Below are 131,556 nucleotides of genomic sequence, written 5' to 3'. Positions count from 1 at the left end.
CTGCAGACAATTGCTAGCTAGCTAATGCATATAAAAATATACAGAGAAAGTTGTAGTTTGTCTTGTATGAAATGTGCACAAGAATCAATGTAAACATACATACAGAAGTTTGTACGTGTTTATACCACAGATGACAGGGCTTTTAGCAAGTTCTAGAAGGTAATGCGGATGCATCAACTATCTTGAGTAGCTAGTTATATACAGTAGGCACTCCTATAAGGTAAATAATCCGTTTCAGGAACTTTTACGTTATAGGGCATTTACGTTGTACAAACAGTAACATACATGTAAATTGCCTAATCTGTTCCAAGATCTTTCCGAACTCACCCCATGCAAAAAGGAAAAAATTTACTGAACTCTTTTAATTTGTGGGCTGTACTGTAACTGCAGAGTTATTCATTTGCATCAACAACTTTTCTCTTTATGGTCAATATCACTGGTTTTATTGACCATGATTGCAGTAAATCTACAAGTTGATAAGGACTGCGCCTTGTCGACGTTTATTTACAACGATTTGCTTATTTTTCTAAACAGCAAGGTCTATTCTGCAAAGTAAAGTTAATAACAAGTATTTTGTACGTCTACAATAAGGCAAAACAACAAAATATTTTCACTATAAAAAGCAGTTCTACCTGTTCGTCATTTATCACTATCCAGGGGTCAAGGTTAGGATTAAGATAATTTTTGACTGCACTCTAACTCGTGACATTAAGACTGGTAGACCGATCGATCGCCTTTATATTTATGTATAATCGCGCTGCTATCCTATTCTATTCACCTTTTTGTCAACACATTTAACAATCTATTACGACGAACTAGAATTTCGGGAAAGTTATAAATAATCGATATAACGCTAAACACACGCCGTTTTTTCTTCCCCAAAAGCGACAAAATAAACTAACATTCAAATCAATTTTGAAAACTCGCCCACCTTGACACTTTACATTATATGGAGTTCTTTATGTAGTTGGAAGCAAAAACTTCACCTAATTTTTTTGCGCTATTTGGAATTTACGTTATAAGACATATACATTATAAGAACGTTTACTGTACGGCTATAAAATTTTAATTTTCTTTACCAGATGGTGTTTGCATTAGATAAATACTAAGAGTTTCTAGATGACATTTTCGCCTTACGATGCCAATACTGGAATGAATTAAAACCGTATGGTGAGGGTTCACTGTAGGATGGAAATACAGTGAACCCCCATACTTTAGATTACTTTATTATACAGAATGTTTGATATATACCTTATAGAATTTAAGGAAATATGTGTGTTGGCGTCTAAAGTGTCTTTTTCAAAATACCACAGTTTGTCTATATGCACAGAGTTAACCTTCACATATTTTGGTTCCATAGTGTTCAACTACAGTTAAACTGCTTCAAACTATTTTTAGTTTCAAGTTCCAGAATTCCAAGCACAACTGCTGTAAGTGATTGTGTTAAATGAAGAACAACACAAGAACTTAGAGAAGAGTGTGACCAAATGACTTCACATAAGATCTTTGAAGCATCTGTGATGCTGTTTAGTAGATGTAATGATGAAGTAAGTAGATGTGTGGTCACACGGTCTTAATTAATATAGACCTGTATCTTCTATCTCCTTTACTTACATACCATTCATCTTCCGTACTGTCAAGGCTACAACTCCAGCTATTTTGAATATAAAGGCAAAAGTACCAAGAACCTTTTTTTATTGTTACTTGACTAGTTTAGTTTCTTACAGTTTGTTGTCTTTAGTTTTTCATCTAGTTCTTTGGGATGCGTTTTCTAAAGATGAATCTACACAAAATTCTTGTTGATTTTATCAGAAAGTATCAGTATTTTGCTATCATTCACGACTGTTTTTGATGTCTGAAGTTGTCTGATTGCCAGGATGTTTCAAGATTAAAATCGATAAAACGCACAGTTCAAGCGAAAGTATGAGTATAGCATGTGTTCTGTTTTGCAATTTGTTAGAGCTTTCAATTTTTATTTCATTTTAAATTTGTAGACATTTTTATTTTATATTTACCAACGCTGCATAAAAACTCATTGCATTAATTGATGTTTTTGCTACAGTTTGCAGCCAAAACTAGCTTTTTATGTGCGATAGAAGAGGAGTTATGACTCTCGATCAATTGTATGATCAGATTACCGCAACGGTGCTCTCAAATAATATGCTATAAATCTGCAAATTTATAAGTTATTTGAAGATAATCTATCGAATGCTACAAATATATATTCATGAACAAGTGACATTAATGAACCATACTTATAATACATGCAGAAACAAAAATTAACGTTTTTAAAATAAAAATGTTTGCAACATTTGCTTGGATAGCTGCGTTCTGATTATTGCTTTCGATGGAACGAATATATTCTAGTTGTCCAATACCTTCCACAATGTTTTCTGACTTCAACTTTTTTTCTGCACTGCTGAACTAGTCGATATTGGCATCCAAACATATTTTTGGCAGAGCTAAACTTTTACACGTTCCATTTAGCACAAATGTGACACGTAAAAATTTTGCTTGCTAAGCGTAACCTTCGGTCTATAACTAGTCGTTCATCTACCATCGTAAATGTAGATCGTTTTTATATACATGCACAGCGCACCCTCAGGATACGACTACCCTGATATACAATTTTTTCACCTTACGAAGTGGAACCTGATGATTTTTTCACCTCACCATCGAATCTCATTTCACATTACGAATTCAACAAAATCTTCACCCGAATTCTACTTTGGCAGTCGGTGTGCTTATTACATCAAAATAAGAAAGACACTGAAACTCTGTTCGCCGAAAATATTTTCACAACGCCTGAAAGAGACACGCTAACCGATTTCTCTGAGTTCAGCAATTCTCCTGTGTAAAACGGTAATATTTTCCCTTCAAAACCAGTAGCAAAGTTGGAGTTGCGATCCTTTCATACAGAAGGTCCAGTGGTCAGACAACTTCCCTTAACCTGCTAACAAATCTACTTCATTACGAAAACAACATCATTTGGGCTTTCTGGCTGAATTACGTTGAAAATGTTTTAAACAGGACCGTAAAAAGTTGTGCGTGCATGCATGTGTGTGTGTGTAGTAAGTTAAACTTATTTGAAGTAAATTCAAAGTTTTTGTTATGTCAACGTCTGTCTTGAACGTAAGAACTTTCTGCGGTATGTAGGACTGCTCATAAAGATTGTAACATTGCATCTTGATGCAGATCATAATCAATAAATACACTAAATATAATAAAGTTACTGTAGGTAATTATAGTTAACATACTATTTTGTTACTAATTTTTAATATGTACCTATTATATATAAAATTTTGAAGATTTTGACCAGGGGATGTTTGTTTTAAATAATTACTACGGTTTCTATATCCCTACATACAATCTTTAAATGTATGTATTGCACTCTATTTTTCAACTCTTCTCTCATAGTGGTTATCAAATAGTGATGGCAATCAAATAGATGTGGCATTCAAAAGGTTTTAAGGAGCGCTAGCTTTTGCGTTACCAGAGTTGTTCTCTTGGCAGTACAGAGATGTAATCCAGTGAGCTGCAGCGGCTCTGCAGAAAATAAGTTTTCCTATTCCTACCTTTGAGGCACACTTTCTGGAAAGTCTATTCAGACTCTTTGCTGGGTATTTTAGTCTATTCCAATAGGATGCCTAGATTCACCACCAAGATTAGAGCTGGGGTTGCCAGTTTAGTCGCCAGCACTCCGACCCATGATGCAATATTTTGATATGCATGAATTCGTGCCTTAGCCTTCCAACGATTCGGAGTGGCACTTTATTGATTTTTCCAAGACTAGCGATGTACTCAAAATAAAACTTGCTAAAGTAGACCACGACTCCGGGCGGCGCAGTCGCTTTTCAATTCATATGCTTCATATGCTTGATGCACTGACTCAGCCACAATGGTATGCTTCGTATGCTTGTACTAACTCAGCCACAATGTCTGACCAGTATTGTCTTTTTGTTTTCCTTATTGCTGACCTCTATATTACAAAGCTACATAATTCACTACTTGCTATACAGTTATTACTTTAGAGATCACATGAGGGACAGTTGCTTTTAGTAAAGAACTTTTTTATATTAGAAGAGTTCAGTCTAGGAAGAGGTCAGCACCAGTGCAGTAGAAATCTGTAAAATTTGTAGCTCAGTCTTTTAATGAATAAGATATTAAGATATATAAAAAGTTGATTATCTCCCAATCGTCATATGAGCAACTCATCGTTGGCAATATTAGTTTGTACATACACTCACACGGTGGTGTGATGAAAAGCACTGAATATATTTGCCTCCCATGGGGATAGCTTAGTCAGGTATTATCCATTCAAATTCATCCACAGTGAACGTTTTCTTCGCACAAATTTAGTGAAATGTTGTCGAATGTCTATTTGGATTTCCTGTTTCTATGACTCAGAGTAGAAGAAACTCTGAACCTATTCGAAACCCACTGTATGTAAAGGCAATCAAAGTCATGACAAGCATCAAGCAGGGTTCTATATCACTGTTTCCATGACGCATGTTGTTCCATGTTTCCCACTCTTTTATAACAAAGCACTAACGTTGATCCACAACATGCGATTGTCCATTGGAATACTTATCATAATTATGGTAACTCAACGCATCATCTGTGTCTTGCAAAGATATTGTATTTCAGTTGTATTGCACTTCCCAATAGATTTGAGATCCAACGGATTATCGGTTGTTAGTTGTATGTGAATAGTATGTTTATTTGATATATATGCATATACCGATATATCGTGAATCTAAAATGAAATTAAATGAAGAGTAAATAATAATAAAACGGTGATAGCAAATTTGATAGCAAGTGAAAGTAGCATCAAAGATGTATAAAAACTCGCAATAATATGTAGCAGATAAAACATTACTAACAAATTATGATTTGATACGAATGAGTATATAACAGATATAAAGCAGAAATGCGCATATACTTAAAAATGGCAGCTGAAAACAAAGCATTAACTATAGGAATAATAACATATAAAAAAGGCACTCAATATAATAATGATATTAAAGTAAAAAATATTACCTTGTTACATCCTCTCAGGAAATGCAATAAGAATTGTCCTGGTTGTGATATAACGTGATAAATATTCTTGATCGTGCTTTCTGATGACTTTAGTTTACTTCAGGAATATTGACGAATATGATAAGTTTATTATTTTTAGGTTTTAAGAAGCACTAGCTTTTGCGTTACCAGAGTTGTTCTCTTGGCAGTACAGAGATGTAATCCAGTGAGCTGCAGCGGCTCTGCAGAGAGTAAGTTTCCCTATTCTTACCTTTGAGGCACACTTTCTGGAAAGTCTATTCAGACTCTTTGCTGGGTATTTTAGTCTGTTCCAATAGGATGCCTAGATTCACCACCAAGATTAGAGCTGGTGTTGCCAGTTTAGTCGCCAGCAATCTGACCAATGATGCAATTTTTTGATATTATTAGTGCATCAAAATCAAAGATTGTCAATGGCGGTCAAATGGAGGTGGCGTTCAATTAGAGAGTGGCGCTTTATTTTTTAACCCTCCTCTCACAGTGGTGGTCAAATAGAGGTGGTGGTCAAATAGAGGTGGCGTTCAATTAGAGGTTTTATGGTATATCCTAATAGACCTAAGGTTTAATCAACCCTAGGTCTATTAAGTTGGAGGTCTATTAAACTATAAGTCTATTAAAATCAGTCTTAACCTGACAAAATAAGTGAAACAGATCCAAATAGGTCAATAACTTTAAGTTATAATAGTTATTGATTTTTTCACTTCATTTTAGACTTAAACTGTATTTTAAACTTAAGATATCGTGTCTTATCCAATTGTTTTTTCTTTATTGATAAACCACTCCCCAAGTATCAAATGAAATTATTAACAAAAAACACTGTCTAATTGCTCTTTTATTTTGTGTTATTATTATGGCATGTTGTCTCAATGAACATATAAATGTGATGCTTTAGTTGACAGATTTATGTAACCCCGATACAAAGATCCTGTTTGGTAGTTTTGTCCATAACATTCGAGAGTATGTTGTGTAAAAATGATTAAAATTTCCTGCTTCTTTTTCAACCGTAAACGAATCTTGATTTATTATCATCAAAATTCGTGTTCGCATCATGTCTAGACGGGATTCTCATTTAAATTTTTAAATTAGCCAAAGTAGGAAATTAGAGCTCATTCAGACCCCCTTGATATCTATGTGATGGATTGTTTATGACTTTCTCTTGTGCGCATTTCGTTTTGTGTGTTTTATGTTAGTACTAGCCGCTAGTACTAACATAAAACAAACAAAACGAAATGCGCACAAGAGAAAGTCGTTGGCTTTCTCTTGGCACAACAGAGTAAGACATGGTAAATCTTTTGGCTAGTAACTAGCCATTCCGCTAGTAACTAGCGGAATGCCCGACGTTGCACGGGTAATAAAAAACAGCTTATAAAACAGTGGCAGGTAATGTAGTTGTCTGCCACTTTCCATTAGCCTGGCACATTGCCAATGACTAAGTTGAGTAAGCATATGACTAATTAGAGCCGTGAGAGCAATCATTAGCGACGTTGCGCTGTTACATAATGCAATGTGTAATTTAACTTAGATAATCACTCATATCACCCAATGATTCCCATGCATCTCATGTAGCTCAATGGTTTAGCATACCGTCCAGGTAATGGAAGGTTCTGAGATCAAATCCAACATGAGACAGATATTTCATTCGTAAATTTTAACAGCCATAGCTGGATACACCGAGCAACACACGAACAAACTTTGAAATTTATGTATATATAGATGGTGTTGCAAGTTATAGCATTCTAGATATTACAAAGTAAGCTCCTGTACAATAGCAGATTTTTTTAATATTAACTGAGCTCAAAAAAGGTATAACAAGTTGTCTTCCTTTGTATATTTACTTGTTCTGGGAAATTGTCTCCTCCTATGTAAATCACCCCATTAGAGTTGCTTAAAGGTTGACTTGCAACAAAATTCACATTACAGTTATTTAGTACCAAAAGATTTACCATGTCTTACTCTGTTGTGTTGTAGGTGCCAAATATGTGGAAATGTGATTACAAGCTCTTAAAAGCTAAAAAACGAAAAGCCGCCGTAGATTGGAATCAGTTTATTTCTCTGACGTAGTCATTACATTTGGTTATTGTCTTGTCACGTGATGTTCTCACATGAATTGAAAGGCTAATAAAAGGCTCAATATAAAACTTCTCATATCACAAGTTTATGGCAAACACTTCGGGTTTTACCGACGACCCCGTATCAATTATAGATACTCGCTACTTTACAGTTTTGTTTCGGCTTGGTCTAATCGTCTAGTCGTAATCTGATCATGTGACCCATACTTCACGAATAATTTCTGCAGCATTTTTTGATTATCACAGATGACCAACAGGCTCGTCATGTTTATCAGACAATAATATGTACTCCTTCGAGCTAAGGTTAAAAAATTAAAATAATTTTCACGGTAGGTTATAGGATATCAGTGCTGAAAGTGACAGCATTACAATGACGATGAAATAGACGCGTAAGAACAATAGACATGGTTTTATTGAATGCGTGAAGTTTATTCCTGAAAATATTTCGACGAATGAGGTTGCTTGAAATCGTAAACAGAAGCCATCTCGTACAACTACGTCCCATTTGAGTCGTTTTGGAAAGAAAATCCAAACTACGGCGGTCTTGTGTCGCTGCGATTAACTGTTCGTTTTTTAGCCTTTGAAAGCTTGTAATCACATTTCCACATATTTTGCACCTACAACATAACAAAGTAAGACATAGTGAATCTTTTGATACCAAATAACTGTGATGTGAATTTTGTTGCATGTCAACCTTTAACATTACGGCTGTCTGCAGCAAATTCATATGGTTGCTTCTACTCAACTTTGACATTTGACTCATTATTGGTCCATCTAGTCTAGTTATCTGTCATCTTGACTGGCTTTAGCTATAAACTTGGAACTTGTCTTCAACTGCATGGCAAACTGATTATAATAGGTTTTTGAGTGTTGGGTTTCAATTGGCTGCCTCTGAACAGTTGCCACTCATGAAGGAGGAAGTTGTACCATATGCATATGATCTATTAGATCTTTTTATTTATTAAGGTCTAGCTAATGTTTGAGCTATGTTGGTTGTCATACTCTGGAAATGACAGGTCTGACAATTTATAGGATGTCCTATACCATTGAAACTCTGATAACTTCATACACTAATCACTGCAGCATTTTACTTGTCTGGAAACAAGATTTCAGACTCACTTTCCGATGTCTGTTTACTTGAATCCTGATTGCTCAAATGCTGCCTGCTACAATTTATTAGCGTCGGCTACACAGTATTTCATATATGATATTTAGCAAAACTTAGAAAATGTTGTTTCTTATCTCTAATGCAGCTAAAATAAAATATTTTGCATGTTATGTTTTTGAAATATTTAAAAGTTCCTGGCAAATAAAATAGAATTTCCTCACTTTTCCCGAGTGGTATCAGCAGCAACGTCAATACCTGCACATCACCATTAAGTTGGGTTAATATATTTCTAGTGTTTCAGCTTTTAAACATAGTTCTGTATATTTGATCAAAGAGAATGCTTTAGCAGTAATACGCAGCTCATAGCATGAAGTTTTTTATTGAGCGGAGTGGTTAGTTAGATACATAGATGTAACAACTATAATTTGGGCTTGTCATTTATTTGCTTCTATGTTTGCAATTTGTCCTAATAAATGAGTAAATTACCACAGATTAATGTAAAGTTATCTTCTCTGAAACTATTTTGCCATAAGTCTTCTCCTCTCAACTTTATTTGGAGTAGTTTTTGCCTTCTAACATTGTTTATTATCAAAGCTCCATATTAGGAAGCAAAGCGGTTATTATAATGTGTATTCAAATACGTATGCCTTTTTTATAAGCCCAATCATATCACAAAGCCATATTTTATCAAATCTTGCTTGTGATGTCAAGGTGGAACAAAAATTCCATGTGTTTAGTGAAGTCCGAGGTCATTTGAAGGACTTTCCAGGCGCTGAATCAAGCAGAACTAATTTTTCTCTGAATTTATGTAGAGTGTTACATGTAGATTTACAAAAGAAGAGACCTTTTAGTAAAAGCATTGCTTTTTGCTTGTTCTTTACGTTATAAAACTTGTGTACATTGTATTTGTAGTAGTATCAATAATACCCTAGGACCATTTTGTTAATTGAACTGTTTCAACTGATAATACCATCATCGTTTACCATATCACATTGTTGGTAAATCGAACTAAGTTACATTTTCACAACAATATTCATCTTAAAATAAAATATCCTAGGAAATTTTTTTATATACATAAGGTGTAGTAGAGCTGAATAGTTTCAACGTGAAATAAAATTACAGCTCAAATTTTATGTCTTTGAACTTCGCAGGGTTAAGTTTGTGTGAGGAACTTTTCATTAGTCTGACAGAACTGATAAAACTACGAAGTTATACCTGTATAAAGCAAAGATAATTTTGTTGTTGAATATCTCGGGTTTCAGAATAAACAGACCCTTTTAACTAATTTAGCAGGTTTGGTTGATCAGTTAGTTATAAGGTAGTAAAATCTGCTTCAGACTAGATATATAGATAGAATATATAAATCACCCCATTCATAAAGCAAAACGAAATAAATTTCCACTTATGTAATACTGAGTTTTAGAAGAATAAGCTACACTGTATATAAAAATGGGGAAAATCTCTAGGGCAAGTTGAACGTAAATTGTGAACTGGATTACTATTTACGGAATGCGAGTTGGAAATACAGCTGGATTACAACAGAAAAGCATGTTGCAGCATATGATAATGGACACAATGTATCTTCAATGATCACTGCATGCAATGTTTTGTCATACATGTCATCAGCTATCTGTAAAAATTTCATGTTCAACAGGAAAGATGTTTCAGACTTCACGACGGACAAAACCAAAAGAGACCTTGCCACCCTGAGTCAGTGTCGTATAGTTTCACAGAGTCCCGTGACCAAAAGCCGGAAACAAAAACGTTTGATTCCAAACAAACCCGATCGACATACTGATCTCTAATGGAATATTCTTACCTCGCTCTCAACATCTCACTCTTTTGCATTTACTTTACTTTATTACAAAAAATCGTTAGACGTTTCTTGTAGAGAATTTTGTCCTTTTTCAAATGGTGTATAATACAATAATCAATTTCAAAGGGACTGCCAATGGTAGTAATTTTTGTTGGTTAGTGTTGCGGCATCTCCATTATAACTTATATAAAACAATAGTGGGCGCGGCTTGTTTGCTTGGAGCCGTGCGAGCTTTGATATGCGCATCCGTTAGCAGCAAACTCTGTGAAGTTATTCAGCTCTGTACTGTCAGAGTCATATAGCTTTAAAAAGTCTCGCGACCAAAACCGGAAACAAAAACGTCCGATTCCAAACAAACTCGATCGACATACTGATCTATAATGGAATATTCATACCTCACTCTCAATACCGCTCTTTTTTGCATTTACTTTACGTTTTTACAAAAACATTGTTAGCACCTTTTTGTAGGAAATTTTGTTTTCTTTCAAATGGTTCATGATACAACAATCAATTTCAAAATGACTGCTAATGGGAGTAGTTTTTGTTGATTGATGTTGCGACCTCTCCATTATAACTTATATAAAAATAGTAGGCGTGGCCTGTTTGTTTGGAATCGAGCGAGATCCCGTATACGCTTCTGTTAGTCGCGGGACTCTGTGAAACTATACGGCTCTGCCCTGAGTAATGTTGGGGTCAAAGTTGATCTCTCGCAAGTCTTCAATTGGAATGTCAAGGAGATATTTTCATACCTCACGGCAGAGTATTCCTCAGATCTCAATGTGAGTTCTTTCCTTTTTTGTTTTCCCTTTATCTTCTGTTTCTTCATTACAAATTGCATCTTCCAAGGCAGCTAATGCACTCACCTCCAGTGTGTTGGTATGACAAATATTAAAAATAGCAACAGGTATCCCATTCACAGACAGTGATAGCGCATTTGCTTCAATCACTGGCTTTCCACGCTTTGAATGGATTAAGAGTTGGCCATGAATTCTCACCTTTCCCTTCCAACGATTCGGTGTTATACTTTATCGATTTTCCAAGACTAGCGATGTACTCATAAAAACAGAACTTGCTAAAGTAGACCATGACTCGGTCACGTTCACTTTTCAATTCATACTTCGTATGCTTGTTACACTGACTCAGCCACAATGTCTGACTTGTATTTTCTCTTTGTTTGCCTTATTGCTGCCCTCTATATTACAAAACTCAACAGAATTTACTACTTGCTATACAGTTATTACTTCAGTGGTCACGCGAGCGACAGTCGCTTCTAGTAAAGAACTTTTTTACGCTACAAAAGTTCAGCCTAGGAAGAAGCCGGCACCAGTGCAGTAGGAATCTGTAGAATTTGTATGCTCAGTTTTTTAATTGATGAGATATTAAGATTATCTCCTAATCGTCATATGAGCAACCCATCATTAGCAATAATAGTTTGTACATACTCCGCAGTGGTGTGGTGAAAAGCACTCCTCATTACTTTTGTTGACCGGTACAGTACTATTCAGTACAACTTACTTACGCCTTCAAGTTCCATTGCACGAAAAGCCAAGATTTTTAACTATAAAAACTTATGTATTATACCTGTAACAATGACTTGTTCTTTCGGACCAACCCGCTGTTCCCACAATGCCAGAAGGCTTATTGAGTTTTTCATGACATCAGGTGATTTCAACTATGAATGCAAATGAATTTAAGATTGGTTTTTAACTCACTTCAAAGAAAATGCTAAAATTAGGGATCACAGTCTAAATATTAAAAAAGTGTGTATGCCAGCTAATGATTAGACTAATAGTTCAAACGTAACTTTTGCTATTAGTAGCATAACCTGACAACCTTGAAGACAAATGATACAAGATTTCTCACCTTGGTCTATGGTAGATTATATTTATCATCTATTGAATAACATGGAAACAATTGAAACCATTATGAATGTTAATAATAACACTCATAAGTAGTAAAGTGTGTTGAATTCTGTTAAACCTCATCCTCAGGTTAGACTGTGATAAAGTTTTGCGGATCGCAAAACCCTCTTAGCTTGCGAATTTATGCGGATAGCTTGCGGATTTATGCCGTTTCCATGACGCGGATAACTTGCGGATTGGCTCTAATTTGCGAATTATGCGGGTCATGGAAACGCAGTGTATATCAGCAACAGTAAATCATCTCAGCTATAATTCATCTCTTAGAGATGCGGCTATCATGACATAAGCACAACATTTTTACTCCTTGGTCTATGGTAGATTAGAATCTTCATTTATCGAATAAGATAGAAACAATTGAAACCATTATGAATAATAATAATACTCATAAGTAGTAGAGTGTGTTACATCTGTTTAACGTGATCCTCCTCAGGTTGGACTGTGATAAAAAACTAGAATTTATTGACTCTTCAGAACATATGATCTTAGCAAGTACTTATTGTAGAATGTCATATTCAGCTACTAGAGGTGGGAGCTATGAGTTTCTGGTATCTAATATACAGCAGATATTGTAGACTGTCGCATTTCCTAATGTCTTTGATATTTTGGGCTAGTGGCTCGTAGCATGATAGTAGAATATTTATATATATCTCACGCCTAAAAATTCTTCTCATTTGAGAATGAGTGTTTGCGTATATTGTTGGGTATTGACAAAAGTTTATATAAAGGGTTATTAGTCAGGCAGATACAGAGTATAAAACAGCTCAGCTCTAGTAATGTAGGTCTAAGTCCATTATTTGTGAGAGCCTTTCACTGCGTTCCTGTGATTACAATGAACAACAAAATAATAAGCCAGAAAGAGATAAATTGGAGTAGCTGTTTATTAGTAAGGACAGTCATTTTATACTGAGGAGTGGCACTCCCATGCTTTTATAATATAGAGTTCATACGTGTGCTAACAGCTGCCATAGTTGTGTGTGGTATTATGAACATATATTAGTAATATAATGACATCTTGGCTACTAGAGTTAGGGGATGAGCTGTGGTACTTCTTACATACAGCAAACCTTGTACTAGTTCATAGTCTGTCTGGTTTTCTGGTGGCTGTTGTTGGTCGCGTCCTGTAGATTTCTTATATTACCTTGTCAGTAACTAGCAGCCTTACAAGCTCTGCTATGAGACATGCAATCTATAAGCTCTGCTGTGACACACTCATTTATACAAGAGAGCTAGTGCTAGATGCTTTAGTTCAAATTATCTCTGGGAGTCTGCTGGAGGGTGTTCGTTAGCATCCTGTAGCACCACTCTATTCTCTTTTCTGTAACAACAGATAATTGTTACTCCGGAATGTGATAATATTAATTTTCCTGGAGTGGAACGTGACTTTAAAAAGAAAAGGGAGCCTATTGTGAAGTAGCTGTTCTTGACAATCGGCTTATCACAGCTTGGATGACCATCGATTGATTCCATAATCTTATAGACCAATAACATAAACCCTTTCAGTGCTCGAAAGGGATAGTTCTATAGACTTAATCTCACAAATTTGCATATTACATATGTAGCTGATGGTTTAATGTGTTGCTGATAGTGTAACTAGAGTAGTAAATGGGCTGAAAGCATGCATGGTGTTATATGACAATAGGGAAGACGCGGATGATAAGTAACTTAGCAAGGCAGCCATACTTTTGTTATATTATACTGATTAGTTCATTATTATTAATAAACAAGGAGCCATGTTTATTAATGCATTATTTGTTGGTTAACATCCAGCAAACAATTATTATATGTTTATTTTGTTACTGGACTTATTATTGTAAATTTGTAAACTTGTAAATTTTATTTTGTTAATAATTAATTTTTATTTAATTTGTTATTGTTCTTATTATTAGGTAAGTCACAAATGGTGAGTAACTTAATGACCATTCAGACCGTTTGTAAGTCAACTCAATTTCCATGTCTAATATTTCGGTCAAGAAATATCGACATGGCAATGCGAAATTAATGTAATCTAGGACTGAGGTCGTATGTCAATTTGCTCGCATCTCAAGGCACAATTTTATATATAAAATGACTTAGTACAAATTTATCCGTTTCCATGTTATGAAAAACTACCTAAAGAGGATATTATGGTTGAAAAGTGTTTTTAATTGTTATATTCAGTTCCTACACTAACAAAGTAACAAATACTCATTTAATTGTTATAATCTACAATAAAATGTAACATTACTATGTACACTACTGTATGGAGTTTTTACCTTCGAGACAGGCGTTGTGGATAACGACAGTCTGAGAGACTTGAAAGCAACGTGTTGGTTATAGTAAACTTTTGTGACGCTATGTAATAAAAACTTTGAATTAAACTTCAATAAATTTAGCTTACTGAACACACACTTGAAGCAAAGTTTTAATTCTTTACAAAACTGACTTAAATTTCATCGTCGTCTCTTTTTGGTATCTATTTCTAGATAAACGGTTTTTGCCTCGCAGTCACTATAGCCTTTAGCCGATCTTTTTTTAAACTGATTTGAAGCGGCCTCCTACATACTTGCCCATACATTGTAGTGGCCATCGAGAACTGGCTTGTATGCTCGTATCTCAAAGATTACTCGTATCGCTAGGAAGAAATTTGCTCGAAAGTCAGCACGTATCTCAAGTTTGTCGTTTGTTGAGGCATTCGTATGTAGATGTATGACTGTAGTAGCATAACCTGACAACCTTGGAGGCAAATAATACAATATTTTTACTTTTCTGTTTATTATTATTATTAAATTTTATTGATCATTTATTGAATAATATTAAAACAATTGAAATCTATTGAAATTATAAATTGTAGTTAAAGCTATCAATTATTATAATAAGAAAAGCAGATTGTAGTTTGAAGGAAAGGCACCCAGCAATAATAGCTAAACACAGTCACTGGACAATGCTGTTGTTACAACACTATCACTAAAAAATCAATACATCATCTGTCAAGGCAAAGATATGCAGATGCATAAAGCCTGGTTACCATATATACCGCACACATCGGTGGCAGGACCGGGCTATCTGCGGTGAAATGGAAATGCGTCGAGTACTGCCTGTAGTTGCCGGCGGTCAGCGCAAAGTTTCCATGCTATTCAACTTTCGCAAGGAGCCGCAGGCAACATTTTCCTGAAATGCACTATGCAGGTGAAGGTCAGCTTTTTCGAAACGGTATGACAAGTGGCCATTTTTATGCGGACATCAGCAATGCAGCTTTATGTGAACATTAGCCGCCGAGCCTATAGTGCCGCAAGTGTTTTGCTGCACGACATTACCACTGGGGCCTCGCAGCCGTTATGGGAACCAGGCTTTACATGTGCCAAATGGCGTAGACTTACAGAAATCCAGATTATGGGGATTTGCTAAAGTAAAGACTAGAACAAACCCTCCCATTTACACATGTCGAGGGGAATGTTTTCGGTCCATACTGAGTAAAGGACAGGCGCACAACGGTATTGCACAGCAACCTATTAATGTATCCGAATACCTCCTATAAAATAAGCCAACCAAGTTACATAATGGTTAATACCCATTTTATCTCTGGAAATATGCCTGCCCGCGATTTTTGGCCAAAAATAACCAGGGTTCATCAAACACCAAAATGTCTTTTACGTGTTCCGGAGGTAGCCCGTTCTGTTTATTAAGTTCAGGCGTCCATATAAACACCCTGGCCCCGAATAGAGGCTACAATGTAAGCCAATCACAATACAATACCTACGCGCTAGTTGTAGTAGTGGAGTGGTAGTTCATTTACGGGTTCATGGTTTATTCAACACGTGAATTTGATTGGCTTAAAAATAGTTTAAGTTTCGGTATGGGGACAATGGACCCACCCGATAATGTTAGATAACGGACTACCTCCGGAACCCGTGAGAGACATTTTGGTGTATAATGAACCCTGGTTATTCTTGGCCAAAAACCGCGGGCAGGCATATTTCCAGAGATAAAATGGGTATTAACCATTAGGTAACTTGGTTCTCTTATTTTATATGAGGCATTCGGATACATTAATAGGTTGCTCATCCATTAGTAGGTTGTGTTTGGCCGGTTGAAATGACATCTGTTAGTATTTTTGAATATTCGTGCGGAAGACTGCGCAAAGTGGGTCTACCCTGCTGTTTTTGTTTTGTATGTGAGTGGCGAAAATCCTTGAGTGCCTGACCCGGCTAGCCTGTGCTTTGCGCCTTGGTTCGTCGATATCAATCACTATGTTTCCATGGTGCGCAGTACTACGATGCAGCCCCTCCGAAATCGATGAACCATTATGAATGATAATAATAGCACTCATAAGTAGTAAAGTGTGTTAAATCTGTTGAACCTCATCCTCCTCAGGTTAGACTGTGATAAAACCTAGACTCTATTGACTCTTCAGAATATATGATCATAGCAAATACTTATTGTAGAATGTCATATTCAGCTATTAGAGCTGGGAGTCATGAGTTTCTAGCATCTGATACACAACATATATTGTAGACTGTGGTCATCCATTAGCTGTTTTAGTGACCATCTTGTAGCCTTCATTTACCATCCTATAAGTATAGTTAGTATCCTTACTAGCTCTGCTGTTATCCATCGTACATAAAGCAGAGCTATTACTAAATGCTGTAATTCAAACTCTGGCTGGTCGTCTGCTGGGTGCTGTAGGTTGGGATCTTGTAGCACCATTCTATTCTCTTTTGTCTAACAACATATAGTTTTGGTTCATAAATGTGATAATATGGATTTTCCGCAATCTGTGTGTTAGCACCTAAGATATTGATGTTTGCACAATCAAAAGCTTGTACCCATTGCATGGTGTTATGCATAACACTACTGTTTGGGTATATCGACGATATATATATACAGTGAAACTCGGATAACTCAAACTTCAAGGGATCGAGCAAAAGTGTTCGAATTATCAGAGTGTTCAAGTTATCAGAGCACTGTCACAAGTCCATGTATTTACTTATTTATTAGTAGATACATGAACATATACAAACTATAATATAAATCAAAAGCACAAATGGCTTGTTTCAAATTAAATGCTTCTAATGTAAAGTTTAAAACGTTTTTATCAAAAGGTATAGAGATTTTTCTATCACTTGAGATTGGTTTGTTGTTTGAGGTGATGTTATTGCCAGGACGTTTTTTAGATTGACATTGGCAAAACTTGATCGTTGCTGAAATGCTCAAAAGAAAAGACATCTTTTTCTTTTGAGCGTTTTACCCACGATCAATTTTGCCGATTTTTCTTGAAGTTTATGCAAAGATTAACTTACTTTACCTGGCATTCGTTAAGAGCAACACTCCGAGGCAGTTCAATTAAAAGTTTTACGAGGTTTTACGGTACATTGTATATCACTAACGTTTTTTGAATGGATACTTATTGAATGTACACACGTATTCTGTGTTTAGGTCAAACGATGAATAGTTTTTTAGCTAAGACAACGTATACGTTTAATTACCACAATTTTTAAAACGTTTTAAACATTCAACATTCCGACGTTGATTCAACACGGAATCCACGTCGGAAAACTATTCATCACGGGCTAGCCGGGTCACGCACTCAAGGATTTTCGCCACGCAAATACAAAACAAAAACAACATGCTGTTTTTGTTTTGTATGTGCGTGGCGAAAATCCTTGCGCCCGTGAACCGGCTAACCCGTTCTATTCATCGTATAACAGTATAAATCAAATTTCACCAAAAAATCAAAAATATTTTGCCGATGGAGGTAGTAACGACGCTTATGAATTACGAAAAGTTGAGGTTTACCTCTATGGCTTTGAATAAAGTGATTTTCTAAAACGATAGCAACCGTTTCGGTAGCCGTTGGGCAAAAAACAGTTCGAATTAACAGTGTTGAGTTCGAGTTATATAGAGCCATTTATTATTGCGTGGGAGCGGACCAAGCAAATCCAGTCGAGTTAACCATATGTTCGCTATATCCGAGGGCGAGTTATCCATGTTTCACTGTATATATATATATATATATATATACATATATATATATGTATATATATATACTCAAAATATGTAGGATGGGAGGCCCCCTAATAAGAGGCCTTCGTATATATAAAAATTATTTAAAATGTGTATAGCAAATTGATAATAGGAGGCGGAACAATTTTGCCTCCTATCGTGGATATATTTTTAATTTCGTTAGAGGTAGTTTTGAACTTGGAGTTGTCTCCTCGTTGATTTGTGTCCAAAATTAATTAATTCTTTGGTAAAATTTGTTCACACTACAAAAGTTAAGTCTCCTTACACCAAAGTTTGCCATAAAATGCACAACTGATGGCTGCCAGCAGAGCTTTTATAGGCAGGTTTTTATCAGGCATGAAATCAAAGTGTTTTGTGATGTAAAAGAAAAACAAACCAATTATGAATTGAATTACCAAGAAGTGGTTTGGGAATATAAAACCACAAAACTGATGGTTTGATTTCGATGATGGTAGTCTATCTTTCGAACTTGTCTGTAAATTGGCTACTTTTCCACAAAGTACAAAAATTCATAGCATTTTATTTATTGCACAACAAATATAGTTTGCAAATGTGGATGTTGGCTGACTGGTTATGGTCATGGCAAAAAGGGACTGAATGGTAGGTACTAGAACAGCTGGTTTACCTAACATTTTTATCCAAAAAGTTGTAAATGCATTAAAACCAACTAAATTAGTTTGTATTTTATTATCTCCCAAGGGTGCCAAAAATAAATAGCACACATCAATAAGTTTATGCAAACATAGTATGATCATGCAGAACTACGCTAAAAAATTTGTCTTTGGTTATTAATGTTAATTAATCAACAACATATTGATACATAATTAAAAAAATACGATACAATAACAAATAAATTTAAAAGATAATTTCTACAAAAGTAGAAACACCATTATTCAAACACATACAAAATGTTCACAACGTGTTTTTATTATTTTGTATGATTCATCAGTGTCAGTTTATAAAACATAGTTATAATGTTTTTATTTTGAATTGTAAAATCAAGCTATTGAAATCTAAGGTTATATACCTATGTACATATACGTATGTACATGTATATAATTTAAGTGCGCATGTAACAATCATAGGATATGAAATGTTCAACAATAGATAGAAAGTAAATTTTGACTTCACCCTGACATTCTAAATCACTGCAAAATAATTTTGATGAAAAAGTTGCTAATCTGATGCTTCTATGGAAAGAATCGTTTTTACAAGGGAGATAAATCCTAAAAAATCATTTTTATCAAATCTCTCATAGAAGTGGAAATGACAGCTACGGCACTTCTTCAGCTTTGAATTATCCATACAACAATTAGTCTAAAGCACTGCATAAATTTCCCCTGAAAAACGGTGCAAATGGAAATGCAAGATAAACTGCCTTGGCGCACGGCCTATACTGCGTGAAAGTGTTAATCGACTTCTTAACAGGTGTTCAGAAAACCATGAACAGGCCATTAAGCATGCCACTAATTAACAAGCTTACACTGTTCTGTCTACAATTGAACAAACATACTGTGAGAATCGCATGCAGCTAGTTTTGCGATGAAGGCAGCAAAACGCCAGTTATTTTGTCTTAGTTCATTGGCTACTACTACAATGATGCATCAATAGTTACAAAGAAGATATTTTCTTGCTTCTACTAGCATTTTATATTTATATAATTGTAAATAATAAAACATTGCCTTTTGCCAATAAAATGCTACCTTATCAAGCAGAGAGTGTTTAAGCGCATTACTTCATTTAATGAAGAACCAGTTCAGGCATTCTTTTTCTACCTGTTTTAATAACAGCACATCAAACAGAACAGACACTAGTCAATCATTTCTATAGTTATGGAATTTTTGTCTGGGCCTCTGAAGCCAGGGTTAGAGATTTAGAAATCGTTGTTTTTATTTGTTTCAAATGTGTGGTATACAGCTTAAGAGTCAACTACCTTAATGCATGCAATAATGAGCTGCCTTCTTTAAGGATAGAATAATCAAAAATATACTTATTCTCTGCACATTATCGACACACATGACCATTCCTCAAGATACAGCGGACTGCCATGGGACTAGTAATAATAATAACAATAATAACTGTAAAGTATGAAGGCCGCATTCTGAAGAAATACACAAGGACCAGAGTGAAGAAATTATACATATTTTAAATGAACTGATAACTAATAATGAAGAAGGAATACAAATATAGAATTTAGAGAAAAACGGAAATTTGCTATGCTAGATAATATACACCGAAACTGATGAATGAAAAATAACAAATAAAAACAAGTAATCAGAGAGTACGGGGACACAAAATTGGATGACAAGAAGAAGCCTTTAGAAAGAGGTAGATAGTCTAATAACAGCAGCACAAGACTAAGCACTGCAAACCAATGCCAGGAAAGCATGGATTGAGGAGAGTATGAATGATGTTAAATTCAGATTGTGTAAGACAAAAGATGTACCAGCCATATTGTAAATGAGTGCTCAAAGATTGCACAAACATAATACAACCATCGACATGATCAAGTGACTGCAGCAGGTTGCTGGACTTTCTGTGAGAAGCATCACATGCCACACACAGCATATTGGTATAACCATAGGGTAGAGCCAGTGTCTGAAAATGACAAAATGAAAGGTTTAGAACTAATCATAAAAGAAACAACATGGGTTAAGATTAGTTATATAACCATCCCAGGTGATGCAAGAGTAAAAAAAAGATATTAAGAAGATGTACAAAGGGCAAGATTTGAGCTTTGAAGGCTGGAGAATGTCCAAGCGAAAGTGTTATCTGTAGTAATTGGAGTGATTGAGACATTAATCAGCTAGCTTTTCTCATATCTCTCTGAGGGCAGTGCTCAACAGTTTTTCAAACAACTTAGAAAACAGTGCTGCTAAGAGCTAGATTTCTTATGAATACTGATGAATCTAAAATCAGTTAAAATAGTAGGATTTGCAGAAAGCACTTCTCCATAAGTTGTCAGAATTATCTTCTCTTTCCTTAGTTTACAAACAAGAGCCCTCTTTATGTAATGGTCCATATCAGTGACTATACTCATATAGGTATACTTTATAGGAATATTTATGTCAAATTTTAAGGAAGACTCCTCAGTAGAAGGACTCGTTAAAGTCAAATTCCTCAAGCTAAGGCCTTGGCTCACCTACTACCAGCCACTCGGTTGTGAAGACAGTTTTTAGAATGATACTAAAAATATTAATAAAAGCCGTGTCTGTCCATCTGTCTAAAGCTAAATATAGAGGTTAGGAAAAACATTGCACGGAGAATTGAACTCAAAATATTTGGCGGAGCAGCTGTGCACCCTAACGATGGCTCAGCTTAACCACCTTGCAGCTATGTGTAATAATTTTGCAAATTCAGCGTGCCAGACTGACAGGGTAGGCTACTAGTTTTCTGGTAATAACAGCCCTGGACCTCCTTGGTTCCAAGCCATGGTTGGAGGTTTGGGATAAACATTGCATAATAGGGAAGTCAAACCTACAACATGCAAACTGATTCCCAAGAATGCCGCTACCAGCGTCGACCATTCAGCTTCAATTGGTTTAAATTGTTTGCCTAGGCATACTCACTATACTTTATTGACACATCTGTTAGTGTAGGCTGTACTGGTATATATAAACAGTTTGGAAAAACTTGTTTGTTGATAATCTACTCATGACACACTTACATCTGCATAACATTACCATGGTTGACAGTTAGTTGTGAAGATAGCTTGCACATTACTTTCATAACAATATCGTTTACCAAAGATAAAGGGCAGATGTGCTTTGCTATTCTCAAGCAATTATCTGTGTCGCTTAAAAAATGATACTACTGAATAAATGGGCTGTTTGCTTAGTTTGTGTGACAAGCATGCAAAATTTAATAAAATTTTCTGTAATAGGTTAAGACTGAAAAGTTGCAACGCAAACATTATTTTTGAAAAATAAATTCCTGCTGTGATAATTTGCTGAGATATAGTTTTTAGAATTTGGCCCATTCATGAAACATTACTGCCAGAGACAGTTAAAAGAAAAACACAAGGATAATGAGAGCTTAGAAGATTAGGTCGTCACACTGACCAAGAACACTCCTAGCAATCTTGTACTATGGCTAGAAAATCAGCAAAGAGCAACAAAAATTTGTAAAAACTATTTAAAAGAACACTACCACTGATTAGTTTACACTCTCATCCATCTACAAATAGAACTGGTTGGAATTTGTATTGGGTGATGAAAAGGCTAATGAAAAGGCTGAGCTAATGAACTGCCTATACAAGCATCCAGGCATCTTGTTTGCAGCTTTTGCATATATGCAGGATGAGAAAACTTGTGCTCAGAGGCCACTTATGATGGATAGTCAAAGCTGCCATGATTTTTCGCAAGCTTTTTAAAAACGTGTGGTTCTCCTTGCTGTCTATTTCACTTTAATATAACTCTCGCTGTGCTTCCCGAAATGTCAGCAATTCTTATATGGTTTAAACAGTAATTAAGATGCTTGTGACATTTTAGTCTCAATTTTTATACATAGTTCATTTGCTTTAATATCTTTAAGGCAATTTTACCTGTCAAGTATTTGAAGAGTTAATCAAAAAGTATTGAAGTTTTTTTATCATATGGAATTTTGCTGGTGGTTTTCGGAGTTCGGACAAGCAGGATATTTTAAGATTAAAATTTGCGAAACTCAATTCCAGTTACAATGCTCACAAGAAAAGAAATGTGCCCAGACCTCAAAAATTACATCAATAGTCATGCTTGTTGTTTATCAAAATACACATACTGTCTCATTATCAATGATTCCTCATGTGTTCATACAGTAGTTAATGGAAAACAATGGGACTAATTCTAATCAACCTATCTTTAGAAAAATTTGAAACAGCTATAGCAATGTGTCTAAGTATAGGCCTATATTTTAATTTTCATTTAAACAACCATAAGCAAACGCAAAATAAGATGTATGTCAATAAAGATGCATAACACTGCAACTTGGCTGCAATAGCCGATGGCATCACGGGAGGAAAAAACAGGAAGTGCAACGATTGACATAATTTTTGGAGAAATCTTTTTCTTCTGAGCCTTATAATTGCACTTAAATGTTAACAATTTTAATTTTGAAACATCTCAGCAACCAAATCACATAAAACCACATGCAGAAATTCAACAAATTGAAAAATGCCAATAGTTTTTTAAAACACTTTTTAAAATTTTATGTAATGGACCCTTTCAAAATATTTGTTTCAAAAAGTTTATGGAAATTATTTGCCAAATAATGACATCAAGATTAGTTATGCGTTATACTCAATAAATAGTAGGTAAAAGTTGCAACAATTTACATGTAGATGATATCAACATTTTAATATTTTCATGAAAAACGCTTTGATAACTTTAATTAGCTCGTGTCATACATTAAACTCTGCTACAGAAAGCTAAATCTGACAAAAAGTGATTATTTTTAACGTCTGTGAATTTTTTTGGTGGACTGCATCACAACTGTTGTGTCACACATGAGAGCACATCACATATTACCCAACATATATAAAAAAGAGTCGTTGTTAGCTCATTTGTTTTTTAGGATATGATGCTACCTCGCAACGCTTGTAGGCTTATACTGTTTTCTGTTGGTAGGATTTTTACTGTTAAAAATGTGGTTGTGTCAAATTTGAGTTGATCCTAAAAGAAAGAATCTTTTTGTCTATCAGTTGATATGTTGTATGTTGTGTTAGGCAATCTCATTGCCAAGATATTTGAAGATTAAAATCGGAAAAATATGGTCGCCGTAAAAACGCTCAGGCCAAAAAAACATGCCCAGACTTGCCCAAAATGATGTCACAAGTGAATTTATCTGTCAATATATCTCGTATTCACATCGGCTATTTGCGATAAAAGTCTAGTCCTACGCGGCTCTATCGGCATATACTTTATTTTGTATCTGCTCATGTTGGTTAGAATAAAATTTTAAACCCTACTACAGATACATTATTATGAATGTTTCAAAGGCCTCAAATAACAAAAATTAAAAATTAGTCTTGCTCACTTTTTCTAAATGCTGTGTAAACATTTGAGTACCGACTACCAATTCTACCGGTGTGCGGTAATTCTGTCAAGTTAACTGTATAATAAGGTCTTTGTATCAGCACACTTCCGCCGCTACCCACACTAACGATATACAACCCGTGTCGTATAGGGACATGTCCCTATACGACACTGTATACAGCCTCCCGAAAGCCCCGCCCACATTATGTCCGTCGCCTATCCTTGGTGCGGGGCCGTATATCATTGCCAACACTGAAAACTAGTTTCTTACTACCTTTGAAAATAATATACATAGGGATAGAGTTTTAAGGATGAGAAGTCTGCTGCAAACTGGATTTGAACTCACATTCTCCAGCTCTGCGGACATCCATATACCGTATCCAATTCAATACAATATTCTGTAAATCATGTTTTGCATTATCGTCAACAATATAATGCTATTATATAATTTTTACAAGCAAAATATTTTCATCCCGGCATAAAGCTTTTATTAAAAATATTCATCAATTCGTGGCCACTCACATAGTTTTAGCTGTTACAATAAGACAAATTCATCTACTGCAAGAAACTTAAACAAAACATGGTTTATACAGCACACATTCAAGTCTCTCTTTTCCCTTTATGGCAGTTTCTATACTGACAAAGCTGCTTCGGATGGTGGGACGACATAAACATCCTGTAATCAGTAACACAAAGGCAATAAAAATATGTCATTCATAAATATGTCATTCTAAAGCGTATCTACTGAAAGCTTTCAAATTGGGAGTTTGATAGACTGCGAGTGTAATTTTAAAAAAACGAATAAACGTTTAACAAAGGCACAAGTACGCCAAGCCAACGATTCGGAGCTTCGGTTCTGGAAATTAAAGATTTGCATTGATCAATCGATTTTCTTCACTTTCTACAAGTGAAAAGTGAACATCTAAAGTCAAATCATGAATCTAATTTACTACATAAAACTGCCACAGAAAATTTGAAGCAAATGTAGCTAGGAGAACCGATAAAAAAACATAAAAAGATAATTAGTGATAGCAAAAATGTATAATTTTATTAATTAGTACATGTATTATTGAGTACCAAAATATTACCTTTAGTATATTCATCAATCTAAGCCATTGTATTGCTAGATGCTAAAGATTAGAAAGAAGCCATCAAAAATTCACTGTACATACGTATCTCGCACGCGCAGGAAATTACATTTCAGCCTCAAACAGGGAAATATAATCTGAATGTAAACTCAACAGGAAACTTTATAGGAGAATCATAGTAAAAGATAAATTTATCTCCATTTTCCAATCTTCCTCCGTAGAACTTTTACTACCTGATGTCAAGAAAACTCACAGTCACCTTCGCAGCAATTTTTACAATCATGTTGTTCGCCAATAAAACGTGTCGATCGAGTAATTCATTAAAGTAACGATGTTAATTAATTTAGTAAATATCGATGTCCATGCGATTTAATAATATAGTAATATTCCTAAATTTGAGATCACAGCCAACGCGTCTTACGACTGACAACATTTGTTACGGCTTATATAAAAATTCTACGCTGATGATTGACTAAGGAAGCTACCTCATATTTATCGCTCGTGGTTTCTTTTCAGATATATTGCTTGTGACGTCACGAAAGAAGCACCCGCTGGAACGTGAGCTTTTTAAAAGCGGGCCCCACTTAAATGCATATATCTCTGAACAGGGTTGGTCTACAAAGACAAAAATGGCATCAAATTGTAGCTGATGTTTCAGCCTTTTATGGGTCTTAATTTAATTAAATCAAATTTTTTGACGCAACCACATCTTTAAAGCCTTTGTAAGATATATAGTTGGGGTCTGAAAAGTGAAAACATGACAAGCTACATCAAATTTACATACTTGAGCAGTAGCAACTGCTTTGCTTCAAGGAAAGCTTTTAGAAGTTAATTTCTTTTCAGCCTTTGAAGTTTTTCGTGACTCTGAGTTAGGAAAGAAAATTTTAGTTTACCAACGCAAGTGTGTTACTATGCTACATTGTTTTCATGATTGTTTATAAAAATAAAAAATCTCAGTGAGCCGCAGCACTACTAATGTAAGCATTGTTTATAAACTAGCTGAATGCATTTACTTGCCTAGGCATTCTCATTGCGCAAAACTAAAGATTACATTATTTCAAGGAGTATGAACATTGTTCAGAATTTTCTAACAACAGACTTTAAACTTACAGTGAAATGTTGATCACTTGCAACATTTTATTAATTTGCAGTTTTAATAATGTCTATTGAAACAATGCAACTTTTTGTGGTGTATACTTGTACTTTTAGATATAACACTAGACCCATTCAAACCAAGCTCTTGCTGATTAAACTCCGCTAAACAATTGTAATGCAATCAGACTGCTGATTTGTGTGAATGGTTCAGAGTTGTGATGCGTTAAATCTGTACTGTGTAATTGCAGCTCAGTAAACAGTAATTTTCCACCGCATTACAACTTTACAAGGCAAAATGGACATTTTCTGTTACTTAAACCGTGCTCCTACTGTAATTTTCCTACTTTCATCCACTGCCTATTTACTCTCATGACTCATTACCTAAAACCCAGCAATTCATACATAGTACTAATGCACATTCTTAAAAACTTGAAACTGCATGCGTACTGCAATTGTGAATTAGTATGAAAATGATACTGTGAACCAGCTGACACTACTGACTTTCTAAGCATCTGTACTGCATTGTACAAGATCGTCCAATACTATTGTTAGCACTACTGAACTTGTCTAGTAAGTCCCATATCATATTCCAGATTCCAATCATATAAGCTACAATATGCTAGTGGTGATCAACTTGTTTGCCTAATTACATTCAAATTTTAATACCATCCACATCTTGCAATTGTGTTGCAATTTTCAAGACTATACTTGATTTTGGAATGATATTTCATGAAAATGTACTGTGCATGTATGTACAATCAACCGTAATGCAGAGGTTTTTATTGCTTGTAACACTACGAAATGTACCTTAGCAACACTTCCACTGTATCTAGCATTGCACACTGTGCAGAAGGTAATACTGTCACTGAATCAATACTCATTACTATGCATTAGAAAAGACTTGTACAGCATGTATAGTGCATACTACCCATAGTAAAAGTTTGTAATGCAATTATCCTGACAGCATCATGGCTGTGACACACTTACTAGTGCTACTGCACGGCTAATGCAAATATATAGATGTCTAGACTGGCAATTGTTGAAATTGCTATGAGTTTTATATCCAAGCACAAGTGAGGGCAGTGCTCATTAATGAGTAGTTATGTTTTCTCATAATGGTGACAACCCTGACCATGGTTTTATGTCAACTGTTAATCCGCTTAATCTGCAAGAATAACGTAATCCCCTACCAAAGCTAAGTGATTAGAATAACATAAAAATGTTTTGTGACCTTGTCTTTAAACCTTGCAGTTACATGATATTGACATGTTGGTATGAAGTTTATTTTACTGGCTAATGGAATAATTGGTAAAAGCAAGTGATGTTGTGTAGAAATAAAAGAAAAGAGCAATTATAATGACTCAAAAACTTAACAACTTTTAATAGCAAACCTTTTGTGAGATCAGGATATTTTGTGGCATCAAAGTTGCGGCATAGTATGCAGGATAGTCTGTTGACGTGCTTTAGACAACAGAGATTAAAAAAACCCGAGGTACATCGAGCCCAATTCTATACCTATCAAACATCATCAATCTGAAACAAAACTTGTGTAGTGTTTCTAGCTTTTCCATAGCTCTATCTAATAAATATGAAAAAAAATTAAATGAAACAGCAAGCAGTTGCAGTGAATAACTTTGTTATATATGCATAGGACATGATATGTTCTCATGATTGGCCTATGATTTACAGACTAGCTAGATAAAAGGGGTAGCGAGAGGGATTTTCTGTGTTATGAGTCATTGGTTTAACATTACATAACCAGGCTTCATAATTGGTAGCTAAATGAAAGCAGTGGATGTCATTTGGAAACGACCTAGATACTGACATTTCAGTAGATGCTGTAATGCTGAAATAACATTTTACCAAATCTTTTACCTTGTATCAATGGTAGTGACAATTTGCCACTACACTGTGTCATCATAGCGCAGTAGCAAGTGATATTTCAGTGCAATCAAATCTTTTAATATGAGTAGGCTTTTACTTTTTAGGCTTTAACATATATGTAATAAATTTAAATACTTATATTATTTTTAGCCATTTCTTAAACATATTTCTAGCAAACATCAGCCCCAGACTTCTTTGTTTTCAAGGTGTAATAGATAATTACTTCAACAGATGTGTCCTGACTATATAACAGGTACATTTTTATTAAATACTAATAATCTTTCCAGTCTTTGGTTGTTGGGATGAATAAGATGGAGAGCTGCTGCTGCTTCTGCTGCGATTGGTGTGGCTGAGACTAGGACTATTTTAGGCACCGAGATGTGCACTAATTCTGTTTAGTTTTACGCATTCTCGGCTCATCTTGGTCTACTGTCTCCTCTAGACCTGGTCAGTAAAGCGGCAGTTGTTGTCCTGAGCAATATGGCTTAACAAGCTTACCCTATTGGTGATAAAGCTTCTAAGTTTATAAAGTTTTTTTTTTAAGTTTCAAAGTCTACAATATTTTCAATTTTATTCTACCAAGACGAGCCACAGAAGGCAACAAGGCAATTTTTTCTCAATTATTTTGTGTATTTCATTTTTAGCAAACTGTTGAACTTTTACACACATTAATATTTGTTACATTCACTGCCTATTTCTGATTTCATGTTTATTTTACAATTTATGGCTAATTCTATTCACTTGAGCTGCCTCTAAAACATTTGCACCAATATGTATATTTTAATCTGTTAGAAGTATTTGCAACTGTTTTATATTGATTTACATGTCATGTAGTTCACAATGCAGACTTCACATTGAGCCAGTTTGGTTAAATAGAGTCACATGAACCACAACTTCTCATCATTAAATCTAGCTCTCCATTATGGCTTGTTGCCCTAGATAGGGCATGTTGCTGCAATCACGTAATTAACTTCAAATTGACTGATTTGAAAAAAGAAATTCATTGCCGCTTAATGTTAGTGTTTTTTAAACTTCTCTCATTGACAAGCAGTTAGTCATGATGCATTTCGCTTGCCAATAGCTTGTGAAATGTGTGCTGTTTTTTAAGCATTGCAGAAAGCCCTAAGATCTTCAAATAAATCCCATAGGCATACCAGATAGCAGAGATTACCAAAAGGGGTTGGCAAGGCATTAAAATCACTTGTATGGTTCAAACTTGTATGTCCTAGAACATGTTATACAATACAAAAATACTGTTTTTTAAAAATTGTGCTCAAATTTATGCACGCTTTCATCATTGCCTTTTAAACCAATAATTTGGCAAGTCTCTCCCAGCTATTGTTTTAAACATATATGTATATTGTCTATACATATTAGTGTACGTGCTGTAGCGTAGCGTATAAATTAAAACCATCAAAAATGTACAAGCCTGATAGTAAACTCTCTCTGTTATATTGAAATCATCAAAGAGTTACAATACTTTTTCTGCATAGGCTAAGGTAAGGCCTGCTTCAAACCTGCAGACAGCTGTGTAAACCCTGAGTCTTCATTTATCCAACAGCCAAAAAATTAAACAAATTACGTAGCTGCGTATGGGCATACACCTAATTTAATTGTGCTGATAACCACATTTCTTTCTGTAGGATTTACTATCGCTTGCGTGAACTCGGAGTGCACTCGGGATCGAATCTAAGCTTCAAATCTAGCTCATTTAACTCATCTCATGTCAGCAACGCTTTTTAGTGCAAGTATTATCAATGGAGGACAACTGAGCTGGCAGAAGATCTATGTGGCTGCAAGTTTCTGATTTAGACCAACGTGAGTAGGATAAAACTGTATTTAAGAAATGAAACAGATAATGAAAGCAGCAGGTAGGCTATGTGTGCTTTTGCTTTAGATTTTACTTTACCTTGAACTTTGGGGACTACATTGGGCTACAGGATTTGTTGTTGTCGCTCATCCAAAGTAACAAAAATATACGACTTTCAATGAAAGCTTGGATGACTGTAGCTTAACATTTGCTTCATACTCAAGTCAAGCTCATATGTCAAGCGATTTTCAGGAATCGAGTGTTGCGATCATTGGTAGACATTGGTAGATATGCATCACTGAATAATTTTCCATTGCTAGCTGGTTGTCGGATGCATGCTTTACGTTATATCCTTAAAATCCCAAATTTTTCCAACTTCTCAAAAATTCAAGTGATTTAAAGATCTATAACAAAAGTTTAATTAAAAATGGTTTACAGAAAGAGTTTTTAATTGAATTCTGAAAGAATATATAATTTATATTGTAATACTCATACAAAAATTAGTTCCGTAGGCCTACTATATGCTAATCAAAGCTACCGTTTCAAGGCAAAGGTTAGCAGTAGTTAACCTTTCGGTATAGAGATTCAAGACAAAAAAATTCATGTAAAATAAACGTTTTATAATGCTAGAAGCCTAGAACTAAGTGCCAGCAAAGCTTTGCTAGCAAAGCTTTGTGAAGCGTATTAGATACACATGGCATGAGGAAAATCTGTTGCTGCAGATGTTTATATTATTAATTGATATAATTAATGTGGTTATGTAAACATTGACTGTAGCATATATTCTTTAAGGGGAAATATATATTTTGCCATAAGCCTTGTTTTTTTTTAAAACATTTTTTGAAGATTGACTAACCAAACATGAAACAGGTACATTAAAAATAATTAAGCTTTTCGTATACCCATTATTATGCTAGTTTGCAACGAATTTGCGTGTAGCCTATCATCAGAAAACTCAATGACCAAAATTTGCTTGATATTTCTCCAGTATCCTGCGGGACATGTATTGCCTCCAGCTAGCTTTAGCTTTCAGAGCCAGACATAGAACCCAGTTCAAGCAATAAAGGTCATAAACTAGTAACAATCATTAATTAAACATCTCTTTGTATATAGCTTAGTGTATGGCATTATGTAATCTCATACCTGTTGGCTGTTTAGCTCAGAGAAAGAGCTAATCTCATCAATCACTGTCAACAGGGTGTCAACAATCACTGTCTCTGTTGGCTGGCACTGGCTACATGCATTACTCATGTGTCTTTGTGTAACTTGTGATGTACTCTCTAACTTGGTCCACATAAATGCATGCTAATAATCAAATGTCTTTTTTTCTTGTACTGTGTGACATTGTGTTTCGTAATAATGCTATAATGCCTGGCTTGCTCTTGGTTGCAGGTATGTACTGACAAGATAAAACAATCTGACTTTTTTTCATTTTTTTTCCAGGCTTTCATTTATATGGTCTCTAATTTAGACAACAACTGCGACGACTTAGCCTTTAGCTGTGCACTTTTCTTGTCTTTTTGTTATCGTTATTTATGCCAACAGAAAATTTAATATTCACAGTGTTTTTATATAGTAATGATAATAGCAAAAAGAGTACAATTTAAAATAGTTTTTCTCTGTAATTACCAAAAATCATTTAGCAACCGATATAGTTCTAGTCATAACATTGAAATGAATATTTTCATGGTGTAGTATCCTGGTTAGCCTCTGAACCTTGAGTTAAATGTATTCTGTTTTTGTCTAATTTAAAAGTTTTGAGCTATTGAGACATACACTGACCCTCGTATAGAGATAAACCCTGTCTTTAACAATGATGATTTCAGCCAGCTTTCAATAACCTAACCAACAGACCTTACCCATTCTGTGTTGTGCTGTCCTTGTATTGTGGTTGGTTTTTGTTAGTGCAGAGTAGGTGAGAAGTAGGATACTTGAGCCAATAAAAGAGTTACATTTTTAATATGAAATAACTAAGGTTTTTTTGCGTTGTATTTATAATTTTGCATGCTCTTAGAGCTTGGTTAAGTGCATCGGTGAACATGGTTTTACTTTTGCTCTCTCAACTGCATTCAAATAATTTCATATAGTAAAGTCAATGGGCCATCTATCTTTGAAGAAAGATGCATGGGTCAGTATGGAGGATTCAGAGGCCACCACTTGAGGAAACTTGGGCATAAGGGCAAATTTCATGATCTTAGGCTATACATATAACTGAAAGCTTTTCATTTAATATCTTATTACAGCACTACCCATAACACTATTTGACGTATAGATTTTTGCTGCTTTCTTTTTATAAAACTATGGTATTGGCTAAAAGCGTAAATTGAATGGGTTATGATAAAATTATACTTGGCCGCTTGACCCATCTATCCGTTTTTGCGCTTGCATTGCAGTAGATTAGTTGGGCCAACTGGTCCAACTACCCTCATCCTTAATGGCCCATGTATACCCAGCTTATAACTTTTGTAAAGTGCCATAACTCTCAAGTTATTTACAGATTAGTTTTAAATTTTGTCTCAAATCGGTTAAAAGATCTTTATTTATGTTAAAAACAAAAATTTGAGTAAACGTCATTCATTTGCTGCATGTTAAACCTGCTAGAATATTAAGTAAATTTACGAAACAGTACTGATGAAAGGTAACTTACCTCCATGCTTGACATTTTCACTTTGACAGAAACTAAGATGGCAGCAGTGACCTATTTTTGGATTGGACAATATTATACAAGCAATAGAAAACTATAATAAAGTAAACAATTTCTAATAATGGGATACCTATGTATCCCCTGTTTCCATATATCCCACTTCTCCCCTAATATTTGTCCTGAGTAATTATACTCACTGGAAATGTGAGTTTATCTTCTCTCAATTGTTGGCATTAGAAAGTTTGAGTATTTTTATCATGTTTGCTAGAATTTTGACTTCTGAGTTCGAGTTTGGCACATGAATTATTCAAGCACAATGAATAAATGTTGGGATTAGTCGCTTGAAAGATGTGCGATACTCAACAACTATGCCTGCTATGGACTAATGCATCTATGGAAATAATTATAATTGTATTTTAATATCACAATTACTATTCTGGTGTTATGGATTAAATTAGGCTGCTGAAATATAACACTGGATATCTAACATGTTTCAGTCAATGCTACTTGCTAAATTAAGTTTGAGCAGGGTAGTGTTTTTAAAGGTTTACTCTCTATTCTTTGGATTTAAGATTCAATGTTTTTGTAGTTGTACCTGCAAAATGATAGAAAATCATTTTCACCTGTAATTACAATTTAAGTATATGGAACAGTACTTGAATTGTTCCATATACTTGAAGAAAGAGATAGAGATAAAGTTATAGCGACCAAAAAAGGTAATTGACATGGTATGGCTAAATATGACAGGGTTGTTATTCACTGCTGCCACATTCAAGGCAAGGCCAATGTTTTCACTGCAGTTTATCTAGTATTTTGCAATATTATCACAGACTCATTATACACGCATTATGTGGCTCTCGGAGCGAATAAGAGTCAGGCTTATAGGGCAGAGCTAGCTAGAGAGTGGCAAAACACACCTGTGAATAATAAAACTTGATCGGAAACACTTACTAGAACCAACATCTTCGTACATACATACATAAAGCACTAAGCTGGGACAAGAACCCACCAGAGCACGCAAGCCAATAATAGCTAAAGCTGAAGCAATAATAGTCATAAAAGCTGAAGCAAGCGGTAGAAATGTCAAGTGATTTGCAGGAACTGATAATTGCAGGGCTTTGTGAAGCGTATTAGATATGCATGACATGAGAAAAACTCTTTGTCGCGGATTTACATATTATTGATTTTATTGAATGATATTAATTCATTCGCACCTGCCTAATTTTTAGGCGATTTGCCCCAGATACCGCTGATTTTCGGAAAGTTGCTGTAATTCAAATTACTACTACAAAAAACAAACTTAAGATAATTTACTCATTTAAATTTCACAAGAACCAGCCAAATCTCCGTTTTCAAATTATATTATATTCATACAAACAACTCGTATCTCTTTTATGTAGATTCATGCATCAAAGAAGGTAGTTTTAGGAAATTTCCAATTTTCAAAAAAATGTCATTTGCTGAAACAAAGTTAGATTTGCACCATAAAAATTGCAAAATATACTAAGTTTGACTGAAATTAGTTATTTATTACAGACAATACATAGTTATAAAGATTATTTATACAGATGTAGTTAGTCATGAACACGAAAATCATGAAACTTCAAATTTTTCCCAATGAGAAACTTTGAATTTTTTCTTCAAACAAATGCATAGCAAATCTATATGCCAATATAACACGAATAAAACTTCATGAAAATGTTTCAAATAATAAAAATATGTTCAATAACTCTGTTCTTGACTTTTCAGATATCATAGACAGCTCTCAGAACCAATATGATCCTATCGAAACTGAAAGATAACGTCAGTCTGACTACAGCTGGCAGCGTGAAGAATGCATTTTTATTCGAGCATAACGATTCAAATTGGCAAAATTAAAAGTTAATAGAAACTTTGAAACATTAAAAATAATGTTTTAATTTGATTTATGCAGTCTTTCAGTGTCTTACCACTTTTTGATCTGCATATTTACTGCTGAAGTTGAAAAAAGATTATCACAAACGATAAAATTTCAAGTCAGCATGATGATTTCCGGTTTTGGTAGATATTGAGATAGGTGTACTAATCGGGTTATAACTTTTGTCGGAGATGTCACAGAAGCATATTTTAAAGTTTGTCTGATTGGCCAGAAATTTTTCTTTATAGCGAATTAAAAGTATTATTTTATAACTAAAAAATAATGATGCAAAGAGTTGGTAAATTTCAGACGCGAGTAAACACGCGTTGAGTGCCTGACAATGTTATAAATACGCATGTTAACTTGCGTTAACTCGCGCATGGGTGCGAATGAGTTTATCTGGTTATGTAAACATTCACAGTAGCAGATATTATTTGAGAGAAAATGACTATTTTGACTTAGCCTTGCTTTTGTTTGTAAACATTTTGTTGAAGATTGTCTAACGAACCATGATACAGGTACATGCAAAATCGTGAAGCTCTTCGTATACACATTAATATGCTAGTTTGCAAGTTTTTGTCTCGAGCTTTAGCTTTCAGAGCCAAACATAGAACCAGTTCAAGAAATAAAGGTCTTAAACTAGTAAGAAGCATTATTTAAACACCCCTTTGTATATAGCTGAGCGTATGGCATTATGTAATCTCATACCTGTTTGCTGTTTAGTTCAGAGAAAGAGCTAATCTCATCAATCGCTGTAAACCACATGCTGGCACTGGTTACACTCATTACTCATGTCTTTGTCTAACTGGTGATGTACTGTCTAACTTGCCAACATAAATGGATGCTAATCAATTGTCGTTTTTCTTGTAGAGTCCGATATTGAGTTTCGTAATAATGCTACAATGCCTGGCTTGCTCTTGATTGCAGGTATGTACTGACCAGATAAAACGATCTAACTTTTTTCCATATTTTCTTTCCAGGTTTTCATTTATATGGTCTCTAATTTAGACAACAGCTGCCAGGACTTAGCCATTAGCTGTGCGCCTTTCTTGTTGTTTTTTTTACTGTTACTTATGCCAACAAGAACTTTAAAATGGTATTGTTTCATATAACAATAATAACAACATAGAGTTACTACTTAGAATAGTTTTTCTCTGTTATTACAAAAAATCAAAATTTGCATTCAATATAGTTCTGGTGATAATATTAAAATGAGTATTTTTATGGTTTAGTCTCATGGTTAGCCTCTGAGCCTTGATTTCAATGTATTCTGGTTTTGCTAACTGGAAGGTTTTAAGCTATTGAGACATTCACTGACCCTCCAATGAAAATAAAGACTGGTTTTAACTCTTTCGCTACCGTAAGCCGATATATCAGCTTTAGTGGTAGTTCAAGTAAAGGCCGTAAGCCATATATCGGCTTTAGTGGTAGTTCAAGTACAGGCCGTAAGCCATATATCGGCTTTAGTGGTAGTTCAAGTACAGGCCGTAAGCCATATATCGGCTTTAGTGGTAGTTCAAGTACAGGCCGTAAGCCATATATCGGCTTTAGTGGTAGTTCAAGTACAGGCCGTAAGCCATATATCGGCTTTAGTGGTAGTTCAAGTAAAGGCCGTAAGCCATATATCGGCTTTAGTGGTAGTTCAAGTACAGGCCGTAAGCCATATATCAGCTTTAGTGGTAGTTCAAGTACAGGCCGTAAGCCATATGTCGGCTTTAGTGGTAGTTCAAGTACAGGCCGTAAGCCATATATCGGCTTTAGTGGTAGTTCAAGTACAGGCCGTAAGCCATATATCGGCTTTAGTGGTAGTTCAAGTACAGGCCGTAAGCCATATATCAGCTTTAGTGGTAGTTCAAGTACAGGCCGTAAGCCATATATCAGCTTTAGTGGTAGTTCAAGTAAAGGCCGTAAGCCATATATCGGCTTTAGTGGTAGTTCAAGTACAGGCCGAAAGCCATATATCGGCTTTAGTGGTAGTTCAAGTACAGGCCGTAAGCCATATATCAGCTTTAGTGGTAGTTCAAGTAAAGGCCGTAAGCCATATATCGGCTTTAGTGGTAGTTCAAGTACAGGCCGAAAGCCATATATCGGCTTTAGTGGTAGTTCAAGTACAGGCCGTAAGCCATATATCGGCTTTAGTGGTAGTTCAAGTACAGGCCGTAAGCCATATATCGGCTTTAGTGGTAGTTCAAGTACAGGCCGTAAGCCATATATCAGCTTTAGTGGTAGTTCAAGTAAAGGCCGTAAGCCATATATCGGCTTTAGTGGTAGTTTAAGTACAGGCCGTAAGCCATATATCAGCTTTAGTGGTAGTTCAAGTACAGGCCGTAAGCCATATGTCGGCTTTAGTGGTAGTTCAAGTACAGGCCGTAAGCCATATATCGGCTTTAGTGGTAGTTCAAGTACAGGCCATAAGCCATATATCGGCTTTAGTGGTAGTTCAAGTACAGGCCGTAAGCCATATATCGGCTTTAGTGGTAGTTCAAGTACAGGCCGTAAGCCATATATCAGCTTTAGTGGTAGTTCAAGTACAGGCCGTAAGCCATATATCGGCTTTAGTGGTAGTTCAAGTACAGGCCGTAAGCCGGCTTTAGTGGTAGTTCAAGTACAGGCCGTAAGCCGGCTTTAGTGGTAGTTCAAGTACAGGCCGTAAGCCATATATCGGCTTTAGTGGTAGTTCAAGTACAGGCCGTAAGCCATATATCAGCTTTAGTGGTAGTTCAAGTACAGGCCGTAAGCCATATATCAGCTTTAGTGGTAGTTCAAGTACAGGCCGTAAGCCATATATCGGCCTTTCAATATGGTTTCACTTTTCTTTTAATTATGAAGCCTATAGAACAGCTAGACTAATCAAATTTTGTCTCCAGTGAAACAACCTTGTTGCCAACTACTTGCTATCAATGTAAATATTTTTAGCTAAATATTGTCAACAAATCGCGGTGATAAATGTAGTGACCGTAAAACGATATATCGGCTTATCAATAGGGTTTCACTTTTCTTTTCATTGCGAAGCCTACACATTAGCTAGACCAATCAAAATTTGTCTCCAGTGAAACAATTGTGTTGCCAATCACGTGCACCTAAAAAAATTTTGTTTCAACTAATCCATTTCTAATTATTTTTCAAAACGGTGAAACCAGATCGTTATCGTCATAGCAAGGAAAAACACACTGCGTTCGTTCAACACAAATAAAACGTTCGATATTGTACAAGAGTAAAAATCACCTTGTAATTATCTTGTAGAAAATTTTGTTTTGAATAGGATGCATTTTACAGTAAAGTGATATCTGCTTTTATTCTCGAGATATTGCTTAATTACTAGCGGTATATCAGCTTTTCAAAAAGTTGGTTCATTAATTTGGGCAGAATATTCATTCGGTAAGATTTTAATGTGGTAGTGAAAGAGTTAAAGGTTTACTTGCATCAAAATTTATATTACAGTTATTTAGTATGGAAAGATTAACCAAGTCTTACTTTGTTGTGTTGTAGGTGGAAAATATTTTACTAACTATATTTTTCCAGTATATTTTGAGTCATGAAATGATGATGAGCGTGTGCTGGATGGATATGATCTGTAAATTTTTTTACGAGTTTTTAAAATTGTGAAAAAGTTTATAGTTTCAGCCCGAACAATGGTGAAATACCATTTTTTTCTGTTTGATGACATCGGTGGTAGGTTTTTTACTAGTGTTTGATCAAATATCATTATACTATTCTTTGGATCGCTGAAAATATTGCCCAGGTTTACTGACACGCATTGATAAGATCGGCAAGGATCAAAGCGTTAAAACTTGACATATCATCAATTCATGAATTTTTACAAGTTTATATTTATATTTAACGACTATGGTATTATCTTATTGACATGGAATTACTTAATTTATTTGAAAATTTTAGCACTTTAACTACCAGAGGTGCGAGCTGTCTACTGACACAGGCTTGGGTAATATTTCATAACAAAGGCTAGTACAAAGCCATTTGCCCAGCTGCTTGCATTGAAAGCTGCTCATCCATAACAGCTCATGTATTGCTTTCCAGTTGGCAAGCACTTTATGTATGCCTATATCAAATTTATTGGCATGTCCACCAACATATCAACTGGTCGTGGATCAGTAGTTTGTTATCTGTTTAGGCCTACGTAGTCATTAAAGTCATCTTTCCTGAGAGATGTTACAATGATGAACAGATCTCAAATGCTAGTTCAACGCTTCTTCCCAGTCATTGGATGCGTAACCAACCTGATTTTCAAGGGCTGGTAGGTCATCCTTAACTAGTTCACTTAATAAGCTTTTTACTCACATAAAGTGAACCTTTTTGCGGTATAATTTTAATTTATTTTAGACTTGATCGATACCCCAAACTTTTTTTTTAACTTTTGATAAACGCGATAATAATACCTCAAAAAAATACCATAACGCATCTATTTTGATGCAACAACACTCTATCTTTCAGTCCTACTCCCATCCTTCAATAAAAAATGGCCCTCAATTTTTCAAACAATTGCTTTAAGTGGTCTCAAATAGCAGTACCATTAAAATAGAGTTAGCATTCAAATATAGGTTTAACGGTAGCCCACTTTCAACATGTCTGCAAATACCAAATAAAAGGTGGTCAGAGGCTCAATGCATAAAGTGGTCATCAACTTTCTCACTTAATATTATGTTACAAACATTTTACTTTTGTAGAAGTTGTTTGATCTGGAGAATAAAGATGAGCTCTCCACACCGAACTATAGTCCCTCGATCATTTCCTCATAGAACCAATCATATCGGTCTACAAGTTTTTAAAAAAGCTAAAGGGTGAGTTTATGAGCCCTTGTTTTTTTAGTCTTGATCTTTTGATGATTATAGTTGGCTCTGGAGACTGCAGTTATTAATTACATTGGGCAGTTGGCTAAACCAAAATACCATAGCACTGGCAATCAAAAAAATAACTAAAACAATAGTTAGGATGCAAAATACTAATGTATGAAGTTGTATGTACAAATTATCCGTTTTTTATATTTATGTACAGTATTTCAACTATGTATAAATTTAGTATAAAGTTTATTAAAATATTATTATTAAATATTAATATTTAAATGTTAATATAAAAATATTAACCATTTTTGCAAAGTTTGACTGATTTTTTTAATGAGTTTAATTTGGGTTCTCAGAATTGAAACGTTTTAAAACACAAGCAGGTTTGTACGTAGTCCATTAACTGAGTGCATACAACAGGCTGTGCAGTGCAGCTCAGCACAACGTACGCGTTTAGCCAAGATCAATGTTCTATGGCTCTTACAAAGTTTTCCGTACAAAACACTTTTTTTAGTGAGTAGCTGATTAATTGATTAATTGATTAATGGATTACTGATTGCTTCCTATTTTATTAGCAAAAGAGGCCGAGAACACGGCCGAGCTCACACTGCAACACACTTTTAGCTTTTTGTTCGCATCTTTAGATGTAAAATTTTCTGTTGATTGATGTGTATATAAAAAATCTCATAGGCGGCGGGTTCAAAAATAGGGGCCATGCTAACCTGAGGGCACACTTCATTCATTGGTGAAAGTTAGGTCTTTAACAAAAGCCATTACATTTATGAGAATAGCGATTTGTATACCAAAATATGTTGTATTCTAATAAATAGTGTATTACGTTGTTCTATATAGAACGATATGGTAATGATGCTACCATATCACTACCAGGCACACTGGCTTTTTAGCTATAACTAAAAAACAACTTGTATTAATCGTTTTAGGCAACACTCTTGCTCACCTAAATTCTGGAGTTTTCTGTTCATGTAATAATATTATGTTTTCCAAACTATGATACAATTAAAAGTGCTCTTGTGAATCCTGGTCATCAAATGTTTTTAGCATTTTTTATAACATCAAGTGGCAATTAAATTTTCCTATTTAATAATAATAATTTATTGTGTTTTCCAAACTATGATACAATTAAAAGTGCTATTGTGAATTCTGGTCATCAAATATTTTTAGCAATTTTTTTATAACATCAAGTGGCAATTCAAATTTCCTATTTTCCAGCAAGATCAATAAATTTTTAACCCCTCTTAGCATTTTCAACATATTGAAGAGTGAAGTAATAATTTGTGGATATGATCCACAATAATCATGAACTTGTGGTATGACTCTTACTCTGTTTCTTACATCAAGCCTGCTTATAAACATGCTGTCAAAATGCAGTTGCATTTAAAGGTCGACTCGCAACAAAATTTACATTACAGTTATTTGGTATCAAAAAATTCACCATGTCTTACTCTACTGGGTTGTAGGTGCAAAATTTGTAGAATGGTAATTACAAGCTCTTAAAAGCTCAAAAATGAACAGTTAATCGCAGCCATCAGGAAAACATCGTAGGTTAGAATCCCTGTATTTTGATTACGTACTCAACTCAATGTAGTTATTGTTCTGACATGCAGTGTTATCACGTAAAATTAAAGGCCAATCACAGCCTCGGTATAAAACGTCTCGTAGCACTAGTTTATGACAAACACTTCGGGTGCTCAATTATAAATGCTCGCTACTTTACAATTTTTTCAGCTTGGTGTAATTTTTTTGTCGTAATTTGATCATGTGACCCATAATTCCTGTCAAAAAGCATGAACAATTTCTGCAGAATCCTTTGACTATCACAGGTGTCCAACAGGCTCCTCATGTCATCAGAGGATGGTATACATTCCTTCGAACTAAAGTTAAAAAATAAAATAATTTTTAGGCGAGGTTTTGAGATATCAGTGCTCAAAGTGACAGCATTACAATGATCAGGAAATAGTCACCTAAGGACAATAGACATGATTTATTGAATACATGAGGTAAATTTGTAAAAATATTTTGACAAATGAGATTGCAAAAAAGTTTAAACAGAAGCCATCACTGCGCAACTTACACCCCATTTTAGCCGTTTCGTAAAGGGATTCCAACCTATGACGTTTTTGTGATGGCTGCGATTAACTGTTTGCTTTTGATCTTTTAAGATCTTGTGATCACTTTTCCCCATATTTTGCACTTACAACACAGCAGAGTAAGATACGGTAAATGGTTTGAGACTAAATAACTGTAATGTAAGTTTTGTTGCAAGCTCACCAATAATTTACGCATAAATTGTCTCAGTTATTTTTTTAATCATTTAAGAATTAAATTAGCTATAATAATAATTAGCTCGATTAATATTAAAAGCTTGGAAACCTCTGGTATTGTTTTTTTTTTAATTATACACGTATACAATATGATTCTCAAATACAGCAAAGCATGACGTAAAAGTAATACAAAGCAGATTTTACACTGATTGCTTCTGTTTTCTTTTGACGAAACTGTTTCAGTGCGAATCAAATTGTTCAACTCCTGAGCTACTGTGAACCTAGTAGGACAGTAAAGATAGTCAAAGTGTTTTCGCATAACGAAGTGCTGCATGATGTGGCTTTGTCAAGCTTTTGTACGAATGGGTCGCAATCTCAAAAACCATGGTCAAGTCGCAAACCATGAAGTTGAGTTATCCGACTATAAAGCTGCACTAACTGAATAAGTAATACATTTTTTTTAGATATACAGCTATTTCTATGACAACCAGCTACAATCTGTTTAGATTTTTAACTTCAGCATAATTTTCTGGATATAAATTCAGAAATCTAGATAAATATCACAACATCTTGATTGATATTGGTTGCTATGACATTTTGAAATGTAAACACAATTGTGCATTAGTTTTTGTTTCTCAAACTTCAACACTTGTTTTCTCGGAACTATGTTTTGGCATTAATGGTTTCAGCATTCAGCATGCATTAATTACATGCATTCAGTTTATTGACCATAAAACCTGCTGTAATTGAGGTAAAATCAAAATTTTGTTTTGCAAAATAGCTGTGAACTCACTCCTTTTGATAGTAGTGTAGATAACTCCCAATCTCAAACCACTGATTTAACCATGGTTTCTGAGATCATGACCCAAATTGTTTATGATTAGTGAGTAATTGACAAATTACTTTACTGTATATATACCTGAATGAAAAAAGCAATTGTTTGTATATGTTGAACCAATAAAAATATGTTTACAACCCAAGTGTAGTTTCGCTTTGCGAATACTTGCTTTATGACAATTTCTTCTTAGAAATGACAGTCATGTCGGAGGCATAACAGCCACAAATTTTTACTAGTTTTAGTTCTATGGACTGGGTAATTTTATTGAGTAATAGTGCTGATGAGAGTAATTATTTTTATCAGTAATAATATATTGTAAACTAATAATATTCATGAATCATCTGACTCGAGTTTTATGCTCACCTCACGGTAATTTCAAAATGAACGAAAAGTGTTCCCTCTCATTCTGCAACACATTTTTTATAGTTTTCGCGGCATCAACTAACGTATTATTATACTGATTAATTTGCTATAAAAAGACTGTTAATAGATCATGTGGTTTAAAGTTATAACCATTTATACAGACTCATTTTAGAAATTAGGTGTCACTAATTACTTATGTTGCAGTAAAGAAATTCCTTTCGTAGTAAAGGAGTTGACGTTAGTTTGTTAAATACATCATGTAGTTACCACACTGTTTAGAACAAATAGTGCTAATGTAAAACTACAATAAAAATATGTCATCGCTAACATAAATTTGCTACCAGTTTTAATTTTATATTATACTATATATTTTATATAGGTTTTGCATTTTCTATTAAAGGATTTTAAATGTTCCCAGGACAAAAAGAAGCCACTGCAACAGGCTTTTCATAGAAATGATTTTAAACTCTATCTTAGTATGATAGATATTTCTGTAACAAGTATTGATGTGGCTAATTGTGCCTAATACTTTTATACGCTTTTGACTAAGTCGAACAAATCTAGTTTGTTTCACTCTTACCACCTGCCTCAAGTCGGTGCAAATGATCATCAAAAATTTGATTTCTTTGTGCCGCTAAAAATGGCACATTAAAGAAAATTTAGTTTGGTGAACACTCAAATATTGGTTAATTATTTGCCTTGCTAAAAACCGTAATAGACTCATCTGGATTACATGTACAACTTAGCTGCCTAGGTTGCTAACTCGTAGTTCCGTGGCTTGTTATCATTTAGCTTGTTAGGGAGTAGTAATCTTTTTAAAAACATGAACCCGCTTTTTTTGTTGGAAACATACCATTCAAGCAGCAAATGTATGTCAGTGCTACTGCGCATTATGCTGGTTAATATTCTCAGCTTTGTTAATCATTCTTAGTATTGAATAAGTGTTGCTGCTTTTTGGTTTGTCTCTTTTTCCATATATATGTAACTATTATGTATGACTTTTTAGCTTCATGAAGCTGGTGCAGAGTTCTTACTAACCCTTTAGTGACCGCGGGCTTACGGCTGGAATTCCCCCAGCGCACCAGAGCATTTACTATGGTTATTTGAGCCTTCGATACCACTGCGTAAAAACTGCATCAACTTTCATCAAAATTGAGGTAGATACATAAATTAACATGCACAAGAATGCTGAGAAATTTCTCTACAAGCTGATTTTTTTTATGTAGCTAGCTTGCATTTGCTTTCCTGCAAAACTCTCAATTCGTTGAAGCGACGAGTTTTTTTATTTTTGTCGGTCATTTTCAATTGTTTTTATATTTACTAAAAGCAATTTTGCAATGTTGTATAAATAATTCCTGCATGGATTTATATGTTCACAACAATTTTAAAAAAAAATTAGTCGTCCAAGAGCATTGAAAGTGGAGTTATGAGCTCCAATGTATAGCGGGAGCGCCACTGGAAATGCTCAAGACGCCTTGTCCATAAGCAGCGCAAGACAGTCACCCGACAAGGTTGCTCCAACTTTTGTGCAAATTGGCACAAAACTGTGAATAAATATGCATCTGGAAGCTGAGAAATTTTCCTGCAGAATGAGATTTTTTCCTCCACACAGCTTGCAAAAACTTGGCAGCTAGACATATATAATTATATGCAGTTACGATTTTTTGCTCTAGTTTTTATGCATTTCTTGAGACTATAGATCTATGTAAAAGTTTTGCATATAAAGTCAATGCACAGGTTCATGTGTGCTGCAGCAAACATTAACCGGTTGTGTGCAAGAAGAATTAAGTCGTGAGCCTATATTCACACATTTGGTGAAGCAGCAAAAAACATGAAGTAACATTTATTATGAGCAGAAACAGCAAATCATGGACTACTAGATTGCAAAACAATATGAGAACAGAACCTTTTGATTAGACCGCTGATCTGAAGATGAAAGTGTGCAACAAATACAGCACACCAATGCACAACTAATACAATAGATTAGCAAATTTATGTAAAAATGCTAGCAATACATAGCAGTGAAGCATTTGCGGAAACAATAAAATACCATTTGTAAATAAATTTAGTTAGCATGGTAAAGATCAAAACATGACTTGCACAAATATATTCCACTTGTGACTCCGCTGCCAGTGCATTCAGCTTGCTCGTCGACAATGTATACAGACAACTGGTGCACATAGCCAGAGACAGCAACGGAAAGCAAATAACTTAATTCCAAATTTAGATCTGTTAGATGGAATATACTGTCTGAAGTTGAGCCATCCTTCCCATGCCAGCAAGCTTTCATCTACAGATATAAATTTATCAGAGTGAAAAACAGGATAGAACCAGTCGCATGTCATGGCAAAATTGTTTTCTAACTTGAACATTTTATTGCCAGTAGGGTCTTCAAAATTGTCAATAAAGTGTAAGCTTGCTTCTAATTTTCTTTCAATTTTTAAATTGATTAAAAATCAGCGTAGATAATAAAGGAATGTCACAGTGAACCAGTAAGGCAGCATAGTAGGCTTTTTGAGAATACCTAAATGCAAAACTAAACAAACAACTCCCCAAATCTTTATCATCAACAGGCTCCGACGCATCGCAATGTTTTTGAAGGCCATATTTATTTGTTTCGTTCAAAATAATATTTATAGTGACCGATGTTTAAAAAGCTTTGAATAATAAAAAACACCTACCTGTTTAAGAATTCAAACTTATACTCCTGCCAGACTGTTAGCAAAATGTAATTATTTTGGTTTTAAATCAGCTCCTCTTTGATATCCGTCATTATTAGCCGTTTCAACACCGGCCGTTTCAGTCTCACTTTCGCAATCCCATTCATTTTGTTGATTCTCTTTTTTACTTTCATCGGCTTCCTCACATTTTTTGGTCTAAAATCCCCTTCTTCACTTTCAAACCTGTCGTTATCTTCCTGTAAACAAATCTTTTTAATAGCGCTTCAAATATCGCATCGGTTCATGATGATCAGCTTTCCATAAAGACCGTTCAACTTCTAACAAAGTGTTCTTTTTGCACATGCGTAGAAGGGAGTAATTACAGCCTCAAAACAGTAGTATGATATCTTTTAAAACTCCTCAAAATATTAATGAAAAATGTTAGTGCCATTTTTAAAATAAATAAATGAATTTAAAAAATACCTATCGAAGACTCAGATCTGATGGCAATTACGGGTTTGGTGCGCTGAGACTGCGCTCTCAGCCCATAAGATTTACGGGAACGGTGTGGAAAAGGTTAACAATAATTTGGTTGAACGTCAGGTTCTGGTTATTATGTTTTACAAATTGGACTATGCCCTGTGAATAACTGCTTAATTTCAATTATGTACACAGCTCCTATTCACCCTTGCATGTTTATAGTTGTCGTGTTCTTGCATTCCTGTTACCTGTTTACCGGCGATAGCACTTGTACAAACTATAGGTTAGCGTAGCGTCTGAGACAGGAACAGAAACTTGCAGTTAACACCCATGGTGACGAGCTCTAAACTTTACCTTACAATAATATCTAGAAGTCAAGTCCAAATCAAAGTCAGACAACTGACAATCGATTTCATGACTTGGTGATCGCTTTTGAAATTTTGTTCACATTGCTTAAGTCATGCTCTTCTAATGCCTAAAGACTACACCGGTGAGGAATATAAAAGCTGTGATTGAATGTCAGGGCTAGAATACCAAATACACTTCTACTTGCTCAGTTTTTGTTTTTTCTGCAGCAATCAATGAACTTGCAAACGATTTGCTGTAAACGTATGTTGAAAACAGTTAATGTAAATCGGAAAAGGTTCTATTAAAAAAAAACTTGTTATTTCTATTTTGTTATGAATCATTGCAGAGTGCTGCCATAACATGTCCTGCATCCTCTTTGATGCTAGTCAAGTTATCTACAGAACTGGCAATTTAAGGTTCAAACAGCTTACATACATCTTTGGGATGTTTCTGGTCAGAAGAGAGTGGACACAAGAACTTAGTGAAGGTAAATCACGGTGTTTATAGACCAAAATTTTGAGAAACGTAGAATGAGCTTTAGCAAAAAAAAAATTTTTTTTTAGAGGTATTTTACAATTATAGAGATAAAAAATCACTTCTAGTCTTAAAAATTCAATTATATTATTTTTGGCAAATACATTTAACACTTTTGCTATCACATCAATTTCTGACCAAACAAAATTAATTCAAACAAATTTTCAAAAAACTGATATACAGCTAGTATTTAAGTAATATCACAAAAATCAAAACCTACCGTTTCACTGTTAAATGCATCTTTTTCAAAAAAATTCTACAAAATAACTATGAAACTGTTTAGTGAGTCCCAATCTCACAAATGTTCTGACGCTTTCTTTGCGTTGAATGAACGCTGTGTGTTTCTTATTGCCATGACGATAATGATCTGGTTTTTCTGTTTTGATAATAAGTAGAAATGAAACTGTTAGGCTAGAAATTATTCTATTGGTTGCGGGTGATTGGCAACCAAATTGTTTTGGTAGAGACAGAGTTTGATTTGTCTAGCTAATGTGTGTGCTCCGTAATGAAAAGAAAAGTGAAACCCTCATGATAAGCCAATACATCGGCTTATGGTCTGTACTTATATTACCTCGGAAGCCGTGACATCGGCTTATGGTAGCGAAAGAGTTAATAATTTTTCCCTTGCTATACCCTTTATAACTTTCAATGGCATTCATGTTGGTTAATAGATTGACTCGCATATTAGTATTACTTACAATCTGTTTGTGATAAATCCAATTTTTGCTCAAAATCCCGTTCTGCTTGTCATAGCTATCTTTTGCAGTTATCCTTCATTTTTCGTGATACACAGGGACATTGGTTCTTTGTGAAAAGTGAAATCGCAAAATAAAAAGTAGTTTCTTTTACGTACTATATATACATGTACATGGCTCAAACTTTTTTTGTTAAAACACTTGCATTTTTCTCTAAACATAATGTATTTGTTTCCTGTATGATAAATAAATTGAAGTTCTCTTGATTGACTGTTATGTCGTATTTCAATTTCAATCCCAGTATGGTAATTCAAAGAATGAACTTCAAGTGTATGGGCATAGTTTGGACTTTATCTGGTTGGAATATCTGTCCAGTAAATGCTCTTATAATGCATTCCTATTATAACGGGAACTCCACCTAAAAATAATTTATGTAAAGCTTTTGTTTGATGCAACATAAATACTTTCACATGAAGTAAAGTGTCAAGTTGGTGCAAATTCTCAAATTCAATGACGAGAATTTTATAGCTGGCTTTAAAAATATAGTTTACATTCTTGCCGAACTGGAGCAATAAGAGTATGTATAGGGTTCGCTATTATAGATTTTAGTACATTGTTAACTCTTTTGCCACCACAAGCCTATGCATCAGCTTATCAATAGGGTTTCACTTTTTTTATTAGGAAGCCCACACATTAGCTAGACACATCAAATTATGCCTCCAATTAAAGAAATTTGTTTCCAAGCAGGTGCAACCAATATAATTCGTTTGCAGTTCAACCATTCTAACATTTCACAGTAATTTAAGTACAGACAGTAAGCCGGTGTATTGACGTTTCAATAGGGTTTCACTTTGCTTTTCATTACGAAACCTACACATTAGCTAGACTAATAAAGTCTGGTCTCGCACGAGACCACCTTGTTGCTAGTCAGGTGCAACCAATATACATTATTTTTGTTCAACTATTCAATTTCCAATCATTTTTTCAAAACGGCAAAACCAGATCGTTATCGCAAACAAAGCGTCAGAAAAATTGTGAGAGTGAGATTCACCAAACAATTCTAAGCTTACCTTGTAGAGAACATTCTTTTAAATAAGATGCATTTTACAGTAAAATAATATCTGTTTTCATTCTTGATTTATTGCTTAAATACTAGCGGTATATCGCTTTTTTTCGAAAAACCGTTTGAATTAATTTGGGAGGGTTAATCATCCGGTCAGAATTTTATGCAGTAGCAAAAGAGTTAAACTAGTTTGCCATTAGAAGATGTCAGTTGTGTCAAAAAATAGAAAAAATGACTAGCCTTTCATAAACTCCCAAAAATTGGAAAGCTACCTATTGGTGCAAGCATTGGAGTATTGATATACCCAGATGAATGTTATGAGCTCTAGTCTCATCAAAAATATATATTTTTCCTAACTGTATCCCGATGATGGATAAATGAAAAGTCAGACAGACACCGCTTTCACCTTGTTAGTTAGCAACAACAAGTATCAATCAGTCTTTTGTTGCTTTTATTTACTTCACCTTCTTGTTTGTCTCCAAATTCATGTCTACTGCCAATTAACCAGAATGTTTTTAATTGTTTAATCGGTTGATATGAGCATTAAAGTGGAAATTTTACCTGAGCTAGTAATTATTTCAGTTTTCTCGAATAGTGTTACAAAAACGAACTGTAACAAACAGGCGCAGTGGCACTTGCATGCCAATGGCAGAGTAACTTTATTGTAAAAGCACATGCCATAATCGTGTAAACCAAGGCTGAAAATCTGTTCTACTAGAAACTTCTGAGCTATTTAAAGGACTTTAATAATGTCTATATAATCTCAGATTTTTTTGAATTTTTTTAAAGTGCTCGAAAGGGCAACTTCATGTTTTTTTGTCCCAGCATTGAACCTTCTTCAAATAGATTACAATTTTTGGAGAAAAGCCATCTGCACAGCAATTGAAGGCTCATGTTGTTCGTTGGAGCTTAGGACATATTATTTTAGTGTTAATTGTGTTTTACTTGTATCATGCGTATTTTGGAAGAAAACATTAAACCTAGAAAAAGTAATTCAAAGTGGTCTAAAAACATGCGAGTTATAAAGCAAGCTGACTTATTTTTAATAATCCTAGCTTAGACAACTGAAAAAATTATTTCTGTAAGAAATGACATCTTGAAGCATATTTGTTAAAAAAATTATTTGCTTGCAAAATCTGTTGGTCTAAACTTTTCTTGATTTTGCTGGACTTGCTGGACGTACTATTTTAGTGTTAACCCTTTGGCAGAGAAACGACTAAAATGTCATTTACCGGTTGCGTGAAGAAACAAAATTTATGTCGCTTTCGGTAGACGTTTATAAAACTGTCGCCTAGTAACGTTAAACAAAGGATATGAACACTAGTAAGTTTTAAATATCATCAACAATATATCGGTTGATGATTTACAATATGAAATGATTATCTGAGAGGCTTTGATTTGTGCTAAAAACTAAACAAATTGCCTCTCCTTGAAAAAGAATAAAATTTGGAAAAAACAGTCAACATCAGCTCGACTTTCAAAACGGTAAAATAAAAGATTATTTGATCCTGCGATCATTAGTGACTTTTTGCTTGATCAGAATCAAAATAATTCAAATAATAGAAGTGATGTAAACTTTTTGGATTTTTAATAAACTTGGAAAATATAGGGAAAACGATCGTTGTGGTGTCAAATGCCTTCCAACGCTAAGTCGGTTAATATGCATCTGCAATGTGAGATTTCAAAATTTGATCACTGGCCATTTAAGAAGAACTAAATAGTTTTAGTGTAATCAGTATTAATAATACAAATAAAATCCACATTGATCGAAAAGTGTGCGTGAGGATCTTGTCTGTTTATATTTGCCTCCAGTGTCACCTGCCTACAATAAATGATTTTAGTTTACATAAAACCTGTTGTTATTCAATAAAAGCACTGATTCAACTTATGCTACTTCTATTTCAGCTCATCAAAAATTGGTAAACTTGCAATGAATCTATGTACTTATTTTATATATTTAGCTCTTCGTCTTAAGCTTTCTTAAATTGCAATTGAGGTCCGTAAAAGTCGACGATAATTTTTTGCGATAGATGTAAGAAATAGAGTAGTAGTCATACCACAAGTTCATGATTTTTGAACAATTTATTACTTCATTCTTTAATAAGTTGAAAATGCTAAGACAGATTAAAAAAATTATTGATCTTGTTGGAAGAGAGGAAATTTGAATTGCCATTTGATGTTATAAAAAATTGCTAAAACATTTGATGACCAGGATTCACAAGAGCACTTTTAATTGTATCATAGTTTGGAAAACATAATATTATTACAGGAGCAGACAACTCAAGAATTTAAGTGAGCAAGGGTGTTGCCTAAAATGGTTAATACAAATGGTTGTTTAGTTATAGCTAAAAGGCCAGTGTGCCTGGTAGTGGTAGCATCATTACCATATCAATCTATATAGAACAACGTAATACACTTTTTATTAGAATACAACATATTTTGTTATACAAATCGCTATTCTCATAAATGTAATGGCTTTTGTTAAAGACCTAACTTTTACCAATGAATGTGTGTGCCCTCAGGTTAGAATGGCCCCTATTTTTGAACCACACCGCCTATGAGATTTTTATAAACATATCAATCAACAGAACTTATTACATATAATGATGCAAAGAAAAAGCTAAAAGTGTGTTGCAGTGTGAGCTCGGTCGTGTTCGCAGCCTTTTCCGCTAATAACATAGGAAGCAATCAGTAATCCATTTTCAAAAGTCTATTGATTGCCCATTTCTGAAACCTTGGTAACTTTAAAGGTCTGACTTGGCTGGTTAAGTAACCAGCCGTGTCAGACCTTTAAAGTTACCAAGGTTTTTTTACTACACTTGTAGTAAAAAACGAAATTGCGAGAACAAAAATATGTGCTCCCAAAAAACGGAAAATCTCAGGTCGGTGAGGGTTGTTAACATGTTTTCTATTGGTTCAATGCAGGCAGATGATTCTTTTCTTTCAAATAGGTACACGTATGACAGGCTAATTAATCAGCTACTCAATAAAAATGTGTTTTGTACAAACATACTTGTAAGAGCCATAGAACATTGATCTTGGCTATACGCGTATGTTGTGCCGAGCTGCACTGCCTGTTGTATGTAAATGTTGTTTCAGCCTGTTGCAAGTAAATATTGTTTCTTTTTTAGGTCAGCTGTCTCAATGAAGTTCTGCTTGGCTTTTAAATTGGCATCCCACTGTGTGGTCGTGTTTCAGTCAGTGTTTTTCACCTCCGTGTTTCAGGTCGCAAGCAGAATTTCGCGATAGTAAAAGTACTTAGATGATACACCCTAAGATGCATTCAAAACAGTATTGTACGATAGCTTAGTGCTATAGACTACAACCCTATTCTGGTGTTTCAAACTATTGCCAGTTAGGAGTGTGGTAAGTAGCAGCTAAAGCTAAATGTCTTTATTATATAAAATACCTAAATACTGGCAAGGCAGAAGCGCATGGAAAACATGTAACTATAGAAACTGTTCATAGCAAGATATCCCTTTTGCTGCCATTTGCGCATTTATGCAAAGTGTATGGCCAACTGTCATATGCACACTATAGCAAATTTTCAAGCAGTCGCATAGTAACTTAATTTTATTACTTGTTGATAACATAACCAATGACCTTTAGTACTTTTATAGTATTGACAGTGTTGTCTAAATATTTTTCTATGAAAGTTGCATAAATTCGCAAGTCTGTTTTAAGTCTTTGTTTGGAAAATTTCAACTCGGAAACGCTCATCTTTTTTTCAACATTTGAACTATTTAGCGTTATTATGGCCTTCGCAAGTTCCTCGCGGCTTAAAAAACAAAGAGTTACATATGTTGATGAAATTGCAGCCAATTCAAAATCTGGCTTAGTAATTAGAAAGATAATGAAAGACGCAGCACTAACTCTGACGGTAATCTGCTAAGTTCTGACGGAAATAATAGTTTTGTAAGTGTAAGTAAAATTGGAGATGATCATTTTAGTTTCATTGCGATCACAGCTTTACATAGGTTTAGTAATGCACAAAGCATAAACATGTCGATTTGGTGCATAGCTCTGGTAACACGTTTGCAAAATAAAATGTTACAAAAATGTTTTAGAGTTTGAAGTTTAAAAAACCCGTGAACATACCATGAAGTAAAATCACGATCTTTCAGTAAAATGACTGACAGTAAGCCGATGCTTAATTGGTACATGGATGGCAGCAATAGGCATATCTAAACACACCAACCTTAGAGTGTTAAAGGCCAACTGAATAATAAGGGATTTTTATACAATTAAATAGTCAATCTGTGCATGAAAAAACATTGACTGTTAGACAGTTAATAATTTTATTCAGCTCAAGAGTTGGACTAAACTTGGTTTGTACTAAAAATACCATGGCAGTCTAGAGTGCGGTAAAATATTGTCAGTTGCAATAATTAAACATTCAATTATTGCAAACTATTGCAAGAAGGTCAATTAGCACAATTGTTATTGTGTCAGTCTAACGCGTTGAATCTTGCAAGTTTAAATCCTATGTGACACAATTTTTTTTTTCTGATTTCCAACTGTGGCTTTAGATGGACATATACTGTTCTCATAATAGTACAGGCTGAATGTGTACAATGTTGTTGATTTTTGTGCGTTTTGCTTAGAAGGGAAAGGAACAGTACCGCTGTAATTGTTGGTTTGTAAAATAGAGCTTTTCTTAATCCAACTATTTATTACATATTATATTTCAATGATACCATTCTTAACTAAGATTTGAACAAAGAAGCATTAGCTTGAAATAAATCACTGATGATAATCATTGTTTTTAATTTTACTGAGCGAAATGATTTGTGTTAACCACAACATTAAAACAAACTTTTTCAAAGAAAAGCTTATTGATTAAAGTTTTATTGTTAGGTGGAACATCAGCATACTTAGAATTGCAATATCTTTAGGAGAAATGTAATTATGCAGTTTCAGTAGGAAGACATCTTCTGTGCCACACCTACATGTAGTAGTGCTGCCAAAGTAACCCGCTGCAAGAGCTTCCTTTTAAAGTTCAGGTCCATTTCCTAAGTATTTTGAAACAACGTGATGGAACACACTTTTTAGTAATTAATGTTAGAAAACCTCCTTGATATTTTGGGAAAGTCTGTAAAATGGGTAGGGTTCAAAATTCTCCTAATTTTCAACTATACAACTTACTAAATGGTTTCTTTGCAGGAAGAGCAGCAACTCTACCCGTTGAAGCATAGTGGTCTAGAATGCCTGACCTTCAAACGACAGGTTGTTGTTCAATTTCCAAAAAGGTCTCCAGTGACAGGAAAGACATCCAAGCTTGAAGTTCTTTCTGCAACTGGGCGTGTCTGCAATAAGCAAAGTTCCCTTGCCAATTACTTTAGAGATGTCTTGCTAGAATATTATTGTAAAAAATTGTGCCTAGCCGTTGGTTACACTAACCATAACATATTGCACTATACTCAACATGCAAGGGACTGCTCACACAAATCGCAGGACAATTATTGTAGCAGCAGTGTTTTGAAGCTCTAAAACTTTATTTGACAGAAATAAATCAGATAATCCATTTTTGTTGACAAAAGGTTTGATGCTATGCTTTGTAAATCATTCAATTTTCAATATTTTGGTATTGCAACAACTGTTCGGGCTGCTTTTGATGGTTGGTTCCATTTTCACAAAAGACCTTTAGGTTCATACAAACTCATTGTTTGTAATAATATTGTCTTTGTCATTGTTGCACTCAATTAAACTATTTGTTTGACACGCCTATATTAAGCTTATAACATCTCTAAACTCTACTCCCTAAAGGGGCCGCTTATGAATTCATTTTTTTCTTTTGACTAAGAATGATATTTTGAAATGAAAGTGTTGACCAATGTTGATAAATGCGAGATGAATATCTATGTAATCTTCACAGTGTGTTCAAATTTACTCCTTGGTTTCATCGAAGGCTCCTATCGTAAATTTTTTTATAATTCAAAGGCCACCACATGCTATCTTTTTCAGTTTTGTCTGCTAGTAGCAATGATTGGATTTGATGAACATGTTTTAGTAACAAAAGTGGTCACAGTTCATGTTTGAAATTTATGTTTTGAACATTTTAGCTCTGTGACTGTAACGGGCATATTTGCAGCATGCTTGAATATATGCGATGCTTTAATATATGATCACAAAGTGTATTTGTTTCTATGTGAAAACTATGATGATCTCGATACCAATCCGATCATTATTGCAACTTGTTTAAAACTAACAAAATGCTAGTTCTTGTGTTGCTTAACACGAACAAGCTATAAAGGGTGAAACAAAATTTTCATGTGGATAAACAATATGACAAACATTTGATCAAAGCACAAAAATATTTGCCAATAAGTCTTTTTTTTGGCATTAGTTGACCAAAGTCCTGAAAACCGAATTAGTTGGCTTTTGCAACCTATTATTAAAACATTTTATCTAATAATCAAGGTTCATTGCAACTAAAATCCTTAAAATTAAATATCATGTGGAATTTAGCTAAATTCATATAAAAAGAAGTAATGTAGACCTTGACACTAAGACTATCTAATGCTAGACATAAAAAACCTAATAGGAGTCCATGAAATTAAAGAGAAGATAATTGCTTGTGCAAAAGAGAAAACAACTCCAAATTTTGTATAAAAAAATTCATTTTATGCGCTAATGGGAGGCCCTCCAATTCATACTACAGAGCCTCCCAACCTGCAAAATTTTCCAAAATGTTGCATTCTCCGGCAAAATTTTTGCAAAATGCAAAATAGATACGTATGCGATCAGCATGACGAGTAGAGTTGTTTTAGCATGTTTTTAGCGAAGCCTCCTATCAGAAGCCTCCTATTATCCAAAAGCCCTATATCGTGGATATATTTTCCAAAGTGGCCTCCTATTCACTACAATTTGACTATATATATATATATATATATATATATATATATATATATATATATATATATATATATATATATATATATATATGTATATATATATAGTTCGAATAGTTCGAATCGGATAGTTCGAATTATTCGAATCATGCTAATTATGCGAGTCATGGAAACATAGTGATTAGTTACAAAGATACCAACAGAATAGGTATAGCGCTGCAACTTGAAAGCAATAGCCAATATCAACTATCACAATGATAACAACTACCGTAAGTCCTCATGCTCAAGCCGCGCGGCTTGTGCTCGCAAACAAATGACTCACGAAGGAAAAAGTAATCCACCAACAATGTGCCTGCGGTATCTAGCCGCCCTTACCAACAACCTGCATATATGCCCACAGACGACTGAGGTTTTGTCGTCCCTGAGCCCTTTAGGAGCGAGAGTGTCGAGACGGGTTTTGCTATACCTCGATATTGCACATATAATTATTCGATGCAATTTAATAGCTATCAACATTTGTGTGGATTTTCATCTCGGAACATCATGGCAGTCAGATACCCGCAAACATAAAAAACAATTGCGAATCATAGAAAAATACCGCTACTTTCTGATAATATCTACCAAAACGTTGTGCATTTTTAATTAGTCATACATACTTATAAAACCAGCTAAATCTCTGGTATTATAACAAGCCGAGGCTCTAAACGCTGAATATGCGCCTTATATCACAAACCAAGTTCCATTGTCTCACAGCACTTACAAGAAACACGTGTACACTCACCTACGATACTACGATACCTACGATACAATGGTACACTCACTGTACCATTGTGTTTACACTTACCAAGGGAAGAAGCTCCGAGAAAAGATTGCAACCGAAGAAAGCTCTCAGCTGTATGCTTGCTGTGATTACACAGATGGAAAGTTCTAGATGCAGAAGACACTTGGCTGAGGCTACGCCTATCTTTGTACATGTACTAGAGTGCTAGCACCATCTGTACAACTAATGACTGAATCAGTTGAGGTACAACATGACCATGTTTACCCAAGCGCATCGACAGCCGCCGAAGCCACCGAATTGGACAGTTTTCAATGCGCGCAAATTTTAGCCAAAGCAACCAATGTTTACAATGAAAGTTTCCATACAGCAATGGAGTAGCAACCCACCCCATATAGGCTGCAATACCATCATGGAGACAGCTTTGTTGCTCTCATTCTATCACGATTCATTGTCACTGTTTAGAAGGAACAACTCGTGCATTGTGCCACTGAGATGGCCTTAGCGACCAACGGCTTACCACTTCTGCAGAAGTTCTCCGTCATAGTCGGAATACATAATTAGCAGAGTATTCTGTGGTATCCTAGATTGATGCAATAGTCGCAAAAACTGTTGATAAACTAGAGCCGTGTTCATAGCGAATAACGCAATAAGAAGTAGCAGTTTTTTTCTTCTGATCATCGATGGTTGGTTTTGTCCTTGACTTCTCAAAGATACAACCTTAACCTAAGGTTTCGCACAACCATCGCACTATTATAGCGTCCAATGGAAGCACAATTTGTTTTTCATCACAACGTAGCTCTTTGGTGCTGTGGCACCGAGGCGAGGTGTCACTACACCATCATTGTAGAAGCTTACTAATAATTATGCAGTTATGTTAGTCCATAATGACTAATCCAAGCTTGACAAGTAACATCAGGCTATCCACTTTCTGTTTTGAGACAGTAGGATTCTATTAGCTGTGTTATGATACACAACTGATTTGATCATTTGTAAGAGTACAATAAAGTCAATATTGTATATTCAGATATTACATCGTATAATCTAGTAGAAGGCAACCTTTCACTTGTTCAAACCTAATGAACTATGATGAAAGGCTGTGAGATTTTACATTTTAGTTACTTCAGCTACTTACGGTTCAGATAGTTGATGATAAACGCTGAAAGCGCAATGCCGACATTTGGCGATATAGTGTGAATCAGCCTTAGGACTTGAAAAATTGTATAGTGCGAAGCAGCCTTAACCACATGTTTCATGGTTAAACACTGGTGATTCACCTAGTTAGCCATCATCTATGAGGGTCTGGGTGGCGAGAAGACATCTTGACAGGACAAGTAGAATATTCGTTTCTAAGCAGTGGCGGATCTAGGAAAAAAGTGTATGCTGTGCGAGATTACCACTGGGGCCTCGCAGCCAATACGGGAACCCGGCTTTACACATGCCAAATTGCGTAGACCGACAGAAATCCAGATTATGGGGATTTGCTAAAGGAAAGACTGAAGCAAACACCCCCATTTACGCATGTGGAGATGAATGTTTTCGGTCCATACTGAGGGAAGGACAGGCCGCAACGGTAAAGCGCTATGGTATCATATTCACTTGCCTCTGTAGTAGGGCTGTACATATAGAGATGTTGGATGAGTTGTCAGCGGATAGCTTTATCAACGTTCTCCGCAGCTTTGCAGCTATGAGGAGTCATGTGACGTGTGATACAGATTTTTCTTCAGTTGAATATTGGCACCTGAGCTATCAATGTTTTTACAGTCAAAAGCATGTAACCTTTGCGCCTTGGTTCCTCAATATCATTCACCATCATTCACATCAAATAAACAGGTTTGCATCTTCCCTACACAAACAATGTTGTATCACGAGGAATATACTTGGTCCCTGCTAACGAGATCTCTCAGACTCAGTTATTATATACCATCTTGCACCCAAATCAAGACAAAATCTATCGTAATTCATATTCTGCTATTGAAAGGTGCACTCGATTGAGTTTGCTGACCAGATATTTGAAAGCGCTCTACAGTCCTACATGTACATGTATCAGATTTAAGTATGTGTTAGTAAGCTAAGTTTATTTGAGTAAAATTCAACTTTTATGTTATACGTCTGCCTCTAAGGTAATAGCTCCATACAGTACTGCAAATGTACAGTGATTCATGCACATGTACAGTGATACATGTACAGTGATACATGTACATGTATCACTGTACATGTACATGTGTTACTTTCACACCCTTTGTATTAGTATAGGGTATACAAAGACAAGTACATGTATCACTGTACGTATACTCGATGGCAACCTGCAAGCATTCTACATATTCTACCATTCCTTATTTTTATGACTGGTAGGCACTCTTCCCTCTATCAGCAACAGTAAATCTCAGCTATAATTCATCTCTTAGAGATGCGGCTATCATGACATAAGCATAACTGCCCTGTGTTTATATTTAATCGATATCGAATGAATGAGCTATTATGTCCACAACAATGGAAGTAACTTAAGTCATGGTAGCTACATGTAATTAGCTATTTGGCTTAGTCTGAAATATCTGACCCTGCTCTGCTCTCAAGATACCAAAAAGCTGATTGAGGTTTTCGTGATGTAATCGAATGAACTCAACTATACATGCAAATGAATTTATAGTATTTTTCAAATCAACTCAACAAAAAATGCTACAATCATGTAATCACAGTCTAAGTAAAATAAAGAAATCCGGAGTCCTGCTATTGATTAGACTAATAATTGAAACATTTTAGCTATTAGTAGCATAACTTGACAACCTTAGAGACAAATAATACAATATTTTTACTCCTTGGTCTATGGTAGATTATATTTATCATTGATTGAATAACATGGAACCAATTGAAACCATTATGAATGATAATAATACTTGGTCTATGGTGGATTATAATTACTATTTATTGAATAACATGAAAACAATTAAAACCATCATGAATGATAATAATACTCATAAGTAGTAGAGTGTGTTACATATGTTTAACGTGATCCTCCTCAGGTTAGACTGTGATAAAAAACTAGAATTTATTGACTCTTCAGAACATACGATCTTAGCAAGTACTTATTGTAGAATGTCATATTCAGCTACTAGAGGTGGGAGCTATGAGGTTCTGGTATCTAATATACAGCAGATATTGTAGACTGTCGTATTTCCTGATGTCTTTGATATTTTTGGCTAGTGGCTCGTAGCATGATAGTAGAATATTTATATATATCTCACGCCTAAAAATTCTTCTCATTTGAGAATGATTGTTTGCGTATATTGTTGGGTATTGACAAAAGTTTATATAAAGGGTTATTAGTCAGGCAGATACAGAGTATAAAACAGCTCAGCTCTAGTAATGTAGGTCTAAGTCCATTATTTGTGAGAACCTTTCACTGTGTTCCTGTGATCAAAATGAATAACAAAATAATAAGCCAGAAAGAGGTAAATTGGAATAGCTGTTTATTAGTAAGTACAGTCATTTTATACTGAGGAGCGGCACTCCCATGCTTTTATAATATAGAGTTCCTACATGTGCTAACAGCTGCCATAGTTGTGTGTGGTATTATGAGCATATATTGGTGATAGAATGACATCTTGGCTACTAGAGCTAGGGGATGAGCTGTGGTACTTCTTACATACAGCAAACCTTGTACTAGTTCATAGTCTGTCTGGTTTTCTGGTGGCTGTTGTTGGTCGCGTCCTGTAGATTTCTTATATTACCTTGTCAGTAACTCTAGCAGCCTTACAAGCTCTGCTGTGAGACATTTAATCGCCAGCAGAGCCTTACCAGGTGCTTTAGTTCATATTCTGTCTGGTCGTCTGCTAGGTGCTGTTGGTTAGCATCCTGAAACACCATACTAACACAACAGACAACGATTGCTCACAAATGTGATAATATGGATTTTCCTCAATTTGAGTTTTTCCTCAACCTGAGATATCGATGTTTGCGCAGTCAAAAGCAGGTTCCCATTGCATGGTGTTATGCATAACAACATGGCATGGTGTTATGTGGCAGTAGGTTAAACACAAATGATGAGTAACTTAACAAGGCAACCATACTTTTGTTATATTATACTGATTAGACCACTACTATTAGTAAACAAGAAACCATGTTTATTAATACATTAGTTGTTAGTTAACATCCAGCAAACAATAATTTTCTGTTCAATTTGTCATTGTATTTATTATTACAAGAAATTGTTATTTTGTTAACAATTATAGCAGGCATGGTGTTATTTGGCAGTAGGTTAAACACAAATGATGAGTAACTTAACAAGGCAGCCAAATTTGTGTTATATTATACTGATTAGTCCATTATTATTAATAAACAAGGAGCCATGTTATTCCTACATTAGCTGTTGGTTAACATCCAGCAAACAATTATTATGTTTATTTTGTTATTGTGCCTATTATTACTATGAATTATTATTTGTTAGAAATAAGTTTTGACATTAGTGTTAAAGTGTGTTATTTAAAATTTTACGATTTCAGTTCACTTTTTCTGACATTTGAAAGTTGATGAGTCAGTCGATAACGTAACTCCCAGCTTGACATGAAAACTGAGGTGTTGTTTACTTATCACAACTTATCATCCATGCAGAGTCTTTGCATGAGTAACCCTCAAGCTATGAACTTGGCTAACCCTCAAGACTGAGAAATCTTTTACACGGATGTACATGTAGACATGTTCCAGGTACAATGATAGCTTACTAGTTTTCATGTACTTTGCAAAGGATGATAATTTATAAGGCTCGAAGCCAAAAGTTTCATACAGACCTTCTGTAAGCCAACTTAGTTGTCATGTCTAATATTCTTAAATCATATTCTGACAAGGTTGCAGTTAACTATGAAAATACAGAGAGAAATTATAGATAGTACATGTAGACAGATGACCATCTGTCTACTATCTATACATTCCATTATATATATTCCAGTACAAAGTATTCTAATTTTTTGTAGACAAATTTAATTTAATATACAAGCTCTGCTATAAAACACTATATATATACAGGAGAGCTAGTACCAGATGCTGTAGTTCATATTCTGTCTGATCATTGGCTGGACGCTGTTGGTTAGGATCCTGTAGAATGATTATATTCCCTTGTTAGTAGAACTAGTTGCCCTACAAGCTCCGCTATGAGACATTAATACTAAGCAGAGCCAGCACTATATGCTGTAGTTTATGTGCTGTCTTGTCGTATGTTGGGTGGTGTTGGTTAGGATCCTTTCTATTATCTTTACTGTACCAACAGACAATTGTTACTTTGGAATGTGATAATATTGATTTTCCTTCTTGAGCAGCTTGAGTGAGCGTAACTTTAAAAAGAAAAGGAAGCCTATTGTGAAGTAGCTGTTCTTGACAATCAGCTTATCACAGTTTTGTTGACCCATCAATTAATTCCATAATCTTATAGACTAACAAAATAAACCCTTCCAGTGCTCGAAAGAGATAGTTCTATAGACTCAATCTCACAAATTTGCATATTACATGTATAATTAATCATTTAGTGGGTTCCTAATAGTGTAACTAGAGTAGTAAATGGTCTGTCTGCAGGCATGGTGTTATATGGAAATAGGTGGGAGTGGGACACAAATGTTGAGTAACTTAACAAGGCAGCCATACTTTTGTTACGATGCGTTTACACTGGCCGATTTTGTCACCGATTTTGTCGAGCACCGACAAATTTGATGAGTCGGTGTCGGTAGGTGTGAACAGAGAGATCGGTGTCGGCACCGATATAAAAAGCGGTGTCGGTGCAACCCAGCAGAGCCCAGTTGCGCCGACAAATCGGACGCTCATCAGCCAATCAGAAGCTAGGAGCCTCTGGTTAAATAAGCCTAGGCTTTAATGACAGTGCTAAGTTTATGAAACGAAAGGGCTAGGTTTAATGAAAGGCTAGAAGACTGTCATTAAACTTTCCCTCGTTCTCTTTTTAATAGTGAACCAGCATGGCTAGCAACGATGTGAACGCGAGAGTACCAAAAAATCAAGTTAGTTCTTTAATTTAAATTAATTAAAAGTGAATAGCCAGTTGTACGACTACTACTAGTACTACTACTAGTACTACTACCAGTACTACTACTAGTACTACTGTAAAGGAATTTGCCGGCCCTTACTTGGTACGATCTAGATTATGTCATACAGAAATAAATTGCGTGTGATTTCATTCAATGTTTTATTAGCGAAGGAAATTCACTAGCCGAGGAGCGTACGGCCATTTGCTCTGTCTACTAAGTGAGCGTTGCTCCCTTATATACAATAAAATTGCCCGTTTCGGCTAACGGGACCGAGTGAGAACACCGGCTAACAATGTTTGAATGGCCAATAATTAGGCCCGCTAGTGCCGGTGTAGGCACCGACACATGAAATGTCCGAGTCGGGGTATTGGCACCTAATCGGAGTCGGTGTCGGCCAGTGTAAACGCACCTTTGTATACTGATTAGTCCATTACTATTAATAAACAAGGAATCATGTTATTCTTACATTAGTTGTTGGTTAACATCCAGCAAACAATTATTTTCTGTTCAATTTGTTATTGTATTTATTATTACAAAAAATTATTATTTTGTTAACAATTATTCATTATTTAATTTGTTATTGTTCTTATTATTAGGTAAGAGACAAATTGTGAGTAACTTAATTACTATTCAGACCGTCTGTAAATCAACTCAATTGCCATGTCTAATATTTCGGTTATACCTCGACATGCGAGATTAATGTAATCTAGGACTGAGGTCATATATATCAATTTGCTCGCGTGTCAATTTGCTCGCATCTCAAAGCACTATTTTCTATATAAAATAACTACATACAAATTTAACTTTTGTGACTCTACATAGTAGAAACTTTGAATTAAACTTCAATAAATTTAGCTTACTGAACACATACTTGAAGCTGTTTCAATTTATTACTAAACTTATGTTAATTATATCCTCATACTCTTTAGTATCTGTTTCTAGGTAAACGGTTTTTGCCTCGCATTCACTATAACTTTTAGCCAATCTTTTATCAACTTCTTTCAAACTGATTTGAAGCGGCCTCTTACATACTTGGCCATACAGTGTAGTGACTATTGAGAACCGGCTTGTACGCTCGTATCTCAAAGATTACTCGTATCTCTAGGAAGAAACTTGCTAGAAAGTCAGTGTTGTACTTAACTAGCATTGGTTAATACTTCAGCCTTGATGTATTGGTGCTATGGTGCAGTGCAACTAACTATTATTGAGGCGAATCTCTTGCTCCGTTAGGTGCGTGTGTATAACTAACTTTATTACAACAAGACATCGGCATATAAAGTCTTACAATGATGATGATGACATGATGATGACATACAATCAAAACATACAGGCAGCCACAGTTGATGGAAATAACATTCAGTATCCGGTACAAGTTTAATGAGCTAAACAGCAAACACAACAACCCTTTCCTTCTTTAGATAAAAACACAATAATGATTTAATAAAAGAAAACAATATTTATGTTGCGTCTCTAGAAATATGAAGCATAATATGTAGGAGACACACAGAAGGTTAAAAAGCTCTAAAATGAAAAGCAGACTATAACATATATTACACCCAAATAAAACTTCATAGTAGAACTCAGACTATAGCTCACATATAGCACAAGCGAACTATAAGTGGAAAGCAAACTACAACATATAAACCTGTGTGATTATGATAGTGGAAATTTTTTTTCCTCTTTTTTTTTTTTTTTTTTTTTTTAGTGGATTAGCTGATGGCATGATCTAATGAACTCTGTAATCACCAAATCGTATGGGTGGACAACTTTGTCGAGAAGACTGCCGCTGGACCTGATCCCCCATGTGCAAACCCCCAGATTTGCCCCCCATGGCACGGGTACCCTCAGCTTCACCCTCGCTCTGTGCCGGCAAACGTTTGGCAAAAGAAATATTACGCCGTACCCTGCTACTACTTTCCTCATTTTCACAAATTATCTCAGAGCCCTCCATGCCTACTACTGTGTACGGTTTAGCCCCAAATGTAGTGTCAAGCTTGTTGGACTTAGTTTGTTGTAACAACACTTTGTCGCCCACTACAATGTCAGTATCTCTAGCCCTAACTCTCACATCTGCATGCACCTTCGCTTTTGTTTTAATCACTGCATCTCTATCTGCGGCAGTTTGTTGCAGTGATTCAGCACTAGTCTCAATATTTACACTAGGTAGCTTAGTTTTCATCTCTCTGCCAAACAAGAGAGTAAAAGGTGCTACACCTGTCGTACTGTGTGGTGTAGACCTATAGGCAACCAAAAATTTCCTAAGCTCCTTATGTAATGGCAAACCGTTATTGTACGCTATCCTCAATGATTTTAGCAATGTGCGATTCACTCTTTCTACACCTCCATTGGCCTGTGGCCAGAGAGGCGTGGTTGAAAACCACTTTACACAATTTTCTGTCAAGAAATCTTGAAACACTGTGGAAACAAATTGCGGACCATTGTCTGTTCTTAGAGCACTTGGAATGCCATATCTAGCAAATGTCACATCAAGAAAGTCCACAATTTTGTCAGCCGTAATTTGTTTCATAAACGCAGCTTCGAAAAATCTGCTATGATAATCTGCTACTACCAGAATATGTTGACCTGTAGGCAAAGGCCCAAGAATATCCATACTAAGGTAGTCCCAAGGCTTTTCCGGAAATTTAGTCATTGACAATGGTGCAGGTGGGTCAGGGGAGCTGACTTTTAAACAATCTACGCAAGACTTGCATACTTTTTCACAGTCACTATCTATCCTGGGCCACCAAACTTTAGATCTAATTCTCTGCTTTGTTTTGACTAGCCCTTGGTGACCTTCATGCGCCAAGTCAAGTGCACGACTTCTCAAGCTAATTGGCATTACGATTCTATCTCCCCTTAGCAATACCCCTTCGCATTCAGCAAGTTCAGTTCTGACAGCTGCGTATGCACCGCTACACCTAGTCAAATTATTAGCCTTTAATGAGTCAATAACATTAGTAATCTCTGAACATTCCAGTGATGCCTTCCTAATGTCATCCCAGGTCATTGCACTAGGCACGGCTGCCTTAGCCACACTTCTCACATGGGCCTCAGTTACACGCATAACTCTGTTTATCGGTGACAAGTTCTTAAAATTTGAACACAACCTAGACAATGGGTCAGCGATGTTGCACTTCCCAGACTTGTACAACACCCTAAACCTAAAGCATTGCAACCTTAGTGCCCACCTCTCTAGCCTTGGTGAAGGCTTAGAGTTCGCCCTATTAAGAATTGTCTCAAGAGGTTTGTGGTCTGTTACTAGCTCGAATTCATTGCCCAGTAAGTAAAGTCTAAAGTGCTCGCATGCAAATACTAAAGCGAGTGCCTCACGTTCTGTTTGGCTATACCTACGCTCTACTTCTGACAAGCTCCTATGCCCATAGGCCACTATTCTGTCCCCACTAGCATTTTTCTGCAGTAATACAGCACCTAAGCCATATGGGCTAGCATCTGCCACGACCACAATCTTAGCGCTTGGGTCAAAATGTGCAAGTGTCTCAGCCTTAGCCATGGAAGACTTTATCTTGTCAAAGGCCTGCTGCTGGTCGGCACCCCACTTAAATTTCACTTCCTTGTGTGTCACGCGTCTAATTGGCTCAGCAATTGTGGCTAGGTCAGGTACAAATTGACCTACAAAGTTCACCAGCCCCATAAAACTATGGCAATCTGAAGCATTTTCCGGCCTTGAAAACGTCAGTATAGACTCTACCTTTGCAGGATCAGCAGATATCCCATGTTCCGAAACTACATAGCCCAGAAACTTAATTGAATTCAAGCGGAATTGGCACTTTCTACTGTTTAGTGTTAAACCTAACTTCTGTAGCCTATTCAGCAGTGCTAACAAGCGCTTGTCATGTTCCTCTCGGCTTTCTGCATGCAAAATAATATCATCCGCCATGTTTTGAATACCTTCTAGCCCCGACAAAGCTGTTTGGATAGTATACTGAAATTGTTCAGGCGCACTGTTTAGACCCATAGTTAGTCTCTTGTACCTATACAAGCCGTAAGGTGTGATAAAAGTCGTTATATCTCTACAGCTTTCATCCAACTCAATTTGATGGAAACCTTGTTTTAAGTCAAGTTTTGAGAAAACTTTAGCCCCCTGCAAACCAACAAGCATTTCTTTAGTAGTGGGTATCGGGTGGCGCTCTCGAACTATTGCTTTGTTCACAAGTCGCATATCGACGGTTTGGCGGACCTCCCCCGAGTCCTGTAGGACACAAACAAGCGGGCTCACCCATGTGGTACCAACCCCAGAGACAGGCTCTACTACACCGTTGTCCACCAGTTCCTGGAGCTTTGCCTTAACTTTTTCTCTATAACCAAATGGCAATCTCCTAACAGGCTGCGCTACAGGGTTCACATCTCTATCAATGTGCAGTTTCAATTTCACGCCTTTCAACTTTCCCACTCCATTGAAAACTCTAGGAAACTGTTTCAAAATGTCATTTGTGCTGTCAGGCAAAATGCACCCAATGACTGCATCAGCTTTCAACGAAATAAGACCTAGTGCCTCAGCAGTCTCATAACTCATTAAACATCTAGCATCACCTTTGAACACATAAAAACTAGAAACAACAGATTTGTCACACACAGCAATGTTTGCTCTAAAAAAGCCTAAAACATTCAACTTAGTGTTTGTTCCATAGCCAAATAATTGCTTGTCTGCTGGCAGCAGTCTAACCTTCGTAGACAGTTTGTCATATACACTAAACGGAACTATGTTTTCACAAGCTCCTGTGTCTACGATGAATTGAACTACCTGACCTTCTAACTTCACAGTACATCTTGGAGTCTTTACCTGTTGTCGCTGCTTCACCGCGTATAGTCTACTCTCATCATCTGTCGATACATTGGAGTCCTCAACAGCTTCATCATTGTCCACATTACCTACTTGTCCGTTATTATCCTTGCAGAATTTAGAGTTGGCAAAGTGCCCAATTTTACCACATTTGTTACATTTCTTCCCTCTAGCTGGGCAGGATCTGTCATTGGCTACATGATTTAGCTTGCCACACCGAAAACATCTACGGCTTACCGACTTCTGCAATGCGGTACCTCCGGTGGAAGAAGTCTGCTGTGAGTGCTTAGACCTAACTGATTGCACAGCCGGTCCATTGGAGTTAGAGGATGCTGATAAGTTACTAAGTTTATTGTTGAGCTCTATTTCTTGAGCCCTAGCTACTATTCTATCAATGTCCTCACTGTGGGTAGATGGCATGTCGATCAGTTTGTCTCGTATTGAAGGGTCATTAATCCCACTGCGGAACTGCTCAACTAAATTTTCGTTCAATGTTGTGCCAAAGTCACAATACCTCGAAGCATTCTTTAAGTGCGCCACAAAGTCGCTAACAGACTCACCTTCCGCTCGTCTTACTTCACGGAACCTCGCTCGTTCTGTCATCCTGTTGTGAGTACTTTTAAAATGCCTTTTTAGAATATCGACAACTTCCTGGTATGTCATAGCTGACGGTAGTCCTGGAGTGGCATGGTCTCTAACTAAAGAATACTGTTTTTCGCTAAGACCTAGCAGCAGTGTGTGTACCTGAACCTCCGGCTTAACTTTCTGTACTAAGAAATAACTTTGTAGCCGCTCCAAGAACACATCCACTCCTCCTTCCGACAACGATGGTATAGATGCACCAGCCATAATAATTAATCCACAGCGGGTAACTGAATCCACACCCAGGTCCTCTACTGTTTATCCTCGTCGCCAATTGTTGTACTTAACTAGCATTGGTTAATACTTCAGCCTTGATGTATTGGTGCTATGGTGCAGTGCAACTAACTATTATTGAGGCGAATCTCTTGCTCCGTTAGGTGCGTGTGTATAACTAACTTTATTACAACAAGACATCGGCATATAAAGTCTTACAATGATGATGATGACATGATGATGACATACAATCAAAACATACAGGCAGCCACAGTTGATGGAAATAACATTCAGTATCCGGTACAAGTTTAATGAGCTAAACAGCAAACACAACAGTCAGCACGTATCTTAAGTTTCTCGTTTGTTGAGGCACTCGCATGTAGATGTATGACTGTAGTAGCATAACCTGACAACCTTAGAGACATATAATACAGTATTTCTACTCCTTTGTCTATAACAGATTCTGCATTCTTAACCATATAGTATAGTGGCCATTGAGAACCGGCTTGTACACTCGTATCTCAAAGATTACTCGTAACAATAGGAAGAAACTTGCTAGAAAGTCAGCACGTATCTCAAGTTTCTCGTTTGTTGGGGCACTCGTACGTAGATGTATGACTGTAGTAGCATAACCTGACAACCTTAGAGACAAATAATACAAGATTTCTCACCTTGGTCTATGGTAGATTATATTTATCCTTGATTGAATAACATGAAAACAATTGAAACCATTATGAATGATAATAATAACACTTATAAGTAGTAAAGTGTGTTAAATCTGTTAAACCTGATCCTCCTCATGTTAGATTGTGATAAAAACTAGACTCTATTGACTCTTCAGAACATATATTCATGGGAAGTACTTATTGTAGAATGTCCTATTCAGCTACTAGAGGTGAGAGCTATGAGCTTCTGACATCTGATGTACAGCAAATCTTGTAGACTCTGTCATATTTCCTGTTGTTTTTGATATTGGACTAGTGGCTAGTAGCATAGTAATGAAATATTGGCATATCTCATGCCTTCATTTGTATTATTCTAGAAAAGTTCAGTTTAGGAAGAGGTCAGCACCAGTGCAGTAGGAATCTATAAAATTTGTACACTCAGTTTTTTAATGAATAAGATATTAAGATTATCTCCTAATCGTCATATGAGCAACACATCATTAGCAATAATAGTTTGTACATTCTCCGCAGTGGTGTGGTGAAAAGCACTGAATATATTTGCCTCCCTTGGGGTTAGCTCAATCAGATTAGCTTAGTCAGATATTCATTCGAATCCATCCACAGTAACATTTTTATGTTGTCGAATAGTAGTTTCACTGCGAGTTCCTTCGCACAAATTTAATGAAGTGAAATGGTGTCGAATCTATTTGGATTTCGCCGTTTCTATCATTGAGAGTGGGAGAAACTCTGAATCTATTCGAAACCCACTGTATGTAAAGGCAATCAAGGCCATGACAAGCATCAAGCACGTCTCTATATCACTTTATTTCTTTGACGCATGTAATCTGCTAGTTGGTGTCATCCATGAAATGGAAGCGACAAACTTCTGCAAGTTGTTGCATAATCGTCATCTAGTATACATGTACAACAGATCTTTTAGACTGGTCATCTGCTGGCTGTTGTCAGTGATGACCCTGTAGAATTCACTCATTACCCTCATTGCTGCAGCTCATGTTCTGGGTGGTCATCTGCGGGATGTTGTTGGTTGCGATCCTGTAGAATACATTTACACATTACCCTATTAGTATAGCTAGTCGCTTTGCAAGCTTTGATGTTATACATCCTATATACAGCAGAGCCTTACCAGATGCTGCAGTTCATGTTCTAGCTGTAGTTCATCATCTGTTGGGTGCTGTTGGTTGGGATCCTGTAGAATACATTTACATATTACCCTATTAGTATAGCTAGTCGCTTTACAAGCTCTGATGTTATACATCGTACGTAAAGCAGAGCCTTACCAGATGCTGCAGTTCACGTTCTGGCTGTAGTTCATCATCTGTTGGGTGCTGTTGGTCGGGATCCTGTAGAATACATTTACATATTACCCTATTAGTATAGCTAGTCGCTTTACAAGCTCTGATGTTATACATCGTACATAAAGCAGAGCCTTACCAGATGCTGTAGTTCACGTTCTAGCTGTAGATCATCATCTGTTGGATGCTGTTGGTTGGGATCCTGTAGCACCATTCTATTCTCTTTTCTGTAACAGCATATATAGTTTTTGTACACAAATGTGACAATATGCGTTTTCCTCAATTTGAGTGTTAGTACGTGAGATATTGATGTTTGCGCAGTCAAAGGCATGTACCCATTGCTACTTGAATCTTCAATATCATTCACCACCATTTACCTTAACACGCAAGTTAACCCACTCAGGACTGTTCCCGAATACCTCGGGAAGAGTTGTGCTCTCCAGGGCCCATTCCCGAAGTACTCGGGTTAAACTTTGATTTGCTCTATTGCTTAGCTGTTTAGGTACATCGGTTTTATTCATTCACCAAACGAAGTTTAAGAGTCTGGGCATCATTTTGATACCAAATATGTGATTGGACAAAAAAGTTTTAACTAACAAATTATGTGATAGATATCAACTGTTTTGGAAATTTGATGATCGCCATATTGGAAAAGGTTTATCCGAACGATGGCAAAATTTTTAAGTGAATTAGATGCGGTAATCAGCTCAGGGGAAGAAAATAGCAACAAAAGTAATGTTCAAGAAGAAAATGAGAATTTTCTGATGGAAGAAGGTAAGTTTTATGTGGCTATTTATAGAATTTTACCGAAAAAAAATGATAAAAAGCCGAAATTTTTCTTGTGAATTTCTAACAAACTTTATTCTAACAGTGTGTAAGATATGGATTTTTTTCATGACACACATGATTATAACATTTTCAATCCAATAAAATTTAGATCTTTTTGCAGCATGAACTGATCACTCTATTACCCCATAATAAACAATAGTTTTATGATTTCCTTATAGAACTACAAGATAATAAAAATTTCTTATTTCATTTATATCCAATTGTTCAACCCACAATTAGTCAAGCATATAGTTCTCAACCTCAACATCTACTATAAACTAGCCTCAACCACTAGGCTCTAATATTGGTCGATGGGGGACACTTACCACAGTAATCATCTTCATGACTTTTTGTGTTTATATTTACAGTATCAAAAAATATTTGCAATTTGTATTACCAATTGTTAGCTGCAGTAGACTACTTATTTTCAATTTGTTATTAGGTATTTACCCTGAAAAGCTACTAAAACACAATTTTTTCTAGGCTGTACAAGAAGTTTGAAAGCAAATAGGTTGCTTACTACCGATCATATTTGCTACATGTAGGTGAAGACAGTCAAGGGCTTGTGAGTGATGATGCCATTGTTGATGAGCCTAGGGTTTCAACACCAATATCTGATGAATACTGCATCAACTAACTTATAATGGCAGCAAATATGCATGTGTAGTTGGCATCAAATAACTCTCACCGTGTCATAATTTTTTAATGAACACACCCTTATTATACATGTATATATTGTTTCGTTTTCATGCATATTCATTTTTACTGTATTTTTTACAATATATTTTACTGTATTTTTACACCTATTTTTTTTGCTAGTAATTGATTGTCTGTTAGCTGGTAACTTGAGTATTTTTTATGCATAATATATTCATAATAACCTCTGCAATGCATTTCAATATAAATTAACAAATTGTTTGATTATATAATTGATAAAACTGTCAGTGACGTAGTGTTGGTTAGAAGCTAGTAACACCGGTTCTATTGCTCGGAATTGAGAAATCTTTTTTTTCATTTGCTGCTGATAAAGTTTGCTATCAATCTAACATAGGTCCAACAATGTCAGTATCAAAAAACTGCTTGTGAGCTGCTACGAAACATGAAAAACAATTTTGATAAAAAAAAGGTTCACAGAATTATTAGAAATTGTGGTCAGTAGAATTTGTAAAGGTGCACAAAAATTTATATCACATTGTAGCCTGGAATGTCTTTGTTAAGCTGCAAAAAACAAATCAAGATTATTTTGAAAAGAACTCTAGTTATACTCAATTTTGTGTAGCTCTATTTTAATTGTAAGGCTAGTGAAAAATTAATTGGGCTTGGGGAGCAGTCAACCAATAACTAATTAGTCCTGAATGGGTTAATATATAAGAGAAGAATAGGCTACTTCACAATAGGCTTTCTTGAGCAAAAGTGAAACCTATTGAAAATGCAAAATAGCTCACAATGACATGCAGAATATTACAGTTTTGTTAATCATCGATTGATTCCATAATGTTATGGACTAATAAAATAAACCCTTCCAGCGCTCAAAAGAAATAATTCTACTGACTCAATCTTACAAGTCTACATGACATTTGTAACTGATGATTATTGCGTTGCTAAAAGTCTAACTAGAGTAGTTTTAAATGGGCTGGTAGCAGGCATGGTGTTATATGGCAATAGGTGAGACACAAATGATGAGTAACTTATCAAGGCAGCCATACTTTTGTTATATTATACTGATTAGTCCATTACTATTAGTAAAGGTGCTCTGGTATTCTTACATTAGTTGTTGGTTAACAACCAGTAAACAATTATTATGTTTATTTTGTTATTGTACTTATTATTACTATAAATTATTATTTGTTAGAAATAAGCTTAAAGTCTGTTATTTAGTTTTATGGTTTCACTTTTTCTGACATTTGAAAGTTGATGAGTCAGTCGATAACATAACTCCCAGCTTGACATGAAAACTGAGGTATTGTTTACTTATCACAACTTGTCATTTCAGAGTCTTTGCATGAGTATGTGGCTAACCCTCAAGACTGAGAAATCCTTTACATGTTAATCCGTACTAGTTTTCATGTACTTTGCAAAGGATGATAATGTATAAGTTAGGAAGCCAAAAGTTTCATACAGACTTTCTGTAAGCCAACTTAGTTGTCATGTCTAATATTCTTAAATCATATTCTGACAAGGTTGCAGTTAGCTATGAAAATACTTACAAAGAGATGTCATAAAATAGTAGGCAGATGGTACAAAGTATTCTTATTTCTCTGTAGGTAAATTTAATGTAGAGAGCAATTTTATACTCACCAGATGTGTCAGTATTATGGTAGCAAAGTAGTATCTTTACACAGCTTACCTTGTGTTGCAGTAATAGTTATCGATAGTAATAGTAATAGATATGTTTACACATTTATGACAAGTGAGTCAGGTGATTGCGGATTATATATGCTTTTGATAATCAATCATTACTCTTCTCCCACAACTGCTTCTGATTGCGAAAACCCGCCCTGTGTCTTGTGTTCTTATCCTTTTGATTGGCTGTTTCATTGCTTTGACTGCCCAGCAATTAAACAGAGAACTAAAATCAACATTCAATCAATCAATCCTTTCATGAAATCTATCAATCCGGACGAGTCCGCACAGCAGTCAGAAAGCAAATAAAGCAATAGGCTTGCAATTACAAACGACACGCACATACAAAACAACATGCAATTTTTGTTTTGTATGTGCGTGGCGAAAATCCTTGCGCGCGTGACCCGGCTAGCCCGTGCTATTCAACGTATCGCAGTATAAATCAAATTTCACCAAACTTTTAGAAAAGTCGTTGACAAAAATATTTTGCCGATGGTGGTAATAACGACGCTTATGAATTACGACAAAATGAATTTTACCTCTATGGCTTTGAATAAAGTGATTTTCTAAAGCGATAACAACCGTTTCGGTAGCCGTTGGGCAAAAAAACAGTTCGAATTAACAATGTTGAGTTCGAGTTATCTATAGCAATTTATCATTACGTGGGAACGGACCAAAGGAAATGTTCGAATTAACTATGTGTTCGAGCTATCCGTGGACGAGTTATCCACGTTTGACTGTAGTTACATAATATTAGTGATGAGCTGAGATGATGTTATCAAAAGATTATGTCAAGCTTTTGCTCATTTGGCTAATAGCTTGATCGTGAGGCATTCTAAGTTGGATTACTAACCCTCACAAATGGCCAGGAAGTAGCAGCAAATAAACATGGTTACATGGTTGACAGGGAGTAAACCATGTAACGAGTAAACCATAGTTAGAAATGCCTGAACAAGTTGCATACCAATGCCCATTTTGCATATTTCATAACTAGTTGCCAGTTGATGGTTCATAGCTGCCAGCTGATGTGGTACTCATTGTGTTATGACTGTTAGAGCTTAAGCCTGGTTCACACTATATCGCTATTAGTCAGCGTTTGCTTTTCGGAGTTAATCATCGATTATATGAACCGTGAACCAACCGCATCAACGAAGCATCGAGGAAAGGTCAGAAAAGTTTGCAGCTGTCAAACATCTTTCACATGACAAACGATTTTCAAAGACTTTTGTTGTCGGTATGTAAATGAAATTAGCTATTTGTCTGTAACTATCAGACCGTTTCTATTCAGCAATAGTCTAGCGATACCGGTGTCATGATATACACTATGTTTCCATGGTGCGCAGTACTGCGATGCAGCCCTCTCCGAAGTCGAGGGGATTATACGTTTCCATGCTGCGCAGTGGTTTTCAGCAAATTAGCCAGAGAAGAGAAATTGTATAAATCGAATCGCTGGATAGAGAAATAGAATCGATCATGGATACCAAACATCAGAAACGGTCTTTTTATGCTTTTGTCGTCATTATACTTTTATTTACATTTATACTTTTATTTATCGCCGTTAGTCAGCGGTTTCCTTTCGGAGTTATTCGTCGATTATGTGAACCGTGAACCAATGGCATCGACGGAGAATCGCGGAGACGTCGGAAAAGTTTGCAGCCGTCAAACTTCGCCGAGCATCGACGACCACATTTCAAATGTGAACATTTCGGCGATGAATATTCGTGGTTGTAAATGGCATGACTTATTTATATTTGTGGTCGTAAATGGCATGACTTATTTATATTCGTTTATGATAAACGCTGTGAGACTAGTTTTTGATTCCAGCACGCAAAAACAAAGAAGTTTCTTCGTGAAAAGTTAGGAAGATAAATGAGAACACTACGTCACAAAGTATTTCCTGGTGCAAACAGGCAGATGGGTATTTGTAATAGTGTGAACATGGTTATCATCGACGATCACCAAAGTATTGTGGCATCAACATCGAAACACGGCGGTATAGTGTGAACCAGCCTTTATAGAAAACTCTCGCATGCTTTTTGTCGTTTACCATTAGATTAGCAATTGTAAATTAGAGACTATCTATCTAGCCAGAGTGCCGATTATGCCACATTATTTTATTAATTAGTGCTAAAATCGATTGCAAGACTTGGTTCGGAGGACTTGTTTTTGGTATGTAAATGCATTTAGCTATGTTTGTGACAATCAACGAGTTTCCATTCAGCAATAGTGTAGCGACACTTGCGTGTACCGGTGCCAGAGCGCTACGCTAGGTTGACAATCATGTAATGTTTACATAGGGCGCCAACGGAGAGCGATGGCTGTGGACGCTTAGGCCTATGAAGTGATAGGAAGGCAAGACCTGTGCGCGTGCACAATAGCGACAGTGTTGGCCGTCGTGGCCATTTCCATGACTAAAAGATGGCGCATCCTTTCGCTTCCAAACAGCGATACTGAATTATGACTGAATAAGAGCGTATTTCCATGATTACATTGCAGTACCATACGGGGGTGTGTCCCTTCCGCCCTCTCTGTCTAGAAACCTAGTTATTGTCATGAGTTGTTAGCATTTGGGCAGTCAGTGTGTACATGGTGGTATACACATTTACCACACACATTTACCGTGTACATGGTGGTACACACATTTACAGCCATGTTATTAGGACATTATGACAGTCAAAACAAAGGATTCATGTGGTATATTAATATTTACAGGCAGTTAACCAGGTGGTGCTGTGGGACAAGATTGTGATGAGGGAGAATGACCAAGTGGTAGATGTACCCTCTGTGGAGCCAAAATATTACTTCTTTGATGATTCCAGAGGGCTCATGTAAGTTCACTACTGTCATTGCACTAGTCCATTTCCTTAGCTACAATAAAAGTTTAGGGAAAGGGTGGGGTGTGTGCTATATTAGAAACATTATGCCGGCCATTAGTAAATTTTAAAATTGACATGGTGTGATTCTTATTGTGAAAGTAGACTTTTTATAGATTGCTGTAATAACATAGCAAAGCTTTTTAGTAGTTTTGTGGGCTTTCAATTGTGATTCAAACTGAAATACCATGCATGGTCATTGACAAAACTGCCTTTACATTAAGGAACAAAGATCCTTAAACCAATTTTCTTTTCTCACATGTAGTACCCCTTAGTGAATCCTAGTAACCTCTGGTAGACCGCTGGGAAACTATAGTGGACCACGTAGTAGTTGTCAGAACCTAGCCGCCCTTAGCAGACCTTTTAGGAGACCTTAGTTAACCCCTAGTAGTCTATAGCAGATTTCGTGTAACCCCTGGTAGACCTTTAGTAGCCCCTAGTGAGCCCTGATATTCCGTAGTGACCCCGTGGTAACCCCCTAGTGAACCCTTGGTAGTCCCTAGTGGACCATAGGTTTTCCCACACTGTAACCCGATGGCATTTGTCCAGATTCTTGCTGTAGTAGTCCTTGTCAGGTGTTATAGTGTATCACTGTACTTTACCTCATAAGCTATCGCTTACACTCAGATAACTATATATAGATTAATCTATTATAGGGAAAGTAACATCAGACAGCACACTACTGTCTACTCTGAGCTGATATGATAAAATACGCAACTAACAACGACATTAATGACAATAACGACAGTAACGTTACGATAAAATAACGTTGCAAGCAAACATTTTTATAATGTTCTACAAACGTTGATTAGCATGAATAATCTAATTAGATTATTCCTAATATTCAGGAATAATCTAATTAGATTATTCCTGAATGCCTTCCTAGCTTAAGCAAAGACAATTCAGGGTCGCTTTTTTAACAAAACACGCTTGAAAGTCTAAACTCTCTTTGAACTCAACATCAGCTTTATAATGAGGGTTCATTTCCTGATGAGAGGTTTTTATATTACAATTATTTTTATATTACATTTTTATGTTATAATTTTTCTATCATTTGAGATTGTTTGTGATGTTTGAGGTGATCTGACAGTTGGGATGATTCAAGATTAAAATTAAAAAAACTTCATCTCGGTTAAAATGCTCAGAAGAAAAATAAGTGCCAAAATGACTGCCTGTCTCTCTCGTTTTCGATGTCAGCTGTTAGGATCAATTTGCTGCAGTAGGCATCTCTGTTTTGTCTCTTTGCAACTATCTCTTGATCTGAGTATTTTATTCTTGATCAAGTTTTGTTGATTTTAACCTCGAGACGTCCTGGCAATAAGATCATCTCAAACATCAGAAACCAAATCACAAATGATAGGAAAGTACTGATATTTTCTGATAAAATGCTCAAACATTTTGTGTAAGTTCATTTTTAAGAATCACCACCATAGAGTGATTTCAACTAAAGACTCCAACCTCAGCACCCCCATAGAGTGATTTCAACTAAAGACTCCAACCTCAGCACCACCATAGAATGATTTCACTTGGAGACTTCAACCTCAGAACGAATTATTGCCACAATAAACGTCAAAACTATCATTTGTTAATGCAAATATTTGGAGAAAAAAAGACATATTTTGTTCGTTTGTTCAATATCATCTACTGTATATCTCTGCACTATTCTATGCATTTTCCCTTCTCTTCTTCTGCAATGTTGTATCCTTTCTCTCATCTTTTCAGAGGCAACAGTAATGTGACACTCACCCTTTCCTGGAATGTAATTCCCAATGCTGGCAGACTTCCCCGAGTACAGGGTATCGGATCAACAGTCCTCAACCTTCCCAACACATATTCAGGCTCTAGGTTCTAAATTTACCTTGCAATGCTAATCAGCAGTACTGGCCCCTTGCCTTCAGCGAAATTAATGGCTCATTTCATGAGAAGACAATTTCTAGACTGTTCTATGAGTTGAACAGCTGTAATTTGCTGTCTAGCCTAAAGCAAACTCCTTTTGTTGTACATCAGTTGTTGTTCAATAAATGCATTACCTGTTGAGCCTTTTTAGGTTCTATATACAATGAGATTAGGTATGTGCATGCTGAACCCAGGTATGTACACGGTGAACCCTGTCAGATATTTACTTTTCCCTAAAGAACCACATATTAATTATATACTTGGCAAAAATGATCGCATTTCAAAGTCACTTATTTTACTAGTACTAGTGTTGATGACTAATATACTGAATGAGTAGAACACAAATTTCAGTCTAAAAGTAGTTCTATTACTAGCTTCATGTCAAAGATGGATATAAAATGTCAGGGTGTATGAAGGATAGCAGGTGTTCTCTATTGTTTGTTAGCAAGAGGTATAGAATAATAAAAAATACAAATATCTGAAACTTGAAAGCAAAGTGATTAATTTATGCCTGATCTCTTGTATCTTGTTTTATTACATCTATACATTTAATTTATTGCCTGTCGTAAAGCTTGTTTTAACCTGCAGCTAATTATCTAAAGACAATGTAAATAAATTCAACTATTTACTAGCTATCTGTATTTTTTATCATTAACTTTGGAGAGGTTGAATTTGTTACCTAGCAGCCAATGATATTATGCAATTAATATCTGATGCATCGTTTACCTCTGTTTCTATAATCTAGACCAACTTTGTGCATATGATCTTAACCTTGTGATAGTACAGAAAGACAATAAGTTGATTGCTGTTATAGGTCTGATGACCTTATACTAATGCTAGCCAATTGCTTGAAATTCCTGAAAAACAAATTCACTGCGAACAGCATTGTGCTCTTCGTATTTAAACCAGTAGCCCATTGATTTGAGATGGTAAAATCACTCATGATTACTATTCAAACCTTAGAGTTGATAGGAGAAAAAATAACCACATGAAATAAATAAATTTAGCTAATTAGTTCTTTATATTAATAATAAACTTGCATGGATAAATTTGAACATATAAGGCTTGTAGAATATATTGGAAAATTTAAACAAGCCAATATTAATAACTATTGCTTTGCTAGTAGAGCTAGTAGCTTCACAAACATTGCTATGAGTCATCTATTATCCCGGAGAGCTAGCACCAGATGCTGTAGTTCATATTCTGTCTGATCATTGGCTGGACGCTGTTGGTTGGGATCCTGTAGAATGTTTATATTGCCTTGTTAATAGAGCTAGTTGCCTTACAAGCTCGGCTATGATTCATCTAATATACCTGAGAGCTAGTACCAGATGCTGTAGTTCATATTCTGTTTGATCATCGGCTGAGTGGTGTTGGTTGGGATTTTGTAGAATATTTATATTGCCTTGTCAGTAGAGTTAGTAGCTGTACAGCTCGGCTATGAAACATCTAATATGCAGCAGTCAGTACCAGATGGTGTAGTTCATATGCTGTCTGATCCTTGGCTGGGTGGTGTTGGTTGGCATCCTGTAGCCCCATTCTATTACTTTGTCAGCAGAGGGGGTTTATGAGCTATCTAACATACAGTAGAGCTAGTATCAGCTTCCCTAGCTCATAGTCCCTTTGTTCGTCTGCAGGAAGGTGCTGAAGTAGAATGTCTTTGAGCTGGACCACTTTCTTGTCCTTTCTGTAACACAACCATTTTAGACTTTATGGCTATTAGCAAGTTTATTTTCTGTATAATTATTTGTAAAAGGTGCCATTTAAAGGTTTGTTTAGGGCATTTTTTACTATTGCTGCCAGTTTGGAACTATAGCACAGAAAGACTGTATGCGCCCTCATAGTAAACAGTTTAAAACTTTGGCAACGTTTTGTGGCTCTTTTGAGTAGACTTACGAAAGGAAGAACCTCAAAAAAGGATTTGTCTAGCGAGCAAAGATAGCTCTCAGCTGTGCAGCAGTACAAATATCGTTAGTATAAATAATGCAAGAGTGACTCGACTGAAAGTGATGAATAACGCTAGCGGTAGCATTTTTCATTGTTGTGCGCTCCTGGCAGCCTTTCCAACAGCAGAAATGTTTTGGATACTGCAATTCATATACCGGGAAAATTGTATTTAAATGCCACCCTTTATTTGAACGCCACTTCTATTTGACTGATACTATTTGTGTGTGTATGTGCATGCGTTATCTTTTAGCTATTTTACTGAACTTCAACTTTTTCATTGCTGAAATCTTATGACCACCATCGAATTTGGTTTCTGGCTGGTTTTCGCTATAGCTGTTAGTCGACCTCATTTAAGCCTTTCTCAACCTAATTCGACAATAAAGCCCAAGCGATGCTGTTCATGAAAATGTTCCGTTTAATATGAAATAAAGTAGATTTTTGTTAGAAGCTTAAGAGAAGTTGTCTGATACCAGACCCTCTGTTTGAAGAGATAGCAACTCCAACTCTGCTACTGGTTTTAAAGGAAAAATGTTTCTGCTTTTCACATGAGGAATGCTGAACTGAAGGAAATCGGTCATGGTATCTCTTTCAGGCCTTAAGAGAAGGCTTTCGGTGAACAGCATATCGGCATTGTTGTTATTTCAACATAATAAGCACACCGACTGCCAAATTGGAATTTCGAGCAATATTTTTTGTTGAATCCAAATGACAAAATAGGATTTGTATGGCAACGATGAAAGACCATCATGTTCAACTTTGTAAGGTGAAAAAATCATATAACAGGGACATCATATCCCGAGGGTGCACTATACTTCTCTAGACAAAGTGCCAAAACTCTTTAGGAGGCAGTCCTTAATAACCAGCTGTTGCCAACAGTATGTGTTTTTCATTGTATGGGACTTTCTCCCTCAACACTAGAATTATACATGAACTATGCAGGAGACCTGGCTTAGGCAGCAAATGAGGCAGCAAATGAGGCAGCAAATTTAGCATTAAAGATGAACTTACACAAAATTTTAGTTGATTTTATCAAAAAGTATCGGTATTTTTCTATCATTCGCAATTGTCTGACTGCCAGGATGTTTTAAAAGGCTCTTTTGGCTCCCCAAATCACTCAAATCAGGGAGGTGCAGAGGACGCTGTCTTGGCAGCAACCTGTACTACTCATGAGGCTGGCCATGCCGGAACAGGTGGCATGGTAGCCCAAAAAATTACTTATTGGGCTGAAGAGGTGGAGACACAGGAAGCCATCATTGAAGGTAAGCCAGGCTCTGAGGAGGAGTTCAGGATTCACCCTCTGTATGGCTCAGATGACTCAAAGACTCTGATTGGTAAGAGGAGAGAGTAACCCAGATGCCTAGGCAAAGCACGAGAGCAGGTAAAAATACGAGCAGGTATATACTCAGAACTCACTGGTTCGAGCTGAAGACAAAATGTTAGGCTAGCGAGAGCTGCTACGACCCGAAGGGTAAGTCTGGGAAGAGGAAGACCCAACCCATATACAGGTAAGGCCAATTTCGATTTTAGTACAAGGTTAATATCTGGTCCACAGGCTATCTCCATGTTCATGTATGCTTACCATGCTCCCATTTAACACCTTTGGTAAGTTTGTTAACTTCACCAGCTCCCAGTGAGACTAACACTGGGCGAGCTTATGATAACTACAGACCTTACTAGTGTGCTAGCAAATAGTATACATGCATGTCAGACACCATTTCTGAAGCTCGTAGAACGTATGTTTGAACCCCAATAGTTAATGTGTTTATGTTCAAGGCCCAAAGAAGAAAAAAGGGGGCATGTTAAATATGCGTCTATGCTCATTATAGGTTCCGAGGCTACGAAGGACTTGTTAGAACCCTAACCAGGATTAGGACATCACAGAATAAAAGGGAGATTCCACTATATATATTGGGAGATCAGGCGCGTGCTTTCATTCAAGATTCTTCTTACTGGTAAGTGACCAGTAGGAATGAAAAAATATAGGCAATACAACTTAATAATACATCACTACTTTGTCCTTTTCAACAGAGTTTCACTATTTTATAGATTAATTACCAAGATTCACAGCATATTGATTCTGAGCTAGACGTATATGATTAGTCATTGTTGTACACAAATTGTATAGTAGTAGTAACCTTGGAAATCACTTCAATCATGGATTTTCTAATACTACTGTTGCAATGATTCAAATGGAGACCCAGGGTTAGCTATGGATTTGAGTTTGCTGTTAATGTACATGATCACACATTCATTACCTTTCAAAATTCAAATTTTATGGGCAGTGAAAAAAGGAAGAAGAGTTTAATAATACATCATACATGCACCACCAGCCAAGAAATTTTTCTTCCAAAGGCTGGTTGTGCATCAGTGAGTTTCTAATTACAGAAGGTCCTCTACTTATGAACATTTGAGTTACGAACAGCGGTACATACGAACAGGTCTGCGCATATGTCCGCCGCTAATACCAACGGTGTTACCGATGTATTAGCGGCAGAAAGAGGCACTACTCGGAAGCACCACCCAGCATCCACCTTCCTCTGCTCAGTTCGTTGCAGTGCATAAGTGTGTGAACGTATCTCCAGTGAGCAAAGAACATTTTTTATTTTTACTGTACGTATTGTAAAGGAATTTGCCGGCCTTTACTTGGCATGATCTAGACTAATAAATAAAGAGAAGAGAATGCGTGTAGTTTCATTCATTTAGCTTTTAAGTAGCGAAGGAAATTTCACTAGCCGAGGAGCGTACGGCTATCTCCTCTGCTCAACTAAGTGAGCGCGCTCATTTATATACAATAATATCAACCGTTCCGGCTAATGGCAAACGATAAGAACACCGGCTAACAAGGTGAATAAATAGGATCGCTAGTGCGTTGGTATGACAACAAAATAAGTGGCGATAAGTAATAGCATAATGAGTGAAACAACGATATAATTAAAGGACAACACATACAATAAAATAAGACAACAATAAGTGATAGCATAACGAGTAAAACAACAATATAATAAAAGGACAACACACAATAAATAAGAAATGCAACGTCATGGCCCAGCGTCCACCACAGTATTCTCTCAATTTTATTAAATGTTTTTTTTTCAGTACAAACCAATACAGGTTACTTATACAAGCTTTAAAAATACTTATATAAACCTTCAATATACTTATATAGGCCTTAAACATAAATTATAATACAAAATATAGCACTGAAGCAACTTATGAACGAATTCACCTTGCGAACGATTGTTCGGAACGTAACTCGTTCGTTAGTTGGGGAGCGTCTGTATTATTAATCTCAACATAGACTTACTTAAAATCTTGTGTCAGTTTTGTAAAGTCATGAGAAGCTGCTCTCCTCCCCTCCAATCTCACCAAGCAAAGAATTATCTACTACCACGGGCCTGCAAACGTTTACTTCAATGTACTCCCAGAAGTTCTATACTTAATGTACATCATGCTGACATTTTTAAATTAGTTTTAGTGCCAAGCAGTTGTGCAGCACCGCTTTGCACTAATCGAGGCTCAGGGATTTACTTTCTATCAGTTTCCAAAGACTGACTTACTACGGAACCGATGGCTGGTGAATATGAAATGTCTCTCCTCTTTCAACTCTGGTAAAGGGGACAAACTGTGGCAGCCCACCAGCACATCACATTTATGCTCAGTAAGTTGTAACATTCTATAAAGAGATTAAGTTTAGTACAAAGTACTACTAAGTACAAAAGACCACCTATTTAATGAGTCTTAACAATTACGCTGCTAGTAAAAGTAGAAGCTGTCGCTTAGTGTTGAGGAATCTTCTAGAGGATTAAGAATTCGTGGGTTTGAAAAAAATCGTAGTCTTTGTAAGCAACTCATGTCATCGCCTATTGTGCCACTTCAACTGGTTTGTTTGCTTGTAGGTTGGTTAGGTTTATCATCCTTGTCTAGTGCTATATTTTCAGCACATTGTACAACCTTTTCTAGGTAGGTCTATTAGTATGAAAAGATGTAGTATTACTTCTGTTAATGTTACTTACCTAATATGTATATCTTTGATTTACTGATAACTGCTATTCAGAAATGAGAGACGTAAAGATCTTGAAGAAAGATGCAGTTATTACAGTGTTTAATTTTGCACCTGCAAAATCACAGCTAAAGAGAAGAGCGCACTTTGATGTAGCAAAATCATCTGGTAATTATAATAACATTGTTCCTACTTAGTTTAATTTGCTGTAACATGATGAAGCTGTTGAATGACAAGACAAAAGCATGTTAGGCTCTTTTGCAATATTGAAATATCTGAGTGGCAATTCTACCCTCTTTAGTAGTTGAATTTATAGGTATAAGTTTAAAGTGACCTTATTTTTATGTTGTCATTACAGAACAAACAATTGCCTGTAGCTGGCGATGAGAGTGGGAGTACATTTGTAGCCCTGTATATTGACCATAGTTACATATCTATGAGTAAGTATTTTCTAGTAGTTATTATATTCACTAAATTTTGATGGCATTGTATAGCTTATGTGCATGGTTCGGATTAACATGTCGTAACCTAATGTAATGCTATGGAGCGTTCTGACATCAATAATATATTTCTGGCCTGGTATAAGTTGCTTTGCAGATGTCTCCTCCAGTACTAGCAGTGACATCCACATACAAGAGTCAATTCCTTGCAGCAGTACCCATTCTTCCCATGATGAAGACGACTCTAGTTATCTGGCTGACTATTTAACCTTAGTGCGTAGTCAGTGCGTAGTCAGTGCGTAGTCAGCGTAGTGGTGAGCCAGTCAATGAGCTCACCATGGTGGAGAAATCTTCATTTTACTATTTGTCTGACTGAGTGTTGAAGGCCATTGAATTGTGTACAGATTGTTGCATGACACTAAAGGAACCTGTTGCCACTCTTAGAGAGGTGGCCTTACACACCGTTAGTAAAGAGTATTGCGAAGAAGCACTCTAGCACCAAACATGACAAGTATTCACGGTGTTAGAGTCAATAGAGAAAGTTTTCAGACAGTGGGCTCCAGCACTAGATGAAACCCAAAATTCACTGATTGACTTTCTGTGGAACAAGTTGACACACGCAAGCTTTGAGACAGGAGCAGCCTGTAAGCACAACACGCTAGAACTTACCATTAAGAAATTCCTATGACTTAGGCTTCATGTTTATTGAAAAGAAAAGACCAAGTTAGCTGTGGGAAAATCTCACCCACGCATGGATTCGAAATCCATGGCTGTGCGGGATCTGGTGAAAAGAGTTCCGTAATTTCGTCATTTCAGTATTGTCCATTTGCTTTGTTTATGTCTATGTTTAAATATTGTAGATTCACCATATTTGCCTTAATAATTAGAATGTTACATTTTTCTATGTTTTGTAGCTTTATGCATATTTTGTTGGTATTTTTTAGATGTGCGTCTGTATATAAAAACTGAGGTTTTTGTTTTAGTACTGAATATGCAAAATATTTGTAAATTGGATATTGTACATTGCATATTTTTTGTAACATGTAATACTTGTATACTATATCATAAATTTGATAGATGTACTACCAGTACTAAAAGTCCCATAGTCAAATAAGTAGAAGATGTCTCGGTTTGTTCTATCATACTGTTAAAATTGTGAAATTAACATTTTAATTTATCAATTCTTAAAATAATGTCTTATTTAAATATGAGCAATTTTTATTGTTGTAATCAATAGTCATATTTTACAACATGTTTTCCACAAGGTACCACAGCAAGTAAGCTAACTAAAAAGCAGTGTACAACAAAACAAAAAAGAACAACACAAAATAACTATAGTCTAACTAAAAAACTAATGAATAATCCAACTAATATAATAATGTTAGAAATAAAAGCATAAAATATGTAAAAAGCAAGCTTGAGGATTGATATGAGTGTTTAAACAAAAAGTGGAGCAATAAAAGCTCTGAAAATAGTTATGCGTATCTGTGACAACAAATTTCTAGTTATGAAAACAATGTATAATATAATTTTCTAATAAAGATGTTAAAATAGATAAGGCTAGATGGTTAATGGTATTATTGGTCAGATAATAGTAGGTTTAGTTTGAGTTTTGTTTTAAAAGATTGCAGAGGAAGAGCTCTTAAATGATTGCAGAGGTTGTTAAATGAATTTAGTAGGTTACTGTTGAGTTTGTTGTGGTTTATGGTACTAGGTAACTTAAATCTGGTCTTGGTTTTGCGATCATGGTTTACGGTTTGGAAGCTATAGCTGAGATATATAGGGCAGTTATTGTGGAGCATTGAATGAGCAGTGAGGCAGGTAAAGTACTGTGATAGCTTAGGTAAGGGAAGAACACCAGTAGTGCTTGTTATTAAATTGGTAGGTGGTAAGTGATGGTTTTTATGGGGTATGTTTAGGTCTTTGCATATAAGTCGTAAAGCGTTTATTAGTAACATAAATAGTGTGTTGGTATATTTTACAGGTGTTGTAAGGTAGAACACATTTAGGCCATGTATAAGATAGGAATGGATAAAATTATAGTAATATAGTCTGGCAGTATCAAAGTTCATAAGATGACGAATGTTATAAAATAAACGTAGGTTAGATGATATTTTATTTGAAATGAATGAGATGTGGTCTAGCCATGATAAAGAGTCGCTGATGATAAAGCCAAGTAGTTTAGGAGTAGATTGTCTTGTTAGGGTAGTAACTGTCGAATATAGAAATGGTCAGAGGGAAATTCAATGGTGGATTTACTAAGATTTAGCGTGATTTTGAAATGTTGAGAGACATCTGATTTGTCACTCACCACTGTTAGACAAGTGTTAGGTCTGAATTTATTTTAGATCGGAGGCATGAAGGGTCAGTTTTGGATATAGAGAATGAGGTATCATCAGCATAAGCATGTGGTGTGTTGTGGTGTGATAACTTGAGTAAATCATTTACATTGAAACAGTGCCGGTGCAAGAATTGAACCTTGTGGAACGCCATTAGCTAAAGGAAGAGCATCTGAGCAGATATTTTTTATTTTCATGCATTGGTGCCGTCCATTTAGATATGACCTGATGGTGCCAAGATATTTACCAGTTATTCCTACGTTTGCTATTTTTGAAATAAGAATATTATGATTAACCATGCTAAAAGCTTTTTGAAAGTCAAGACAATGACTAAAGTATTTTTGTTTGTGACCATTTTTTACCAGGTGGAGTAGAGATGATGAATGGTAGTGATGCAAGAGTGATTTTTTCTAAATCCTGACTGTGAGCTGCTTATAGTTTTGTTGCTATCTAAGTGTATTTGAAGCTCAGTAAGTATATGTCTTTCGTAAATTGTAGAAAGTATAGGAAGTACGGATAGAACGGTTTCTTTGGTCCGTTCCCACGTAATGATAAATTGCTATAGATAACTCGACCTCAACTCTTTTAACTCGAACAGTTTTTTGCCCAACCGCTACCGAGACGGTTGTTATCGCTTTAGAAAATCACTTTATTCCAAGTCATAGAGGTAAACTTCAACTTTTTGTAAATCATAGGCGTCGTTATTACCACCGTCGGCAAAATATTTTTGTCAACGACTTTTCTAAAGGTTTGGTGAATTTTGATTTTTACTAAACATCCGCTTAGCGATCACCTTTCGGAAGCATGGAAAAGTGAGGTGACCTTCGCATAAACTTCAAGAAAAATCGGCAAAATTGATCTTGGTTAAAAAGCTCAAAAGAAAAAGATGTCTTTTCTTCCGAGCATTTCAACAACGATCAAGTTTTGCCAAATTCAATCTAAAAAATGTCCTGGCAATAACATCACCTCAAACAACAAAACAATCTCAAGTGATAGAAAAATCTCCTATACTTTTTGATAAAAAAGTTTTAAACTTTACATTAGAAGCATTTAATTTGAAACAAGTCATATATGCTTTTGATTTCTATTATAGTTTGTATATGTGCATGTATCTACTAATAAATAAATAAATACATGGACTTGTGACAGTGCTCGGATAACTTGAACGCTCTGATAACTCGAACACTTTCGCTCGGTCCCGTGAAGTTCGAGTTATCCATGTTTGACTGTATTTGATATACAATTTTGGAGTTATATTTTTAAACATCTAGGAAAGGAAAACTCCCAATATATGGGAGTCACAAACAAAGTAACGAATGGAGCAGTGGAATTGTTGTGGCTAAGTAACCCTAGCTACTTTTTGAAGTGGGTTTTTGGAGGGTGAAAGTTAGTGTCTCAGTAATATGCTATCAATTGGAGGCATGGCATATCCGCCGTCAAGGCGACTTAGCTATGACATCATTGTCTAAACGCTCGTAATCATAAGCTCAGGGTCTCACCCATAGAGTTATCAAAATAGAGATATAAAAATAAAATTGACTTTTTTATTACTTATTTATTAAACAATTTTTCATTGTAATCATAGCTAAACAGATTATTATTAGCCATTACTTGGTAATTATTTTACATTTTACATTAGATGAGCTCACTAGCACCCAAAAAGCCCAATAACAGCAGCTATTATAACAGACATCAGAAAACTAATTCACCGTTCAGTGCCACTCAAAGACTTATCCCTAAATGATATATCGAAAACAAAAGTTTACAATTGTGTAAAAAAAGAATGGAAACGACAAGGGACAGCTCTAATCAGAGATGGGACATGCCCATACGGCCTTCTTTCAAATCTACACCCAGATCATATCTTCAAACAACCAATAAAACTGAACATCGAAAGAGAAAACCTTGGAGCTTTATGTGACCTGTTAACGGGCCAAAGCAGACTCCAGTTCAGATCAGGATTGAGTTACAGCCCAACTTGCACTTGTTTAAAAGAAGACGAATCCGCTCACCATTACCTCCATATATGTGCGGATTACAAAGATGCTAGATCACACACACAGCCAACAGTAAATAGTTGGGACTCCATAATAGACTTCCTGCAAGTCACCCGTCATCTCATGTTCAAACGACAACAGATGACAATATTATAGCCCTGGTCAGGCGTTAACTCGACCAACACTAACACTTTACGGCGTCTAGGGCCGTCTGACGTCAGGAGGAGACCAGCGCTGCAGATGTTTGCAGATACTGTCGACCCAAGCACTCAAGACAATTCTTGCCAAACACTTAATACAATCTTGATTGTTGAAAATTTTGTCAGTCAACATTATTAAACATGAACAATCAAAATGTCCATTTTAAATGTATATAATATTATATACTTTTTGCTATATAACATATTGCAATTTATTCAGGCCAATATGTACTATAATCGGACCATACAATTTCATCTTAGCCTGCAAAAAGAGGCTTTTGTTTCATTCTTGTCTATCATATTTTATTTTATTAATAAAGAGTTCATCATCCTCACATTTAAATACATTTAAAAAAAACATGAAAAAGCTTTACAGTTGTTTTCTTTTTCCTCTTAACTCAATTTGAAATGCTTAAAAATATTTTCTCGTGATATGAAGTTTAAAAGTTAGAATGGTAAATGTCGTATGCGGTATGTTATATATGGTAAAAATAAATTTGCTGTCCAAAGACCTTTTTATTACTTGGGCAACACCAGGTAGTAGCACAGCTAGGTACACCTGTGATCATTCAGTTCAGTTGTTGATACAGCTAAATCAAGCCTTTTTAATTTCAACTACTGATGATATTATTGTGAGAATAAAAAATATACTAGAAGAAATGAATGAATAACTTAACAAAACTGAACTACAACGACTCACCCATGGAGGTCTCTGTCTGGTGTCTTGCTACTAGAATTGGAGCAGCCAAAGGCTGCACAAAAACTATCATTTGGCATACTGTTAATGTGATGATCACAGTCATAGAATCAACAAAGCAAATGTAGAAGCAGTAGTAGTAGTATAGAATGGAAATATAGTTGTAATGTATGAATTAACTTTGTAGTAACAACTGTCTGAACTAATTATAGTAAAGTATTCAAACTCAGTGGCAGTTGTTTTTAAGGAATGAGTTTCCACGATTGTACATTGGCAGCGTTTGGCTTGTAGGTCACTCTCCTTGATACATGCGCTAACTAATAAAAGGCCTAGGTCTGTATTTCTTCAGAGGTCTTCATTTTCAATAAAGGTTTTACTTGACAATTTAGTGACAATCATATGAAGACATCAATGCATATATATTTGGATTGAGTAACTTGTCCAGAGCACAAAAAAACGAGATGGCCGCTGCGCTTCCATGGCGACATAGCAATATGGCGGCGTGTTATTACTCTAGGGAAAGATAACTCTATGGTCTCACCTGAGTTTAAGATTATAAGAGTTTGGACAATGACATCATGGCTGGTTAGCCGTGGCGACGGAAATGCCACGCCTCCGATTAATAACGTATTACTGAGATACCAACTTTCACCTTCCAAAAACCCACTTCAAAAAGTAGCTAAGGTTACTTAACTCAATGATATACAGTCCACCATTGGGGGGCTGTATATTATTGCTTAACTACAACAATTCTACTTCTTCATTCTTTACTTTGTTGGTGATTTCCATATATTAGAAGTTTTCCTTTTTTAAATGTTTAAAAAAAACTCTAAAATTGTATATCAAATAAAGGGTAAAATCCGTTTTTTGAACAATAATTAATTTTTTAATTATTAGAATTTAGACTTCTTTGTTAGTTTAGACTAATATAAAAGTCCTCTAGTCAATATTTATTCTTAGTATTGATTCTAAGCTTCAAAAAGTGTAAAAAAAATTCAGCTCAATGGAAGTGTATATAAATTTTCTGAACATATGCTGCCACCGAAAGTGAGACTATGTAAACCAATGTTTACACGATTGTCTAAACTTTTTTATGTCCTACTCAGGGTTTCACCATTGCCATAGACATCGTTATGCCTAATGAGACATCGGAACACGATTACGCACTAGTCGCAGTAAAGGTGCCTGGCAGCGAGAGGAAACTAGCACCCCAAAAACTCTCGTGAGAGAAGTCAAGAAATCGTGATTGTGCCGCGATATATGACATTATCACAACCAAAGCCGTATAGCTTCAGAGTCCTGCATCAAGAACCGGAAACAAAAATGCTGTTTCCAAACAAACCCGATCGACATACTGATCTCTAATGGAATATTCTTACCTCGCTCTCAACATCTCACTTTTTTGCATTTATTTTATTTCTTTACAAAAAAAAGTTGTAGTTTCTTGTAGAAAATTTTGTTCTTTTTCAAATGGTGTATGATACAACAATCAACTTTAAAGCAACTGCCAATGATAGTAATATTTGATGGTTAATGTTGCGCCCTCTCCGTTATAACTTATATAGAGCTCCCATATACGCTTCCGCTGGCCACGAAACTCTGTGAGACTATACGGCTCTGATCAAAACAAGGAACTAGCTCTGTTGATATTTGATATTCTGTCTTCCAAGCTTCAGTTCATGATTGAGCAATTGTTTATAGAAAAATGCAATGTCACTGCAGATTATGTAAATTTTGGGAGCTGATCATCTTTTTTCTCAACGTCAAGAACAAAAGTTAACTCAGTTTTTGTGTGTGTACCATTGAATGGAGTGAACTTATACTCCCACTTTGGGTAGTAAGCTATAAAAACGCCTTTGGCTTGGCTGATCTAATAAGGATTTATTTACAGTGATGAATAGCACTGCTGCTATACAACTGGTGCAGAATTTTTACATGCCACAACTCACTTACACCCCGCATTTCATCATGTGACTTTTGAAACAGATCAGTTGTAATAGTAACAATATCAAACCAATAATTCTTGATCAAATCAAGTCAACTGTGACCTATATAGACAATTCTTGGCACAAATGCAGGCATCAACTCATCAAGAGGCTCAGTTTTATCATCAAGCTGTATCAATAAACATAAGTAGGACAATTGGCCAGGCTGTGTCTTTATATCTTTTTACAAATCCCAAAATCGTCGTAATCCTCACTATTGCTAAAGCATAAATTAGTGGAGTTTGACTAACAATGTCTGGTGTTAACCATTAAAAAGACTCATATTTGTGCCTCATCCAGGAATCATGTCCGCTTTATGATGTGGCGGATTAGGGGATAAAATGTGAAACTGTGGCCCACCATCAGAGTGTACTACCTCCGGTATACCATGTCTCGCGAACTGCTCTTTCATAACTGTTATCACAGCTCCTGCCTCAAGATTAGGTAATTTGTTTATCTCGAAGTAGTCTGAAAAATAGTCCACCATAATCACATAATTTTCCTGTTTTCTTGTTTGAAACATATCCATACCCAGCTTAACCCAGGGCCTGTTGGGTATCGAGTGAGACCTCAGTGATTCTTTTGTCTGACTCCCTCTGTTGTCCTGACAGCCCTGGCACTCTCCAATTGTCTGTTTTATATCTGCTGTGATGCCGGGCCAATAAACACTATCTCTCGCTCGTCTCAGAGTTGCCTCAATACCCTGATGGCTGCTGTGAAGACTATTCAGCACCTCCTTTCTCATGCTTTTTGGCAAAATTATTCGCTCTGCCTTATACAAAATGCCATTAAAGCTAGCAATCTCATCTCTAAAATTCCAATAGCTCCTCACTTTTGCATCCACCTCATCCTTGTTGTCTGGCCATCCCTGCTTCACCACCTGGCCCAATATCACCAGCTCTGCATCTCCACTGGTTGCTTCTCTCACCCTCTCTAGTTTCCTATCACCTACTTGTGAACACTGTTCTGGATTAACAGTTTCAATCTCTAACGCTCGAACTTCCCATTTTTTTAGCTGAAACACCTGTTCTTGTCCCATATCTACTAAACTGTCACCCTTCAAAGGTGCTCTGGAAAGCATATCTGCTATCACCTGCTTGGCCCCTGGGCAATAGGTCACCTTGACATCATATCGCTGCAACATCAATCTCATCCTCTGTAGTCTCTTAGGTGTCTGTAGCAATGACTTTCGCATTATGGACTCTAAAGGTTGGTGATCTGAGTTAACTGTCACATCTGGGTGGCCATAAATGTATTGGTCAAACCGATGGCAACCATAGACCATGGCTAAGCACTCTAATTTAAGGGGTGCGTAGTTCTTTTCACATTTGGTCAATGAGCGAGAAGCATAAGCAATGGGTTTTTCGTCCGGTAATAGTACTGCCCCAAGCCCAACAGTGCTGGCATCACACTGCAAAACAATAGGTTTGGTATGATCAAAATAACCAAGGGTTCACCACTCAGCGCCAACTGTTTTACTTCTTGGAATGCTTTCTCCTGTCTTTGCTCCCACTTGAAGTCGGCCCCTTTGCCTAACAGTGCTCTCAGCGGCTCTGTAACCGTGGCTAGATTAGGCATAAACCTGCTAAGATAATTTGCAAAGCCTAAAAACCTCCGAAGCTCCTCTACTGTCTTTGGAGTTTGCATATCAACTATATCCCATTGTTTGTTGGGATCTGCTTTCACATAAGATATGTTCTATGTATGGTATTTCTCTCAATCTTAATCTCAGTTTCTCTTTATTCAGCTTTAACCCTGTCTCACGGGCCCACTGAAGTAAAGTTACAAAGGTTTTATCGTGATCTCTCATTGCCTCATCTATATTCTGTCCTTGGCCCACTATCAACACATCATCTGCCACAACTGCTAATCCCTCAATGCATTCTAGCGCTACATTTCAACGTCTCTGAAACTCTTCTGGACTGCTACTCAAGCCAAAGGGCATTCTTTTCCATCGATATCTGCCTTTAGGTGTCCAAAACGTAGTAAGGAAACTACTCCTTTCACTCAGCTCAATCTGCAGGAAACCATCCTTAGCGTCCACCAACGAAAACACCTTGGCATTCTTCAATGTTGGTAACACATCTTCCAAAGTTGGTAATGGGTAATGATTTCTTTGTATTGCCTTGTTGAGATCAGTTGGATCTAAACAAACTCGAATAGACCCTGACGGTTTCCTCATGGCCAGAAGGTTTGAAATCCACGGAGTGGGTTTGTCCACTTTAGCTATAATCTCCTGTTTCTCTAAAGCATCCAACTTTTTGGCTAAATCTTCCCTAAGCGCAAAAGGTATTCTTCTTGGCCTATTCTGAACAGGTCTGACAGATTCATCAGCTTCAATATCGTACTCCCCTGCTAATTTACCCAGGCCGGTGAAAACATCTTTGTATTGTCCTAAAGCCCATGCTATAGTGTCCGATTCCTTTCCTTCTACCAAATCAACACATTCATTCACTGTTAGCAACTGCAACAATAAGCATGAGTCCAAGGATAACAATGTAAGATTGTTGCAATCTATCACCTCAAACCTCAAAATCACTGGCTTTCCACTGTTCATAACAGTTAAAGCACATCTACCTAATGATAGTTCCACTGTGCCATTGTACATGCTAAGCTTCGTCGAACTCTTTTGCAATGGCGGTTTGCCTAACTGCTCATAGGCTTGAAAGCTCAAAATATTACATGTAGCTGCTGTGTCCAGCTGAGTCTTTAGCCATTTTGGAGCCCTAATTCCCTCAGCTTTGACTTGTAGGTTAGTTACCAGTTTACGGCCTTCGCGCTGAACCCTGATTAGCCATGCATCCTCTGACCCCGAAGACATGTCTCCTTCCTTCATCACCATGTTCACCTGATCTTCTCTTAGTTCATCGACTAGTTTCACGCTTGCTTCATTTTTCTTTCGACAGACTCTTGAGAAATGATTCATTGTGCCACAAGCATTGCATGCTTTTCCAAATGCTGGACACTGCCGAGGAGGGTGTGATGTGCCACAGTACTTGCAATTACCTCTCGCTTTTGGTTCCTTCTTTATGACTACTGTGCTATCAACCGGTCGCGATGGACGCTTATACACCGCATGTGCTTCCTCATTCAGCTTAAGCTCTGCCATTTCTTTTTGAGTATCCTCTACTGTTCTGCAGATCTTTATAGCTTTTTTCAGATCAAGGTCTTCTTTTTCAAAGAGCCTTTTTCTCGTCCCCTCATCCGATAAACCCAAAGTGAGCGCATGCAAGATCCAATCCTCGGCTGCTTCTTTGAAGTCACAATACTCTCTTGCTTGCTTACGTAATGCTGTCAAGAATTAATCAACAGTCTGCTCACCTTGCTTCATTGTCAGAAATTTGTGTCTTGCTGCAAACAAATTCACTCTAGGCTTGCAGTAATCATCAAATGCTTTAACAACTGTTGCATAATTTTTGCGCTCTTCATCTGTCAGATTGAAATTGTCGTATATGTCAATACTTCTTGGCCCCACTGTGCGCAAGAGTATAGCTAGCTTCATTTCATCTTTAGCTTTTGCCTTATCGTTAGCTGCTATAAACCAATCAAACTGTCTCTTGAATCTGGTCCACTGTGTCGCTAAAGTAGACGCCTCAGTTGTTTCTGACAACGGTTCTGGAAGCAATGATTCCATAATAATGAGTACTATGAATCACCGTAAATAGATGAAAACGAACAACCACTATACTAAATAACCTACACAAAAAAATTCAGGTCAAGGACTAAAAAAACTATATATATATCTACCTATATAATCTTCTTAATTATAAGAATGATACATGCAGTAGATGTTGTTGCTTAAAAAAACGACACAGTCTACTATTTGCGCCTCAAGTAATACTGTGAGCGTCTGCGTGGGTATATCTAATAAGCTAGTAGTGATGTAGTCAATCAATAGCAACCATAACGAGTGCACGAACGAATGCTATGGGATGTATGTCTTTATGTATATATATATCACCATAATCACTCTTCTACCCCGAATAGCGCTACTGTAATTGTATGTTGTTATAGTTCGTTGACTTCGTTATGCTCATAGGTTTGTTGACGAGATGATGAGTCGTGGTTGTCGCAGTAGCAGTAGATTAGTAGTCCATTCACTAGCTCCTTCAGCTGGTTGAACCCACACTATTATTTATCGTTATGTACTGTCTATTGGTCGTGAGTGTTAGTGAGACTGGTAATTATTGTTGCTATTCCTCTCCTGACACCATGTTTAGATGCGGCTAAATTGCAAGTATATTGTAAGTATATCGTGAGTATATAATAAAAGTATATTGTATCAGCCCGACCATGCCGCGCACAACAGGAAGTCCCCTATGTCCTTGACCCGACAGCCTACTAACAAGCGGTATTGTAACAAATTGCATGCGACAAGCTTATTTTAATAGCCACCTCTTGTGAGACTGCTCTGGCGGAAGCACAAAGCCCAAAGACTTCGCCTGCCATGTAACACCCCAAGATAATTGGCATAATTTGGATATTTTGCCAGACACGAATGGTCACTCTCATAGCTATAAATCATTAAGGAAGTTGTTAATGGCTGCGTTTCAAATCATCAAATATACATTTAAAGTATGCCAGATAAACTACAAAGAATTACACTTAGCCTAACTATTAGTAATCAACCCCCCTGCAGTTTGGGGAACAATAGTTAGGCTAAAGTTACACAAAATAAACACTGTGACATCTACATAACAACACCAAGGATTGGTGTTGTTATTCTGCTTTTGTTATTTTCATTATCCATAATACAGGGTAATCATTGCTGCTTCATTTAGTACTCTCGCTCCAAAATATCAGTAAGTATATGAAAATTGCTTTCTGAATAATAGAAATATCAAATACATAGCATTATAAATTATACTTACATTTCCATGTATTCAGATTCACTATCGCTGTAGAGAAGCCTACGAAACAGTTCCATGCATGTATTACGATCTCTCAAGTGGATCTTGTTGTGGCTGTTCCACAGCCACCTCCACACCGCTTGCTGTATGTGGAATGTGCAAAGCAGCACTCGACTTTCTGGAAACACAGTGTTAATGGCCGCGTGTTCAGCCTTTGAGTCATCAACCATAAACAGCCTTGGTCCAACTAGGCCTAAAATTGTTGAACGATGGGTGTTGATCGTACCAAACAAGAAGGGCAGAGATGGGTTCCTTGTCACCAAAACACTGATTGCCAAGAGAAGTTTTTATGTGATTTGTGAAATGCATTGTTCTGGGTACTACCAAGTTCACTCATTAACCACTAAGCAGAGTGGGGATTTTTTTCACCTATCTCTCAGCCTACATCGTTTTCTCGAGTACCAACATTCAATGAATTATAGTTTCAGATGAATTATCTTTAAAAAAAAAATAATGACAAACCTCTGTTATAGAAGCCAGAACTGTCAGCAAGCTGTTTGATCTGGTCTAATCCCATGGTGATGGCATCTTCACTTTCACTTGTGGTCAGAAATGCACCTGCAATAAAATCATAATATGTTTAGCTTGGGTTTTTCGATGTTCTAGCATTTCAAAACCTTCGTGGCTTTTTGCAACTATAGAATGCATTGTCTTGAACAACAATATCAAATCAGGTTGTTATTAGTGAACGAAGAATTACATTGTATTTAAATTTTATTCAGTTATCAGAGAAACAACCATTTGGCCGCTCTCTGTTAGACCTGTCAAAAACTTGATATCCTCATTCTCCAGTTTTGTTTGTAGAGCCTCTCTCAACTCTGCGGTTGTCTTTTGAAATTCACCATATTTGATTTTTTTTTCAGTTTGTTATAAAGTCTAAAAAGCAAAACATGAGAATTGCTAGCATTTTGAATGGTTACCAAATAATTTGTGGGTCAGACAATGTACGCAGAGCGTATAAACAATGTTCAACTGGCCTTTCCTTCACACAAATTATATACCTTGAGCAGAACTTGGATGATGGGATGATTGACCTGTCCGCAAGTTTGACAACATCCTCTTCAACAGTCATTTTCAAATGACTTAAAGCTGAGATCGGAGAATGTCCATCAACAAAAAGCTGTTCTAGTGCTCTAGTGGTTTCTTCAGAGACACAATTCTTTCCATATGAAGCAGCAGTAGCTGTTTGGTGGTTGTGGGCCAAATTGAGCTTAACCACTGCTTCACTAAATTCCCTTGAAACAGAAAACATTTATTTCTATTAACTAATCTGACGAATTCAGTCCAACAGTCGCTTAACAAGTTACAAAATTCTTTTAGAGGCATAGAATCAGGGGTAACAACGTTTTATTTAATTGTTATGTTACCGATTGATTTTGATAACTGATTTTGGTTTGAAATACAGGCATTACCTCAAAATGCATAAATCCTAAAGCAATTGATAAGAGAGACTCGCTATATTCTAACTTACATGTTTCCCTTTGGCTTTAAATTTATTGTGAGCGTGGCTGGACATCCTGTGTTTTTTATGTTGGAATATTTTCGCTTCCTCTTCTGCTTATTTTTGCAGCTATGCTCGTTTTGATACTGTGTTTGATGCAGACAAACAGCTCTAAGCTGAAAAAGGTAAGTAATATATTAGATCCACAGAGTACAAACATGACAGTGTATACCATGCTTGCACCAATCCAATGCCTTTGAGGTTCTTCTTACACAACTGTATAGTGTGTCGGACTCGGGTTTTGTGCCCGTCTTGTGTCTTTCGAGTGTGGTGAGGTTAGAAAACGATTGAATCTGTTCTTGAGTCACGACCAGCGCTTCTGGTTATACTTTGTAGGCATGTGATAAACCTGGTTTAACAACACTAGAGTATTTCCATTCCTATTATACTTGTGCTAACTTACACGAAACAGGAGTCTTTCTGTAGGCTTCCTGATTTCCTTTGTGCGCCATATGTTGTTTGCCTGAAATGAGGCCTTCCAAGCCAAGATATCGGATTTTGATTTTAGTCCTTCACAGAGAAGACAAAGGTCGTCTTGGAGGTTATTCGGACCATCTCGTGCTTTAGAAGGTGGTAGGCAAAACCTTCAGGTAGGATATTCTAAGAACAAAAAGTATCATCAAATACTTTCATTGGTGAACACATCACAATCATACTCAAACCATGATTGATAGCAAAGATACACAGTATAGTTGCTTCATCATTACTAGTTTGACCAATGTAGTGAGTAGCTGGCGGCAAATGCCCACCAACCTCCCACAAAATAATGTAATGGGGCAAATGAAATGCATGAATTTTGGGGGATTTTGACAAACAAGGTGTCATACTAAAGCGAAGTACGTTCTAAAAGGTGAGCTCATTTATGAAGCGCTGCATGTAATTTGGACAGAGTAGGCTTGACTTAAAAGACTGATTCATAATATAATATGCTTGGCAGGCATATGATATTTATTCTGTGAAGCAATCGTATGAGAAAAGGTTTCCCTTGGCTTGTCTTTGGTATGAGCAAGCAAAATTGAGTTCAGTATTCAGTTAGATAACACAAAGTGCAAGTAGAGTAAGTAGTTTGTGATTGATTTTGTTACAATGTAGTTATATACAAAATTAAAAATCAAATGATTATATCTCTGCTCTACTCTTCCTCTGACTTAACTGAAGATCAAAGAACTGACAGACAAACCACACAGGACAGTCTCTTGAGTCTTGTTTTCAGTTCATGTCATGCCTTACTTTACAAATGCTGTTCCATTCTGATACCCCCACTTCTTGGTAACTGGCTGCTGGTTTTTCACAATGATATGTATGGTCAGTGCTCATGGTATGATAGGTGTCTGATTCAAGCTTGCTGAAAGAATCTTTTCTCCAAGATGGAGAAGATGCGAGTTTAGTGTACGAGTTTAGAACGCGTAGTATAGAGCGTAGTTTAGAACGCGATAACGAGCGTACTTGGCGGGTAAACCCAACAACCCATTATTCCTACCTCCCGCGCGCGTTCTCATTTGGGGTGCTAGTTTCCTCTTGCTGCCTGGCAACCAAAGGACCGCACGTGGGCGACATTTTGAAGTTGATTGCCGACAAGGAGTAAACGATTCGCAAGCTCGTTCATTCGCGGTACATGTACATGTATTAGAAATCCGTTACCATTTTGCACTTCAAGATGATTACCATCCTGGCACGATCAACTGCTGCATTTACTTGCAATATCAGCTTCATAACTGTTTTAACTTTAACATGAACGACAATTTAGCTGACAGAAATAAACGCCGGCTCCGTAATAGTGTAAGTTGCTATATAATTATTATGAGCAATCTTTATTGTAGTAATCAATAGTCATATTTTACAATATGTTTTCCACAAGGTACCACGGCAAGTAAACTAACTAAAAAGCGGTGTACAACAAAAAAATAAAAAGGACCGCAAAGAAACTATAGTCTAACTAAAAAACTAGTGAATAGTCTAACTAATATAATAATATTAGAACTGAATGCATAAAATATGTAGAACACAAGCTTGAGGATTGATATGAGTATTGTTTAAACAAAAAGTGGACAAATAATAGCTCAGTGAAAATAGTATACAAATATATGACAAGTTTTCTAGTCATGAAAACAAAGTGTAATATGAAATGGTTAAAATAGGTAAGGCTATATGGTGAATGATATTATTGGTCAGAGGATAGTAGGTGTAGTTTGAGTTTTGTTTTAAAAGATTGCAGAGGAAGAGTTCTTAAATGAGTGCAGAGATTATTAAATGAATTTAGCAGGTTACTGTTGAGTTTGTTGTGGTTTATGGCACTAGGTAATTTGAATCTGTTTCTGGTTTTGTGACTATGGTTTACGGTTTGAAAGCTATAGCTGAGATATTTAGGGCAGTTATCGTGGAGTATTGAATGAGCAGCGAGGCAGGTGAAGTAATGTGATAGCTTAGGTAAGGGAAGAACACCGGTAGTGCTTGTTATTAAGTTGGTAGATGGTAAGTGATGGTTTTTATGGGGTATGTTTAGGTCTTTGCATTTAAGTCGTAAAGCTTTTTTTTGTAAAATAAATAGTGTGTTGGTATATTTTACAGGTGTTGTAGGGTAAAACACATGCAGGCCATATATAAGATAGGAATGGATAAAATTATAGTAATATAGTCTGGCAGTATCAAAGTTCATAAGATGACGAATGTTATAAAATAAACGTAGGTTAGATGATATTTTATTTGAAATGAATGAGATGTGGTCTAGTCATGATAAAGAGTCGTTGATGATGAAGCCAAGTAGTTTAGAAGTAGATTGTCTTGTTAGGGTGCTGTCAAATATAGAAATTGTCAGAGGGAAATTCAATGGTGGATTTACTAAGATATAGTGAGATTTTGAAATGTTAAGAGGCATCTGATTTGCCACACACCATTGTTGGATAAGTCTTAGGTCTGAATTTATTTTAGATTGGAGGCAAGAAGGGCCAGTTTCGGATATAGAGAATGAGGTATCGTCAGCATAAGCATTCAAGAATCTTGAACTATCATATTTTCGCTTAGTTTTCTGAGCAGCATGTCTGACTGCAGATTTTTTAAGTTGCATTGGCGTTGTTTTTGCTTTTCTACCACTAAAACACTATACCTGTCATTTGGTTCATCTGACAACGATAAAAGAAAAACGCGCGTTGCCACTAATTGCGTTATCGTATTTAGGAAAACTGGATCACAGTCAAAATGTTGCTGCCATTTGAACTACGTTAGGGATATTCTTGTTTGTTTTTATCTTGCCATCTACATCACGTTCAGTTTATTTCTAAAAGACAATTTTAGTGCGAAATGAGTAACTGTAATAGGTTAGGTTCGCGTTTGCTCGATAGGCTCTACTGATTGTTAATAGTCACACAACTTTCATACATTACAAATATGTAAATAAGATTTTTATGACAACCCACTTCAAATGCCACTCACTTATTGAGTTGAGTAATACCGCTTTAATACATTGCAATTCGATTACTGTTCGCTTTAAATTGCTTTTTCAATCAACTCCGGGTTTAGTAAAACGCGTGAAAAATTGCGTGACGCTCTGTGATTGCTAAAATCATGCCAGATCGTAATAAAATAGCTCCCAATGTCTTACCAGATGCATTTTAAGTAATATCTCAACGAACCAGAAATTTTCTTTCCAAGTTTAAATTATTTTCAAGTTAATACAGGTCGAAATTTTATTCAAGCATGTGTGAATATCACGGGCTTCCCTAGTCACGGACTCTAGGATTTCCGACACACCCACCAACCCCAACACAAACAACAGGGTAGACCTACTAATCGCGGTCTTCCGCACTAATATTCAAAAATACCAACATATGTCAATTCTATCGGCCAAACACAACCTACTAATGGATGAGCAACCTATTAATATTTCCGAATACTTCATATATAATAAGCCAACCAAGTTACATAAGGGTTAATACCCATTTTTTCTCTGGAAATATACCTGCCCGCGATTTTTGGCCAAGAATAACCAGGGTTCATCATACACCAAAATGTCTCTCACGGGTTCCGGAGGTAGTCCGTTATTTGGCATTATCGGGTGGATCAACTAAAACCTAAACTATTTTAAGCTAATCAAATTCAACTGCAGTCAAAACATTAGAGTTATTGGTAATTTCAGGCAGGTGTTCATATGAACAGTATGAATTTGAGTTATCTAAAGCAATTTATCGTTGCGTGGGAACGCGCCAAACAAATCTGTTCGAGTTAACCTTCTGTTCGAGCTATCCGAGGGCGGGTTGTCCGAGTTTGACTGTGTATATATTTCTAGATGTTATGGCCATCATAGTAGAAAACGCGTCAATTAGGTGTGGTTATTACTATGTTTAGTTTGAATTATTTTTAGCACGTATATCAAGCGGCGATATGTAAGTACAGTACACCTTCAAGATACGATGTTGATTCATTTCAGGGTTGGCATCGTAGGGGAAAAAATTCATATGTATGGGTATAGAGACCATTGTAATTATACAATACAAACATCCTCTGGTACAAATCGTCAAAATTTTATAAAAATGTTGTACATATTGAAAATTAGTAACAAAATAGTATGTTAACTTTAGTAACTAGTTACCTACAGTAACTGTATTGTATTTAGTGCATGTAGCGGTTGTTATCTGCAATAAAATGCAACATTATGTGTACCAAATGCAGTGCATACAATAAGGAGTTCTTCCCTTCAAGGCGTACATGTGTATAACATAAACTTTGAATTCACTTCAATTAAGTTTAGCTTTCTAAACACACACTTGAAGCTTCAGTTTTAGTATACATGTATTTTTAACTATTTTACCGAATTTCAATTTTTTATCACTAAAATTTTATCACTGATCAGTTTCTGTTTCCGCTTTTGCTATAACTTTTAGCGTGTCTGGTTAAAACTTTGTTCAACCTAGTTCGACAAGGAAGGCTGAGCGAGGCAGTTCTTGGAAGCGGCCTCTCGCACAATTGAACATTTAATGGCCATCGAAAAGAAAAAACAAATTTTATTTACTATACAGTACGTACATACCTTTGGAGTAACGTGACTTTAGCTGGTACATGTAGTGAGTAGAGCAGAGAGGGGGCAAAGACGTATCAGTGTTAATTATGTTACTGTTATGGAATTTTTATAGCAGGCTAAAGGAAGTTGTTTAGTCCCGTCGAAGGGATCACAACTCCAATTTTACTGGTTTTGAAAGAAAAAGTCTATCACTTTTGGGTCATAAAAAGCAGAACTGGCCAGGAAGATACAGCTTTTTTGTTGATGCAGAAAGTGCTCGAAGAAAACAAGATAACTTGGTGCAGTGTAAATGATTGCTTACTTGATCACTTATTGAGGATCATGCTTGCTGGTGCACTGTAAATGCTGGTGTAATGCAGACAATTGCTAGTTAACTAACGCTTGTAAAAATATACAGAGAAGGTTGTAGTTTGTCTTGTATGAATTGTGCACAAGAATCAATGTAAACATACATACAGAAGTTTGTACGTGTTTATACCCCAGAGGGCAGGGCTTTAGCAAGTTCTAGAAGGTAATGTGGATGCATCAACTATCTTGAGTGACTAGTTATATACAGTAGGCGCTCCTATAAGTTAAATAATTTGCTCCAGGAACGTTTACATTATAGGGCATTTACGGTTTAAGAACAGTAAAATACATGTTCATTGCCTAATTCGTTCCAAGATCTTTCCGAACTCACCCCTTCCGAACTCACCCCATGCAAAAAGGAAAAACTTATTTAACTCTTTTAATTTGTTGGCTGTACCGTAACTGCAGAATTATTCGTTTGCATCAACAACTTTTCTCCTTTTTATGGTCAATCTCACTGATTTTATAGACCATGATTGCAGTAAATTTACAAGTTGATAGGGACTGTGCCTTTTCGATGTTCATTTACAACGATTTGCTTATTTTTCTAAACAAAGTTTATTTTGCAAAGTAAAGCTAATAACAAATATTTTGTACGTCTACAATAAGGCAAAACAACAAAATATTTTTACTATAAAAAGCAGTTCTACCTGTTCGTCGTTTATCACTATCCAGGGGTCACGGTTAGGATTAAGATAATTTTCGACGATACTCTAAATCGTGACATTGAGACTGGTAGACCGACGCTGTTGCATCAATCGATCGCTCTCGTATTTATGTATAATCGCGCTGCTATCCTATTCACCTTTTTGTCGACACATTTAACGATCTATTACGACGAACTAGAATTTCGCGAAAGTTATATATGATCGATATAACGCTAAACACACGCCGTTTTTTCTTCCTAAATGTGACAAAATAAACTAACATTCAAATCAAATTTGAAAACTCGCCTAACTTGACACCTTACGTTATATGGAATGTTTAGGTAGTAGGAAGCAAAAATTTCACCTAAATTTTTTGCGTACTTTGGAATTTACGTTATAAGAGGTATACATTATAAGAACGTTTACTGTACGGCTATAAAATTTTAATTTTCTTTACCAGTGGGTGTTTGCATTAGATAAATACTATGGGTTTCTAGATGACATTTTCGCCTTACGATGCCAACACTGGAATGGATTAAAACCTTATGGTGAGGGTTCACTGTAGGATGGAAATACAGTGAACCCCCATACTTTAGATTACTTTATTGTACAGAATGATTGATATATACCTTATAGAATTTAAGGAAATATGTGTGTTGGCGTCTAAAGTGTCTTTTTCAAAATACCACAGTTTGTCTACCCTAGGACACTTATATTTCGCTAGTATTTAGTTTCGTGAGTAGCACACAGAGTAAAATTTCGCTGCAACTTAATTTCGCAGCTCTGATGAGTGCGAAAATATAGTGATGTGAAAATAAATACAGTGGAACAAACAAATTAGATTCCTCAGGTCCGGTCCTCTAGTAAAAAAAGTTTTTATATTTGCGACTAGTTTGTATTTGTAACCCGCAGGTATAAATGTATGGCAGAAATCGATAATTCAACGTGATCGCTTGCTGCCATTTGTTTCTTGGACTATCAATGACGACTCGGTCCTTTCCGTCGTGACCGATATGGTACCAATATTAGATCTCAAGTATTTATAGCAAGCGATGGCCATGGCACGTTTTGAGTTCACAATATTTCAAATTTAAAAAAAATCAAATACAGTACATGTCTCATAAAAAAGAAAATAGATAACAACCAACATCACAACCAGAACTGTATAACATGGTTGGACCTGGTGAGGGTTGTTATCGTTTTTGGTTGGCAGTAAAATTCATCACTACAATAAGTATTATTTAATTGTATGACTTCACCTACCAGACTTTCATCCTCATCAGTTACAAATTCGGTGACTAAACTGATATCATCATCTTCTTCGTTTGTCTTGGCTTTTCCAAAAAAAACTTGTTATCTTAATTTGCTTTGCCATGCTGCTCATTCGGTGTATTAACGAATTTACTAGAAATTTCCCAATGAGCTCAATCACACACAAAATTATCTGCATTTCTAATATCACGATTTTGTTGTGGATATCAATGAACTACAGGGCCGTATTCCCTTGGACAGCTGGCCGGCTAAGACGCCCCAACTTTTTAGGAATTTCATAGTCCAACGGCTATAGAAAGGTTTTTATCGCTGTAGAATATCACTTTATTCGAAGCCATAGATACAAACATCAACTTTTAGTAGTTCTTAGGCGTCATTATTATCTTCATCAGCGGCAAAATATTCTTGTTAACGACTTTTATAAAGGTTTGCAAAATATCAAGTTTTAGCAAACATCTGCTTGCCCATATCCTACTTAATGAACTTGAAATAAAATCGGCAAAAATGATCTTTGTTAAAACGCTTAAAAGAAAAATATGTCTTCTTTCTGAGCTTTTTAACTGCATACAAGTTTTGCCTGTTTTAATTTTAAAACGTTTTGTCAGTCACATCAGCTAAAACAAAGCAAATCTCAAAAAATAGAAAAATGTTGATACTTGCCAATAAAATTTTTTAAAACTTCACGTGAGAGGCCCGGCTGAGGCCCTACATAAGAGAAACCTGTTGGGAGCTTACAGCACCCCCCCCTCCTTCTCCACACCCCAGATGTTCATAACTAGTCGTCTAACATTAGCCCCCCAACTTGCAACCAGTGAATACAGGCCTGTGTAGAACATAGCTATTTAATTTCGAATTTTCGCTAGTTCGTTATGATAGTTTAGTTTCGCGCATGAATTTTTCGCGTGATGATGACTCCGCGAAAACGCGAAAGTTAGATGCCGCGAATACTTAAGTGTCCTAGGGTATATGCACAGAGTTAACCTTCACATATTTTGGTGCCATAGTGTTCAACTACAGTTGAACTGCTTCAAACTATTTTTAGTTTCAAGTTCCAGGATTCCAAGCACAACTGCTGTGAGTGGTTGTGTTAAATGAAGAACAACACAAGAACTTACAGAAGAGTGTGACCAAATGACTTCACATAAGATCTTTGAAGCATACGTTATGCTGTTTAGTAGATGTAATGATGAAGTAAGTAGATGTGTGGTCACATGGTCTTAATTAATATAGACCTGTATCTTCTATCTCTTTTACTTACATACCAATCGTCTTCTGTAGTGTCAAGGCTACAACTCCAGCTATTTTCAATATAAAGGCAAAGTAACCAAAGACGTATTTTTATCAATTGTTACTCGACTAGTTTAGTTTCTTACAGTTTGTTGTCTTTAGTTTTTCATCTAGTTCTTTGGGATGCGTTTTCTAAAGATGAATCTACACAAAATTCTTGTTGATTTTATCAGAAAGTATCAGCATTTTTCAGCGATTGTTTTTGATGTCTGAGGTTGTCTGATTGCCAGGATGTTTCAAGATTAAAATCAATAAAACGCACAGTTCAAGGGAGGGTGTGAGTATGACATCTTTAGTTGCTAAAAAAACCGATAGAATGGAGGCGTGTATCGCTGCAACTTAACATGATAGCTGATATCAACTACTGCAATGAAAACAACTAGTGATGTCATTCCGCACATATTAAAGTTAAAACACTCATATTTTCTTATGAGCGTTTTAATTGCAATCAAGTTTGGCCAATTTTAATCTTGAAACATCTTGTCAGTCTGATCACCCCAAACATTAAAAATAGTTTCAAATGATAGAAAATTACCAATATTTTCTGATAAAATCTAGTAATATTGTGTGCAAGCTCATCTTTGATGCTGCATATACCGTAAAACCTTCAACTGAACACCATGCCGCTCTGTTTTTCAATTCTTCCTCTATACTGGCAGTCAATTGGAGGTGGCGTTCGAATAAAGGCTGGCATTGTATTTTTCAAATGGCTCGTAAGAACTTTGGGAAGATAATCTTAGCCCTTTTACAGGTGAAGTGAATGTCGCCTATATTTTGCCCTCTTTTCGGTGGAGCAATATTAAACCTTTTGGATGCAGTAAATCTGCTAACTTTCCTCCAACTTGTCAAAGATCTTTTAATGAATATGCATTGAAAACCCGAGAAATATCTCTACTAGTCAATTGCTTGCAATTAACCTGCGATGATATTATAGCCTGTGTTCTGTTTTGCAATTTGTTAGAGCGTTCAATTTTTATTGCATTTTAAATTTGAAGACATTTTTATTTTATATTTACCAACGTTGCATAAAAACTCATTGCATTCATTGATACTTTTGCTACAGTTTGCAGCCAAAACTAGCTTTTGATGTGCGATAGAAGAGGAGTTATGACTGTCGATCAATTGTATGATCAGATTACCGCAACGGTGCTCTCAAATAATATGCTATAAATCTGCAAATTTATAAGTTATTTAATGATAATCTATCGAATGCTACAAATATATAGTCTATTCATGAACAAGTGACATCAATGAACCTTACTTATAATACATGCAGAAACAAAAATGAACGTTTTTAAAATAAAAATGTTTACAACATTTGCTCGGATAGCTGCGTTCTGATTATTGCTTTCGGTCGAACGAATATCTTCTAGTTGTCCAATACCTTCCACAATACCTTCTGACCTCAACTCTTCTTCTGCACTGCTGAACTAGTCGATATTGGCATCCAAACATGTTTTTGGCAAAGCTGAACTTTCACGCATTCTATTTAGCGCAAATGTGACGCGTAACAATTTTGCTTGGTAAGCGTAACCTTTGGTCTATAACTAGTCGTTCATCTACCATCGTAAATTTAAACCGTTTTTATATACATACACAGTGCACCCTCAGGATACGACTACCCTGATATACAATTTTTTCACCTTACGAAGTGGAACCTGATGATTTTTTCACCTCACCATACGAATCTTATTTCACAATATGCATTCAACAAAATCTTCGCCCGATTTCTACTTTGGCAGTCGGTGTGCTTATTACATCAATATAAGAAATACACCGAAACTCTGTTCGCCCAAAATATTTTCACAACGCCTGAAAGAGACACGCTGACCGATTTCTCTCAGTTCAGCAATTCTGTGTAAAACGGTAATATTTTGCGTTCAAAACCGGTAGCAAAGTTGGAATTGCAATCCTTTCCTACAGAAGGTCCATTGGTCAGACAACTTTCCTTAATCTGCTAACAAATCTACTTCATTACGAAAACAACTCATTTGGGATTTCTGGCTGAATTATGTTGAAAATGTTTTTAACAGTACCGTAAAAAGTTGTGCGTGTGTGTGTAGTAAGCTAAACTTATTTGAAGTAAATTCAAAGTTTTTGTTATGTGAACGTCTGTCTAGAACGTTAGAACTTTCTGCGGTATGTAGTACTGCTCATAGCACATTGCATAGTTACATTTTAATGCAGATTATAATCAACAAATTCACTAAATGTAATAAAGTTACTGTAGGTAATTATAGTTAACATACTATTTTGTTACTAATTTTTAATATGTACTGAGCTTATATAAAATTTTGAAGATTTTGACCTGGGGATGTTTGCATTAAATAATTACTACGGTTTCTATAGCCCTACATACAATCTTTAATTGTATGTATTGCGCTCTATTTTTCAACTCTTCTCTCATAGTGTTGATCAAATAGTGATGGCAATCAAATAGATGTGGCATTCAAATAGAGGCGGTGTTCCATTAGAAGTTTTACGGTAGTTACTCGTATTACCTAAGTATTCACCCTTAAATTTTCAGGTTGTTGAATGAAGCGAACAGAACACAATGTGCTTTTATGAGAGTAGTTGATTTGCACCACTTCCATAAATCTTCATGCAGAAGGTTTTAAGGAGCACTAGCTTTTGCGTTACCAGAGTTGTTCTCTTGGCAGTACAGAGAGGTAATCCAATGGGCTGCAGCGGCTCTGCAGAGAATAAGTTTTCCTATTCTTACCTTTGAGGCACACTTTCTGAAAAGTCTATTCAGACTCTTTGCTGGGTATTTAGTCTGTTCCAATAGCATGCCTAGATTCACTACCAAGATTAAAGCTGGTGTTGCCAGTTTAGTCGCCAGCAATCCGACCCATGATGCAATATTTTGATATTATGAGTTCGTCAAAATCAAAGATTGTCAGTGGCGGTCAAATGGAGGTGACGTTCAATTAGAGAGTGGCGCTTTATTTTTCAACCCTCCTCTCACAGTGGTGGTCAAATAGAGGTGGTGGTCAAATAGAGGTGGCATTCAATTAGAGGTTTTACGGTATATCCTAATAGACCTAAGGTTTAATCAACCTTAGGTCTATTAAGTTGGAGGTCTATTAAACTATAAGTCTATTAAAATCAGTCTTAACCTGACAAAATAAGTGGAACAGATTCAAATAAGTCAATAACTTTAAGTTAGTTATAATAGTTATTGATTTTTTCACTTCATCTTAAACTTAAACTGTATTTTAAACTTTGGATATCGTGTCTTATCCAATTGTCATTTCTTTATTGATAAATCACTCCATAAGTATCAAATGAAATTATCAACAAAAAGCACTGTCTAATCGCTCCTTTATCTTGTGTTATTATTATGGCATGTTGTCTCGATAAACATATAAAGGTGATGCTTTAGTTGACAGATTTATGTAACCCCGATACAAAGATCCTGTTTTGTAGTTTTGTCCATAACTTTCGAGAGTATGTTGTGTAAAATTGAATAAAATTTGCTGCTTCTTTTTCAACCGTAAACGAATCTTGATTTATTATCATCAAAATTCGTGTTCGCATCATGTCTAGACGGGATTCTCATTTAATTTTTTAAATTACCCAAAGTAGGAAGATAGAGCTCATTCAGACCCCTTGATATCTATGTGATGGATTGTTTATGACTTTCTCTTGTGCACATTTCATTTTATGTGTTTTATGTTAGTACTAGCGAAATGCCCGGCGTTGCACGGGTAATAAAAAAAAGCTTATAAAACAGTGGCAGGTAATGTAGTTGCCTGCCACTTTCCATTAGACTGGCACATTGCCAATGGCTAAGTTGAGTAAGCATATGACTAATTAGAGCCGTGAGAGTAATCATTGGTGACATTGCACCGTAACATAATGCAATGCGTATTTTAACTTAGATAACTACTCATATCCCCCAATGATTCCCATGCATCTCGCGTAGCTCAATGGTTTAGCATACTGTCCAGGTAATGGTAGGTTCTGAGATCAAATCCAACATGAGATGGATATTTCATTCCTAAATTTTAATAGCCATAGCTGGATACACCAAGCAACACACGAACAAACTTTGAAATTTATATATAGATAGTGTTGCGTGTTACAGTATTCTAGATTTTACAAAGTGAGCTCCTGTACCATAGCATATTTTTTAATATTAACAGAGCTCAACAAAGGTATAACAAGTTGTCTTCCTTTGTATATTTACTTGTTCTGAGAAATTGTCTGCTCCTATGTAAATCTCCCCATTAGAATTGCTAAACATTACGGCTGTGTCTGCTGCAAATTCATATGGTTGCTTCTGCTCAACTTTGACATTTGACCTATTTTGGTTCAGCTAGTCTAGTTATCTGTCATCTTGATTGGCTTTAGCTATAAATTTGGAACTTGTCTTCAACTGCATGGCAAACTGATTATAATAGGTTTTTGAGTGCTGGGTTTCAATTGACTGCCTCTGAACGGTTGCCACTAATGAAGGAGGAAGTTGTACCATATGCATATGATCTATGAGATCTTTTTCATTAAGGTCTAGCTAATGTTTGAGCTATGTTGGTTGACATACTCTGGAAATGACAGGTCTGACAATTTATCGGATGTCCTATACCATCGAAACTCTGAAAACTTCATACACTAATCACTGCAGCATTTTACTTGTCTGGAAACAAGATTTCAGACTCACTTTCCAATGTCTGTTTACTTGAATCACGATTGCTCAAATGCTGCCTGCTACAATCTGTCAGTGTCGGCTACACAGTATTTCATGTAAGATATTTAGCAAAACTTTTAGAAAATGCTGTTTCTAAAATGCAGCTAAAAATAAAATATTTTGCATGTTATGTTTTGTAAATATTTTAAAGTGTAAGGCAAATAGAATAGAATTTCCTCACTTTTGGCAAATGTGGTATCAGCGGCTACCTCAATACTTGCAAATAACCATTAAATTTGATTAATATATTTCTAGTGTTTTTATGCTTTCAAACACAGCTCTGAGTATTTGATAAAAGAGAATGTTTTAGTAGTAATACAGAGCTCCTAGCATGAAGTTTTTTATCGAGCGGAGTGGTTAGTTAGGTACATAGACGTAACAACTATAATTTGGGCCTGTCATTGTCTTCCTCTAGCGTTTGCAGTTTTCTTTATTAGATGGGTAAATTACCACAGATTAATAAAGTTATCTTTTCTCAACTAAGTTTCTCAAATTAAGTTTCTCAACTTTGTTTGCAGTAGGTCTTCTCTTTTCAACATTGTTTATTATCAAAGCTCTATATTAGGAAGCAAAACGGTTTTTATGTGTATTCGAATACTTGAGCCTTTTTTGTAAGCCCAATCATATCACAAAGCCATATGTTATCAAATCTTGCTTTTGATGTTAATGTGGAACAAAAATCAAATTCCATGTGATTAGTGAAGTCCGAGGTCATTTTAAAGACTTTCCAGGCGCTGAATCAAGCAAAACAAATTTTTCTCCTATTTTATGTAGAGTGTTAAATGTAGATTTACAAAAAAAGAGACCTTTTAGTAAAAAGCATTGCTTTTTGCTTGTTCTTTACGTTATAAAACTCATGTGCAGTGGTAAAACATAGGGCTTTCATTCAACTCGTGCAGAGTAGTTAGTGCACACATACAGAAGGTATGAATGATATCCAATTAATATTTAAATAGTTTGATGTCCAAGTTAGTTTAATTTCACTAATATAGTATCAGCAGTGCTACAGAATCATCCATACACCTAATTTCTATTACTTTCATAACTTATAATATAATCCATATATTTTATCATCGTGTTTTGTGTAATATTCGATTGCTTCAAAAAACAATCTTGTGACAAATGTTATTAGCGTTCGATGTTATAATCAATATTTGCATTGTATTTGGAGTAGTATCAATAACGCCCTAGAATCATTTTGTGAAATGAACTATTTTAACTGATAATACCATCATCGCTCACCATATCACATCGTTGGTAAATCGAACTAATGTTGCATGTTTACAACAATATTCATCTTAAAATGAAATATCCTAGGACAATTTTTTATGTACATAATGTGTAGTAGAGCTGAATACAGTTTCAACGTGAAATACAATTACAGCTCAAATTTTATGTCTTTGAACTTCGCAGGGTTAAGTTTGTGTGAGGAACTTTTTATTAGTCTGGAGGAGAATGGTTGTCTGCTAAATGACTAGTTGCCTGCTAGTGATAAGACTAATAGTTGAAACATTTTTTTTTAGTAGCATAACTTGACAACCTTGGGAGACAAATAATACAATATTTTCACTCCATTTTTTTTGGTGGATTATAATTATCATTTATTGAATAACATGAAAACAATTGAAACCATTATGAATGATAATAATAACACTCATATGTAGGAAAGTGTTAAATCTGTTGAATCTGATCCTCAGTATGATCTATATCATGGCAAGTACTTATTGTAGAATGTCATATTCAGCTACTAGACCTGGGAGCTATGAGCTTTTGGTATCTGATGTACAACATATCTTGTAGACGGTAGTCGTCCATTAGCTGTTGTCGGCTCGAATCCTGTAGTCTTCATTTATTACCCTTATTAGTGTAGTTAGTAGCCTTGCTAGCTCTGCTGCTATACATCGTACATAAAGCAGAGCCATTACCAGATGCTGCAGTTCATGCTCTGGCTGGTCGTCTGCTGCTTGCTGTTGATTTTTATCCTGTAGCACCATTGTAATGTCTTTTCTCTAACAACATATAAGTATTGTTCAAAAGTGTGAGAAGATGGATTTTCCTCAAATTGAGTGTCAGTACGTGAGATATCGATGTTTGCACAGTCAAAAGCATGTACCCATTGCTACTTGAATCTTCAATATCATTCACCGTCATTCACCTTAAAACACAAGTCTGCATTATATAATGTAGTTTATTTAATAAATTTAATGTAAAGGTAACAATTTCGGACTCACGAGATGTGTCAGTGCTCTAGTAGTGAAGTATTTTTCTTTACACAGTTTTAATTACTGTTCTTTGTATTGATAGGTAATCAAATGCATAGGTAGAAGCTTAGCCTAAAGTCAACCTGTCGCCGTGTCCGAAAGCTCGCATTGTGCTTCTCATTGAATTGATCAATCGGTGCTAGTCATTAATTTGCAGTCCCAACCTATTATAATGTTGCGTCATCAATGAACAGTTAGCAACTAAAGAATTGCTCAAGAATGATAAGGCTACATCGTATATCATCGCAAGTGAGCGCGGCACGGGCTGATCCGATATGTCATGCCATTTTCCCACGCTATCAAACTTTAGTAAAACCTGAAGAGCTTGGACAATTTGTTGTGAGCTTTTGTTAGTTTGTATTGCAACTTCAAGTGCGTGTTAACTTTTATTAACTCTTGCCTCAGAGTAAGTATTGAAGAAAGTGGTAAAAATGAGTTGTGTTGTTCATATAGACAAAGCAAAAATTTCTAGAGGGATCTAGTTTTGTGAGTAGGTATACATGCCACTGTACGTATACTCGAAGGAAGCCTGAAAGTACTCTATATATATATATATATATCTATATATATATATCTATATATATATATATATATATAGGGGAGAGCGGGTAAGTTGCCACTATTTTTACAAAAATGCAGATTTTTCTCTACATATTCATATTTGCTTTCCTAAACTCTAATAATAGAAACATATGACTGTTTGCTATATAGCATCATCTTTACAAGTGATTAGCCATAAAAGTTTGTTCATGGTTTGTCATTTAAAAATGGTTGTTAGTCGGTTCATCTTCCCCCAACCCTGTTCCAAGTTGAACCACTTATTGGGGTAAGTTGAACATATGGTAATAATGTTATAAGAAACAAAATTTCAAATAAGAATAATATATTTTGCAGTTGGCCTATATTATGACAATATAAGTTACATTTAGCGTATATTGTTGTTTTTAATATCAATTTGAAAGGCGAAACCACCAGCGTTGCGACCCGTAATGCCCTTTGAAATAGGTTTTAGGACTTTTACTATTCTGCCACTTTTAATAGTGTCAGAATCTTTGGTGGTGGGCATGATAAACCAATTGGAGTGCCCAACTCTCTTCTGGGAATCGATAGCATACTTTCGACCAGATATGGCTTCAATCTGAGCAGCATGGAACAGTTTTGTTTTTTTCTTTTGTATTTAACAAGAAAGAAAGTTCATACTTGAACATCATTGGCTTGAACTTTCTCATCTGTGATTACATTGTCACTAGAGTATTCGGATAGCACAGGTTCTGGCTCATCATGGTTGGTGTCAGAACTCTGGACCACAGAGTGCTTAACACTCTTCATAACTTTCGACATAAGATACCTTAGGCTGTGATTCTTTGTTTTTCCAATCTCAATAGCCTCTTTGACAAGTGTGCCTGTAATTAAAGCCAACTTTCTCATCTTTCTTCCTCTGTTCAATGTTTTTTCTGACATTGACTGGGCAAGGTAATGTTTCCCTTGGTGATACTTGGTGGTACTTTTAGCTGATTCTTTATTGCGAATTCATAAGCCAGTTCCAAAGTTTAATTCTTAGACAATCCGTAGAGAGAATTGGTCAGCTCTTTCATGTGAGAGGCCAAGTCTTTCTCTAACTTGTTGCCGAAGACCATGTGTGGTATACTAGTGCTAGAATAGCTGATCACAGTTTGCTCATTCTTTTCTTTCTTCAACTCATACCGTGTTAGGGTAATTCGATCTACCCTAGGACACTTATGTATTCGCCTCATCTAACTTTTGCGTTTTCGCGGAGTCATCCTCTCGTGAAAATTTCATGTGCGAAACTAAACTATCATAACGAACGAGCAAAAACACGAAATTAAATAGGTAGAGCTTTGTTCATTGATAGTCCAAGAAACAAATGGCAGCAAGCGATCAAATTGCATTATCGACCTCGCCCACACCATTCTACCTGCGGTTCACAATTACAAACTAGTCCCAAATTGAAATTTTTTCTTATCGGTGAACCAGGCCCGTATTCCCTGGGGCGGCTGGCCAGCTGAGCCGTCCCAACTTTTTAGGAACTTTCCGCGGCTAAGTACAGTCAAACTCGGATAACTCGCCCTCGGATAAAATGTAACATTTCATCTCAAACACAAGGTTAACTCGAACGGATTTGTTTGGTCCGTTCCCACGCAATGATAAATTGCTTCAGATAACTCGACCTCAACATCATTTATTCGAAAAGTTATTTGCCCAACGCCTATGGAGACGGTTTTTATCGCTGTAGAATATCACTTTATTCGAAGCCATAGAGGCAAACATCAACTTTTAGTAGTTCTTAGGCGTCACTATTATCATCATCAGTGGCAAAATATTCTTGTTAACGACCTTTATAAAGGTTTGCAAAATATCAAGTTTTAACAAACATCCACTTGGCCATGTCCCATCGAAAGCGTGGAAACCTCCGTATGAACTTAAAATAAAATCGGCAAAATTGATCTTTGTTCAAACGCTCAAAGGAAAAAGATGTCTTTTTTCTGAGCGTTTTAACTGCGGTCAAGCTTTGCTTATTTTAATTTTAAAACGTCTTGTCAGTCACATCACCTAAAACAAAACAAATCTCAAAAAATAGAAAAATGTTGATACTTTCCGATAAAATTTTTTAAAACTTCACATGAGAGGTCCGGCTGGGTCCCTACATAAGAAAAGCCTGTTGGTGGCTTACACCGCCCCCTCAACACCTCCAGGTGTTCATAACTAGTCGCCCAACATTAGCCGCCCCAACTTGCAACCAGTGAATACAGGCCTGCGGTGAACTGAACCTGAGGAATCTAATTATGTTTGTTCCACTGCATTTATTTTCATATCACTATATTTTCGCACTCATCAGAGCTGCGAAATTAAGTTGCAGTGAAATTTTATTCTGTATGCTACTCACGAAACTAAATTCTAGCGAAATATAAGTGTCCTAGGGTATGCCATGTGCTAAAGCCACTTTCCTAACTGAAGTTCCCACAGCAATTTCAAGTAGAGCAAGATCCATCACTTCTTGGCCTGTGTTGCCAAGATTTGCTTGCAGTATATAGTTTCGAGGCATCAAAAATAGGGCAAATGCAGGCTTATACACAAATAAATATCTGGGGTAAGTTGAAAATATCCCTGATGGGGTAAGTTGAACATATGTTCAACTTACCCCATCAGCTCTGGTTCAACTTGCCCCATAGGAAGAACAAGGGTGATTCATTAAATGAAAACTAAAATATGCGTTCAATTGAAATAACAATATTCAGCTGTTTTCTATGCAATATACATCTTCCTGTAAAAAAATTTCAGCAGCCAAGATGAATATCTGCCTTCCAGCCTAAAAATCTATTCTGCCATCATATTCACTTTTAGGCAGTAAAATTGACTTATGTAAATTGTTAGCTTAGCTTGCAAGTCTGTTTTGGCTGACTATTCAGAGAAAATGATGCAATCACGCTTCGCTAGTCATGTGACCGATAAATTAGATTAAAGCTATCCAGAAGAAGACAAATCTTGTGGTGGTTCAACTTGGACATAGGTTTAACTTACCTCACCCTCCCCTATATACATATTATGTGCTATAATTCCTTACTTTCTATGACTGGTAGACACTTTTCACTCTAATAACATCAGTGAATCATTCATGGTGCAATTCATCTGTTAGAGATGTGGCTATCATAGCAGGACCAAGACTCCCTTGTGTTTATATTTAAAAGTGTAGGTCTACTTCATCCGTATCATTGTTATTCAGTGATAGTTTAGCAATACTCGGGTACACCAGTAGCGAGGCAGTGGCCTACCTAGATAAAAAAATAATGTTTACATTGGGCGCTATAGTAGAGAGATGGTTGCATGACGCATGTGAGGCAACAGGAAGCAAGACCTATGTGCATGCACAATAGTGACGATGTTCGTCGCCAAGGCTATTTCCATGGCACAAAGATGGCGCATCCTAAAGGTTGTTTCCCTTCCAAAACAGTGATACTGAATTATAACTGAATCAGAGCAACACAGCATATTTCCATGATTAAATTGCAGCACCCCAACTAACAACGACATTCCTGGGATGTTCCGCAACGTTACGCAGAAATAACGTTCCAAACAAACATTGTCATAACGTTCTACAAACGTTATTTGATGATCATTGTAGAATTATGTTCCAACAATGTCGCAGGAACGTTGCATAGAATGTTGTGCAAAAATATTATCATAACGTTCAGCAGAATGTTACAGGAATATACTTTGCTAACGTTATCATAACGTCGTTAGAGAACATTATTAATGAATGTCCCAGGAATGTCCCATGAACGTTACTCTGGAATGTTCAAGTGCAAACATTCATGTAACATTGGCTTGCAATGTAACTAGAATATTATGGGGTGACACCATATTTACATTCAAATAATTGTCCCAGCAATGTTTCAGGAATGTCACTTTTAAATGTTCGAGGGTTAATGTTCATATAACATTGGCTTGCAATGTAGTTGGAATATTATGGTGTGACATCATATTTAACTTCAAATGAATGTACCAGGAATTTCCCAGGAACGTTACTCTGGAATGTTCGAGTGCAAACATTCATGTAACATTGGCTTGAAATGTAACTGGAATATTATGGGGTGACATCATATTTACATTCAAATAATTGTCCCAGCAATGTTTCAGGAATGTTACTTTTGAATGTTCAAGGGTTAATGTTCATATAACATTGGCTTGCAATGTAGTTAGAACATTATGGTGTTACATCAATTGTACTTTCAAATGAATATCCTAGCAATGTTACAGAAATGTTACTTTTGAATGTTCAAGGGTTAACAATCATATATTATTGGTTTGCAATGTAACTATAATATTATGGTGTGACACTATATTTAACTTCAAATGAATTTGTTAGCAATATTTCAGGAATGTTACTTTTGAATGTTTGAGTGTTAACATTCATATAACATTGGCTTGCAATGTAACTAGAATTTTATGGTGTGACACCATATTTAACTTCAAATGAATTTTGTAGCAATGTTTCAGAAATGTTACTTTTTAATGTTTGAGTGTTAACATTCATATAACATTGGCTTGCAATGTAACTAGAATATTGTGGTGTGACATCATATTTAACTTCAAATGAATGTCCTAGGAATGTCCCAGGAATGTTACTCTGGAATGTTCAAGTGAAAACATTCATATAACATTGGCTTGCAATGTAACTAGAATATTATGGTGTGACATCATATTTAACTTCAAATGAATGTTCCAGGAATGTCCCAAGAACGTTACTCTGGAATGTTCGAGCCTTAACATTCATATAACATTGGCTTGAAATGTAGTTGGAATATTATGGTGTGACATCATATTTAACTTCAAATGAATGTTCCAGAAATGTCCCAGGAACGTTACTCTGGAATGTTTGAGTGTTAACGTTCATATAACATTGGCTTGCAATGTAGTTGGAATATTATGGTGTGACCTCATATTTAACTTTAAATGAATGTTCCAGGAATGTCCCAGGAACGTTACTCTGGAATGTTTGAGTGTTAACATTCATATAACATTGGCTTGCAATGTAACTAGAATTTTATGGTGTGACACCATATTTAACTTCAAATGAATTTTGTAGCAATGTTTCAGAAATGTTACTTTTTAATGTTTGAGTGTTAACATTCATATAACATTGGCTTGCAATGTAACTAGAATATTGTGGTGTGACATCATATTTAACTTCAAATGAATGTCCTAGGAATGTCCCAGGAATGTTACTCTGGAATGTTCAAGTGAAAACATTCATATAACATTGGCTTGCAATGTAACTAGAATATTATGGTGTGACATCATATTTAACTTCAAATGAATGTTCCAGGAATGTCCCAAGAACGTTACTCTGGAATGTTCGAGCCTTAACATTCATATAACATTGGCTTGAAATGTAGTTGGAATATTATGGTGTGACATCATATTTAACTTCAAATGAATGTTCCAGAAATGTCCCAGGAACGTTACTCTGGAATGTTTGAGTGTTAACGTTCATATAACATTGGCTTGCAATGTAGTTGGAATATTATGGTGTGACCTCATATTTAACTTTAAATGAATGTTCCAGGAATGTCCCAGGAACGTTACTCTGGAATGTTCGAGTGCAAACATTCATGCAACATTGGCTTGAAATGTAACTGGAATATTATGGGGTGACATCATATTTACATTCAAATAATTGTCCCAGCAATGTTTCAGGAATGTTACTTTTGAATGTTTGAGTGTTAACATTCATATATTTGGGTTGCTTTGGAGATGTAATGTTGGTGGAATGTTGTATAGCTTAAGGAAAAAATATTGTCGACGGTTATGCTCGGTACATTATAGTAACGTTGTACGCAATTCATTAGAGGATCATTCTGTGAAACATCAAAATGTTAGAAATTGTCTACACAGTTACACCCAACTAATGTTCTGGACGAAAACGTTCCTGGGATGTTAGCTAATATCTTTGAGGCAACATCATGGAAGGCATGCTTGTGGAATATTCTGTAACATAATCTCCCCATGTTGTAGGAATTTTGCACCAGATCATCTGCTCAATGTTACATAATGGTTAAACTCCATACTATTCCGAATATATTAGAAAACAATATTATGTGAATGTTTACACCCAAAAATTTCAAAGTAGCAATCCTGTAACATTGCTGGGACATTCAATAACAATGTTTTGTAACAATGTTATAATAACGTTAGCAAACCTTTTCCACTAACTTTCTAGCTAAAATGGTACAAAAACACATGATTTAATTTTTGGAAGTTGTCACCCTTTCATAACAAAAAATTATTTAAAATGATGCTAATTAAAGATTTTATAGATTTTTTATCACAGATATAGAAACAAACAAAATAATGAAGAACAATAATGATAATTTTGAATGATTTATGTAAATGAATTAAAAAGTCACTACAAATTTCAATTTTCGCACTTCATTAGACGTATCGCGAAAATGACTAGGGTCAATTAAGCTTTCTGGGTGCAGTAAAGTGTCATACCATGATGCGACAGTGTGAGTGCATCGCAACTGAACACATTCTGGGACTTTTTGGGTTGGTTTCAAGTGTTATGTGCTAGTCTATTTTACAGTAGATTAAAGCTACGTCTGACTAGCTAATGAGTATAAAATCATTACTTTTGTTGAGCGAACCCAATGCTCAACCATGTGTCAACAACTTTTCTGCCTTTAAATTTTGTTTCAGCTCAACGAACCAATGCGGAAAGGAAAGCGATGCGTAATAGCTAAGAATACTACTATATACTACTAAGTTGGAAAATCCCTACGCATTAATGTCCCATCAATGTTCTAGGCGTAACCTTCCTGGGATGTTAGCTAATAGCCTTGAGCCAATATTATGGAAAAAATGTTCGTGCAATATTACGCAATGTTCTCCCAATATTGTGGGAATGTTATGCGAGATCATTTGCTAACATTCTAGCAATGTAATTCCCGCAACGTTGCTGGGATGGTGTGGGAAATACGTTCCAGCAATGTATTTCCCACAACATTGCTGGAACGTTGTGAGAATTACGTTCCAGCAATGTATTTCCCACAACGTTTCTGGAACGTTGAAAATGTGTCTACAAATAATCTTGTGACAACGTTACGATGAAACGTTTCTGGGACTTTTTGGAACATCCCTGGAACGTTCTGGGAACGTAAAATTGTTAGTTGGGACATACGGAGGTGTATTACTTCTGCCCTCTCTGTCTGGAAACTTCGTAATTGTCATGAGTTGTTAGCATTTGAGTAGTCAGTGTATGCATGTACATGGCGGTACACACATTTACAGCCATGTTATTAGGACATTAGGACAGTCAAAACAAAGGGTTCATGTGGTATATTAATATTTACAGGCAGTTAACCAGGTGGTGCTGTGGGACAAGATTGTGATGAGGGAGGATGACCAAGTGGTAGATGTACCATGCGTGGAGCCCAAATATTACTTCTTTGATGACTCCAGAGGACTCATGTAAGCTCACTATTGTTATGGTACTAGTCCATTTCCTTAGCTACAATGAAAGCTTAGGGAGAGGATGAGGTGTGTATAGCGAATTGGCTAGTATTTGCTAGACTTTAACTAACTGTTCAACTGTCCACAACTAAGAAAGTTTAGATCTTTACAGATGAGTATGTGGTAATTTATTTCACAATTTCATTGACACTAACACCACACCAACGTCATCATGAAGTCTATAATTACATAGCAAAAATCACACTAATGTAAAATCACACATGTTAAACCTTTCAAACAACATTCAATACAAGCAAAAATGCAAACAAGTGTATGCATTTAAAATATAATAAAATGTAAAGAGACATGCTCTACTAACCTTTGCCTCCTTTATTATTAAATCTTGTCTTTCAAAATGACCATAAAATGCATCGCGCTATAAGCCAAAAATATTTAGTCGGATACATATTTAACAGACCTCAAAGTGCTTGTCGTCAGTGCTTGTCGCTTTAACTGAATAGTAAAGTTACAAAACATTTTTTATGTTTTGTAACTTTATGCATATTTTATTTGTATTTTTAAATGGTCATCTGTATATAAGACCTGAGTTTTTTGTTTTACTACTAAATATGCAAAATATTTGTAAATTGGATATTGTACATTGAATAGTTTTTTTAACATGTAATACTTGTATACTATATCATAAATTTGATACATGTACTACCAGCACTAAAAGTCCTATAGTCAAATGAGTAGAAGATGTCTCGGTTTTGTCTATCATACTGTTAAAAATGTGAAATTAACATTTTAATTTATTAATTCTTAAAATAATGTCTTGGTGGCTATTTCTGCTGCAAATCTGTCAGTGTAGCCAAAGCAAGAAGTTTGGAGACATCTACAACTAATAAGATCAAAGTAATTCTCAAAATGTTTGCCATTTATTTATTCAAAAACGGATTTTAATAATTATTTGATATACAATTTTGGAGTTATCTTTTTAGTTATCTAGGAAAGAAAAACTCCCAATAAATGGGAGTCACCAACAAATTAAAGAATGGAGAAGTGGGTTTTTGGAGGATGAAAGTTAGTGTCTCAGTAATATGCTATCAAATAGAGGCGAGGCATTTCCACAGTCACGGCGAACTAGCTATGACGTCATTGTCTAAACTCTCATAATCGTAAGCTCAGGGTCTCGCCATAGACATCGTTACACTACATAAGACATCGAAACACGACTACACACCAGATGCAATAATAGTGCCTGGCAACCAGAGGACCGCATGTGGGCGACATTTTAAAGTTGATTGCTGACAAAGAGTAAACTATTTCTCAGCAATCAACTTCATGTCAATTCTATCGGCCAAACACAACCTACTAATGGATGAGCAACCTATTAATATTTCCGAATACTTCATATATAATAAGCCAACCAAGTTACATAAGGGTTAATACCCATTTTTTCTCTGGAAATATACCTGCCCGTGATTTTTGGCCAAGAATAACCAGGGTTCATCATACACCAAAATGTTTCTCACGGGTTCCGGAGGTAGCCCATTATTTGGCAATATCGGGTGGATCCATCGCTCCCGTACCGAAACTTAATCTATTTTTAAGCTAATCAAATTCAACTGCAGTCAAAACATTAGAGTTAGCGGTAAATTCAAGCAGGGGTTCATATGAACAGTATGAATTTGATTTGAGTTATTTAAAGCAATTTATCGTTGCGTGGGAACGGGCCAAACAAATCTGTTCGAGTTAACCTTTTGTTCGAGCTATCCGAGGGCGAGTTATCCGAGTTTGACTGTGTATATATTTCTAGATGTTACGACCATCATAGTAGAAAAAGCGTCCATTACGTGTGATTATTATCATGTTTAGTTTAAATTATTTTTAGCACCTATATCAAGCGGCAATATGTAAGTACAGTGCACCTTCAGAATACGGTGTTGATTCATTTCAGGGTTGGCATCGTATGGGGAAAAATTTATATACAGTGAAACTTGGATAACTCAAACTTCGAGGGACCGAGCAAAAGTGTTCGAATTATCAGAGTGTTCAAGTTATCAGAGCACTGTCACAAGTCCATGTATTTACTTATTTATTAGTAGATACATGAACATATACAAACTATAATATTAATCAAAAGCACAAATGGCTTGTTTCAAATTAAATGCTTCTAATGTAAAGTTTAAAACATTTTTATCAAAAAGTATAGAGATTTTTCTATCACTTGAGATTGGTTTGTTGTTTGAGGTGATGTTATTGCCAGGACGTTTTTTAGATTGACATTGGCAAAACTTGATCGTTGCTGAAATGCTCAAAGAAAAGACATCTTTTTCTTTTGAGCGTTTTACCCACGATCAATTTTGCCGATCTTTCTTGAAGTTTTTGCAAAGATTACCTTACTTTACCTGGGATTCGTTAAGAGCAACACTTCGAGGCAGTTCAATTAAAAGTTTTACGAGGTTTTACGGTACATTGTATATCACTCACGCTTTTTGAATGGATACTTATTGAATGTACACACGTATTTTGTGTTTAGGTCAAACGATGAATACTTTTTTAGCTAAGACAACGTATACGTTTGATTACAACATTTTTTAAGACGTTTTAAACATTCAACATTCCGACGTTAATTCAACGCGGAATCAACGTCGGAAAACTATTCATCACGGGTTAGCCGGGTCACGCACTCAAGGATTTTCGCCACGCAAATACAAAACAAAAACAATACGTATGCTGTTTTTGTTTTGTATGTGCGTGGCGAAAATCCTTGCGCCCGTGACCCGGCTAGCCCGTGCTATTCATCGCAAAGAAGTATAAATCAAATTTCACCAAACCTTTAGAACAGTCGTTGACAAAAATATTTTGCCGATGGAGGTAATAACGACGCTTATGAATTACGAAAAGTTGAGGTTTACCTCTATGGCTTGGAATAAAGTGATTTTCTAAAGCGATAGCAACCGTTTCGGTAGCCGTTGGGCAAAAAACAGTTCGTTATAACAGTGTTGAATTCGAGTTATATAGAGCCATTTATCATTGCGTGGGAACGGACCAAGCAAATCCAGTCGAGTTAACCATGTGTTCGCTATATCCGAAGGCGAGTTATCCATGTTTCACTGTATATGGGTATAGGGACCATTGTAATTATACAATACAAACATCCTCTGGTAAAAGTCGTCAACATTTTATAAAAATGTTGTACATATTGAAAATTAGTAACAAAATAGTATGTTATCTTTAGTAACTAGTTACTTACAGTAAATGTATTGTATTTAGTGCATTTAGTGGTTGTTATCTGCAATAAAATGCAACATTATGTGTACCAAATGCAGTGCATACAGTAAGGAGTTCTTCCCTTCAAGGCGTACGTGTGTATAGCATAAACTTTGAATTCACTTCAATTAAGTTTAGCTTTCTAAACACACACTTGAAGCTTCAGTTTTAGTATACATGTATTTTTAACTATTTTACCGAATTTCAATTTTTTATCACTAAAATTTTATCACTGATCAGTTTCTGTTTCCGCTTTTGCTATAACTTTTAGCGTATCTGGTTAAAACTTTGTTCAACCTAGTTCGACAAAAAAGGCCGAGCGAGGCAGTTCTCGGAAGCGGCCTCTCGCACACTTGACCATTTAATGGCCATCAAAAAGAAAAAGCAAATTTTATTTACTATGCAGTACGTACATACTTTTGGAGTAACGTGACTTGAGCTGGTATATGCAGCGAGTAGAGCAGAGAGGGGCAAAGACGTATCAATGTTAATTATGTTACAGTACACTTAAAAATAAATTTAATATGTAATGATATGTAATTTTTATAGCAGGCTAAAGGAAGTTGTTTAGTCCCGTTGAAGGGATCACAACTCCAATTTTCTTACTGGTTTTGAAAGAAAGATTCTATCACTTTTGGGTCATGAAAAGCAGAACTGGCCAAGAAGATACAGCTTTCCTGTTGATGCAGAAAGTGGTTCAAAGAAAACAAGCTAACTTGGTGCAATGTAAACGATTGCTTACTTGATCACTTATTGAGGATGATGTTTACTGGTGCACTGTAAATGCTGGTGTACTGCAGACAATTGCTAGCTAGCTAATGCATATAAAAATATACAGAGAAAGTTGTAGTTTGTCTTGTATGAAATGTGCACAAGAATCAATGTAAACATACATACAGAAGTTTGTACGTGTTTATACCCAGAGGGCAGGGCTTTAGCAAGTTCTAGAAGGTAATGCGGATACATCAACTATCTTGAGTAGCTAGTTATATACAGTAGGCACTCCTATAAGGTAAATAATCCGCTCCAGGAACTTTTACGTTATAGGGCATTTACGTTGTACAAACAGTAACATACATGTAAATTGCCTAATCTGTTCCAAGATCTTTCCGAACTCACCCCTTCCGAACTCACCCCATGCAAAAAGGAAAAAATTTTCTTAACTCTTTTAGTTTGTGGGCTGTACCGTAACTGCAGAATTATTGGTTTGTATCAACAACTTTTCTCCTTTTTATGATCAATCTCACTGGTTTTATAGACCATGATTGCAGTAAATTTACAAGTTGATAGGGACTGCGCCTTTTCGACGTTCATTTACAACGATTTGCTTATTTTTCTAAACAAAGTTTATTTTGCAAAGTAAAGCTAATAGCAAATATTTTGTAGGTCTACAATAAGGCAAAACAACAAAATATTTTTACTATAAAAAGCAGTTCTACCTGTTCGTCGTTTATCACTATCCAGGGGTCAAGGTTAGGATTAAGATAATTTTCGACGATACTCTAACTCGTGACATTAAGACTGGTAGACCGACGCTGTTGCACCAATCCATCGCCTTCGTATTTATGTATAATCGCGCTGCTATCCTATTCACCTTTTTGTCAACACATTTAACGATCTATTACGACGAACTAGAATTTCACGAAAATTGTATATATAATAGATATAACGCGAAACACACGGCGTTTTTTATTCCCCAAATGCGACAAAATAAACTAACATTCAAATCAATTTTGAAAACTCGCCCAACTTGACACTTTACGTTGTATGGAATTCTTTATGTAGCAGGAAGCAAAAACATTACATAAACCTTTTACATTATCTGGAATTTACGTTTTAGAAAGCGTCTATTGTACTAATATTCTACATCTACCATAGTATGTTTCAGTATAGGAACTTCTGTGACTTCAATCCTTAGTTCACCATCCTGACTTTTTCACTATTTTACAATTAGATTACTAGCTTTAAAACTTGTCTGTTCAATTCACTTAATAATTCCTGATTTTTGTCTTTTCATTTTTGTATTTTGACATATAACGATAAACATCATTTTTAATTATTACTAATGCCAATAACAAATTATACATACATAACATGCAATAGTCAGAAATATGTTGGTTGATGTTTATCAAATCTTAACTGTATGTTGTGTTTGACTTTGCAAATTGAAGTAATGTTATATTTTTATCTTTTGTTAGAATATAACACACAAATCAATTCTATATCTTTTTATTTTACAAAAACTACTGTTCATTTGAACTGCAGTATATTTTAAATTTTAACTGTTTTCAAAATATACAGTTCATAAAAGAAACATGTGAAAACTCTTTCACAAGTTGTTTCCTAATTTTACAACGAGTTATAATTACTAGTACACTTGGCAGTATTGTGTACCTTGAGCAATTGCAAGGACTAGTCAGTATATGTATGTTGAACTTATGAAGTGGCAGGGCTAGAGATTAGGTGTAGTGGTTAGAAGGCCGGATTGCAAATCGGAGTACCAAGTTCAATTCTCGCGCTAGGCAATATTTTATGCCCAACACTTTTAGCACAACTTCAGACAGACAGACAGACGAATGGACTCCGCTCTTATTATAGTAAAGGTTTAAATTATTATTAAGAATAAAAATTTATTGAGGATTTTAAAAGTTTGCATTTAGAGCACCAGCTGGAATAGTTATGGTCGACAAACTATGTTGTGTTATATTTGTAAGTTGGACAAGTTGTAAGCGATCATTGCATAACTGTTGCATTATAAACATTCAAAAATCTGCACATTATAAAATTATTTAGATTCAGCACTTTCTACGTTTAGTTTCTCATTTAAAATATGGCTGCCATCAAACGAGGTCTGTTTATAAGTCAGCAGTATTTCTACATAGAGAGTTATACAAAGCAGTACAGAGCCTTAACGCATGTACTTAGGGGTTAATATAGGGCTACAATAGGACCTACAATATGTGTAGCAGGTAGGCTCACACTATAAAGGCTGGTCCACACTATATCGCCGTTAGTCAGCGTTTTCCTTTCAGCGTTCATCGTCAATTCTGGCATCAACGAAGCATCGCGGACACATCGGGAAAGTTTTCAGCTGTCAAACTTTCTCGATGTTTCGCCGAGCATCGACGACCGCTGTTTAAAGGCAAAATTTTAAAGGCGAAAAAAACAGCGTTTTTTCGCCTTTTAAATGTGAACCATATCGGTTATGGTAATTCGCGGTCATGGATAGCGTGATTAATTCACATTCGTTTATGATAGTCGCTGTGGGGCTAGTTTTTGATTCCAACACACAAAAACAAAGAGGTTTCTTGGTGAGATTTTAATAAGAGAAATGGAAACACTACGTCACAGAGGTTTTACATTATCTGAAAGTCAATACGTTATAGGAGCGTCTACTGTACTAACATTCTACATCTACCATAGTATTTTTTGTAAATTTAGGAGTAGTAAATCTACACCTAAATTTTTTGCGCTATTTGGAATTTACGTTATAAAAGGTATACATTATAAGAACGTTTACTGTACGGCTATAAAATATTAATTTTCTTTACCAGATGGTGTTTGCATTAGATAATTACTATGAGTTTCTAGATGACATTTTCGCCTTACGATGCCAATACTGGAATGAATTAAAACCGTATGGTGAGAGTTCACTGTAGGATGGAAATACAGTGAAACCCCATACTTTAGATTACTTTATTGTACAGAATGTTTGATATATACCTTATAGAATTTAAGGAAATATGTGTGTTGGCGTCTAAAATGTCTTTTTCAAAATACCACAGTTTGTCTATATGCACAGAGTTAACCTTCACATATTTTAGTTCCATAGTGTTCAACTACAGTTAAACTGCTTCAAACTATTTTTAGTTTCAAGTTCCAGAATTCCAAGCACAACTGCAGTGAGTGGTTGTGTTAAATGAAGAACAACGCAAGAACTTACAGAAGAGTGTGACCAAATGACTTCACATAAGATCTTTGAAGCATACGATATGCTGTTTAGTAGATGTAATGATGAAGTAAGTAGATGTGTGGTCACATGGTCTTAATTAATATAGACCTGTATCTTCTATCTCTTTTACTTACATACCAATCGTCTTCTGTAGTGTCAAGGCTACAACTCCAGCTATTTTCAATATAAAGGCAAAGTAATCAAAGACGTATTTTTATCAATTGTTACTTGACTAGTTCAGTTTCTTACCGTTTATTGTCTTTAGTTTTTCATCTAGTTTTTGTAGACGTGTTTGTTGAAGATAAATCTACACAAAATTTTCGTTGATTTTATTAGAAAGTATCAGTATTTTTCTATCATTCGCAATTGTTTTTGATGTTTGAGGTTGTCTGATTGCCAGGATGTTTCAAGATTAAAATCAATAAAACGCACAGTTCAAGGGAGGGTGTGAGTATGACATCTTTAGTTGCAAAAAACCGATAGAATGGAGACGTGTATCGCTGCAACTTAACAAGATAGCCGATATCAACTATTGCAATGAAAACAACTAGTGATGTCATTCCGCACATATTAAAGTTAAAACGCTCAAGTTTCCTTATGAGCGTTTTAATTGCAATCAAGTTTTGCCAATTTTAATCTTGAAACATTTTGTCAGTCTGATCACCCCAAACATTAAAAATAGTTTAAAATGATAGAAAATTACCAATACTTTCTGATAAAATCTAGTAATATTGTGTGCAAGCTCATCTTTGATGCTGCATATACCGTAAAACCTTCAATTGAACGTCATGTCGCTCTGTTTTTCAATTCTTCCTCTATAGTGGCAGTCAATTGGAGGTGGCGTTCAAATAAAGGCTGGCGTTGTATTTCTCAAATGGCTTGTCAGAATTTTGGGAAGATAAATTTAGCTCTTTTACAGGTGAAGTGAATGTCGCCTATATTTTGCCCGCTTTTCGGTGGAGCAATATTAAACCTTATGGATGCAATAAATCTGCTAACTTACCTCCAACTTGTCAAAGATCTTTTAACGAATTTGCATTGAAAAACCGAGAAATATCTCTACTAGTTGACATCTATTGCTTGCAATTAACCCGCGATGATATTATAGCCTGTGTTCGGTTTTGCAATTTGTTAGAGCTTTCAATTTTTATTTCGTTTTAAATTTGAAGGCATTTTTATTTTATATTTACTAACGTTGCATAAAAACTCATTGCATTCATTAATATTTTTGTTACAGTTTGCAGCCAAAACTAGCTTTTTATGTGCGATAGAAGAGGAGTTATGACTGTCGATCAATTGTATGATCAGATTACCGCAACGGTGCTCTCGAATAATATGCTATAAATCTGCAAATTTATAAGTTATATAATGATAATCTGTCGAATGCTACGGATATATATTCATGAACAAGTGACATAAACGAACCATACTTATAATACATGCAGAAACAAAAATTAACGTTTTTAAAATAAAAAGGTTTGCAACATTTGCTCGGATAGCTGCGTTCTGATTATTGCTTTCGATGGAACGAATATCTTCTAGTTGTCTAATACCTTCCACAATGTCTTGTGACCTCAACTCCTCTAGTCGATATTGGCATCCAAACATATTTTTGGCAGAGCTAAACTTTTACGTGTTGCATTTAGCACAAATGTGACACGTAAAAATTTTGCTTGCTAAGCGTAACCTTTGGTCTATAACTAGTCGTTCATCTACCATCGTAAATGTAAACCGTTTTTATATACATACACAGTGCACCCTCAGGATACGACTACCCTGATATACAATTTGTTCACCTTACGAAGTGGAACCTGATGAGTTTTTCACCTCACCATACGAATCTTATTTCACAATACGAATTCAACAAAATATTCGCCCGAGTTCTACTTTGGCAGTCGGTGTGCTTATTACATCAAAATAACAAAGACACTGAAACTCTGTTCATCGAAAATATTTTTACAACGCCTGAAAGGGACACGCTGACCGATTTCTCTCAGTTCAGCAATTCTCCTGGGTAAAACGGTAACATTTTCCCTTCAAAACCAGTAGCAAAGTTGGAGTTGCGATCCTTTCATACAGAAGGTCCAGTGGTCAGACAACTTTCCTTAACCTGCTAACAAATCTACTTCATTACGAAAACAACATCATTCGGGCTTTCTGGCTGAATTACATTGAAAATGTTTTAAACAGTACCATAAAAAGTTACAATGAAAGCGAAGACAGAAACTGATAAGTGATAAAAATTTTGGTGATGAAAAATTGAAATTTAGTGAAATAGTTAAAAAAGGGTGTGTGTGTGCGTGTGTTTAGTAAGCTAAACTTATTTGAAGTAAATTCAAAGTTTTTGTTATGCGAACGTCTGTCTTGAACGTAAGAAATTTCTGCAGTATGTAGTACTGCTCATAGCACATTGTATAGTTACATTTTAATGCAGATCATAATCAATAAATACACTAAATATAATAAAGTTACTGTAGGTAATTATAGTTAACACACTATTTTGTTACTAATTTTTATATATTTTTAAACAGTACCATAAAAAATTATAATGACAGCGAAGACAAAAACTGATATGTGATAAAATTTTGGTGATGAAAAATTGAAATTTAGTGAAATAGTCTTCTGTGAAAAATTCTGGGAAATTGTCTGCTCCTATGTAAACCTCCCCTATTAGAATTGCTTAACTGTCTGGCTGTGTCTGCTGCAAATTCATATGGTTGCTTCTGCTCAACTTTGACATTTGACCTATTTTGGTCCAGCTAGTCTAGTTATCTGTCATCTTGATTGGCTTTAGCTATAAACTTGGAACTTGTCTTCAACTGCATGGCAAACTGATTATAATAGGTTTTTGAGCGCTGGGTTTCAATTGGCTGCCTCTGAACAGTTGCCACTCATGAAGGAGGAAGTTGTACCATATGCATATGATCTATAAGATCTTTTTATGTCTTAAGGTCTAGCTAATGTTTGAGCTATGTCGGTTGACATACACTAGAAATGACAGCTCTGACAATTTATAGGAGGTATACCATTGAAACTCTGATAATTTCATACACTAATCACTGCAGCATTTTACTTGTCTGGAAACAAGATTTTAGACTCACTTTCCGATGTCTGTTTACTTGAATC

General features: G+C 35.8%; 2 protein-coding genes and 1 long non-coding RNA gene across 4 annotated transcripts; 2 read left to right on the top strand and 1 right to left on the bottom strand.

Moving 5' to 3' along the window:
* The first annotated feature begins 9,878 nt into the window (after positions 1 to 9,878).
* On the top strand, positions 9,879 to 77,853 carry LOC137402424 (signal peptidase complex subunit 3-like). The gene is made up of 4 exons (XM_068088923.1): positions 9,879 to 9,949; positions 10,734 to 10,830; positions 75,640 to 75,755; positions 77,523 to 77,853. Exons 1-4 carry the CDS (start codon positions 9,879 to 9,881, stop codon positions 77,650 to 77,652), a joined length of 414 nt encoding a protein of 137 aa, XP_067945024.1. The 3' UTR covers positions 77,653 to 77,853.
* On the top strand, positions 31,200 to 46,625 carry LOC137402102 (uncharacterized). 2 transcript variants are annotated; one of them, XR_010979457.1, is made up of 6 exons: positions 31,200 to 31,253; positions 35,273 to 35,329; positions 38,535 to 38,657; positions 39,088 to 39,201; positions 43,691 to 43,841; positions 46,519 to 46,625. It is a non-coding gene; the product is annotated as an uncharacterized lncRNA (long non-coding RNA). The 2 variants fall into 2 exon arrangements; XR_010979456.1 differs by lacking the exon at positions 46,519 to 46,625 and having other exon boundaries at positions 43,691 to 43,952.
* Positions 63,849 to 67,772, bottom strand: LOC137402100 (uncharacterized). Its single transcript, XM_068088570.1, has 4 exons — positions 66,747 to 67,772; positions 66,271 to 66,332; positions 64,997 to 65,277; positions 63,849 to 64,207 (listed from the first exon to the last, which is right to left on the bottom strand). The coding sequence occupies exons 1-4, from the start codon at positions 67,770 to 67,772 to the stop codon at positions 63,849 to 63,851; spliced, it is 1,728 nt and encodes a 575-aa protein (XP_067944671.1).
* Positions 77,854 to 131,556: the final 53,703 nt, after the last annotated feature.

This window comes from Watersipora subatra, chromosome 8 (genome assembly GCF_963576615.1).
Source record: "Watersipora subatra chromosome 8, tzWatSuba1.1, whole genome shotgun sequence".
NCBI classification, from domain to species: Eukaryota; Metazoa; Bryozoa; class Gymnolaemata; order Cheilostomatida; family Watersiporidae; genus Watersipora; species Watersipora subatra.
Note: the sequence above shows the minus strand (reverse complement) of the source record. Positions and strands in the feature narration are given on the sequence as shown.

Excerpts from the sequence above, each read along its gene's own strand:
- LOC137402424 (XM_068088923.1), top strand. The coding sequence starts at position 9,879 with ATGTTCAACAGGAAAGATGTTTCAGACTTCACGACGGACAAAACCAAA. Across the intron at positions 9,950-10,733 it reads GACCTTGCCACCCTGAGTCA|TAATGTTGGGGTCAAAGTTG; the intron begins GTGTCGTATAGT and ends CTCTGCCCTGAG. Across the intron at positions 75,756-77,522 it reads GATGATTCCAGAGGGCTCAT|AGGCAACAGTAATGTGACAC; the intron begins GTAAGTTCACTA and ends TCATCTTTTCAG.
- LOC137402100 (XM_068088570.1), bottom strand. The coding sequence starts at position 67,772 with ATGGCTGGTGCATCTATACCATCGTTGTCGGAAGGAGGAGTGGATGTG. Across the intron at positions 65,278-66,270 it reads AACAAAGCAATAGTTCGAGA|GGTGTTGTACAAGTCTGGGA; the intron begins GCGCCACCCGAT and ends CTTTAGGTTTAG. Across the intron at positions 64,208-64,996 it reads CAGAACTGAACTTGCTGAAT|CGAAGGTGCATGCAGATGTG; the intron begins GCGAAGGGGTAT and ends TTAAAACAAAAG.